The sequence below is a fragment of the Oncorhynchus keta genome, chromosome 30 (assembly GCF_023373465.1).
Source record: "Oncorhynchus keta strain PuntledgeMale-10-30-2019 chromosome 30, Oket_V2, whole genome shotgun sequence".
Lineage (NCBI taxonomy): Eukaryota > Metazoa > Chordata > Actinopteri > Salmoniformes > Salmonidae > Oncorhynchus > Oncorhynchus keta.
Window position 1 is genome coordinate 32,390,362 of NC_068450.1, and position 144,179 is coordinate 32,534,540.

A 144,179-nucleotide genomic window follows, 5' to 3' on the forward strand; every position below is an offset into this window, starting at 1 on the left:
TGTGTCAGTCAAATCACCCAACCATTACTAGATACTGCAATGGCAGCAGGCCTCGTGGCCAGATCCAACAGTTGCCAAAAAAAAGACCATTTGAAAGCAAAGTTGAGAAAAACACGGTAATTCTACACTCACATCTCTGAATTTGTTCCAATATCTGTCCTTGTCGTACTGAGACACCGTGCTCAGCCATTTGTCGTTGTCCAGCGCGTGGCCATTGTTGTTGTTACGGACCACTGTTTCCCCGCGCCTGCCCTCAGCGCGCAGCAAGACAGCCGCGAGAGGCAGCAGACAGAAAAGCATAGTCTGAAAAAAGAAAGAAAGGGAAAGAGAAAATGAGAGAGAAAGTGACATTGAGCACAAGGGATGGACAACGAGGGATGGAGAGGAGCTTGCTGCCCTAATGCACAGATAGTGTACTAGGCATAATTTCCAACGCAACCTACGCACCTAGAAGTTAATTCACATGCACTTACTATCAGGAAATATTCATTTAATTATGTAAATATCTGCATCAACAATGGAGGAGGACAGGGTGTTATTCAACCTATTAGATTGCACGAATTAGATTGACTGAGTGCCTCTTGTGCAATTGCTGCTCCTCATCTTAAACTGATTATAAACATTTGAAAACATATCGCATTTTCACACCGTGGCAGATGGAGCACGGGAAACGATTAGCTCTAAAGGCTCTCTGGAAGATAAACAGGCAATTAACAGCCTTCAACACAATTACTCTCTCCTTGGAGCGCGCACCCCTCACATCTCCTCTTACCAAAATAGGAGTGAACCAGAAATACATAGACTACGTATCCTCTCTTCCTCTGCCTCTCATCTCTACGTACAAAAATGTCGCCACGGGTCCTAACTCAGACCCACCTCTCCCGTCCACCTACCTCGGATAGCTTGTCCAGCTTCCGGGGGAAACAGGGGGCTCAGTTGTGAAGTTTCTGCGGGTGTCAGTTAGACGGTTTAACGGTCCGGTAGAGTAGACTGAGTATCCACGGGACCTCCGGTAGCTCCGAACTCAGCAGTAATACTGACGGCGACCGTGAGCAGCAGGAACGAGCCTCAGAACTTGTCTCTCTCCTCCCCCTCCGTAACCTTTCCGCCCAGACTCCGCCTCTCTGATAGCAGTCTCTCTCTCCCCCCCATCCAATCGCTTCCTCACTCACTCTTTCACCCTCCTCTATTCCTCCCTTTCTCCCTCCCTGTTCCCTATCCCCCCTCTTTCCTCTCACTTTCTCTTTGCAGTGCAGTGTCGGTGTGTCAATGATTTACAACGGAGGGAATGGTGCATTCACAATGGAATAAGCGAATGTTTGTTGTTTCAAGGCGAGATTTCCAAGTGATAAGACTACCAATAAGAAGGATATGTTTTTGGTGATGGATTAATAATAATAATAATATATGCCATTTAGCAGACGCTTTTATCCAAAGCGACTTACAGTCATGTGTGCATACATTCTACGTTGTACTTCTATTTTGTACTTTTATGATTGATAAAGTCCTACACACCTTTTGTAGTTGTTATCCCCAGATAACTCTCTTCTGGTCATCAAAATGCGAGCGGAGTAGGCAGTTTCTTTAGAGAAGTCCTAATTAAGAACACATTTTTATTTACAATGACGCCCTAGGAACAGTGGGTTAACTGCCTTGTTTAGGGGCAGAACGACCGATTTTTACCATATCAGCTGGCCCAACGCTCTAAACACTAGGCTACCTGCCACCTATTGTTACTACATGATTCCATTACTTGAAACGTGAAGGCTTTTGTAGAATTAAGCACTGTGAATATATCTGACACTTTACAATAATCTGTATTATCTGCTATTGGTCTATTTCATGTAACCTCGAGTTCATGTAACCCCGATTTCAAGATATGGCCTGCGCGAGGAGCTTTCTGACCCACTGCAGAGACTCGCTAGCGCTTTACTTTCAGCATCGCTGTCCCTTCAGCACCACGCGCAGCGCACGATGTCATGGAGGAAGCACTAAGGAACTAAACTGGGGAACAACAAACCTGTAAAGCCTAGTCCAATATAGCACAGGACTATAACATAGAATAGCAGCCAAAGGAAAACGGGTCAGAACACTGTGTCTCTTTCTCACGCCTATGGCATGCGGACATGGTCATTATATTATAATATGCAGGGATAATCTCTCCCTCCACATATTCTCTCATCTCTCCGAGGTCCGGGCTGAGGCAGGCCGACATGCCTTCCCTCTGAGTGGCTGTCGCTCCCGAGGCTATATATAGCCTATCCGGTGCACCGTGTGACTGCAGACATACAATGGCAGCGCCACCTGTGCAATGAGGGGAAACGAGGCGGAAGGAGAAGGGTTTCGTGTGGAACAGGCGTTAACCTATAAACTATGCATCCCGATATGGAAGTCTGAAAAAAACGTAAAACTGATACACTAAAGGGTCCAGTCCTGAGGGTGGGTGGATAGCCTTTCAATTGGTTCGCTTACTTTGCTTTGTTTAGGCCTTACTTGTATAGTCGTGGCCAAAAGTTTTGAGAATGACACAAATACTCATTTCCACAAAGTTTGCTGCTTCAGTGTCTTTAAATATTTTTGTCAGATGTTACTATGGAAGACTGAAGTATAATTACAAGCATTTCATAAGTGTCAAAGGCTTTTATTGACAATTACATGAAATTGATGCAAAGAGTCAATATTTGCAGTGTTGACCCTTCTTTTTCAAGACCTCTGCAATCCGCCCTGGCATGCTCTCAATTAACTTCTGGGCCACATCCTGACTGATGGCAGCCTATTATTGCATAATCAATGCTTGGAGTTGTTGGGGGAAGTTGCTCTCAGAGGATGTGTTGGTACCATTCTTTATTCATGGCTGTGTTCTTAGGCAAAATTGTGATTGAGCCCACTCCCTTGGCTGAGAAGCAACCCCACACATTAATGGTCTCAGGATGCTTTACTGTTGGCATGATGCATGACTGATGGTAGCTCTCACCTTGTCTTCTCCGGGCAAGCTTTTTTCCGGATGCCCCAAACAATCGGAAAGGGGATTCATCAGAGAAAATGACTTTACCCCAGTCCTCAGCAGTCCAATCCCTGTACCTGTTGCAGAATATCAGTCTGTCCCTGATGTTTTTCCTGGAGAGAAGTGGCTTCTTTGCTGCCCTTCTTGACACCAGACCATCCTCCAAAAGTCTTTGCCTCACTGTGCGTGCAGATGCACTCACACCTGCCTGCTGACATTCTTGAGCAAGCTCTGTACTGGTGGTGCCGTGATCCCGCAGCTGAATCAAATTTAGGAGACGGTCCTGGCGCATGCTGGACTTTCTTGAGAGCCCTGAAGCCTTCTTCACAACAATTGAACCTCTCTCCTTGAAGTTCTTGATGATGCGATAAATGGTTGACATAGGTGAAATCTTACTGGCAGCAATATGTGAAGCCCTTTTTGTGCAAAGCAATGATGACGGCACGTGTTTCCTTGCAGGCAACCATGGTTGACAGAATGATTCCAAGCACCACCCTCCTTTTGAAGCTTCCAGTTTGTTATTCAAACTCAGCATGACAGAGTGATCTCCAGCCTTGTCCTCGTCAACACTCACACCTGTGTTAACGAGAGAATCACTGACATGATGTCAGCTAGTCATTTTGTGGCAGGGCTGATATGCAGTGAAAATGTTTTGGGGGGGATTCAGTTCATTTGCATGGCAAAGAGGGACTTTGCAATAAATTGCAATTCATCTGATCACTCTTCATAACATTCTGGAGTATATGCAAATTCTCATCATACAAACTGAGGCAGCAGACTTTGTGAAAATTTACATTTGTGTCATTCTCAAAACCTTTGGCCACGACTGTAGGTAGGCACATAGACGTGGGAAAAGGGCTGCTCAGGATGCTAAAAAAATCAGAGTAAATACAATACCAGTCAAACGTTTGGACACACCTACTCATTCAGGGTTTTGTCTTTCTTGTATAAAAATAGTGAAGACATCAAAACTATGAAATAACAAATATTGAATCATATAGTAAACAAAAATGTGTTAATCAAATCCAAATATATTTTATATTTGAGATTCTTCACAGTAGCCACAGTAGCCTTGATGAGAGCTCTGCACACTCTTGACATTCTCTCAACCAGCTTCATGAGGTAGTCACATGGAATGCATTTCAATTAACAGGTGTGCCTTGTTAAAAGTTAATTTGTGTCATTTATTTTCTTCTTAATGCGTTTGAGCCAGTCAGTTGTGTTTTGACAAGGTAGGGGTGGTATACAGAAGATAGCCCTATTTGGTAAAATACCAAGTCCATATTATGGCAAGAACAGCTCAAATAAGCAAAGAGAAACTGTCCATCATTACTTTCATTTAAGACATGAAGGTCAGTCATTCCGGAAAATGTGTGCAGTCGTAAAAACAAGCGTTATGTTGTAACTGGCTCTCATGAGGACCGCCACAGGAAAGGAAGACCCAGATTTACCTCTGCTGCAGAGGATAAGTTCATTAGAGTTACCAGCCAACAGGCATATCTCAACATCAACTGTTCAGAGGAGATTGCGTGAATCAGGCCTTCATTGTCGAATTGCTACAAAGAAACAACTATTAAACAAAATTTTACTTTTTGACTGTGACACCATCTTTTTATTGGTTTAAATTAAACTACATATTATGACCCCATCACTGAAAGGGTGTCTTCTGTTTCTCTTTACAAAACTGATAGAGGAATTCTAAATTCCTGTATGTTTTATTGCCAAAATCAATTCGCACTCATTTCTATTTCATTAATGAGTTGTAAGTTCATTAATTATGCATGAAGTAGATTGAGACCAGTCTTAAAAGCCAAAGGTAAACAGCGTTTATTACAAGAGAGTACTCAATGCATACACACATTTCCACAGGTTATAAACTGAAAATGACGTCAGCGTTTTCCAAACGTTCTATTTCACAAGCAGAGGGGCCCCCTAGCTCTTGAGCCTTCGCGTTATCAGCACGAAGTCAAGGCCAGTCAGTATAAATCAACATTCTCGACAATCTGGAGATGGCCCGTTCCCACCACCTGGAGATTTGTACAACTGAATGAACTAAGGAACAGACCTTCATTGTTACTAAACTCCTGACTACATTATATACAATTGGGAAAGGGAGCAAGAGAGAAAATTCACATGTACAGTACATTATAGCATTTGGACTAGTCAGTTCTGATTGGAATGTATACATAATTAGTAATTTCAACCATAATTTCCTCTATCAAAAACCCAACAAGCCTCATTAGAACAGAATGGACAAGACCAGGCACTAAATCAGACTGGGGAGAAAAGAACATCAAGATCAAACAGAATGATTGTCTGATGATCTTCTGAACATCCCAAGACCTTTCTGATGCCTTTCAGTCACTTCAAACCATACTTCCTTCAGATTAAATTAAGGTTAAATAAATAAAACCACTGTCAAAAGTACTGTCAGACTGATTTGTAATAGTCAGTAAAAGTCCAAGTAAAAATTGGCCCTTGATTACATTACTTTGTTTAGATGTAGGGTCTCACATTTTTTTATATCAAAATGGGTCGCGGGCCAAAAAGGTTTGGGAACCCCTGGTATGCACCCTTATGTTATACTAGGGACAATGTTTTCAGATAGCTAGGGCTGACAGTGTTTGTATTTGTATTTATTATGGATCCCCATGAACTCTTCATGGGGTCCAGCAGAATAAAGGCAGTATAGATACATTTTTTACCATTACAATACATTCACAGATTTCACAACACACTGTGTGCCCACAGTGAGGACATTGATTAGCCAGAGGTTGTTGATTCTGCTCTGCATAATCAAAATAGTTGCTTTGCGAGGTGTTAAAGTTCACAGTTAGTCATTGTTATGTGAATGCCAGCTGAGAAGAACCAGTGGTCTGGCTTTGGCCCTAAGTGAGTGCAGGTCTGCCGGAGACATGGCCCAGGGGACACAGGTGCCAGCCCGCATAGATGCCAGCCTAGATGTAAACACATCCTGTATAGAAACATGCTATTAGGGCCCCAAATAGGCTAGGGCTGGCTCTGACTGCATGTGTGGGTATGGATGTTGGTACGCAGACCTCAGAGCCACTGAGGCCCCTCATGATTGGGTGTCAGGTAGCCAAGTAGTTAGAGTGTTGTGCCAGTAGCTGAAAGGTTGCTAGATAAAATCCCTGAGCTGACAAGATTTTAAAAAGAAAATTGTTGTTCTACCCCTGAACGAGGCAGTTAACCCACTGTTCCTAGAATGTCATTGTAAATAAGTATTTGTTCTTAACTGACTTGCCTTGTTAAATATATATATATTTTAAATGATGACTTCAGACTCTGGTCTAGAGGGTGCGTTGCATGTGTTAACTTCATGCAGGAGAGAGGCAGCCATGACGATACCCACAGACAGACAGGCAGATAGGGAGAGAGAAAGAGGCCACAAGCAAACAGGTAAGATAGTAAGAAGTGCCTTTCCAAGCTCATACTTCATAGATGATCTGTCATAGTGTGACTCAATCTGAATGTTCAACTATGATCTCTGATGAAGCGATAGCAGCTTAAAAGTCCCAGAGGGTGTATTGCATAGTGTTATCTTCATGTATGTGTTTTTATCATTTTGTATAGTTGAGGATTATTCATTTCAGTTAGACCTTTCTTGCCTACTTCAAAATAATCTAAAACAGTTTTTAACTGTGTATGTTGTTATTTCAGGAATAAGGGACGAGGGGGTGTGGTATATGACCAATATACCACGGCTACTACTGTCTATGACAGTATGTTCAGTTGAGTTACTGAACATACTGTCATAGACATCCACAACCTCGTTGATTTACTGAACATACTGTCATAGACATCCACAACCTCGTTGAGTTACTGAACATACTGTCATAGACATCCACAACCTCGTTGAGTTACTGAACATACTGTCATAGACATCCACAACCTTTGTTACTCTACAGGTAATTTCAAGGGAGGTTTTTATTCAGGTCAGTTGGTTTGAAGTCCTGTGTAGCTCACTTGGCAGACCATGGCGCTTCCAGTGTCAGGGTTGTGGGTTTAAAAAAGTGCCAATTGATTGGAAATGGATTAATAATCATCTCTAATATCATTATACATTCTCCTTTAACCTTGTATGTTTATGTACATGCTTATGTACAACACACATAGAGTCGACTCTGATCTAAGGTCAATGTTGGGTTTGCCACCAAGGCTAGGATATGTAAAAGCCAGTCTGATCAAAGAGATGTTCTTCCTGGCTGTTCTTCCCAGGTTGGGTAATGTTGTGTGGGATTCACCAGTGGCTTCTCTGAGCAGCTGTGTCCTCGTCCATGATTCGTGTGAGCTGGCCACTAGCCCGGCTTCCATGTAGCCCGGCTTCACAGCGGGCGCGTCTGACAGTTTCCTCTTGCTTTTGTTCAGGTCTGGATGGATGGAGAGAGAGAGAGATGTTCTATACATCACATTTAAGCGTCAGGGAAAAGTGGGTTAGATGTATATGGTGTTTTTTCTGATCCTTCTCCTGAGGTGGCCAAAAGCATCGTCCTTCTCACTCCACCTCTTTTCAGATCCTCGTCAGACAAGTCAAGAAGGTCTGCAAGTCACTCTGCAGAAAAAGGGTCATGACAGTCCTGTTGCTTACACATCCACCACACTTCCCTTATACAAGACATGCTCAGAATGTTCTTTCAGTCAGCCTCTGTGCCACAGGAAACAACTCAGTCAATCCAGTTTATGGAGGCTACTTCAACAAATAACCCTCTGTGTATAGACATTTCAGTTACTCCTTTACCCCAGGGGGGCACTAGCTGTTTGTCTGTCTGTGCCTCTTGCTGTTGGAACACGTCGATGTACTTCCCCAGACCCAGCTGGCTCAGGAGCTCCGGGAGGACATCTGTAGGCTGGGGCTAGCGGTCAACGCCATCACCGTGGACATGCCTTCAAAGTAGTTACTGCAGGTCAGAAATCTCTCCGTCAGGGGTCAGAGGTCGGAAATCAAAGGTGGAAAGATCAGGGGGAGATGGGGAAGTAAAAGATTACCAGAAGGAACTGTGTTGACGGAAAGCATAACAAAGTGTTCTCACATCTCTCTGATAGAAGACATTCAAAGCACAGCTTTGATACTGACTTCATTGAAGATAAGCCAGACACAGGAATTGCATTTCATTACATTTTCTCTTTGTCGACACACTCTCTTAGAGACCCACACACAAAAGTTTGGGGTCTGTTTGTTGAAGACGCAAACACCGGGAAGGAGGAGGTGGAGAAGGAAGAAGAGAAGTTAGAGGGGGAGGGAGAGGATGAGGAAGGCGGAGAGGGGGAGATTAGGGAGGATAAAGACAAGGATACTTGTCTGTCAGGCCGTTCCACACTTTTTCCTTCCAATTCTGATAGCTCCTGGTCTGCAGAGAGAGAAAGAGACAGAGGAGCGAGGAGAGAGAGGAGCGAGGAGAGAGAGAGGAGCGAGGAGAGAGAGGAGCGAGGAGAGAGAGGAGCGAGGAGAGAGAGGAGAGAGGAGCGAGGAAAGAGAAAGGAGAGAGGAGCGAGGAGAGAGAGGAGAGAGAGAGGAGCGAGGCGAGAGAGGAGTGAGGAGAGAGAGGAGCGAGGAGAGAGAGGAGCGAGGAGAGAGGAGCGAGGAGCGAGGAAAGAGAAAGGAGAGAGGAGCGAGGAGAGAGAGGAGCGAGGAGAGAGGAGAGGCGAGAGAGGAGCGAGGAGAGAGAGGAGTGAGGAGAGAGAGGAGAGAGAGAGGAGCGAGGAGAGAGAGGAGGAGAGAGAGAGGAGGAGAGAGAGGAGGAGAGAGAGGAGTGAGGAGAGAGAGGAGAGAGAGAGGAGTTAGGAAAGAGAAAGGAGAGAGGAGTGAGGAGAGAGAGGAGCAAGGAGAGAGAGGAGAGAGGCGAGAGAGGAGAGAGAGAGGAGCGAGGAGAGAGAGGAGAAAGAGAGGAGCGAGGAGAGAGAGGAGTGAGGAGAGAGAGGAGAGAGAGAGGAGCGGGGAGAGAGAGGAGAGAGGAGCGAGGAGAGAGAGGAGTGAGGAGAGAGAGGAGAGAGAGAGGAGCGGGAGAGAGAGGAGAGAGGAGCGAGGAAAGAGAAAGGAGAGAGGAGCGAGGAGAGAGAGGAGCGAGGAGAGAGAGGAGAGAGGCGAGAGAGGAGAGAGAGAGGAGAGAGAGAGGAGCGAGGAGAGAGAGGCAGAGGGATGGGGTTTGCATATATTTATCTTCTCAATGTTTTTCAATTGAGCCCATACTTCCCTCGCTTTGTTTCACTTTTCGTTCACTCCCCTTTCTCTCTCACTCTCTCCTTCCCTCTCTCCTTCCCTGTCTCCTTCCTTGTCTCCTTCCATGAGGATGAGTGGATGAGACAGGGTGGTAATTGGTGCTCACAGTTTCTCTCCTCCACTCTGTTTTTCTCAGGGCAGGAATACCAACCGAGCCAAGCAGCACTGAGAATAATCATATTAATAAACAAGCTCTCACCCAGCTCAACGCCTCTCCTAGCTCGCTACAAATAATCAGGCGCTTAGGCGAAACGCTCACACTGACTCCTAAATTCCCTCACACAAAACAACCCAGAAATGATCATACTGTATCTATTAACCCAAATGAGCATGGTGTTCACTGACTGGCCACAGAGCATTCAGAGAGGGCAGCTGCTCAATGGTTGGTAATAAAACCTGTCTGGGAGAGACTGAGAGGACAGGTCCAGCCTGTTGTAGAACCTGTTGTAGTTGTCCAGTGTTTGCCAGGTAGGGTTAGTAGCTGTGTCGGCTGATGTTGTGTAGCTCCTTGACTTCCTCAGCAGGAATGGACTTAGCTGACCACCGACTTCTTCTGCATGGCTGAGAGAGTACAGATATATCACACACACACACACACACACACACACACACACACACACACACACACACACACACACACACACACACACACACACACACACACACACACACACACACACACACACACACACACACACACACACACACACACACACACAGGCTGCGTTTACATAGGCAACACAATTCCGATCTTTTGCTGCGTTTACACAGCCCAATTGGGGAAATTCTGGTCTGACTGGTCACAAGACAAATAATTGTCAAAAGATCAGAATTAGATTACATGTGTAAATGCACACTTCAGCTATCCATACAGAAACAAACACACACATTCCCCCCAAAAACATGCAGACAAAGTTACTATAAATCACTCACAAACAGACAGGCAGTGGTTCAATTGGTAGGATGTTGTTGTCAGGTGAACAATGCAGATAGATGGATAGAGAACAGTGTTTGATACAGAATGCTTTGCGAAGAATCATACTGTATATGAGTGTCTGATGTGTAAAAAAAAAACTGTAACTAAATATATAATTGAGAAAGAATCTTTGTGTGTGTGTGTGTGTGTGTGTGTGTGTGTGTGTGTGTGTGTGTGTGTGTGTGTGTGTGTGTGTGTGTGTGTGTGTGTGTGTGTGTGTGTGTGTGTGTGTGTGTGTGTGTGTGTGTGTGTGTGTGTGTGTGTGTGTGTCTCTCTGGCGCCAGTGTGTAAAATCAGTGGGAGTAGTAATGCTCCTTAATTATAACTTTGGCACGGTGCAACCCATAAGTGTGTCCCCTCCATCACCTCTCTGGCAATGTGCAGCACATAAATGGGTCTCCTCTTTCAACGCTCTGGTTCATAGTCCCACATAAATGGGTTCCCTCCATCACTGATTTGAATAACAAACCAGAGCTGCCTTGTCTCTCAATAGCAGAGAGTGGCAAGTGACATATCCCAATGACATGCCACTAATTTGGCCAGGTGCAGCTGCTAAATGGGTCCTCTGATTTGCAATGGTGTACTGGCGCAGCACTAAAATGGGTCCCTTTTAGTGGGACTCTACTACAAGTCTGAAAATAGGACCTTTGTGTGTTACAGAATCCTGGATAAACCAAGGGGATGTTGTTAATGAGACCTGCTGGGCTACTGTTCACACAACAAGGCAGAAGCATCAAACATTGAAAAGGTCTTACCTTTGGTTGCCAGCAGTTTCTTCATCTCATAGTCGTAATCCTGCGATACAAGGCAAAGGGGGTGAAGCTGGTAAATAAGGGAGGAAATGCAGTTGTTCTGTGACTGATGTGTTCTGGAAGGGAACCTGATTTACTGAGAGAACAGAAGATGACTCAACCTGGTACTTCCTGTTTTTTCCGTGGAGATAAACGCAAACCCCCTTTTAACTTTTGGGGCACCAAGTGGACAAATAATGGCAAAATCAACATCTACTGTAGTGCAAACACACACAACTCAAATACTTCAAATTTGATTGCATGAGGCTCAAAGAAAGCAAAGGGGTCAAATTACTTGGTGACACAGTCTACAGAGTCACATATAACATGTTCCTCTATATTGCTCTGGGGTTGTTTCATTTCTGGCTGGGGGGGGGTATCAAAGAGAGTATCCTGAGTCTGAGTCATGTCCCTCCTCAGGCTGTTCCATCTCTCATGCCTCCCTCCTTCAACCTCTCTCAGGCTGTTCTGTCTAGTATCACTCCTCCCTCCATCGCTCTCAAGCTGTTACATCTCTCACATCATCCTCCCTCCATCTGTCTCAGGCTCTTCCGTCTTTCACTCCTCCCTCCTTCCATCATTCTCAGGCTGTTCCATCTAGTATCACTCTTCCCTCCCTCCATCTCTCTCAGGCTGTTCCGTTTCTCACTCCTTCCTCCCTCCATCGTTCCATCCAGCAGTCTGCAACAGTACAGCAGAAGTGAAACTAAGGTCAGGTCTGAGCCACATAGCGTGAAGGTTGTTTGTAGGACTCACTTAGCTAAGTAGCTCACCCAAATAATCCAAGGGCTGTGGAGACCTGATACTGGAGGGAATGAATATATGCAATCCCTTTCTGACATTACTATTTATCATGAGAGTATTAAACAGCAGCAAACAACACTGCATCTCCAAATGCTCCTGTTATTTTCCAGAGGGACTGGAACGTACAAGGTGGGACAAAAGGCTAAAGGCACATTTATTTTAACATGTTTCCCCCTCTGAAAGAGCAGGGGCTAACTTTGCTCAAGGGTTGATTGGTTTGCCCTTATCTAAGATCAAATCCAGACTGTATCAGAACTGGCCATGATTGGGAGTCCCATTGGGCGATGTGCACAGGTTCAGGTTCGGCTGGTGTAGGCCATCATTGTAAACAATCATTTGTTCCTAACTGACTTGCCTCGTTAAATAAAAGTTCAATCAAAATTACAAAAAATTAAAATCCATATAGAATCTTTGGGGCTATCCAACCAAAATCCCAACCTCAACCAGTGTGCCTAAGGTCAACTTCCTCTTACCCTCCCTAGTGTGAATGTGATTACCTCATGACCTGGCCTGTTGAGTGGCGTCTCCCCTTCAGGACCCTGGAAGCTGCTCCTCTGACTCATCATCCTGACCTGGCTCAGTGACATCACTCAGCTCTGTCATCGGACCAGGGCTCTCGCCTGACAGGCCGGACAGATCCTCGTTCTCTGGGATCTGGGTAAACCGAGGTGATCTCATTGATCAATCTTGATACTGTACTGATCCAATAGCACCACCATCAGGACAACTGCAGAATCAAATCCTCTGCAATGAAACACCTTACAGCTGTATAAATCCATCAATGGAGGCTGCTGAGGGGAGGATGGCTCATAATAATGGTTGGAACAGAGCGAATGGAATGGCATCAAACACATGGACAACATGTTTGATGTATTTGATACCATTCCCCCTATTCTGCTCCAGTCATCACCACAAACCCATCCTCCCCAATTAAGGTGCCACCAACCTCCTGTGCAATCCATCATATCTCCCACTGTCAAACTCTCACAGTACTGCACTTATCTTGGTAGTCAAGAGGCCTACAGATATGGATTCTGTTATCTGATGGTGATCTCTCCACACCTTCTCCAGCTGCCTTCAGTCCCATCCTCATTCCCTCAGAGGGCAGAGACAGGCCTGGTGGGGGTGATGGGCGGGGCTTAGTTTGGGAAAGAGCGCCAATCAAAGACTCAGGGGTGGGCACTGAGCCTGAGGAAAGGAAAACCAGATTATTATAGGACAGGATAGGACAGTTGCCTTTTCTCAATCAGATTTGCTCAACTCTGTCCTTTCTCCTCCATCCTCTCTCGCCTCCTTTTGAAAAAGGCCAAAAGTAATCAAGGAGAGGTGGCGACGTGAGTGAGTGAACGTGGACAAAAATGTGCTTTTATGAAATAAGAAGCTCCTTCTCCACTCGTCTGTCGTCAGGCAAATTGCGTTTACAGAGGTGGATCCCAAAATAAATGTGTAAAGGGATAAAAACAAATGTAGTTAATTGTGCCAGGATAAGTAGCATATCGTTTTAAAATGTTTTTCTCCTCCGACAGTACAACAGTTGATTCAAAGGGGGGTGTGGCAAATCTCAAAACTCTTCCGCGGTAGGACACACTTGTGCTTTTTCGCCAAAAAGAGGCTATTGGGGGGGGGATGACAGTCTTCTGTTTGCCTACTAATGAATTGACACACTCCTCGACTACTCGACCTCATCGGTTTCCGGGTCACAGAGAAGAGAGGCTGGAGGAGAGAGGACGGTGGAGAGAGGACAGAGGAGAGAGCATTGGAGGAGAGAGGACAGAGGAGAGAGGACGGTGGAGAGAGGACAGAGGAGAGAGGATGGAGGAGAGAGGACGGTGGAGAGAGAGGACAGAGGAGAGAGGACGGAGGAGAGTGGACGGAGGAGAGAGGATGGAGGAGAGAGGACGGTGGAGAGAGGACAGAGGAGAGAGGACGGAGGAGAGAGGATGGAGGAGAGAGGACAGAGGAGAGAGGACGGTGGAGAGAGGACTGAGGAGAGAGGACAGAGGAGAGAGGACAGAGGAGAGAGGATGGAGGAGAGAGGACCCTTCACCACCACTGACTGGGAAATGTATTCCAGCGCACAACACCATGTCATACAAACCAGGAAATGTAGTCCAACACAGTACTTTATCAAAGTACTGCAACTTTAGCAATAACATAACTATAAGACTTGCTATAGTTCTATTGTACCTTGGCTGACTGTTTGACTTTGGGTTTGACGCTGACAAAGAACCCCAGACTCTGTATTGTCTGAGCCAGTTTACGTGGGACCCCCTCCCCGTCCTCATGCATGTCAAACATCAGACACACAGGCAGACAGTACTGTGTAATGACAAAACAAAACAGGTCACTCTTACTCCTCTCTTAGCAAGCTCTCCATAATAAACAGGCTTGCCTTTTAACCTCAAATCTGAATCAATCAAATAATCAACCAATTCATCTGAATCAATCAAAGAATCATCCAATTAATCTAATCTATCAATGAATCATTACAAAGAGCAAAGTGAACTGCAACCCTCCTCACCCTGTGTTGCTGCCCGGACAGACATACTCTCTCTGGGATGCCCTGGATGAGCAGTGAGGGGGGGTTCTGAGGGGCGCTGACCTCTGGCAGGACTAACTGGGTCTGGGTCGGATGCATGTGAGAATTTCAATAAGCATATATCTACTGCGGCCCTCATCCTGCACATACAACACCCTTCTGCCAGTCACAATCTGTTAAAGGTCCCCAGAGCACACACATTCCTGGGTCGCTCGTCTTTTCAGTTCGCTGCGGCTAGCGACTGGAACGAGGTTCATTCAAAGACTCAATCATGGACTCTTACTGACAGTTGTGGCTGCTTCACGTCATGTATTGTTGTCTCTACCTTCTTGCCCTTTGTGCTGTTGTCTGTGCCCAATAATGTTTCTACCATGTTTTGTTCTGCTACCATGTTGTGCTGCTGCCATGTTGTGTTGCAACCATGTTGTTGTCATGTTGTGTTGCTACCATGCTGTGCTGCAATGTGTTGCTGCCTTGCTATGTTGTTGTCTTCGGTCTCTCTTTATGTAGTGTTGTGGTGTCTCTCTTGTCGTGATGTGTGTTTTGTCCTATATTTTGTAATTCTTTTTTAATCCCAGCCCCCGTCCCTGCAGGAGGCCTTTTGTCTTTTAGTAGGCTGTCATTATAAATAAGAATTTGTTCTTAACTGACTTCCCTAGTTAAATAAAGTTGAAATAAAATGTAATAAATAAATTACCCCCAAGGAAGTTGTCCCAGCAGAAAGAGATGATGAAGGGAGGTCACGTCCTGCTGGGTGGTGACCCCCCTCATGACTCCGTCATGACCCCAGCCCCGATCTCTGACCCTAGAATCAGCTCCATCAGAACACACACCACCTTCTGTCAGGGAGAGAAAGGGCAGAGTTAGAAGTAGATGTGTGTGGAGTTAATAATTATTCCCTTTTTTAGTCAAGGTTTCTCTTTATTAATGTAAGGAAGTGCATCTAAAAGTCACAGAGAAAACAGTGAGTCACAGAAAGGGGAAAGTGTGGTGTGTGCGTGCGTGCGTGCGTGCGTGTGTGCGTGTGTGCGTGTGTGTGTGTGTGTATGTGTGTGTGTGTGTATGGCTCTCTGTAGTGCCTTCAGAAAGTATTCAGACCACTTCACTTTTTCCACATTTTTTTACGTTACAGCCTTATTCTAAAATGAAATAAATTGTTTTTTTCCCCATCAATCTACACACAATACCCCATAATGACAAAGCACAAACAGGTTTTGAGAAATTGAAATATCACATTTACGTAAGTATTCAGACCCTTTACTCAGTACTTTGTTGAAGCACCTTTGGCAGAGATTACAGCCTCAAGTATTTTAGGTACGAAGCTACAAGCTTGGCACCCCTGTATTTGGGGAGTTTCTCACATTATTCTCTGCAGATCCTCTCAACCTCTGTCAGGTTGGGTGGGGGAGCGTTGCTGCACAGCTATTTTCAGGTTTCTCCAGAGATGTTCGATCAGGTTCAAGTCCAAGTTCTGGCTGGGCCACTCAAGGAAATTCAGAGACTTGTCTCGAAGACAATCCTGCATTGTCTTGGCTGTGTGATTAAAATCAAATTACATTTTATTCATCCTATACACCTGTTGAGCAGATGTTATTGCGGGTGCAGCAAAATGCTTGCATAAATATTTTTTTAAAGATAATTATTTAGGAGGTAATACAGTCCGCATTTGATTGTGGGGTATTCTAGTTTGGGTGAACAAAAGGACTTGAGTTCCAATCACACCATGAGCAGTTAATGAAACATACACTCCCGCTTCTTCCAGGAGATTTTTATTCCCGAGCGATGAACTGAGAACCCAAATGGCTGTACGGACTCAGACAGTTGTCCTGTTGGAAGGTGAACCTTCACCCCAGTCTGAGGTCCTGAGTGCTCTGGAACCGGTTTTCATCAATGATCTCGCTGTACTTTGCTCCATTCATCTATTCCTTCGATCCTGACTAGTCTCCCAGTCCCTGCTGCTGAAAAACATCCCCACAGTATGATGCTGCCACCACCATGCTTCACCGTAGGGATGGTATTGGCCAGGTGATGAGCGGTGTCAGGTTTCCTCCAGACGTGATGGTTGGCATTCAGGCCAAAGAGTTCAATCTTGGTTTCGTCAGACCAAAGAATCTTGTTTCTCATGGTCTGAGAGTCCTTTAGGTGTCTTTTGGAAAACTCCAAGCGGGCTGACATGTGCCTTTTACTGAGGAGTGGCTTCCGTCTGGCCACTCTACCATAAAGGGCTTATTGGTGGAGTGCTGCAGAGATGGTTGTCCTTATGGAAGTTTCTCCCATCTCCACAGAGGAACTCTGGAGCTCTGTCAGAGTGACCATCGGGTACTTGGTCATTTCCTTGACCAAAGGACCTTCTCCCCCGATTGCTCAGTTTGGCCTGGCGGCCTGCTCTAGGAAGACTCTTGGTGGTTCCACACTTCTTCCATTTAAGAAAGATGGAGGCCACTGTGTTCTTGGGGACCTTCAATGTTGCAGACATTTTTTGGTACCCTTCCCTAGATCTGTGCCTCGACACAATCCTGTCTCGGAGTTCTACGGACATTTCCTTTGAGCTCATGGCTTGGTTTTTACTCTGACATGCACTGTCAACTGTGGGACCTTATATAGACAGGTGTGTGCTTTTCTAAATCATGTCCAAACAATTGAATTTACCACAGGTGGACTCCAATAAAGTTGAAGAAACATCTCGAGGATGATCAATGGAAACGGGATGCACCTTAGCTCAATTTCGAGTCTCATAGCAAAGGGTCTGAATACTTATGAAAATAAGGTATTTCGGTTTTCTTTATTTAACTATTTTCGCTTTGTCATTATGGGATATTGTGTGTAGATTGATGAGGGATAAATATTATTTTTAACATTTTACAATGAGGCTGTAACGTAACAAAATGTGGAAAAGTCAAGGGGTCTGTATACTTACCGAATGCAATGTATCTGTGAGTGCTGCCCTGCAGTCCTCTGACCACAGCTGCTGTCTGGGCTGAGCCCTGAAGCTCACGCTGATCCCCAGAACCTGCTTCACCTGCTGGATGACCGGTGACACTACGTTCAGCAGTGCCTGGGGTACCAATGTCACCAGGAGGTCATAGGTTTACACCAGAGGCCGGGGATCCTGAGGGGTAGAGAAGAGAGTGGGGTGAGAGGTCATGATGATGTATAGATCACATACATAATGTGAAATAAAGGCCATCCATGCATTAAGATGTTACATTAGAAACTCTCACTCATATCCTCTTCCTGGTTGCCTCCATCCCTTGGACAGGCCCAGTGATGGACACCTGGACAGGGGAGGTAGAGAGAGATGAGGGAGAAATAAAATAAAGTTGCTGAAGGACAATAACTAATGGAGTCTACCTGAAGGGTGTTCTACAAAGCAGGATCAATGAGTTAGCCAGCTAACTTTGATAAACAACCATGAATAACTATTGATTTTCTGGTTTATTATGAAAGCTAAATTTAGATATGAGCTTTTGGTTGTTGAGACAATTAGTCCAAGGTTATCTTTCAAAAAAATTAAAAGCTATTTCAGAATATTTACGCAAATTAGCTGGTTAACTCATTGATCCTGCTTTGTAGTATCACCCTCTGGTGCTAAGGGACAATACACAACTACTAACAGGCTGTACCTAGTTGCTGAGAGACAGTTGCTAAGGAACAGTTGCAGGTTGCTCTTCTCTCCGGTAGCATTGTGTCTGTCAGGGAAGTGGATGTGGCATGATGTTCCTGCCCCCTTTCCTGATCACATGGGAGTTCTCTGTGTGGGTCACATCCATCTTCAGGGTCACCTTGTTGACCTGACTCAGGAGAAGATGTGGGTTTTACTAACTGTATATAGTTGGTTTATTTGGCTACATTACATGTTAGGTATAGGATTATATCTCAGTTTAGGACATTTACTTTGTCTCCAGTAGTTCTAGAATCTTATGTTTGGCCACTAGAACATTGCCACGTTTTCCTTCCACTTTCACATGGGGGTCTTTCATATACAGTACAAGACAGAAATTCATCTAAAATATATGTAGCAGCTGGCAGACTCTGGTAACTCTTTAGTGTTGTATAAAATATCAGGTTGTACAGGAGATTGAGAAGATTGAGACAGTTTGAGACAGACTGAGACAGGTTGAGACAGGTTGAGACAGACTGAGACAGACTGAGACAGGTTGAGACAGTCTGAGACAGGGTGTCGGAGTATGGAGGTGTCAGTTGGTCTGAAATCACCGTTCTTTGACTTGGGGGCTATTTTCAGCTTGGATGGTCATTTCACTTGTCTGTTAGTTTCCCTCATCACTTGCGAGACAAAACATGAGAGGAACACCTGTCGATGTATGTGTGTGTGACAGAGAAACTAATGGAGTGTGAACGACACGTCTTTTACCACGAGAATAACACCAGTTTATACATCCCAGACACACCGACACAACACACACCAAAACACACTGTCCTATTCAGAGAAGACAATACTTCATTTCCATCTCAAAGACGTTCACCCTCAAAACCATAGCAACAACAAATCTCTGAGTAGCAATGTCAACAATCAGCCTGTGACCTTTCATGTTCTCTATACAGAGGTCCTCTGGGAAATATGTAGACTTTTAAATGCAGGTATTTTCACGTCAGTGAGTCATATTTGAATGGGAAGATGAGATGGATGTTCATTATTTCTGCATTGTATGAATATCAGCCTTTATATTTTGATTTCAGCCGTCCATTATATCTGTCTCAGTGTCATTGTGATCTTCTCTCTCCGTATACTTACTCTCTCAAAGAACTCTTCACCGGTAAGTTCTTCTCCATGTTTGGGAGCTGACAAATATTGAAAAGAGAGGAAAGAGAGAGACACTTATTGAGAGAAAACTGCAGCCTAAATAAATACAAACATAGAAACATCCAAACAACAACAAATAATCCAGACAGGGTTCAGGGTTACTGGTTAATGCTTTGTTTGTGTATATGAAACACTTTCCTAAAAGGAGAGAAGTACTGTATGAGAGTTCTGTGAAGGGTCAACATTTAACAGGGAAAGAGGAAAATTGCAGAGAAGGGGGGGATGAGGGGTAGAACGTAAACATTTTAAAAGGGCATCCCTTCACAATGACATTTACATCATGGGGGCTCAAAACACTCAGGGGGAAAGAGAATACACTGCTCGCTAGCATGCTTATGTAACAGTATAGCTTCCGGCCCTCTCCTAGCCCCTACCTGGGCTCAAACCAGGGACCCTCTGCACACATCGACAACGATTGAAATGCTATTAGTGCGCACCCCGCTAACTAGCTAGCCATTTCACATCGGTTACACTTACTAACTGTTTATCAAGAACTGTGTGACTGGCACAGTGCACAATTAGAGTTGTGAGGCTTATTTACAACACTATGCAAACACACGCTCTCTCAGTCCCTCTCTCTCCCTCACACACACGCACACACCCACACACACACACGCACACACGTATGCACACACACACACACACATACAATAAAACAAACCATACACACTATAAACAGATGCTCCACATTGAGGCACAGTGGAGGTAGTTTATCACAGACCTGCTCTGCACTGATAAACAACACAGTGGAGGTAGTTTATCACAGACCTGCTCTGCACTGATAAACAACACAGTGGAGGTAGTTTATCACAGACCTGCTCTGCACTGATAAACAACACAGTGGAGGTAGTTTATCACAGACCTGCTCTGCACTGATAAACAACACAGTGGAGGTAGTTTATCACAGACCTGCTCTGCACTGATAAACAACACAGTGGAGGTAGTTTATCACAGACCTGCTCTGCACTGATAAACAACACAGTGGAGGCAGTTTATCACAGACCTGCTCTGCACTGATAAACAACACAGTGGAGGTAGTTTATCACAGACCTGCTCTGCACTGATAAACAACACAGTGGAGGTAGTTTATCACAGACCTGCTCTGCACTGATAAACAACACAGTGGAGGTAGTTTATCACAGACCTGCTCTGCACTGATAAACAAAACAGTGGAGGCAGTTTATCACAGACCTGCTCTGCACTGATAAACAACACAGTGGAGGTAGTTTACCACAGACCTGCTCTGCACTGATAAACAACACAGTGGAGGTAGTTTATCACAGACCTGCTCTGCACTGATAAACAACACAGTGGAGGTAGTTTATCACAGACCTGCTCTGCACTGATAAACAAAACAGTGGAGGCAGTTTATCACAGACCTGCTCTGCACTGATAAACAACACAGTGGAGGTAGTTTAACACAGACCTGCTCTGCACTGATAAACAACACAGTGGAGGTAGTTTATCACAGACCTGCTCTGCACTGACAAACAATCACAGTGGAGTGGGTAGTTTATCACAGACCTGCTCTGCACTGATAAACAACACAGTGGAGGTAGTTTATCACAGACCTGCTCTGCACTGATAAACAACACAGTGGAGGTAGTTTATCACAGACCTGCTCTGCACTGATAAACAACACAGTAGAGGCAGTTTATCACAGACCTGCTCTGCACTGATAAACAACACAGTGTCTGTCGTTTATCACAGACCTGCTCTGCACTGATAAACAACACAGTGGAGGTAGTTTATCACAGACCTGCTCTGCACTGATAAACAACACAGTGGAGGTAGTTTATCACAGACCTGCTCTGCACTGATAAACAACACAGTGGAGGTAGTTTATCACAGACCTGCTCTGCACTGATAAACAACACAGTGGAGGTAGTTTATCACAGACCTGCTCTGCACTGATAAACAACACAGTGGAGGTAGTTTATCACAGACCTGCTCTGCACTGATAAACAACACAGTAGAGGCAGTTTATCACAGACCTGCTCTGCACTGATAAACAACACAGTGGAGGTAGTTTATCACAGACCTGCTCTGCACTGATAAACAACACAGTGGAGGTAGTTTATCACAGACCTGCTCTGCACTGATAAACAACACAGTGGAGGTAGTTTATCACAGACCGGCTCTGCACTGATAAACAACACAGTGGAGACAGTTTATCACAGACCGGCTCTGCACTGATAAACAACACAGTGGAGACAGTTTATCACAGACCTGCTCTGCACTGATAAACAACACAGTGGAGGTAGTTTATCACAGACCGGCTCTGCACTGATAAACAACACAGTGGAGACAGTTTATCACAGACCTGCTCTGCACTGATAAACAACACAGTGGAGGTAGTTTATCACAGACCGGCTCTGCACTGATAAACAACACAGTGGAGACAGTTTATCACAGACCTGCTCTGCACTGATAAACAACACAGTGGAGGTAGTTTATCACAGACCTGCTCTGCACTGATAAACAACACAGTGGAGGTAGTTTATCACAGACCTGCTCTGCACTGATAAACAACACAGTGGAGGTAGTTTATCACAGACCTGCTCTGCACTGATAAACAACACAGTGGAGGTAGTTTATCACAGACCTGCTCTGCACTGACAAACAACACAGTGGAGGTAGTTTATCACAGACCTGCTCTGCACTGATAAACAACACAGTGGAGGTAGTTTATCACAGACCTGCTCTGCACTGATAAACAACACAGTGGAGACAGTTTATCACAGACCGGCTCTGCACTGATAAACAACACAGTGGAGACAGTTTATCACAGACCTGCTCTGCACTGATAAACAACACAGTGGAGACAGTTTATCACAGACCTGCTCTGCACTGATAAACAACACAGACTGAAAGGACGGGAATAATGATACTACCAAGCAAGCTCATCTAATAAATCATCAAATCAAAATCAAATCAAATGTATTTATATAGCCCTTCTTACATCAGCTGATATCTTAAAGTGCTGTACAGAAACACAGCCTAAAACCCCAAACAGCAAGCAATGCAGCTGTAGAAGCACAGTGGCTAGGAAAAACTCCCTAGAAAGGCCAAAACCTAGGAAGAAACCTAGAGAGGAACCAGGCTATGAGGGGTTGCCAGTCCTCTTCTGGCTTTCCTGGGTGGAGATTATAACAGAACATGGCCAAGATGTTCAAATGTTCATAAATGACCAGCGTGGTCAAATAATAATAATCACAGTGGTTGTGGAGGATGCAACAAGTCAGCACCTCGGTTGGCTTTTCATAGCCGATCATTCAGAGTATCTCTACCGCTCCTGCTGTCTCTAGAGAGTTGAAAACAGCAGGTCTAGGACAGGTAGCGCATACGGTGAACAGGTCAGGGTTTCATAGCCGCAGGCAGAACAGTTGAAACTGGAGCAGCAGCATGGCCAGGTGGACAGTTATAATCTGTTATAATCTCCACCCGGTGCTCTAACTGAAGTTTATTTAGTGCTTTATCCGGGTAGCCGGAAAGTAGAGCATTGCAGTAGTCAAACCTCGAAGTAACAAAAGCATGGATTAATTTTTCTGCATAATTTTTGGACAGAAAGTTTCTGATTTTTGCAATGTTACGTAGATGGAAAAAAGCTGTCCTTGAAACAGTCTTGATATGTTCGTCAAAAGAGAGATCAGGGTCCAGAGTCATGGATTGACCATTCAGCGCCTTTATGAAGTGAGTATACGCAATTCCCACTGACCTGGGTATACCCACCACTTCACCACTGTGGCTATTTTTATTTTTTTAATTTCACCTTTATTTAACCAGGTAGGCTAGTTGAGAACAAGTTCTCATTTGCAACTGCGACCTGGCCAAGATAAAGCATAGCAGTGTGAACAGACAACAGAGTTACACATGGAGTAAACGATTAACAAGTCAATAACACAGTAGAAAAAAAAGGGGGGAGTCTATATACATTGTGTGCAAAAGGCATGAGGAGGTAGGCGAATAATTACAATTTTGCAGATTAACACTGGAGTGAGAAATGATCAGATGGTCATGTACAGGTAGAGATATTGGTGTGCAAAAGAGCAGAAAAGTAAATAAATAAAAACAGTATGGGGATGAGGTAGGTGAAAATGGGTGGGCTATTTACCAATAGACTATGTACAGCTGCAGCAATCGGTTAGATGCTCAGATAGCAGATGTTTGAAGTTGGTGAGGGAGATAAAAGTCTCCAACTTCAGCGATTTTTGCAATTCGTTCCAGTCACAGGCAGCAGAGAACTGGAACGAAAGGCGGCCAAATGAGGTGTTGGCTTTAGGGATGATCAGTGAGATACACCTGCTTGAGCGCGTCCTACGGGTGGGTGTTGCCATCGTGACCAGTGAACTGAGATAAGGCAGAGCTTTACCTAGCATGGACTTGTAGATGACCTGGAGCCAGTGGGTCTGGCGACGAATATGTAGCGAGGGCCAGCCGACTAGAGCATACAGGTCGCAGTGGTGGGTGGTATAAGGTGTTTTAGTTACAAAACGGATGGCACTGTGATAAACTGCATCCAGTTTGCTGAGTAGAGTGTTGGAAGCAATTTTGTAGATGACATCGCCGAAGTCGAGGATCGGTAGGATAGTCAGTTTTACTAGGGTAAGTTTGGCGGCGTGAGTGAAGGAGGCTTTGTTGCGGAATAGAAAGCCGACTCTAGATTTATCTAGCCAGACACCTAGGTACTTATAGATGTCCACATATTCAAGGTTGCAACCATCCAGGGTGGTGATGCTAGTCGGGCATGCGGGTGCAGGCAGCGATCGGTTGAAAAGCATGCATTTGGTTTTACTAGCGTTTAAGAGCAGTTGGCGGCCACGGAAGGAGTGTTGTATGGCATTGAAGCTCGTTTGGAGGTTAGATAGCACAGTGTCCAAGGACGGGCCGGAAGTATATAGAATGGTGTCGTCTGCGTAGAGGTGGATCAGGGAATCGCCCGCAGCAAGAGCAACATCATTGATATATACAGAGAAAAGAGTTGGCCCGAGAATTGAACCCTGTGGCACCCCCATAGAGACTGCTAGAGGACCGGACAGCATGCCCTCCGATTTGACACACTGAACTCTGTCTGCAAAGTAGTTGGTGAACCAGGCAAGGCAGTCATCAGAAAAACCGAGGCTACTGAGTCTGCCGATAAGAATATGGTGATTGACAGAGTCGAAAGCCTTGGCAAGGTCGATGAAGGCGGCTGCACAGTACTGTCTTTTATCGATGGCGGTTATGATATCGTTTAGTACCTTGAGCGTGGCTGAGGTGCACCCGTGACCGGCTCGGAAACCAGATTGCACAGCGGAAAAGGTACGGTGGGATTCGAGATGGTCAGTGACCTGTTTGTTGACTTGGCTTTCGAAAACCTTAGATAGACAGGGCAGGATGAATATAGGTCTGTAACAGTTTGGGTCCAGGGTGTCTCCCCATTTGAAGAGGGGGATGACTGTGGCAGCTTTCCAATCCTTGGGGATCTCAGACGATATGAAAGAGAGGTTGAACAGGCTGGTAATAGGGGTTGTGACAATGGCGGCGGATAGTTTCAGAAATAGAGGGTCCAGATTGTCAAGCCCAGCTGATTTGTACGGGTCCAGGTTTTGCAGCTCTTTCAGAACATCTGCTATCTGGATTTGGGTAAAGGAGAACCTGGAGAGGCTTGGGCGAGTAGCTGTGGGGGGGGTGGAGCTGTTGGCCGAGGTTGGAGTAGCCAGGCGGAAGGCATGGCCAGCCGTTGAGAAATGCTTGTTGAAGTTTTCGATAATCATGGATTCATCGGTGGTGACCGTGTTACCTAGCCTCAGTGCAGTGGGCAGCTGGGAGGAGGTGCTCTTGTTCTCCATGGACTTCACAGTGTCCCAGAACTTTTTGGAGTTGGAGCTACAGGATGCAAATTTCTGCCTAAAGAAGCTGGCCTTAGCTTTCCTGACTGACTGCGTGTATTGGTTCCTGACTTCCCTGAACAGTTGTATATCGCGGGGACTATTCAATGCTATTGCAGTCCGCCACAGGATGTTTTTGTGCTGGTCGAGGGCAGTCAAGTCTGGAGTGAACCAAGGGCTATATCTGTTCTTAGTTCTGCATTTTTTGAACGGAGCATGCTTATCTAAAATGGTGAGGAAGTTACTTTTAAAGAATGACCAGGCGTCCTCAACTGACGGGATGAGGTCAATGTCCTTCCAGGATACCCGGGCCAGGTCGATTAGAAAGGCCTGCTCACAGAAGTGTTTGACAGTGATGAGGGGTGGTCGTTTGACTGCAGCTCCGTAGCGGATATAGGCAATGAGGCAGTGATCGCTGAGATCCTGGTTGAAGACAGCGGAAGTGTATTTGGAGGGCCAGTTGGTCAGGATGACGTCTATGAGGGTGCCCTTGTTTACAGATTTAGGGTTGTACCTGGTGGGTTCCTTGATGATTTGTGTGAGATTGAGGGCATCTAGCTTAGATTGTAGGACTGCCGGGGTGTTAAGCATATCCCAGTTTAGGTCACCTAACAGAACAAACTCTGAAGCTAGATGGGGGCGATCAATTCACAAATGGTGTCCAGGGCATAGCTGGGAGCTGAGGGGGGTCGGTAGCAGGCGGCAACAGTGAGAGACATATTTCTGGAGAGAGTAATTTTCAAAATTAGTAGTTCGAACTGTTTGGGTATGGACCTGGAAAGCATGACATTAATCTCTGCAGTAGACTGCAACTTCTCCCCCTTTGGCAGTTCTATCTTGACGGAAAATGTTATAGTTGGGTATGGAAATCTCAGAATTTTTGGTGGCTTTCCTGAGCCAGGATTCAGACACGGCAAGGACATCAGGGTTAGCAGAGTGTGCTAAAGCAGTGAGTAAAACAAACTTAGGGAGGAGGCTTCTGATGTTGACATGCATGAAACCAAGGCTTTTTCGATCACAGAAGTCAACAAATGAGGGTGCCTGGGGACATGCAGTGCCTGGGTTTACCTCCACATCACTTGCGGAACAGAGGAGGAGTAGTATGAGGGTGCAGCTAAAGGCTATCAAAACTGGTCGCCTTGAGCGTTGGGGACAGAGAATAAAAGGAGCAGATTTCTGGGCATGGTAGAATATATTCAGGGCATAATGCGCAGACAGGGGTATGGTGGGGTGCGGGTACAGTGGAGGTAAGCCCAGGCACTGGGTGATGATGAGAGAGGTTGTATCTCTGGACATGCTGGTTGTAATGGGTGAGATCACCGCATGTGTGGGAGGTGGGACAAAGGAGGTATCAGGGGTATGGAGAGTGGAACTAGGGGCTTCATTGTAAACTAAAATAATGATAACTAACCTGAACAACAGTATACAAGGCATATTGACATTTGAGAGAGACATACAGCGAGGCATACAGTAATCACAGGTGTTGAATTGGGAGAGCTAGCTAAAACAGTAGCTAAAACAGTAGGTGAGACAACAACAGCTAATCAGCTAGCACAACAACAGCAGGTAAAATGGCGTTGCATCAGCTATGTAGCCAAGTGATCAGTGTCCAGGGGGCAACGGTGGATGGGGCAGGGGAGCTAGACTGGCGAGTATTATCCAGGTTAAAAAAAAATGGCTGGCTGTGCAGAAGGTAATGGTCGCTAGCAGTGGCTAACAATGACTAAATAGCTTGTAGCTAGTTAGCTGGTTAGTTTCTGGAGGTTCTTGAATGTGTTCTAAAAATTAAAAATAATAGCGATTCCGTATCGCATTGGGTGAGGCAGGTTACCGGAAGGTATAATTGAATTAAAAATCGAAAAGAGATTGAAAGTAAATATGGGTCCGGTGAGTGGTTGGGACGCGGCGATTCAGACGGTTAGCAGGCCTGTGCTAACAATCTAACAGTTGGTAGGCCGGGGCTGAACAAGGTAGCAGTTAGCGGACCGGGGCTGAACAAGCTAGCAGTTAGCAGGCCGAATTAGCAAGCAAGGAGATAGCAAGGGCTAGAAAGTTAGCATTTGGGGGACGTCGCGATGGGGTGAGTCTGTTTATGCCTCTTCATGCAGTAACGTCGATAGACCGGTCGTGGGTCTGGATATTGTAGCCCAGGAGTATGCTTCGGTGGTAGCACAGGAGCTCTGGCCGGGCTAGCTTCAAGCTAAATGGATGGAAACGCTAGCCAGGAGTAATCATCCGGGGTTGCAGTTAGCTAGTTGTGAAGATCCAGCTGAAAATGTTCAGTTTGCGGTGGGAATCCGGGGATAAAAAAAAAAAATAATAATAGGTCCGTTATGCTCTGGTTAGAGTCGCGTTGTTCGAACTGGCGAGAGCTTTCCGCGCTAAAGGTTAGCTGATGACCGGTTAGCTGAAGACCGCTAGCAATGGTTTGCTGACTGATAGCTGGTAGTTAGCTGGCTAGCTTCAGTTGAGGGGTTCCGGATCCGAAGTAAATATAAATACTTTAGAAAAAAAAGCAGATCCGCGCTACATTGGGTGAGGCGGGTTGCAGGAAAGTATTTAGAAGTTGAGGTTTAGCAAAATGTTTTAAAAGATATGCGAACAAAAATATGTAAAAAAAATAAAAAAAACGATATATACAAGGGACACGACACGACAAGACGTCTGACTGCTACGCCATCTTGGAACCAATTTGAATTTTCATGACATGAGGCTTAGCATCTCTCTCCATTAAATACAGGCGGTTGACGTCAACAACCCTCATCGAACATTCAAAACAGGATTACAATAATGAGATGTATCCAACAATCCAACAACACCAATTGTTAGGGCGGAGAGACATGCATCTTGTCAGTAAATCCATAATCTTTGGCCTGAAGTCAGCTCAAAACAAAAGTGATGTAATTAAGCACATGTATTAATTACTAGGATTCTGTTTTCCCATGCAAAAAGGATTGCTTTTGATAAAAAATGCTTTATCTGCCTTCCCAATGAAACCTAATTAGAAAATTAAATCATTTATTTTATGGAAAAGAGATTTTGCATGTTTCTGGACAATCCACCGTGCTGCCTTGTTGACAAAATTGACAGAGAGGCGCAGATTACTGTTCGTTGGTAGAAGGAAGCTCCTCCCTCCCCGCTTATGCCCGAGGACGTGATGGGTCAATGCCCTGTGCCCCGCTGCTCCGCATAATCGAATCCCCCCTGAGACAGTGGCACAGAGAATTGCTCCATCCCCAACACCAGTAACATAGGGCCGAGGGGCCTGCTGTTTCCAAGGGGCCCTAGTCACTGCCAGGAAACCCAGTGTTCAGTAATGGACCCTTTGAAATGTGACACACACAAAACACCATGCATGCATCATGTACATGTATATGTATATGTTTTTTTTGTTGTTGTTGTGTGTGTGTGTGTGTGTGTGTGTGTGTGTGTGTGTGTGTGTGTGTGTGTGTGTGTGTGTGTGTGTGTGTGTGTGTGTGTGTGTGTGTGTGTGTGTGTGTGTGTGTGTGTGTGTGTGTGTGTGTTTCCAGGATGTGCTCCAAGTTGTCTAAGGGGGCAACCCATTAAGCCAATAAAAGAAAAGAACAGCTAGTTCCTCATTAAACCGTACAGAAAGAGCCACTCTCTCACTCAGAGTCAGACTCTAGAGAATATAATTTTATAAAAAACAGTGTGAAAAATCACAATTTAATTTATTAACAATGAATCACAAGTCAAATATAAATACAACAAGGCTGCAGGCTAACAGGCTTAGACTGCCACAAAAGGTAGAACTACATTTTCAGCAAGGGCCTTCAACAATAAGGGCTAATACCGCAACTCAATGTTTACAAGCATTTGTGTAATATTCAACGGGGATCCATATAAAATGAGTAAGTTATATTCAGGATATTTACAATTAACACAGACTCAATAGAAGATGTGTCAATGGTGACTGGAATGCTAGTTTCACTGGCTAGGAACAAAGATTCTCTATTATATTGACAAGATATTAGAGTGACTGCTCTAACAACGGAAATACATGTCCTCAAAGATGGAAGGCAGGTGTGAGGTGGCAAGCCCTTACAATCCCTAACCAACAATGCAGTTTAAAAAAAAAAAAGAAAAAAAAGAAACAAAAGTAACAAATAATTAAAGAACAGCAGTAAAATAACAATAGCGAGGCTATATACAGGGGGCACCGGTTAGTTGAGGTAATTGAGGAAATATGCACATGTAGGTAGAGTTATTAAAGTGACTATGCTTAGATGATAACAACAGAGAGTAGCAGCGGTGTAAATTGGGGGGGTCAATACAACTAGTCTGGGTAGACATGTGAATAGATGTTCAGGAGTCTTATGGCTTGGGTGTAGAAGCTGTTTAGAACCCTCTGGGACCTAGACTTGGCGCTCCGGTACCGCTTGCCGTGCAGTAGCTAACAGTCTAGGGCTAGGGTGGCTGGAGTCTTTGACAATTTTTAGGGCCTTCCTCTGACACTGCTGGGTATAGAGGTCCTGGATGGCAGGAAGCAGTGCAGCTGTATAACATTTTGAGGATCTGAGGACCAATGCCAAATCTTCTCAGTCTCCTGAGGTGGTATAGGTTTTGTCGTGCTCAATTCACAATTGTCTTGGTGTGCTTAGACCATGTTAGTTTATTGGTGATGTGGACATCAAGGAACTTGAAGCTACTATGGTGTTGAATGCTGAGCTATAGTCAATGAACAGCATTCTTACACAGGTATTCCTCCTGTCCAGATGGGATAGGGCAGTGTGCGGTGCGAAGGCGATTGCATCGTCTGTGGATCTATTGGTTGTGGTAATCAAGTTGAAGTGTGTCTAGGGTGTCAGATAAGGTACAGGTGATATGATCCTTAACTAGCCTCTTAAAGCACTTCAGGATGACAGAAGTGAGTGCTACGGGGCGATAGTCATTTAGTTCAGTTACCTTTGCTTTCTTGGGTACAGGAACAATGGCGGACATCTTCAAGCAAGTGGGGACAGCAGACTGGGATAGGGAGAGATTAACTTCCGGTGCCGACAGAGATGGCCACCTCGCTTCGCGTTCCTAGGAAACTATGCAGTATTTTGTTTTTTTATGTGTTACTTCTTACATTGGTACCCCAGGTAATCTTAGGTTTTATTACATACAGTCGGGAGAAACTACTGGATATAAGAGCAACGTCAACTCATCATCATTACGACCAGGAATACGACATTCCCGAAGTGGATCCTGTATTTTTCCCACCACCCGGGACAATGGATCGGATCCCAGCCGGCGAACCAAAACAATGACGCCGTAAAAGGGGCAGACGAAGCGGTCTTCTGGTCAGGCTCCCAAGACGGGCACATCGTGCACCGCTCCCGAGCATACTACTCACCAATGTCTAGTCTCTCGACAACAAGGTTGATGAAATCCGAGCAAGGGTAGCATTCCAGAGAGACATAAGAGACTGTAACGTTCTTTGATTCACGGAAACATGGCTCACTCGAGACACGCAATCGGAGTCGGTACAGCCACCTGGTTTCTTCACGCATCGCGCCAACAGAAACAAGCATCTTTCTGGTAAGAAGAGGGGCGGGGGTGTATGCATTATGATTAACGAGACGTGGTGTGATCACAACAACATACAGGAACTCAAGTCCTTTTGTTGACCTGACTTACAATTCCTCAAAATCAAATGTCGACCGCATGATCTACCAAGAGAATTCAATTTGATTATAATCACTGCCGCATATATTCCCCCCCAAGCAGACACGTCAATGGCCCTGAACTAACTTTATTTGACTCTATGTAAACTGGAAAGCACATATCCTGAGGCAGCATTCATTGTAGCTGGGGATTTTAACAAGGCTAATCTGAAAACAAGACTCCCTAAATTCTATTAGCATATCGATTGTGCAACCAGGGATGGTAAAACCCTGGATCATTGTTATTCTAACTTCCACCACGCATGCAAGGCCCTCCCCCGTCCTCCTTTCGGAAAAGCTGACCACGAATCCATTCTGTTGCTTCAAGCCTATAGACAGAGACTGAAACAGGAAGCTCCCGCGCTCAGGTCTGTTCAACGCTGGTCCGACCAATCTGATTCCACCCTTCAAGATTGCTTCGATCACGTGGACTGGGATATGTTCCGCATTGCGTCAAACAACAACATTGACGAATACACTGATTCTGTGAGCGAGTTTATTAGCAAGTGCATCGGTGATGTCGTACCCATAGTAACTATTAAAACCTTCCTAAACCGGAAACCGTGGATTGATGGCAGCATTCGCCCGAAACTGAAAGCGCGAACCACTGCTTTAATCAGGCCAAGGTGACTGGAAACATGACCAAATACAAACAGTGTAGCTATTCCCTCCGCAGGGCAATCAAACAAGCTAAGCGTCAGTATAGAGACAAAGTAGAGTCGCAATTCAACGGCTCAGACACAAGAGGTATGTGGCAGGGTCTACAGTCAATCACAGATTACAAAAAGAAAACCAGCCCCGTCCCGGACCAGGATGTCTTGCTACCAGACAGACTAAACAACTTCTTTGCTTGCTTTGAGGACAATACAGTGCCACTTACACGGCCCGCTACCAAAACCTGCGGACTCTCCTTCACTGCAGCCGACGTGAATAAAACATTTAAACGTGTTCGCAAGACTTCCTTACTCTCCATTCCTCAACACCATAGAGGAATTATTTTCCTCATGGAGGTGGAAGGTTTATGACCACCATCCACATGATCAAATGTCCCTCCTGGACGCAATGAATGCGGGATGCCTGGACATATCTGCAGAAGATTCTTTCCTAGGTGTATTGCCCAAGATGACATAAGATGTGACGTGGATGAGAACCTGTGGCCAAATGCATAAGACAGGTTTGACTAGTATTGCTACTGTATCTGTAGATTGTGTATAGACAAATTATTGTATTTTGGAATCACTCAATAACATAAAACATATTGAAGCATATTGCATCATGTCTGATACATTCCTGTAACATATACTGCAGTGAATTCTAAACAGTAGATGTGTCATTCTTGTTTTGTAAAGAAAACATTGTGTAATGCTACCTGTTAGTGTTGTCATTGTTTTATGAGAGTGACAATGTGTGCTTGTTGGGTGACAACCGTTGCTAGTGTTATGGAAGAACGAGTTGATTTGAGACATGAATGACATGTTTTGGTAGTTTTAGGGCATTTTGAACGTGAAATGAACTGCTGTGCCATGCTGAAAATTAGTTAGGAGAACTGTATGAAGAGTTTTGAAAAGTGACCTAAGTATTGAGAAATGGGTCCTAGCGATTGTAAAAATATATATATATTTATATATATATATATATATATATATATATATATAAACTGTAATTGTAGTGGGGCCCATGGGGCTGGGGATCAGACATGTCCAGTGTGAGAGAAGCAGGTTGAGGTTTTCAGGGTTAGAGTAGTGCAGTAGTTGTCATATGCTGAGACAGTGAAGAAAGTAGAGGAAGATGGGTCAAAGGGGAGAGATCCCGAGAGGAGTGGTGTGAGTAGTAGATCTGTACCAGTACAGAGGGATAAACCAACAATTGATATTCAGTACGAGTCAAAAGTTTGGAGACACATTCAAGGGTTTTTCCTTATTTCTACAATTGTCTACATTGTAGAATAATAGTGAAGACATCAAAACTATGAAATAACACATATAGAATGAAGTAGAAACCAAAAAAGTGTTAAACAAATCAAAATATATTTTAGATTCTCCAAAGTAGCCAACATTTGCACACTCTTAGCATTCTCTCAACCAGCTTCACCTGGAATGCTTTTCTAACAGTCTTCAAAGAGTTCCCACATATGCTGAGCACTTGTTGGCTGCTTTTCCTTCACTCTACGGTCTAACTCATCCCAAACCATCTCAATTGGGTTGAGGTCGGGTGATTGTGGAGGCCAGGTCATCTGATGCAGCACTTCATCACTCTCCTTCTTGGTCAAATAGCCCTTACACAGCCTGGATGTGTGTTGGATCATTATCCTGTTGAAAACAAAATGATAGTCCCACTAAGCGCAAACAAGATGGGATGGCACATCACTGTAGAATACTGTGGCAGCCATGCTGGTTAATTGTGCCTTGAATTCAAAATAAATCAAAGACAGTGTCAACAACAAAGCACCCACACACCATCATACCTCATCCTCCATTCTTCACTGTGGAAACCACACATGCGGAGATCATCCGTTCACCTACTCTGCATCTCACAAAGAAACGGCGGTTGGAACCAAAAATTAATTTGGACACATCAGACCAAAGGACAGATTTCCACTGGTCTAATGTCCATTTCTTGTGTTTCTTGGTCTCTTCTTCTTATTGGTGTCCTTTTTAGTGGTTTCTTTTCAGCAATTCAACTACGAAGGCCTGATTCAAGCAGTCTCCACTGTACAGTAGATGTTGAGATGTGTCTGTTACTTGAACTCTGTGAAGCATTTATTTGGGCTGCAATTTCCTAGGCGGGTAACTCTAATGAACTTATCGTCTGCAGCAGAGGTAACTCTGGGTCTTCCTTTCCTGTGACGATTCTCGTGAGAGCCAGTTTTATCATAGCGCTTGATGGTTGTTCTGCATTGACTGACCTTCATGTCTTAAAGTATTGATGGACTGTCGTTTCTCTTGCTTATTTATACTATTCTTGCCATAATATGGACATGGTCTTTTACCAAATAGGGCTATCTTCTGTATACCACCCCTACCTTGTCACCACAACTGATTGGCTCAAATGCATTAAGAAGGATAAGAAATTCCACCAATTAACTTTTAACAAGGCACACCTGTTAATTGAAATGCATTACAGGTTACAGACTACCTCATGAATCTGGTTGAGAGAATGTCAAGTGTGCAAAGCTGTCATCAAGGGAAAGGGTGGCTACCTCGAAGAATCTTAAAATTAAAATATATTGATTATATATTTTTTAACACTTTTTTGGTTACTACATGATTTAATGTGTTATTTCATAGTTGTAATGTCTTCTCTATTATTCTACAATGTAGAAAATACTAAAAAAACTTTGAATAAGTAGGTGTGTCCAAACTTTTTTACAGGTGTTGTATGTTTCAGTATGATTTGATTTTTATCATTCATATCATTGGCTTTTCGACTGTACTGCAGGGACGGAACGTAAGTCGTCATAAATTGAGGTTGTGGTGGCAGCTGCAGAGAGGTATTTGGGTGTGCGAGACCTGACCTCAGAAGAGTTACAGGGTGTGATAAGTGGTGGTGTCACATCCTTTCAGGCTGTTGGCCTGAAATAGGACTAAACTGATTTAAATAGTGGAGTATGGTGTTAAAAGATTTAGATGCACTATTGTAAAGTGGCTGTTCCATTGGATGTCATAAGGTGAATGCACCAATTTGTAAGTCGCTCTGGATAAGAGCGTCTGCTAAATGACTTAAATGTAAATGTAATGTAAATGTGTTGTTGTTTTTTTTGGGGGGTGTAGTGTTAAGATGGTAAGGTATTTTTAATGTCGTATTTTTATGCAAAGGGAGTTATACTCCAGTCTAGTAGGCGGCAGTAATGCAACATTTTTTGGATACCAACCGCGTTTAAACCTTATCGAAGAAGAATTCGGTCGACGGCAATGTGAAGCTGCAAGGGACCTTCCCCCAACACTTTTTGGATGTATTTATGTTTTATTTTATTTATGTTTTATATCAAATCAATACAAAAAAGTACATGGGGAACACGGTTATATATAAAGAATATACAACTGACATTTGGGCTAGGGGGTACAATATCACATTTTACAAGGACCGATGGATATACACACGTTCAAAAGTCTACCTTCCCGCAACACGTCACGTTGTGCTATTTCCGGGTGACGTTCCTTGCCGTGGCTTGCCTTCTTCCAAAATAACTCGTGACTGTTCCATGCTTTATTTTTGTATCTAGACTGCTACTGTACTCGTCCTGTGCTTATGGGGCGAGAATACTACCGCAGTGAATTTTTAAATACACAAATGTAGGGCAAATATGTAGAAATATTAATCTTGAAATTAGCTTCAGGACAACGAAACATGTGGAGAGTACAAGGGTTTGTTGGAAGAGGTGAGCGAAATATAATTGGCATGTTCTGTTCAGTACCAACATTAGCTAGCTAACCTTGATTATGCACTCACGTCGAAGCTTGCTAAATGGGTCTATAAAAGTGTCATAATAATGTGTTAGATTTGCAATTGTCCAGCTCGTTAATATTTTATTTTGTCAAGACTACTATTATGCCCACCAGCTAGAATCATTGACAGGATTGATAGCAAGTTCTCTCGTGTTCTAGAATGTTTTACAACGGGAGCAGGTCCTTCACAGTTTATGCCTTAACTAGGCCATGCTAGTTTCTGTTCCACATAGCTACAGTTCGTTTTTATGGGTGTTTTGATTAGCCACGGCCTCCACCCTGTCAACTGTGATCAAGTCTGTTTTGGTTTCAGACAATTCGAGGTGTCTGCATAACATTGACTAGCTAAAAAAACAACATTGGCTAACTAGCTACTCACTGCTGTAACCTGTTCGATGACACCTTATGTTACGGTGATTTATTTGAACATCATTATGCCGAGAAAGACCTGATTTGCACAGACTAAACAAGTACTTCGAGCTCCTTTTATTATAATGCATATCACATATAAAGGACAATGCTTGTTCTCTGTGTTTGTAACGTGCAGAAATGTAGACAGTTTTAGCAATTGGGGAAATTCCATGGTAACAGAATGATGCTGAGACTCAGATTGTTCACTTTGAAATGTATGCCAAACAAAAACCAATGATTGCAAAACTTTTGCATCTGCACTCTTCAAGTAAATGTGTTTTGGTACAATTTTCAGTGGACATTTTTGTTAAACATAGTCCTTGTTAAAGAGTTATCGGTTGTTTTAACTTTGCAATCATTGGTTTTTGTTTGACATTTTAAAGTGAAAAATCTCAGCATCATTCTGTTACCATGGAATTTCCCAGTATCTTCCAGGCTATACCTGGCTGCTTTGCTGAATGAAGTCAACTTCTTCTATACACAATCACAAACCCATCTCGTACCCCTCTGCCACCAGTTTTGAGCCGGTGCCATGGCACAGCCCCCCTGCGCCTGTCTCCGAATCACCATGTGGAAGATGAGGTCATCAACACCTCCACCCTGCTCTCCACCGGCTGTCACTCTCCCAACAGCAGGTACCTCACCCCTTCATTAATTTTTTGTATTCCTTATAACTGGAACCTCCATCAGGAGCTAGCTAGCTACTAGTCTTTGTTAGCCACTGCTAGCGGTCTTCACATTTAACTCGGACACCAGCTAGCCTTAGCTCGGACAATACCAGCCAGTTGCACAGTGCGATATCAACCCAGAGCATATCAGACTGCTTCTCTCTACCACATCACCGGATTCCTGCCGACCTGGATCATTACACCGGATCATCGCAGCTAGCTAGCTGCAAATTAGTGGCTCAGTTTAGCTAACGCCTCTGTCCCTAAGCAGGCACCAGTTAGCTCTGAGCTAGCCTCGAGCTAGGCCCATATACCAGCTAATTCTAAGGCTACAATACCTATTTTGCCAATTGGCCTGGACCCTTTATTGTCGACACGGAGCCCCGCTAATCCATCATGACTGGTCTGCTGACGTAATCGCCCGATGTGTTCTCAACAGGCTATTCCGTTACTCGGCTACACAGCTGATGTCCCCTGGACTGTTTCATTAACACGATACCTCGTTTTTTTTTTTATCTGTCGGCCCCAGCCTCGAGCTCAGGTCCTGTATGTACCTAACTGACCTGCTCTGCCCATTCATCGCCATTTACCCATTGTTGTCTTAGCTCTCCCGATCAACACCTGTGACTGCTTTATGCCTCTCTCTGTCAATATACCTTGTCTACTGCTGTCTCGGCTAGTTCTTATTGTTTTACTTCACTGCAGAGCCCTCAGTCCCGATCACCTTGCCTTAGATAGCTATTTTGTCCCATGCCTAGGTTTATTTTGTCAATGCCTAGGTTTACCTCCACTGTACTCGCATCCTACCATACCCTTCTCTGTACATTATGGCCTGAATCTATTCTACCACGGCCAGAAATCGACTCCTTTTATTCTCTGTTCCCAACGCACTAGACGACCAGTTCTTATAGCCTTTAGCTGTACCCTTATCCTACTCTTCCTCTGGTGATGTAGAGGTTAACCCAGGCCCTGTAGACCCCAGTACCACACCTATTCCCCAGGCGCTATCATTTGTTGACTTCTGTAACCGTAAAAGCCTTGGTTTCATGCATGTTAACATCAGAAGCCTCCTCCCTAAGTTTGTTTTATTCCATGCTTTAGCACACTCCACCAACACTGATGTCCTAGCCGTGTCTGAATCCTGGCTTAGGAAGGCCACCAAAAATCCTGAAATTTCCATCCCCAGCTACAACATTTTCCACCAAGATAGAACTGTGAAAGGGGGCGGAGTTAGTCTGCAGAGTTATGTCATGCTATCCAGGTCTGTGCCCAAACAGTTAGCCTCAACTTTTAAAAAGCCACCTTTCCAGAAATAAGTCTCTCACTGTTGCCGCTTGTTATAGACCCCCTTCAGCCTCCAGCTGTGCCCTGGACCCCATATGTGAATTGATTGCCCCCCCGTCTATCTTCAGTTTGTACTGTTAGGTGACCTAAACTGGGATATGCTTAATACCCCGGCCGTCCTACAATCTAAACTAGATGCCACTAGATGCCCTCAATCTCACAAATGATCAATGAACCTACCAGGTACAACCCTAAATCCATAAACACGGGAACCCTCATAGATATCATCCTGACCAACCTGCCCTCTAAATACACCTCTGTTGTCTTCAACCAGGATCTCGGCGATCATTGCCTGCGTCCGTAATGGGTCCGCGGTCAAACGACCAGCCCTCATCACTGTCAAGCGCTCCCTAAAACACTTCAGGCGTGCAGGCCTTTCGAATCGACCTGGCCTGGGTATCCTGGCCATAAATAAGCGTGCCCCAATCAAGAAGAACACTAAGAACAGATATAGCCCTTGGTTCACTCCAGGCTTGACTGCCCTTGACCAGCACAAAAACATCCTGTGGCATACTGCATTAGCATCGAATAGCCCCCACGATAAGCACCTTTTCAGGGAAGTTGGGAACCAATATACACAGTCAGTTAGGAAAACTAAGGCTAGCTTTTTCAAACAGAAATGTTCATTCTGTAGCACAAATTCCTAAAAGTTTTGGGACACTGTAAAGTCCATGGAGAATAAGAGCACCTCCTCCCAGCTGTCCACTGCACTGAGGTTCGGAAACACTGTCACCACCGATAATCGAGAATTTCAAGAAGCATTTTTCTACGGCTGGCTATGCTTTCCACCTGGCTACCCCCTACCCCAGCAAACAGCTCTGCACCCTCCTCAGCAACTTGCCCAAGCCCCCCTGCTTATCCTTCACCCAAATCCAGATAGCTGATGTTCTGAAAGAGATGCAAAACCTGGAACCCTACAAATCAGCTGGGCTAGACAATCTGGACCCTCTCTTTCTAAAATTATCTGCCGCAATTGTTGCAACCTCTATTACTAGCCTGTTCAACCTCCTTCGTATCGTCTGAGATCCCTAAAGATTGGAAAGCTGCCGCGGTCATCCCCCTCGTCAAAGGGCGAGACACTCTAGACCCAAAGTGTTACAGACCTATATTTATCCTGCCCTTTCTTTCTAAAGTCTTCGAAAGCCAAGTTAACAAACTTCAAATCCCACCGTATCTTCTCCGCTATGCAATCTGGTTTCCGAGCTGGTCATGGGTGCACCGCAGCCACGCTCAAGGTCCTAAACACTATCATAACCGCCATCGATAAAAGACTGTACTGTGCAGCCGTCTTCATTGACCTGGTCAAGGCTTTCGACTCCTGTCAATCAACGCATTCTTATCGGCAGACACAACAGCCTTGGTTTCTCAAATGTCTGACTCGCCTGGTTCACCAATTACTTCTCGGATAGAGTTTGGCGTGTCAAATCGGAGGGCCTGTTGTCCGGACCTCTGGCAGTCTATGGGGGTGCCACAGGGTTCAATTCTCGGGCTGACTCTTTTCTTTTTATATATCAATCATGTTGCTCTTGCTGCTGGTGATTCTCTGATCCACCTCTACGCAGACGACACCGTTCTGTATACTTCTGGCCCTTTGGACACTGTGTTAACAAACCCCCAGATGAGCTTCAGTGCCATACAACACACATTCCGTGGCTTCCAACTGCTCTTAAATGCTAGTAAAACTAAATGCACGCTCTTCAACCGATCGCTGCCCACACCCACCCACCCGACTACTATTCTGGACGTTTCTGACTTGTGAATATGTGGACAGCTACAAATACCTAGGTGTCTGGTTAGACTGTAAACTCTCCCTCCAGACTCACATTAAGCATCTCCAATCCAAAATAAAATCTATAATCGGCTTCTGGTTTCACAACAAAGCCTTCTTCACTTATGCTGCTAAACATACCCTTGTAAAACTGACTATCCTACCGATCCTTGACTTCAGTGATGTCATTTACAATACAGACTACATTTAATTTGAGTAGAGTGTTGGAGGCAATCACAGTGCCATCTGTTTTGTCACCAAAGCCCCATATACTACCCACCACTGCGACCTATATGCTCTCGTTAGCTGGCCCTCGCTTCACATTCGTCGCCAAACCCACTGGCTCCAGGTCATCTATAAGTCTTTGTTAGGTAAAGCCCCGCCTTCTCGGCTAACTGGTCACCATAGCAACACCCACCCGTAGCACGCGCTCCAACAGGTATATTTCACTGGTCATCCCCAAAGCCAACTCCTAATTTGGTTGCCTTTCCTTCCAGTTCTCTGCTGCCAATGACTGGAACAAATTGCAAAAATCACTGAAGCTGGGGTCTTATATCTCCCTCACTAACTTTAAGCATCAGCTGTCAGAGCAGCTTACCAATCACTGCACCCGTACACAGCCCATCTGTAAATAGCCCACCCAACTACCTCATCCCCATATTATTTTTTTGCTCTTTTGCACCCCAGTATCTCTACTTGCACATCATCATCTGCACATCTATCACTCCAGTGTTAATGCTAAATTGTAATTATTTCGCCACTATGGCCTATTTATTGCCTCCCTAAAGTTACTACATTTGCACACACTGTATATAGATTTTTCTATTGTGTCATTGACTGTACTCTTGTTTATTCCATGTGTAACTCTGTGTTGTTGTTTATGTTGCACTGCTTTGCTTTATCTTGGCCAGGTCACAGTTGTAAATGAGAACTTGTTCTCAACTGGCCTACCTGGTTAAATAAAGGTGGGAAAAAATAATCTCCTTCCCTTCACACCTCCATAGTGTCCCCCCTCCTGTGACGCGCTCTGCGACCCTCTGCCAGCCTTGCAGCTGGTTGCATCATCCTGTGGCCCTGGCCTGTTTCCACTGTGCAATTTGTATTTATTATGGATCCCCATTAGTTCCTGCCAAATCAGCAGCTACTCTTCCAGGGGTCCAGCAAAATTAAGGCAGTTATACAATTTTAAAAACATTACAATACATTCATAACTGATTTCACAACATAGTGAGTGCCCTCAGGCCCCGACTCCACTACCACATATCTACAACACAAAATCCATGTGTACGTGTGTGTATGTTATCATGTGTGTGTATGCATGTGTCTGTACATATATTTGTGTTACTTCACAGTCCCTGCTGTTCCATAAGGTGTTTTTTAAATCTGATTCTACTTCCTGGTGTGCTGTAGGGGAAACGGAGATTACCACCCTCTCTCATTGAGGCGCCTGCCGTGATGGTTTAATACAGCAGAGTAACTAGGGGATGAGGAATCTGACATGTAACTAATAGATGCGCACACACACACTACATATTCATGTTTTAAAATGTATGTCAATTGTGAAGTCTTGTCTGTAATGTCTTTTTTTCCGTTTTGTCCGACCCCGGTATGACAAGCTGTCGCTAATGGGGATCCTAATAAATCAATCAAGTTTATGTACAACTTATTCATATCACATTGTTTCTCTCTTAGCTCTCAGAAAGGGGACGATGGAGACAAGAGGAGGAAGAGGACCTCTCAGTTCTGCTACGCTGGGCTCCCCCGCTACACTGCCTTGGATGCAGTTGGCTGGGTATTGGCTACTTTTCACGCATTTAAGATGCAAATATAAAGCACATGGCACACTTGGGGGGGGGGGAAACAATGACCTGTGATCTCTCTGTTAAGGGGGCAGCTGCGGTGCTGTTGATGCAGATCTGTAGGAGGATCCACTCTCAGTTCTCTGGGAGTGACCCCAACCAGAACCCCAACACAGGATGCCTGGCCATCCAGGGAACCCTGCAGAAGTGTGGCTACCGCGTCCTACTGGAGCGACGTGAGTCCCACCACACACAATATAATCCCAAGCAATTCAAGGATATTGAGCCGTGACATTCAGACGAGGGAACTCTGAAGCTCATTTCTCTGCTCAATTTCAAAGCTTTCTGGAAGTACATGAATGCAGAATGAGTCTGATCTCCTTCCCACTGTGTTTGTCCAGTATCTCGCCGTGACGTGCTGCCCAGAGGGAGGAGTGTGCACTGTCTGCCCCAGAGACAGAGCCAGCAGGTCCCGAGCCAGCAGGTCCCGAGCCAGGAACACAGCAGTCCCAGGAGCAGCTACAGCAGCCCTGACCAGTTTCATGAAGACCATCTGACTGCTGACAGTCACCTCTCTGACCACAAGAGGGCAACTCTGAGTCACGACTCCTCTGGAACGGGTCAGTCTCACATTCTACCTTTACATGTTAAGTGTTTGGTCAGGGTAACAATATTTATCTTATCTTACATCGTGCTTTTCACAAATCCATGCCTACCAGACTACATGATAAAGCAACATAGTATTTTATTTTACCTTTATTTAACTAGGCAAGTCAGATTCTTATTTTCAATGACTGCCTAGGAACAGTGGGTTAACTGCCTGTTCAGGGGCAGAATGACAGATTTGTACCATGTCAGCTGGGCGATTTGAACTTGCAACCTTTTGGTTACTAATCCAACGCTCTACCCTGCTGCCCCATAGTAGAGGGCTGCATTCCCTTGGAATGACCGTGGGACCTGCAGGTCCCGACAGAGATCATTGGGGCGCGGTCTGCATTTCTCATGCTGCGTGCGGGGGCGATCAGACAGACAACTTTGGGATGAATTTATATTTGGAGTCCCGCAGATAATTTGGAAAAGGCCATGTTTTTGCTTTGTATGCGTTAGCCTGCCTATTGTATTACAAGCACCCCTGTCACATTATTCACACCAAGTATTCGCTGCTTCGAGTTCAGTAGCTGGGCGCGCCAGGTCACGTGTGCCTATAGTATGTGGCGTCAATGACGGAGTAGGCTGCCTATATATGGGCAGAGAATCATGTGGCGCTCATCTTTCAGAGGACTAACTTCAATATGATTAGGCTATAGTTCACGACAGGGTCTGGAAATAAATAAATATTGACAATGGAAAAAAGTGGAGGGCGCTCAACCATCGTGAGGGGAGGTGCAATCGAGACGTGATCATCGTTGAAACGGAAAATGTGCTACACGTGCATACCATGGAGAGAGTTGCACCTTTTTTCCCTTATCAATAAATATTAATTAGCCGTTTGTCTTTGCCTGCAAATCGTTCCCCTCCTGAAAGGTTGGTTATATCCTATATGCAAAAGGTAGCTCAAGTGTCCCCTCATCATTCAGGCTGCTTCAAGTTCATTAGCTGTATCTGAGCTAACCTCATGTGGTCTCACTTAAACTAGTAGGGTATGTTCTATGTAGAGGGCAGCTTCCGAGGAAATTAACTTCTTAAATATGATTAGGCTGTAGTTTAGAAATGCATTGCCTAGAAATGCATTTTGATCACCCATATTTGTCTGTCTGAAAATCGTCCCACTCCTCTAAAAGGTAGGCTATAACACGTAGCTCAAAGCTGTCTGCAACTCTGCTCTCTTCAAAATACGTCTGGCATATTGCCTGATAGCCTAATAATGGGCCACATGAGAATCTGCTCATTTAACCTATTAGGTTATTTTTGCGCATTTCATATTGCCTATAGGCAGCGAAGTTGCTGGGACCATGGCTGGCAAGCGAGTTGCATCACATACTTCTAAAGTAACATTGCGGTACTGCGGTTAGGGACCAGTTCTTGCGGTAGCAGGTGAAAGTCGGACAGAAAGCCTGCGAGAGCGGGCGCTATATGTAAAGCTGCCGCTGCAGAGGGGATGATTATTTTTTTGTATCTTTCCATGTTACAGAGGAGTCATCCTTTTCAGAGTCCTCCCAGCCTGAAGACAACCACAGAACCAGAGACGGGGAACAGCCTGGGCAGCAGAATGACCAGGTGAGTTTTTAGGCTGATTCATTCCTCTGATGGTGAAGCTGCCGGTCTCCTGTTGATGACCTTTGACCCTGGCCTTTGCCCTCTGTGTTCCTCAGGACGCCCTGGCGGGGGCGACCCAGAACCTCCAACAGGTGGCCGATTCCAGTGTTCCTGTAGTCCTCAACATCATCGGTCTGAAGAGTGCTCAGACTGGGGACTATGAGGCAGCCTTCTCCTGTTTCCTGGCCTCAGCCAGACGGGGTTACTGCAAGGCCCAGTTCAACACTGGAGTCTGCTACGAGAAAGGCAGGGGTGTATGCAAAGACAAGGAGAAGGTAAGAAACACGCACTCAATCTCACATGCAGTCAAACTCACACGGGCACACAGTCACGTGCACATCCAAGCGCGCGCACACAGTGAAACTCACACAGTCAATTACACAATTCCTGCCTTGTGACTCCCCTCTTCATGTTCCCTGTACAGGCTCTTGATTTCTACAGCCAGGCAGCGACAGGGGGTCACAGTCAGGCTCAGTACCGCTGTGCCAAACTCCTCCTGAGCAGCAGAGGGCAGCAGAGCACACAACAGGACCTGGATACAGCCATCAGCCTTCTGCAACAGGCTGCCTCAGCTGGGCTGAGAGAGGTGAGGAGTGAGGGAGTGTGTTGTATGTGTAGCGAGTGTGAGACGTTGCCTAAAAGAACATTGGTATTTTTCTAACAGTCTTTTTCTTTGAACTTTCTTCCATTCCTCTCTCTTCCCCTCCATTTTCTCTCTCTCTTCCTCTCCATTTTCTCTCTCTCTTCCTCTCCATTTTCTCTCTCTCTTCCTCTCCATTTTCTCTCTCTCTTCCTCTCCATTTTCTCTCTCTCTTCCTCTCCATTTTCTCTCTCTCTTCCTCTCCTCTCTCTTCCTCTCCATTTTTCTCTCTCTTCCTCTCCATTTTCTCTCTCTCTTCCTCTCCATTTTCTCTCTCTCTTCCTCTCCATTTTCTCTCTCTCTTCCTCTCCATTTTCTCTCTCTCTTCCTCTCCATTTTCTCTCTCTCTTCCTCTCCATTTTCTCTCTCTCTTCCTCTCCATTTTCTCTCTCTCTTCCTCTCCATTTTCTCTCTCTCTTCCTCTCCATTTTCTCTCTCTCTTCCTCTCCATTTTCTCTCTCTCTTCCTCTCCATTTTCTCTCTCTCTTCCTCTCCATTTTCTCTCTCTCTTCCTCTCCATTTTCTCTCTCTCTTCCTCTCCATTTTCTCTCTCTCTTCCTCTCCATTTTCTCTCTCTCTTCCTCTCCATTTTCTCTCTCTCTTCCTCTCCATTTTCTCTCTCTCTTCCTCTCCATTTTCTCTCTCTCTTTCTCTCCATTTTCTCCATTCTCTCTCTTTCTCTCTTTTCTCTCTCTCTTTCCTCTCCATTTCTCTCTTTCTCTCCATTCTCTTTTCTCCATTCTCTTTCTCTCTCTTCTCATTCTCTCTTTCTCTCCATTCTCTCTCTTTCTCTCTCATTCTCTCTCTTTCTCTCTCTTTTCTCTCTCTTCTCTCATTCTCTCTCTTTCTCTCCATTCTCTCTCTTTCTCTCCATTCTCTCTCTTTCTCTCCATTCTCTCTCTTTCTCTCCATTTCTCTCTTTTCTCTCTTCTCTCTCTCTTTCTCTCTCTTCTCTCTCTTTCTCTCCATTCTCTCTCTTTCTCTCCATTCTCTCTCTCTTTCTCTCTCTTTCTCTCTCATTCTCTCTCTTTCTCTTCTCTCTCTTTCTCTCTTTCTCTCTTTCTCTCCATTCTCTCTCTTTCTCTCCATTCTCTCTTTCTCTTCTTTCTCTTCTCTTTCTCTCCATTCTCTCTCTCTTTCTCTCCATTCTCTCTTTCTCTCTCCATTCTCTCTTTCTCTCTTCCTCTCTTTTCCCTCTTCTCTCCTCCATTCTCTCTTTCTCTCTCTCTTTCTCTCCTCTCTCTTTTCTCTCTTCTCCTCTCCATTCTCTCTCTTTCTCTCCATCTCTCTCTCTCTTCCTCTCCATTCTCTCTCTCTTTCTCTCATTCTCTCTCTCTCTCTCTTCATTCTCTCTCTCTCCATTTCTCTCTCTCTCTCTCTCTCCATTCTCTCTTTCTCTCCATTCTCTCTCTTCTCTCTCCATTCTCTCTCTTTCTCTCTCCATTCTCTCTCTTTTCCCTCTCCATTCTCTCTCTCCTCTCTCTCTCCATTCTCTCTCTCCTCTCCATTCTCTCCTCTCCATTCTCTCTCTTTCTCCCTCTCCATTCTCTCTCTTTCTCTCCATTCTCTCCTTTCTCTCCTCTTCTCTTTCTCTCCATTCTCTCTCTTTCTCTCCATTCTCTTCTTTCTCTCCTCTTTCTCTTTCTCTCCATTCTCTCTCTTTCTCCCTCTCCATTCTCTCTTTCTCCCTCTCCATTCTCTCTCTTTCTCCCTCTCCATTCTCTCTCTTTCTCCCTCTCCATTCTCTCTCTTTCTCCCTCTCCATTCTCTCTCTTTCTCCCTCTCCATTCTCTCTCTTTCTCCCTCTCCATTCTCTCTCTTTCTCCCTCTCCATTCTCTCTCTTTCTCCCTCTCCATTCTCTCTCTTTCTCTCTCCATTCTCTCTCTTTCTCCCTCTCCATTCTTCTCTTCTCTCTCTTTCTCTCCATTCTCTCTTTTCTCCTTTCTCTCCATTCTTTCTCTCCTTTCTCTCTTTCTCTCCATTCTTTCTCCCTCTCCATTCTCTCTCTTTCTCCCTCTCCATTCTCTCTCTTTCTCTCTTTCCTCTCCATTCTCTCTTTCTCTTTCTCTCTTTCTCTCCTTTCTCTCTCTCTTTCTCTCCATTCTCTCTCTTTTCTCTCATTCTCTCTTTCTCTCCATTCTCTCTCTTTCTCTCATTCTTCTCTTTCTCTTTCTCTCCATTCTCTCTCTTTCTCTCATTCTCTCCATTCTCTCTCTTTCTTTCTCTCTTTCTCTCCCTCTCTCTTTCTCTCCATTCTCTCTTTCTCTCCATTTCTCTCTTTCTCTTCTCTCTCTCTCCATTCTCTCTTTCTCTCCATTTCTCTCTTTCTCTCCTCTCCATTCTCTCTCTTTCTTCTCTCCATTCTCTCTCTTTCTCTCCATTCTCTCTCTTTTCTCTCCATTCTCTCTTTCCTCTCCATTCTCTCTCCTCCATTCTCTCTTTCTTTTCTCTCCTTTTCTCCATTCTCTCTTTCTCTCCATTCTCTCTCTCTCTCTTTCTCTCATTCTCTCTTTCTCTCTTTCCTCCATTCTCTCTTCTCTTTCCCTCCATTTCTCTCTTTCTCTCCATTCTCTCTTTCCTCCATTCTCTCTTTCTCATTTCTCTTTCTCTCCATTCTTCTCTCTTTCTCTCCTCTCTCATTCTTTCCTCCATTCTCTCTCTTTCTCCCTCTCCATTCTCTCTTTCTCCCTCTCCATTCTCTCTCTCTTTCTCTCCTTTCCCTCATTCCATTCTTTCTCTTTCTTTCTCCCTCTCTCCATTCATCTCTCTCTCTCTTTCTCTCTTTTCTCTCCATTCTCTCTCTTTCTCTCCATTCTCCTCTCTCCTTTCTCTCCATTCTCTCTCTCTCTCTCTCTTTCTCTCCATTCTCTCTTTCTCCCTCTCCATTCTCTCTCTTTCTCCCTCTCCATTCTCTCTCTTTCTCCCTCTCCATTCTCTCTCTTTCTCCCTCTCCATTCTCTCTCTTTCTCCCTCTCCATTCTCTCTCTTTCTCCCTCTCCATTCTCTCTCTTTCTCCCTCTCCATTCTCTCTCTTTCTCCCTCTCCATTCTCTCTCTTTCTCCCTCTCCATTCTCTCTCTTTCTCCCTCTCCATTCTCTCTCTTTCTCCCTCTCCATTCTCTCTCTTTCTCCCTCTCCATTCTTCTCTCCATTCTCTCCTTTTCTCCATTTCCTCTCCATTCTCTCTCTCTTTCTCTCCCTCTCTCTTTCTCCATTCTCTCTCTCCATTCTCTCCATTCTCTCTTTCTTTCTCTCCATTCTCTCTCTTTCTCCCTCTCCATTCTCTCTCTTTTCTCCCTCTCCATTCTCTCCTCTTTCTCCCTCTCCATCTCTCTCTTTCTCCCTCTCCATTCTCTCTCTTTCTCTTTCTCTCCATTCTCCATTCTCTCTCTTTCTCTCCTCTCCATTCTCTCTCTTTCTCCTCTCCTTTTCTCCTCTCTTTCCCTCATTCTCCTCTCCATTCTCTCTCTTTCTCTCTTTCTCTCCATTCTCTCTCTTTTCTCCATTCTCTCTCTTTCTCTCCATTCTTCTCTTTCTCTCCATTCTCTCTCTTTCTCTCCATTCTCTCTCTTCTCTCTCCATTTCTCTCTCTTTCTCTCCATTCTCTCTCTTTCTCTCCTCTCCATTCTTTCTCTCCATTCTCTCTCTCCCTCTCCATTCTCTCTTTCTCTTCTCTCTTTCCTCTCCATTCTCTCTCTTTCTCTCCATTCTCTCTCTTTTCTCTCCATTCTCTCTTTCTCCCTCTCCATTCTCTCTCTTTCTTCTCTCCATTCTCTCTCATTTCTCCCTCTCCATTCTCTCTCTTTCTCTCCATTCTCTCTCATTTCTCTCATTTCTCTCTTTCTCTCCATTCTCTCTCTTTCTCTCTCTCCTTTTCTCTCTCTTTCTCCCTCTCCATTCTCTCTCTTTCTCCCTCTCCATTCTCTCTCTCTTCCTCTCCATTCTCTCTCTTTCTCTCTTTCTCTCCATTCTCTCTCTTTCTCTCATTCTCTCTCTTTCTCTCTCTCCATTCTCTCTCTTTTCTTTCTCTCCATTCTCTCTCTTTCTCTTTCTCTCCATTCCCTCCATTCATCTCTTTCTCTCCATTCTCTCTTTCTCTCCATTCTCTCTTTTCCTCCATTCTCTCTCTTTCTCTCCATTCTCTTCCCTCCATTCTCTCTTTCCTTCCCTCCATTCTCTCTTTCCCTCCATCTCCTCTTTCCCTCCATTTCTCTCTTTCCTCTCCATTCTCTCTCTTTCTCTCTCTTTCCCTCCATTCTCTCTCTTTCCCTCCATTCTCTCTCTTTCCCTCCATTCTCTCTCTTTCCTCCATTCTCTCTTTCCCTCCATTCTCTCTCTTTCCCTCCATTCTCTCTCTTTCCCTCCATTCTCTCTCTTTCTCTCCATTCTCTCTCTTTTCTCCATTCTCTCTTTCCCTCCATTCTCTCTTTCTCTCCATTCTCTCTTTCCTCCATTCTTCTTTCCCTCCATTCTCTCTCTTTCTCTCCATTCTCTCTCTTTCTCTCCATTCTCTCTCTTTCTCTCCATTCTCTCTCTTTCTCTCTTTCTCTCCATTCTCTCTCTTTCTCTCCATTCTCTCTCTTTCTCTCCATTCTCTCTCTTTCTCTCCATTCTCTCTCTTTCTCCCTCTCCATTCTCTCTCTCTTCCTCTCCATTCTCTCTCTTTCTCTCTTTCTCTCCATTCTCTCTCTTTCTCTCCATTTCTCTCTCTTTCTCCCTCTCCATTCTCTCTCCATTCTTTCTCTCTTTCCCTCCATTCTCTCTTTCCCTCCATTCTCTCTTTCCCTCCATTCTCTTTCCCTCCATTTCTCTTTCCCTCCATTCTCTCTTTCCCTCCATTCTCTTTCCATTCTCCTCCATTCTCTCTCTTTCCCTCCATTCTCTCTCTTTCTCTCTCCATTCTCTCTCTTTCTCTCTTTCTCTCCATTCTCTCTCTTTCTCTCTTTCTCTCCATCTCTCTTTCTCTTTCTCTCTCTTTTCTTTCTCTCCATTCTCTCTCTTTCTCTCCATTCTCTCCTTTCTCTCTTTCTCTCTCTTTCTCTCCATTCTCTCTCTTTCCCTCCATTCTCTCTCTTTCTCTCCCTTTCTCTCTTTCCCTCCATTCTCTCTCTTTCTCTCCATTCTCTCTCTTTCTCTCTTCCTCTCCATTCTCTCTTTCTCTCTTTCTCTCCATTCTCTCTCTTTCTCTCCATTCTCTCTCCATTCTCTTTCTCTCCATTCTCTCTTTCTCTCTTTCTCCATTCTCTCTCTTTCTCTCCATTCTCTCTCTTTCTCTCTTTCTCTCCATTCTCTCTCTCTTTCTCTCCATTCTCTCTCTTTCTCTCCATTCTCTCTCTTTCTCTCCATTCTCTCTCTTTCTCTCCATTCTCTCTCTTTCCCTCCATTCTCTCTCTTTCCCTCCATTCTCTCTCTTTCCCTCCATTCTCTCTCTTTCCCTCCATTCTCTCTCTTTCCCTCCATTCTCTCTCTTTCCCTCCATTCTCTCTCTTTCCCTCCATTCTCTCTTTCCCTCCATTCTCTCTCTTTCCCTCCATTCTCTCTCTTTCCCTCCATTCTCTCTCTTTCTCTCCATTCTCTCTCTTTCTCTCCATTCTCTCTCTTTCTCTCCATTCTCTCTCCTTTCTCTCCATTCTCTCTCTTTCTCTCCATTCTCTCTCTCTCTTCCCTCCATTCTCTCTCTTTCTCTCCATTCTCTCTCTTTCTCTCCTTTCTCTCTTTCTCTCCATTCTCTCCATTCTCTCTTTCTCTCTTTCCCTCCATTCTCTCTCTTTCTCTCCATTCTCTCTCTTTCTCTCCATTCTCTCTCTTTCTCTCCATTCTCTCTCTTTCTCTCCATTCTCTCTCTTTCTCTCCATTTCTCTCTTTCTCTCCATTCTCTCTCTTTCTCTCTTTCTCTCCATTCTCTCTCTTTCTCTCTTTCTCTCCATTCTCTCTCTTTCTCTCTTCCTCTCCATTCTCTCTCTTTCTCTCTTCCTCTCCATTCTCTCTCTCTCTCCATTCTCTCCATTCTCTCTCTCTTCCTCTCCATTCTCTCTTTCTCTCCATTCTCTCTTTCTCTTTCTCTCCATTCTCTCTTTCTCTCTTCCTCTCCATTCTCTCTCTCTCTCTTCCTCTCCATTCTCTCTTTCTCTCTTCCTCTCCATTCTCTCTTTCGCTCTTCCTCTCCATTCTCTCACTTTCTCTCTTCCTCTCCATTCTCTCTTTCTCTCTTCCTCTCCATTCTCTCACTTTCTCTCTTCCTCTCCATTCTCTCTCTTTCTCTCTTCCTCTCCATTCTCTCTCCATTCTCTCTTCCTCTCCATTCTCTCTTTCTCTTTCTCTCTTTCTCTCCATTCTCTCTCTATTCTCTCTTTCTCTCCATTCTCTCCATTCTCTCTCTTTCTCTCTTTCTCTCCATTCTCTCTTTCTCTCCATTCTTTCTCTCTTTCTCTCCATTCTCTCTCTTTCTCTCTTCCTCTCCATTCTCTCTTCCTCTCCATTCTCTCTCTTTCTCTCTTTCTCTCCATTCTTTCTCTCCATTCTCTCTCCTTTCTCTCTTTCTCTCCATTCTCTCTTTCTCTCCATTCTCTCTCTCTCTCTTTCTCTCCATTCTCTCTCTTTCTCTCTTCCTCTCCATTCTCTCTTCCTCTCCATTCTCTCTTTCTCTCCATTCTCTCTCTTCCTCTCCATTCTCTCCATTCTCTCTCTCTCTCTCTTTCTCTCCATTCTCTCTCTTTCTCTCTTTCTCTCTCTCAGGCTCAAGTGTACCTGGGGTCTCTGTTCTCGCAGGAGCCCGTCAGAGACGGCCTTAAGTCAGTGCACTACCTGAAGATGGCAGCGGAGAGCGGAGTGAGTGACTTCCACTGCACTTAAACTATACAACTGTAATTATAGCCCACGGTCTCAATCATAACCTGGTCTCAGTTCAGTGTGATGTGATGATGTGTGTTTCTCTGTCTGTGTGTAGGACAGAGATGCCCTGCTGTTCCTGGGTCAGTGTTATGAGAGTGGGTTCGGGGTGACCCAGTGCTTCAGAACAGCAGTTGGTTTCTATCAGAGGGCAGCGCAGGCAGGAAACAGCCAGGCCAAGACGTTACTGGCGCCGCCCTTTGGACTGGAGGGTAAGGACACAGTCCAAGACACGCGCACAATTCAGATCGATACTTAAGCCTATTTGCACTGGTTCATGTTATTTACACATCTGAATTAAATACAGAAATGTCCTTAGTCCTATATTGTAACCATCTTCTCTCTCTCTCTATAAGATGCCGTCCTGCGCCCTATCCGTTCTTCTCCATGTTTCTCCGTTGCTGACCGTCTGCGTGGAACTCTCTCCACCCTCACCTCCCCTGTCCCTCCCTCCAGTCACCCCACCCTCCCCCACTCCTGGAGCACAGGGAGTATGGGCCCCCCACCCATCCTGTCATCCCTCCGCCCTCTCACCCCCAGCTCTGAGGGGAACGCTGTGAGGTGGACTATAGGAGCGGGATAGTTGGCACCACAATCATGAATAATATAATATATGCCTTTCAGCAGACATCTCTATCCAAAGCCACTTAGTCATATGTGCAAACATTTTCCATACAGGTGGTCCTGGGAATCGAACCCACTATCCTTTTGTTGTAAGCACCATACTCAACCACATTGGTCCTCTGTAGTTCAGTTGGTAATCGATACCATAAGGTTGAAGAGGGATATCATGGTCAGATGTTTAATGACACAACCCAGTATTTAATGTCCCTCTCAGCACTTCTATCTAGATTTGTATACATGTGTGTATTTGACCACAGGTCAATTTGTTGAGGAATGTGTATAAGTATGGGAGATGCGATACATCTGAAAGGTAGACATGTCAAAGGTGTTGTATGGCTTTACCTGTTAGCCTACTTAAAGACACAGTCTGGGATCTTAAGCACTTAAACATTTGTATCATATTGTACGAATTGAAGAAGAAAAATGGTTGCAGGACAACATATGGATGACATTACACAATTTTCAGGGACCCATTTTGGCCTGTGAGCACTACTTTAAAAACTACTGGCTGAAAATCTACAAAAGCTCTGGAGCGTGACTAATAACTTTAGTATTGTTCCTACAAAATCTTCTCGTGGCACAATCTTGGCCAGTTTTTGTACAACAAGCTGCCCTATGGGTAGAAAGATTGTATTGTGATAGAATGTGTGCCTTACTAAGTCATTGTCAGTACAGGATCCCTTGTATTTACTTGACCCTTTATGTGTCTATTCATATTTAACTTCATTAGTCTGCTATTTCAGTTGTCTTTGCATGTGTAAACTGTTCTTGTCTACCCATGGTATCCAGTGAGGCTGAAGAATGGGGAAAACAAAAATAACTTTTTGGTAGTGGTGGATAATGTAGGTCATGTATATTGTCTATGCATTAGAAGCACTACTGTTGTGGAACACACAAGGTGTCTAACACCAATAACGAAATAAAGCTATTTTCTACCACTGGGCCTGTGTCACTTATATTAACAGACAATGTATTGGAATATTTGTGAAATTGTACATTGTGTCGTAAACTATTGATTGACATTGTCTTTGTCATTGCACCAAGGAAAAAGGAGCTACAGGTCTATTGGACTATACTGTCATCTGTGTCTAGTTAGACAATCGCCTGTGGCACTGCAACAGTTGAAGGTCCTGTAGCTTTTTATGCCGGGATTATGAATGTTTTATTGGAATCTGCTCACTCTTGAGGTGCTGGCTCTGGCTGAAATTATATGCACAAGTCACTTCGATCAATCACTTTTTACATGGATGCCAAAATGGTACTCTATGCAAAAGAGTTGATCAATTGTCAGTGTTTCATTACATCACTATAAAAACCAAAATAGCAGATTTATGATGGTGCTCTGGCTCTGCGTCTCTTCCGAACAGCTCTGCGCACACAGCATCCTGCATCCAGCGCTCTGATTGGGTCCTGGGCGCTTGGGAGGCAGTGGCGCAGAGAGATTAGCTTTAGGTACCAGCACGGGAGGAGACCAGAGAGTGATGTGATCTGATACGGGTAGCTACGGGAGGACTCGCGCTTAAAAAGCCGGAGTCACTTCTCTGTCCTATATCAGTGTCGTCGTTGATGTGTCGTCGTGGCATAGAAGCACGATTGTCAAACGCGGTGAGTGAATGAACGAAATAAACTGTGTGTGCGGTGCGCGTTCGCCTTCCAGAGCGGTGACGTGATGGGGAGAATATTGGGTGGGAGAGACGTCAGAAGATTAACTGCGTCTGATATGTATAGCCTACTGCCTTCTAGCTTGTTTCCAGAATTCGCAACAGATTGGTGTTCACTTTGCAACATAGGACATGTGTGCTTGATTTATTGAAATAGGTGAGGCTGCAGAGCGGATAATAAGGTTAGAAAGGTCCAGGCTAATGTAACGAGAAGAGGATACAAACACTCCACCCATCTAGTGTCATCTTTTATACGTTGAAACGTTCTAGCATTTTAGTTGAGGCTTTATGTTGGCGGCATATGTCTGAAATATGTAGTATAATGTATTAATCAACTCCAGATATTAGCCTACCACACCGTTTGAAAAATAGTTAGGCCTACCTTCGAGGCCTACACAAATTCAAGTAAGGTGTTTTCTATTTGAATATTCCTTTAACAGGAGTATCCCCAAGCCCGTTTCAGTAATATAGTCTACAATACAGATCTATTAGAGAGTATTTGAGGTGACTGTTTTAAATATTCATATCGATGCTATAGCAGCATCTGTTCACCAGTGTGTGTGAAAGGCATATAACAACCCATCTCTCGTTCCTATTGAGATGTGCTGTGTGAACTCACCTTCAATGTTCCCTCAAAGCTGTGCGCGGCCGCGTACCTCCTCCAGACCTGCAGCGCAGAGACGCAAGATATTGAACTTCACTGAGTTCGACCCATTAGTTTGCACTATATAGACTCAACGTTTTTTTCCTGTGATCGGTTCAATATATCAGCCCATTTTCAATGCAACAAAACCAGACAACGCTAACTTTGCCAGATTGAGTCTGTACTTTTGTTGTAGGCAAAGCCAGAGCGCAACGAAGTATAATTCTATTGGCGCTGGTAGCCCGCAAGCGGCCTTTCAATCACCCGCGAGTGAATGCGATTTTCAGATCAGATCTCAGAGCCGCGTGTGTGCACATTTGTTGATATTCTTTGCTAATTGTTTGCCCAGTTATAGTTAAGTATAGGTCACAAACGTGTAGGCTACATTTTAAGATATCTTTAAAAAGTCAGTCAGGTAAAAAGCTAATGTCATAATTAAAGGGGCGGTGTTGTATTTGGAGACAGGCTTGAATATGCAAATAAGCCGATAGAGAGAGGGTTAGTTCTAATTCTCTGTATGGTAATGATAATTACTTTTATTTTTAAAGTGGTTTCTTGCATTATACAACACAATACAATGCAATTTACAGTCACATATTTGGCCCATGGTTTTACAGACCAAGTAAAAACATGAATTAATGTCAAGCCCTTCATTTAAAAAAAAAAATCTATATTCAATGTGTGCAAATGTAGAAGAGTAGGGAGGTAAAGCAATAAATAGGCCATAATGGCGAAATAATTACAATTTAGCATTAACACTGGAGTGATAGATATGCAGATGATGATGTGCAAGTAGAGATACTGGGGTACAAAAGTGAAAGAAAAATAACAATATGGGGATGAGGTAGCTGGTTGGGCTATTTACAGATGGGCTGTGTACAGTTGCAGTGATCGGTAAGCTGCTCTGACAGCTGATGCGTGTAGTTTGTGAGGAAGATATGTCTCCAGCTTCAGGGATTTTTGCAATTCGTTCCAGTCATTGGCAGCAAAGAACTGTTCATCAGGTAAAAACGTTTTTAAAAGTCTCATGCAATGCAGATCTGCATTGAACACCACATATATGTAACTATAGGCTATATCATAGAAATCAAAAGCTATTTCCATGTGAAAATGTTATGGATTTGCTCCATTGGTTTTGTTGGTAGGCCTACATTATGCTACATAGCCACAATAGCATATTGGCCACTGTCTAAAACGGTACAGGCACAGCCTCAGTGTTCACTGTAAACGTGCAGCAGAAGTTGCACGCAATTCTCACAACGTTCAAGTTTCCGCTCGCAAGACCTAACATTTGCTCAGTGCCACAAATAATTAGAGGGAACATTTCTCGCCTTTGGAACTAACTTCTAACCTGCTTTTGTTGTGAGTGCTGCTCTGACACCTGTCCCACCTGTCCAACCTGATACCTGTCCCACCTACGGTATGTAGAAGGCTGTATCTCATGCCTGATCCTTTGTTATCTACAGGAGTCTATGTTTATTCTCTGACACCTGTCCCACCTACGGTATGTAGAAGGCTGTATCTCATGCCTGACCGTATGTTATCTACAGGAGTCTATGTTTATTCTCTGACACCTGTCCCACCTACGGTATGTAGAATGCTGTATCTCATGCCTGACCGTATGTTATCTACAGGAGTCTATGATTATTCTCTGACACCTGTCCCACCTACGGTATGTAGAAGGCTGTATCTCATGCCTGGCCGTATGTTATCTACAGGAGTCTATGATTATTCTCTGACACCTGTCCCACCTACGGTATGTAGAAGGCTGTATCTCATGCCTGATCCTTTGTTATCTACAGGAGTCTATGTTTATTCTCTGACACCTGTCCCACCTACGGTATGTAGAAGGCTGTATCTCATGCCTGATCCTTTGTTATCTACAGGAGTCTATGATTATTCTCTGACACCTGTCCCACCTACGGTATGTAGAAGGCTGTATCTCATGCCTGACCGTATGTTATCTACAGGAGTCTATGTTTATTCTCTGACACCTGTCCCACCTACGGTATGTAGAAGGCTGTATCTCATGCCTGATCCTTTGTTATCTACAGGAGTCTATGATTATTCTCTGACACCTGTCCCACCTACGGTATGTAGAAGGCTGTATCTCATGCCTGACCGTATGTTATCTACAGGAGTCTATGTTTATTCTCTGACACCTGTCCCACCTACGGTATGTAGAAGGCTGTATCTCATGCCTGACCGTATGTTATCTACAGGGGTCTATGATTATTCTTTCAACGTCAACTCCTTATTCCTGCAGTAACTCTGAGGGCTGGTTTCTGGAACACAGATCAAGCCCAATCCCGGACTAAAAAGCATGCTCAGTTGAGAATCTCCATTGAAATAGCTTTTTAGTCCGGGACTAAGTCGAAGGTGAATCTGTGGCCAGGGAACAGTCTTCGAGACGTTTCTCTCAATTCTGTAAATGACGACACTGCTCGGTGACGTCCTGTAATATGGGTCATGGTACCATGTTTGGTAAAGTCTCATGAATGACCTAAAGTGATGGGAACATAATCATATGTGTGTAGTAAGACAACAGCTGAGCATGATGAGCATGATGGTGTGAACTCAATGTCCCTGCTGAAAACTGCTATGTCATTGTCCCATCTCACTCGGTCTCTTATATCTATCTCTCCTGTATTTGTCTCATGCCCTTCTGCCGACTGAGGCTTGCAGAGTCAGAGGAAAAACACACTATCTCAGTCTGGATCTAACAGCGCTCTCTCCAGCCCTGAGATTTCTGCAAAGAAAGCAGGCATTTATCAACTGTATCATCAACTGCATCAACTACATCCTCAGTTTTGGTGTTTTCCCAGGCCAGTGAAACTACTATGTGAGAGAAATGTAAAAAAAAAAAAAAACTGTCCTGAAATCAGTAGCAGAGAGACCTTATGAGACATGTTTTGTGTTAAGTATCTGGTACCATTTTAGTCTATCATATGTGTAGTCTGACCTGGTTGACATTGTTTTCGTGTCATATTTGAGAGTGAGATGGAGAGTTCCAGGTGCCTGCGTGTTCTCTGACACAACAACACCACTCAGAGAAGGACGAGGGACCCTCATGAAAAAGTGCATTGTGTGGAGATATTTTCTCTTAAAATGTAGTCTCTTGTTTTTTCCAAGGGCTTGTCTTGTTTTCAAATCTGCTGTGTCCTGTGTTTTCCATCTTTCCATGAAAGAAGCTTGCATTTGTCTTTGTTTACCTGTGTGTGCGTGTGTGCGTGCTTACATGTGTGTGTGTGTGTGTGTGTGTGTGTGTGTGTGTGTGTGTGTGTGTGCGTGTGTGCGTGCTTACATGTGTGTGTGTGTGTGTGTGTGTGTGTGTGTGTGTGTGTGTGTGTGTGTGTGTGTGCGTGCTTACATGTGTGTGTGTGTGCGTGCATGTGTCTGTGTCTGTGTTCATTTGTTGGAGTATGATTGAATTGAAGAACAGAGTATGATAAATAAAACCCCACTGAGCCCTAAACTCAAAGCCCCGCCTCTTCCTGATTACATCTGAATTGACAATGATACTCTGCAGTCCCTCTCTCCCTCTTTCTCTGGCTGAGTCCAGCTGACAGCACAAAGCTGATCACCAGGGACATAAAAGGGTCAGCTAGAGAGTAGGATCTGCTCTGCAGCTTGTCAGCATCGGCCTAGCATCGTAAATCCTTCCAACAGCCTGTCTCTAGCCTTGGCATGGTGTATCGGTTGTGGATGAATACATTGACAGCGCTAAGCCTCATGATTGCCAAGCATGTCAAGAAAATGTTATAGGTTTGGCACCTTGTTTTAAACTGTGACATATTCACCAGATGTGAGAAACAAAAATGGAGAGAGAGGGCGTTACTGTATTGGGACACAGTTATAAAACACACCACAGAGTGCGTCAATAAAACCCTCCGTTATTGGTCGATGGGTTGTCAGAATGTTGAATAGTTGAGGCTTTTCATTTTGTGTGAGTGCCATGGCAACAGATCAATGCCAGAGGAGTGGCTGTGGGCCTGATGGTCTGTAACTTTATAGAGCCATACGGAGTATCTTTATTCATGTGTGCTTCTCATTTCGACTGCCTTAGTCATACAGATGTGGGATATTAATTTGATCACCCTGTTGCAGGAAATTTCAACGTATAGTGTATTTGAAGTTTAATATGTCTTCTGAAAGTTTTGAATTTGAAATGTCAGACTTGTTTTTTCCCTTACAAAAAATGTATCAACCCCTATAAAAATGTCGATTAATTATAATCCACATAATAATTCACATTTCCAGTTGCAGAAAACTGGCTCAAATTAAGATCCTACATCTGTATGCTGACTTGTCTTGTGTTTCTACCTCATACCTCCAACCCAGTCCTGTAATCCTTCTAACTCATCACATATGGAGAAGACCTGACTCAGGCCAAGTTTCCTTCAAGCACTGTGGTGGATAATGGGCGCCGCAATCAGTATCAGATGTTGAATTCCTATGAGAGCATGGAGCTGGTGTGTGTGTGTTTTGTTGTACTCTTAGTGAGCCCTTTCTCCTCTTTTCTCTCCCTCTCCAGTTGACCTCTTGACCCCTCGTCAGTCATGATGTCCGTCCACACCCCACCTCTCTCCCGCAGCGGCTCCTCCCCTTCCTCTGTCGGCCTGGCCAATCGCAGCGGTCCTCCTGCCGCCCCTCCCACCTCCCTCAGCCTGCGCTCCTCCTACAACCAACTATTGGGTTGTGATGTTATAAAGGAGTCCCCTACTGCCATGGAAACGGGGAGTTCTGCCACTTTACCCAAGAGCCGCCATAGATACGCCATGACCAGCGTGTGTAGCGCCATGGGCCTGAGCGACACCCTCGCCCCTCCCGCCCAAAACCAGCCCCCCACTGGTGGCAAGCGCCTCCCCACCAAGTCCTCTTCGTCCTCTTCTCTTTACTCCTCCTCCTCTTCCTCATTCTTCTCCACCAACCCCAAGCTGGCGAAGAATGGTGCCAACCTGCAGAGGAAGGCCGAGACCCAGCAACAGGAGCAGAGTAAGACCAACACAGAGTTCAAAGGGCAGGATGATATCATCACCCCCATATACAGCTCTGATTGGCTGGAGGGGGAGAAAGACAACTCCCATGCCCCACCCCCATTCTGTCGGAGGACCAAGAGTTTTCTGGAGTTCCATGAGAAGGAAGTGGACCCTCCTAGTGTAGAAAATAAGGAAGAAGAACGTCCCAACAAGGAAGAAGAGGAAGAGGAGGAAGAGGATGAGAAGCACTCCTGCCCTGAGAAAGATCAGGTCAGACCGGATAAAGAGAGAGAGAGACCTGAGGAGGAGAAACAGACCCCAAAACAGGAGGATTACATAGAGGAAGAGGGTGCCTCTCCAACTGCTAATCAGCCTTTGCTACAGGGGACGCAATCTCCCCCCATCTCCCCCCAAAACAACCTCAACTGGGCCCAGGAGAACAAGATTCAGAGTTTTCCCCCTTCCCAGGGCAGAAAGGAGGCCTTAAACCAGACCCAGGATCATCCACCCAGGGTTGAGACGCCCCCCAAACCCTCCCGGAGTGCCCAGGCCCCCCTGCCCAGAGTGATCAAGGTGGAGCTGCACCCCAGCAATGAGAACCCATACCTCCACTGCCCCCCCTCTGCACCCCCTAAGCAGCCCAGAGGGGAGGAAAGCACCCCTCTCCTGCTCCAGACCCCCCCTGCATCCTTCAACCTGGACCCAGAGAAAGGAGCTCCTAAGCTGGGTAGTCTGAGGACAAAGGTGGAGTCTCCCCTGGAGGATGAGGACTCTAGCTGGACCACCCTGTCCCAGGAGAGCCCCTCCCCTCAGACTCCACAGGAGATAGGTGAGAGAATTATATGATATACCTTCTGGCTGGCTGTCTGTCTGTTTGCCTGGGTGGTTGGCTGTCTATCTGTCTGTCTGTTTGCCTGGGTGGTTGGCTGTCTGCCTGTCTGTCGGTCAGTCTGTCAGTCAGTCTGGTGGGAGATATACTGTCTTAAATAACACCTTATTTCCTATAGTATACTACTTCTGACCTACAACCACAGCACTCTGGTCATATAGTATTGTCTGTAGGTATGTCTCTCTCTCTCTCTCTCTCTCTCTCTCTCTCTCTCTCTCTCTCTCTCTCTCTCTCTCTCTCTCTGTCTCTCTCTCTCTCTCTCTCTCTCTCTCTCTCTCTCTCTCTCTCTCTCTCTCTCTCTCTCTCTCTCTCTCTCTCTCTCTCTCTCTCTGTCTCTCTCTCTCTTGTTTTCTGTTGGAATTATTTTAGACTTGTTTGAAAATGTACCAAGTCTTTCCTTGATGACGGTGACTGCAGCGAAACTGCTGAACCCTTAATGACCCCTGTGAGCCACCGTACTCTGCAGGCAGTGGAGGACGAGAGGGAGAGAGATGGGGTCGAAGGGGAGAGAAAGCGAGCAGAAAGTGAAAGTGAGGAGAGGAAGAGAGAGAGATAAAGAGAGAAAACAAATAGAGGGGAGACAGAGAGGCCTGTGTCCTCTGAGAGCTACTTCAGGGGATGAGCCCAAGGGTTGCTATGACAACAGAACAGGATTTCCATCTCAGAATTGACCTAGACCACTGTCTGTGGTTCTGAGTGTCTGAGTTGTGTAAGTGTGCACTTTAGTATGTGTGTGTGTATTTGTGTGGGGTATCTAAGTCAGTCTCTCTGCATGCATATACACATATATCTGTGTATGCAGATGAGTGTGTGTTTATGTCAGTGTTTGTGTGTATGTGATCTGTGTGTAGTTAATGTGTGTTGTTGTGTGGTACATCAGATGTGTGGGGTGAGGGGGACCTTCCCCCAGGCTGGCGTGAGGTCACAGACCAATCAGAGGTCTATTTCTGGCATGTCCCCACTGGCACCACCCAGTACGACCGCCCTGTCGCCACGACACACCTTGACCCACACCCTGGCTCACAGCAGGGTGACACAGTCACACTGAGACCGCCCAGCGAGGTGAGGCCTGACACACACACACAATGTATACATACACACTCTCAAAGGCTGTGTTTAGACAGGCAGTCCAACTCTGGTCTTTTTTTTTAATGAATTGGTCTTTTGACCAATCAAATCAGCTCTGAAAAAGATCTGATGTGAGAAAATTGAATGTGATTGGTCAAAAGACCAATTAGTGGAAAAAATATCAGAATTGGGCGGCCAAACACACACACACACACACACACACACACACACACACACACACACACACACACACACACACACACACACACACACACACACACACACACACACACACACACACACACACACACACACTATGTACACTGAATCCTGTCACTGGAGTTCCTCTGAAAATGTCAAATGGCTCACTCTCTCTCCTCACTCTCTCTCACTCTCACTCTCTTTCTTCCTTCCACTTTCTACCTCTTTCTGCAGCGACCTAGCAGTTTGGTATCAGACAGTTCATTGGAGCCTGTGCCCTCTCCCTCCGGCTCCTCTCCCTCCTCCTCCTCCTCTCCCTCTGATCTCCCTCTGCCTGACAGAGGCTTTGACAACACCAGCTACACTTGCAGTGTAAGACTACACACTGCTAACAGCACCATGTACACAGGCTCAGAAACAACTGAAATCACATGTGTGTGTGTGTACCTTCAAAATTCAATATATCAAATATCAAATATGAATAAGATATTACTGCATCTCTCTTTCTCTCTATCTCCTCTCTTTCTATGCTCTCTCTCTCTCTCTCTCTCTCTCTCTCTCTCTCTCTCTCTCTCTCTCTCTCTCTCTCTCTCTCTCTCTCCCCTCTTCCTCTCTCTCTCTCTCTCTCTCTCTCTCTCTCTCTCTCTCTCTCTCTCTCTCTCTCTCTCTTCCTCTCTCTCTCTCTCTCTCTCTCTCTCTCTCTCTCTCTGTCTCTCTCTCTCTCTCTTTCTCTCTCTAGGAGCTGAAGGACTACCCCGTGTATCCTGACCCCAGCCTGAAAGCTTTTGAAGGAGCTACTCTTCGTTACGCCTCACTGAGACTGCAGTAAGACGCACACACACACTCGCACGCACACGCACACACACACACACGCACACTCACACGCACACACGCACACACCCACACCCACACCCACACCATAAAACACACAGACAGTCGATTAAGGCAGCCTCTCACCACCTAGGGGTTGGGTTAAATGCGGAAGACACATTTCGGTTGAATGCATTCAGTTGTGCAACTAACTAGGTAGACCCCCTTTCCCAGTATTCGACAACATTGCTTGCCAGACATTCAGCATAGACTTGATTTCTGTTTAGCACATTCGTCACATTTCTCCTGACCATTTGTCATTATTATTTAATCATACACACACACTTGAATGTCTTTGCTCATGGTTATCTCTCCGTCTGTAGCCCTGCCCAGTTAGAGACAGTGGACCTCAACAGTGCCTACATCGACCCAGAGGGACAGGTGAGACCTCCGTAATCACTGATTTTACAAGGTTGGATAAAGGAAAACAATGGAATGCTAACCAGGCTGTCACCTATCCAGAGGAAAGGGAGGAGGGATGGAATGACGTAATGTGCTGCCCATAGAGTTTATCTCTTTCTCTGTAGCAGTACCACCTAGTGGTAGTTTAGTAAACTACTGCCCTGTGCCATGGCTCTGTTACTAAATGGCACGTTTAAGTTCCCCTTTTATTTATTTCACCTTTATTTAACCAGGTAGGCCAGTTGAGAACAAGTTCTCATTTACAACTGTGACCTGGCCAAGATAAAGCAAAGCAGTGCGGCACAAACAACAACACAGAGTTACACATGGAATAAACAAAACATACACAATAGGAAAAAGTCTATATACAGTGTGTGCAAATGAGGTAAGATAAGGGGAGTAAGGCAATACATAGGTCATAGTGGCGAAATAATTACAATTTAGCAATTAAACACTGGAGTGATAGAGACTGGAGTGATAGATGTGCAGAAGATGAATGTGCAAGTAGAGATACTGGGGTGCAAAGGAGCAACAACAAAAAATAACAGTATAGGGATGAGGTAGTTGGATGGGCTATTTACAGATGGGCTATGTACAGGTGCAGTGATCTGTGAGCTGCTCTGACAGCTGGTGCTTAAAGTTAGTGAGGGAGATATGAGTCTCCAGCTTGAGTGATTTTTGCAATTCGTTCTAGTCATTGGCATTAGAGAACTGGAAGGAAAGGCGGTCAAAGGAAGAGTTGGCTTTGGGGATGACCAGTGAATTATACCTGCTGGAGCGCGTGCTACGGGTGGGTGCTGCTATGGTGACCAGTGAGCTGAGGCGGGGCTTTACCTATCAAGGACTTATAGATGACCTGGAGCCAGTGGTTTGGCGACAAATATGAAGCGAGGGCCAGCCAACCAGAGCATATAGGTTGCAGTGGTGGTTAGTAAATGGGGCTTTGGTGCCAAAACGGATGGCACTGTGATAGACTATATCCAATTTGCCGAGTAGAGTGTTGGAAGCTATTTTGTAAACGACATCGACAAAGTCAAGGATCGGTAGGATAGTCTATTTTACGAGGGTATGTTTGGCAGCATGAGTGAAGGATGCTTTGCTGCGAAATAGGATGCTGATTCTAGATTTAATTTTGGATTAGAGATGCTTAATGTGAATCTGGAAGGAGAGTTTACAGTCTAACCAGACACCTAAGTATTTGTAGCTGTCCACATGTTCTAAGTCAGAACCGTCCAGAGTAGTGATGCTGGACGGGCGGGCAGGTGCTGGTAGCGATCGGTTGAAGAGCATGCATTTAGTTTTACTTGCATTTAAGAGCAGTTGGAGGCCACGGAATGTGAGTTGTATGGCATTGAAGCTCGTCTGGAGGTTAGTTAACACAGTGTTCCCCCTGCTGGATAGATGGTGTGTGCACATGCTCCCCAGCAGAGGTGGGGGGGGGTGATGTCATGGCAAGGTTATTATAGTAAACTAAAACTGAAACTAAAACTAAAACGAATTTTGAAAAATCTATTTAAGAAACTGAAATAAAATAATTAACAAAAATGAAAACTATACTGACACTATTATCTTTGACTCCGAAACTAGCTGAAATAAAATAAAAACCATCATAAATTATGTTAATGTTTTGGAGGGCAAAAGCAGGTAAATGCTGCCCAGAGATGGTGATGTTTCAAATAGTTCTATCTTGTGCATCACTATCTCTAACTACCTAGTCTGTAGACACATAGGTTGCCTCCTTCAATGTACCAATGTTTCAGCATACACATCTGTACAAGTACCTGCATCAGTTGGGACAGAGAGGAGGAGTTGGTCACTGCCTTATCTGGTGAAAGCATTGCCTTATCCTCTTGTTTCCCTAGCACAGGGATGGGGTTTAAAAAATTTTACAAATTTAAAAAGCACAGGGATGGGCAACTGGCGGCCCGCCCCTTCTGTAGACCCGCCCCGCCCCTTCTGTAGGCCCGCCCCACCCCTTCTGTAGGCCCGCCCCGCCCCTTCTGTAGGCCCGCCCCGAACCCTTCTGTAGGCCCGCCCCGAACCCTTCTGTAGGCCCGCCCTGCCCCTTCTCTAGGCCCACCCCACCCCTTCTGTAGGCCCGCCCCGAACCCTTCTGTAGGCCCGCCCCGAACCCTTCTGTAGGCCCGCCCCAAACCCTTCTGTAGGCCCGCCCCGAACCCTTCTGTAGGCCCGCCCCGCCCCTTCTGTAGGCCCGCCCCGCCCCTTCTGTAGGCCTGCCCCGAACCCTTCTGTAGGCCCGCCCCGAACCCTTCTGTAGGCCCGCCCCGAACCCTTCTGTAGGCCCGCCCCGCCCCTTCTGTAGGCCCGCCCCACCCCTTCTGTAGGCCCGCCCCGCCCCTTCTGTAGGCCCGCCCCGAACCCTTCTGTAGGCCCGCCCCGAACCCTTCTGTAGGACAACTGATACTTTTTTGGTGGAACTCAGTCGGGGTCTCAAATTACTGTTGGGAGTTAGAATAGTAATGTGGTTTTGAATCAGTAGTTTTTGTCTTATGTCAGTCACTGACGGTAACCCAGTTAGTCAATGTCAGCTAACATGTTCTAGATTTTTTAGGTGGGCTCTGACTGCATGTGTGGGTATGGATGTGGGTACGAAGCAGACCTACGAGCCACTACTGCCCCTCATGATGAGTTCACATTTTTTCTGGCCCCCATCAACAAGGTTGTAGCTTGCTCGCTAGCAAGATGGAGAATGCGGAGGTTCTTTTTATGAGTGCATTTTGCTAGATTGTACATCTACCTTCACTAAAACCACAGCGAAGGTTTTGCCTGAGATCTTTGGTTTGGAATGGTAATGTATGTCTCCCTACAGGCCACTGAAAGAGTTTGATTTTCAGGCTTTGCCCGACTACCCGTGATTTGTTGGGAGAGTTGTCTGTCTGAAGAGGACCCTTCCCTTTCTACATATGTTTTATGTCCAAGACAATCTGACATCCTCCACAGATCTAGTGCTGTTTCTGGGATTCCATAGTCATCACTAACTATCACTAGCTAACAGGAAATATAACCTACAACACACATGGGTACTGGCCTCCCATATATAGGCTACTTCCTGTCCCTAGTACTAAAACTGAAACTAAAACTGAAATTAAAGGATATAAAAACGAAATAGAAAGGTTTCTATCAAACTAGAAAAGGATAAAAACTAGTAAATCAAGTGGAAAAAATAATTGAAACGACACTGAATTTCGAGAAAAATCGAAAAACGCTTAGAAAAAAAGTGAATATAAAACAAAACTATAAATAGTGGCATAATTTGTTGTTGTTGTTGTTGATGTTGACACAGTCTCTGAGTGAGAATGACCAGAAGGTAAAGAAAGGGAGAAGAAAAAAAGGTGGAGGAGAGGAAAGGTTTAGAGAGAAAACAGTAAGGCCTAATGTACCTGAAACCATTCAGATGTACAATTGCTGTTGAACGTTTCACACGTTAACGGATAATGTGTTAATGTGTGTCTGTCCATATCCCTGTGTGTGTGTGTGCATGAGTGTGTGTGTGCATGAGTGTGTGTGTGCATGAGTGTGTGTGTGCATGAGTGTGTGTGTGTGCATGAGTGTGTGTGTGCATGAGTGTGTGTGTGTGTGCATGAGTGTGTGTGTGCATGAGTGTGTGTGTGCATGCTTGCTTGCTTTCATTTCTGTGTGTTCGCACACATCTGTGTGTGTGTCAGTCTTTGTGCATTTGTCCATGTGTGTGTGAGAACAAAAGCCTGCGGTCTGTCCTTAAAGACAAGAAGAATAAATAGTGGTGCTCTGTAGAGGGAGGGCTGGCTCTGGGCTCTCTCTCTGTCGCGCTCTCTCTCTCGCTCTATTTCTCTCTCTCTCTATCTCTCTGTCTCTCTCTCCCTCTGTCTCTCTCTCTCTCTCTGTGTATCTCTCTCTATCTCTCTGTCTCTCCCTCCCTCTGTCTCTCTCTCTCTTTCTCTCTATCTCTCTGTCTCTCTCTCCCTCTATGTCTCTCTCTCTCTCTATCTCTCTCTCTCTCTCTCTCTCTCTCTCTCTCTCTCTCTCTCTCTCTCTCTCTCTCTCTCAATCTCTCTCTCTCTCTCTCTCTCTCTCTCTCTCTCTCTATCTCTCTGTCTCTCTCTCCCTCTGTCTCTCTCTGTGTCTCTCTGTCTCTCTCTCTGTCTCTCTGTCTCTCTCTCCCTGTCTCTCTGTCTCTCTCCCTCTGTCTCTGTCTCTGTCTCTCTCTCCCTGTCTCTCTGTCTCTCTCCCTCTGTCTCTCTGTCTCTCTCTCCCTCTGTCTCTCTGTCTCTCTCTCCTCTGTCTCCTCTCTCTCTCTCTCTCTCTCTCTCTCTCTCTCTCTCTCTCTCTCTCTCTCTCTCTCTCTCTCTCTCTCTCTCTCTCTCTCTTTCTGTCAAAGCCCTGGGATGCACTGAACCACAGCCTTTATATTTTATTGACTGTCAAAATACATCATAGTCTCTCTCACACTATACTCTGTTGGCTCTCTGCTACTTTGACACTGCAAATCCCCTGGGCCTTTGTGTGAGTGTGTGGGAGTGTGCGTATGTGTGTGCGTATGAGTGTGTGTGTATTTGTATGTTTTTTGTATTAGTGTTTATTAATCTGCACGTGTGTGTGTGTGTGTGTGAGGGGGGTACTGGGTACTGGGCCAGGGTGAAAGTAGAATTAATTTCTTCCCTGTACGGGACCTCCTATATGTGCACATGCACAGAAAAACTTAACCAACAATGCAGTTTTAAGAAAATACCCCCCAAAAAAAAAAGTAAGAGATAAGAAAACAAATAATTAAAGAGCAGCAGTAAATTCCGTGTGAGGGGTCTACAGAGTCAATGTGGAGGCCACTAGGGGCTGTCCAATGTGAGTCTACAGGGGGTGTACAGAGTCCACTGCTGTCCGTGTGAGTCTACGGTACTGTCGACAGAGTCACTGCTGTCAGAGTCGTGTGAGCTATATACAGGGGGTGTACAGAGTCCATGTGCTCTCCAGAGTGTGAGCTATATCTCGGTACAGAGTCAATGTGGACCACTACAGAGTCAATGTCTGTGTGAGTCAATCTGTATTGACCAGTCTGCTCTCCAGAGTCAATGTGGAGTCTCTGTGTCGACAGAGTCACTGCTCTCCAGAGTCAATGTGAGGCTATATACAGGGGTCGGCACAGAGTCAATGTGGAGGCCACAGGGGTACTGGTACAGAGTCAATGTGGAGGCTATATACAGGGGTACTGGTACAGAGTCAATTGGAGGCTACAGGGGTCCGTGTACAGAGTCAATGTGGAGGTGTACAGGGGGCCACTGCTGTCCGTGTGAGTTTCTGTAGAGTTATTTGACCACTGATCTAACGTGTAGAGTAGCTCGTGTGTCGTAGCCATTGCTGTCAGGAGTCTTATGGTGTGAGTAGCAGCCTCGACCTAGTGTCGGCCACTGCTGTCCTAAGGTGGCTGAGTCTCTGTTTGACCATTCAATAGGATCTCTCCGTCCTAAACATTTGTCATTTCTTTCAACACAACCAGGTTTTTATCTGATTGTCCACTGCTGTCCTTGTAGGAGTCTCGCACATGTTCATCCACGACCATTTCCAGCTGTCAGTGATGAATGAGTCTACACAAAAAAGTGAGTGTCGATTGGCATTTGGCCTGCTGTCCTGTGTGAGTCTCGGTGTCGGCCATTGCTGTCCGTGTGAGTCTCGGTGTCGGCCACTGCTGTCCGTGTGAGTCTCGGTGTCGGCCACTGCTGTCCGTGCCACTGAGTCTCGGTGTCGGCCACTGCTGTCCGTGTGAGTCTCGGTGTCGGCCACTGCTGTCCGTGTGAGTCTCGGTGGGCCACTGCTGTCCGTGTCAATGTCTCGGTGTTGACCACTGCTGTCTGTGTGAGTCTCGGTGTCGGCCACTGCTGTCCGTGTGAGTCTCGGTGTTGACCACTGCTGTCCGTGTGAGTCTCGGTGTACCACTGCTGTCCGTGTGAGTCTCGGTGTCGGCCACTGCTGTCCGTGTGAGTCTCGGTGTCGACCACTGCTGTCCGTGTGAGTCTCGGTGTCGGCCACTGCTGTCCGTGTGAGTCTAGGTGTCGACCACTGCTGTCCGTGTGAGTCTCGGTGTCGACCACTGCTGTCCGTGTGAGTCTCGGTGTCGAGCCACTGCTGTCCGTGTGAGTCTCGGTGTCGACCACTGCTGTCCGTGTGAGTCTCGGTATCAGACCACTGCTGTCCGTGTGAGTCTCGGTGTCGACCACTGCTGTCCGTGTGAGTCTCGCCACTGTGTCGACCACTGCTGTCCGTGTGAGTCTCGGTGTCGGCCACTGCTGTCCGTGTGAGTCTCTCGAACCACTGCTGTCCGTGTGAGTCTCGGTGTCGGCCACTGCTGTCCGTGTGAGTCCGTGTGCCACTGCTGTCCGTGTGAGTCTCGGTGTCGGCCACTGCTGTCCGTGTGAGTCTCGGTGTCGACCACTGCTGTCCGTGTGAGTCTCGGTGTCGGCCACTGCTGTCCGTGTGAGTCTCGGTGTCGACCACTGCTGTCCGTGTGAGTCTCGGTGTCGACCACTGCTGTCCGTGTGAGTCTCTGTGTCGGCCACTGCTGTCCGTGTGAGTCTCGGTGTCGACCACTGCTGTCCGTGTGAGTCTCGGTGTCGACCACTGCTGTCCGTGTGAGTCTCGGTGTCGGCCACTGCTGTCCGTGTGAGTCTCTGTGTCGACCACTGCTGTCCGTGTGAGTCTCGGTGTCGGCCACTGCTGTCCGTGTGAGTCTCGGTGTCGGCCACTGCTGTCCGTGTGAGTCTCGGTGTCGACCACTGCTGTCCGTGTGAGTCTCTGTGTCGGCCACTGCTGTCCGTGTGAGTCTCGGTGTCGGCCACTGCTGTCCGTGTGAGTCTCGGTGTCGACCACTGCTGTCCGGTGTGTGAGTCTCGGTGTCGACCACTGCTGTCCGTGTGAGTCTCGGTGTCGACCACTGCTGTCCGTGTGAGTCTCTGTGTTGACCACTGCTCTCCGTGTGAGTCTCGGTGTCGGACCACTGCTGTCCGTGTGAGTCTCGGTGTCGGCCACTGCTGTCCGTGTGAGTCTCGGTGTCGGCCACTGCTGTCCGTGTGAGTCTCTGTGTTGACCACTGCTGTCCGTGTGAGTCTCGGTGTCGGCCACTGCTGTCCGTGTGAGTCTCGGTGTCGGCCACTGCTGTCCGTGTGAGTCTCGGTGTCGGCCACTGCTGTCCGTGTGAGTCTCGGTGTCGGCCACTGCTGTCCGTGTGAGTCTCTGTGTTGACCACTGCTCTCCGTGTGAGTCTCGGTGTCGGCCATTGCTGTCCGTGTGAGTCTCGGTGTCGGCCACTGCTGTCCGTGTGAGTCTCGGTGTCGACCACTGCTGTCCGTGTGAGTCTCGGTGTCGACCACTGCTGTCCGTGTGAGTCTCGGTGTCGGCCACTGCTGTCCGTGTGAGTCTCGGTGTCGGCCACTGCTGTCCGTGTGAGTCTCTGTGTCGACCACTGCTGTCCGTGTGAGTCTCGGTGTCGGCCACTGCTGTCCGTGTGAGTCTCGGTGTCGGCCACTGCTGTCCGTGTGAGTCTAGGTGTCGACCACTGCTGTCCGTGTGAGTCTCGGTGTCGGCCACTGCTGTCCGTGTGAGTCTCGGTGTCGGCCACTGCTGTCCGTGTGAGTCTCGGTGTCGGCCACTGCTGTCCGTGTGAGTCTCGGTGTCGGCCACTGCTGTCCGTGTGAGTCTCGGTGTCGGCCACTGCTGTCCGTGTGAGTCTCGGTGTCGGCCACTGCTGTCCGTGTGAGTCTCGGTGTGAGTGAGTCTCGGTGTCGGCCACTGCTGTCCGTGTGAGTCTCGGTGTCGGCCACTGCTGTCCGTGTGAGTCTCGGTGTCGGCCACTGCTGTCTGTGTGAGTCTCGGTGTTGACCACTGCTGTCTGTGTGAGTCTCGGTGTCGACCACTGCTGTCCGTGTGAGTCTCGGTGTCGACCACTGCTGTCCGTGTGAGTCTCGGTGTCGGCCACTGCTGTCCGTGTGAGTCTCTGTGTCGACCACTGCTGTCCGTGTGAGTCTCGGTGTCGGCCACTGCTGTCCGTGTGAGTCTCGGTGTCGGCCACTGCTGTCCGTGTGAGTCTCGGTGTCGGCCACTGCTGTCTGTGTGAGTCTAGGTGTCGGCTTGACATAATGTAGATGTTTTCATCTAGCCAAATGGCAGTTCAGAGCGTAGGCTACACCACAAGTTTTCAAGTCCATTCGCTCATTTTTCATGCCTCTGACATGCGGTAATGATAAAATACGTGGTTTGTTTTAATTATTGTGATAGGCTCATGTTTTACCGGTACTGCGTACCACCACTATACCACCTTACTTTCACCCCTTGAGCGCACACCCATGCTATCTGCTGAAGTATAAAATTATTCCCATTACACACTTTAGATACACTTAACGGACCGTCTTATTATTACCCCTACTAATGAGTGCAAGTGTGTTTATTAATCAGTGTGTGTGTGTGTTGGGGGGCTGCTGGGTAAGTCTGTATATATTATTTTAAATGAATATGAATCCATATATGTGTGTTGTAGTCATTCCCGGTGCGTTCTCTGGGCTGGGTGGAGATGGCAGAGAGAGATCTGACAGAGGGAAGGAGCAGTGTGGCAGTCCATCACTGTATCAGACAACTGTCCTACTGTAGGAGGGACATACAAGACTCCGCTGGGGTCTGGGGAGAGGTGAGGACACTGTGTGTGTGTGCGTGCGTGTGCGCGTGTGCCTGTGTGCGCGCATTGACTGATATATTGACATATTGATCGTCCCATCAGGGTAAGGACATGCTGCTGGTGCTGCAGGACCGTGATCTGACCCTGGTTGACCCTGACGACCACAGCCTGCTCCACTCTCAGCCAATCAGCAGTATACGTGTGTGGGGCGTTGGCCGAGATCACGACAGGTGAGGAAGACGGGAAGGGGGAGGTCATGTCATACTCCCGTATTACAGCCGTATTACACCTAGTAGAACACCTCGCAAATATCCTTTATTACAGGCGTATTACACCTAGTGAATATCCTTTATTACAGGCGTATTACACCTAGTGAATATCCTTTATTACAGCCGCATTACACCTAGTGAATATCCTTTATTACAGCCAAATTACACCTAGTAGCACACTTAGTGAATATCCTGCATTACAGCTATATGACACCTAGTAGCACACTTAGTGAATATCCTTTATTACAGCCTTATTACACCTCGTGAATATCCTTTATTACAGCCGTATTACACCTAGTAGCACACTTACTGAATATGCTTTATTACAGCCATATTACACCTAGTAGCACACTTACTGAATATGCTTTATTACAGCCATATTACACCTAGTAGCACACTTAGTGAATATGCTTTATTACAGCCATATTACACGTAGTAGCACACTTACTGAATATGCTTTATTACAGCCATATTACACCTAGTAGCACACTTAGTGAATATGCTTTATTACAGCCATATTACACCTAGTAGCACACTTAGTGAATATGCTTTATTACAGCCATATTACACCTAGTAGCACACTTACTGAATATGCTTTATTACAGCCATATTACACCTAGTAGCACACTTACTGAATATGCTTTATTACAGCCATATTACACCTAGTAGCACACTTAGTGAATATGCTTTATTACAGCCATATTACACCTAGTAGCACACTTAGTGAATATGCTTTATTACAGCCATATTACACCTAGTAGCACACTTACTGAATATGCTTTATTACAGCCATATTACACCTAGTAGCACACTTAGTGAATATGCTTTATTACAGCCATATTACACCTAGTAGCACACTTACTGAATATGCTTTATTACACCTAGCAGTTAGTGAATATGCTTTATTACAGCCATATTACACCTAGTAGCACACTTAGTGAATATGCTTTATTACAGCCATATTACACCTAGTAGCACACTTAGTGAATATGCTTTATTACAGCCATATTACACCTAGTGAATATCCTTTATTACAGCCATATTACACCTAGTGAATATCCTTTATTACAGCCATATTACACCTAGCAGCACACTTAGTGAATATCCTTTATTACAGCCATATTACACCTAGTAGCACACTTACTGAATATGCTTTATTACAGCCATATTACACCTAGCAGTTAGTGAATATGCTTTATTACAGCCATATTACACCTAGTAGCACACTTAGTGAATATGCTTTATTACAGCCATATTACACCTAGTGAATATCCTTTATTACAGCCATATTACACCTAGCAGCACACTTAGTGAATATGCTTTATTACAGCCATATTACACCTAGTAGCACACTTAGTGAATATGCTTTATTACAGCCATATTACACCTAGTAGCACACTTACTGAATATGCTTTATTACAGCCATATTACACCTAGTAGCACACTTAGTGAATATGCTTTATTACAGCCATATTACACCTAGTAGCACACTTAGTGAATATGCTTTATTACAGCCATATTACACCTAGTAGCACACTTAGTGAATATGCTTTATTACAGCCATATTACACCTAGTAGCACACTTAGTGAATATGCTTTATTACAGCCATATTACACCTAGTAGCACACTTAGTGAATATGCTTTATTACAGCCATATTACACCTAGTAGCACACTTAGTGAATATGCTTTATTACAGCCATATTACACCTGGTAGCACACTTAGTGAATATCCTTTATTACACCTAGCAGCACACTTAGTGAATATCCTTTATTACAGCCATATTACACCTAGTAGCACACTTAGTGAATATCCTTTATTACAGCCATATTACACCTAGTAGCACACTTAGTGAATATCCTTTATTACAGCCATATTACACCTAGCAGCACACTTAGTGAATATGCTTTATTACAGCCATATTACACCTAGTAGCACACTTACTGAATATGCTTTATTACAGCCATATTACACCTAGTACCACACTTACTGAATATGCTTTATTACAGCCATATTACACCTAGTAGCACACTTACTGAATATGCTTTATTACAGCCATATTACACCTAGTACCACACTTACTGAATATGCTTTATTACAGCCATATTACACCTAGTACCACACTTACTGAATATGCTTTATTACAGCCATATTACACCTAGTACCACACTTACTGAATATGCTTTATTACAGCCATATTACACCTAGTAGCACACTTAGTGAATATCCTTTATTACAGCCATATTACACCTAGTAGCACACTTAGTGAATATCCTTTATTACAGCCATATTACACCTAGTAGCACACTTAGTGAATATCCTTTATTACAGCCATATTACACCTAGCAGCACACTTAGTGAATATGCTTTATTACAGCCATATTACACCTAGTAGCACACTTACTGAATATGCTTTATTATAGCCATATTACACCTAGTAGCACACTTAGTGAATATGCTTTATTACAGCCATATTACACCTAGTAGCACACTTAGTGAATATGCTTTATTACAGCCATATTACACCTAGTAGCACACTTACTGAATATGCTTTATTACAGCCGTATTACACCTAGTAGCACACTTACTGAATATGCTTTATTACAGCCGTATTACACCTAGTAGCACACTTACTGAATATGCTTTATTACAGCCATATTACACCTAGTAGCACACTTAGTGAATATGCTTTATTACAGCCGTATTACACCTAGTAGCACACTTACTGAATATGCTTTATTACAGCCATATTACACCTAGTAGCACACTTAGTGAATATGCTTTATTACAGCCATATTACACCTAGTCGCACACTTAGTGAATATGCTTTATTACAGCCATATTACACCTAGTAGCACACTTACTGAATATGCTTTATTACAGCCATATTACACCTAGCAGTTAGTGAATATGCTTTATTACAGCCATATTACACCTAGCAGCACACTTAGTGAATATGCTTTATTACAGCCATATTACACCTAGTAGCACACTTAGTGAATATCCTTTATTACAGCCTTATTACACCTAGTAGCACACTTACTGAATATGCTTTATTACAGCCATATTACACCTAGCAGTTAGTGAATATGCTTTATTACAGCCATATTACACCTAGCAGCACACTTAGTGAATATGCTTTATTACAGCCATATTACACCTAGTAGCACACTTAGTGAATATCCTTTATTACAGCCATATTACACCTAGTAGCACACTTAGTGAATATGCTTTATTACAGCCATATTACACCTAGTAGCACACCTAGTAGCACACTTAGTGAATATCCTGCATTACAGCCATATTACACCTAGTGAATATCCTGCATTACAGCCATATTACACCTAGTGAATATCCTGCATTACAGCCATATTACACCTAGTAGCACACTTAGTGAATATCCTTTATTACAGCCGTATTACACCTAGTGAATATCCTTTATTACAGCCGTATTACACCTAGTGAATATCCTTTATTACGGCCATATTACACCTAGTAGCACACTTAGTGAATGTCCTTTATTACAGCCATATTACACCTAGTGAATATCCTTTATATCAGCCGTATTACACCTAGTAGCACACTTAGTGAATATCCTGCATTACAGCCGTATTACACCTAGTGAATATCCTTTATTACAGCCGTATTACACCTAGTGAATATCCTTTATTACGGCCATATTACACCTAGTAGCACACTTAGTGAATGTCCTTTATTACAGCCATATTACACCTAGTGAATATCCTTTATATCAGCCGTATTACACCTAGTAGCACACTTAGTGAATATCCTGCATTACAGCCGTATTACACCTAGTAGCACACTTAGTGAATATCCTTTATTACAGCCGTATTACACCTAGTAGCACACTTAGTGAATATGCTTTATTACAGCCGTATTACACCTAGTAGCACACTTACTGAATATCCTGCATTACAGCCATTTACACCTAGTAGCACACTTAGTGAATATTCTTTATTACAGCCGTGTTACACCTAGTAGCACACTTAGTGAATATCCTGCATTACAGCCATATTACACCTAGTAGCACACTTAGTGAATATCCTTTATTACAGCCATATTACACATAGTAGCACACTTAGTGAATATGCTTTATTACAGCCATATTACACCTAGTAGCACACTACTGAATAGCACAGCCATATTACAGTGAATTTCCTGCATTACAGCCATATTACATAGTACACCTAGTAGCACACCTTAGTGAATATCCTTTATTACAGCCATATTACACCTAGTAGCACAATTAGTGAATATCCTTTATTACAGCCATATTACACCTAGCACACTTACTGAATATCCTTTATTCAGCCATATTACACCTAGTAGCACACTTAGTGAATATCCTTTATTACAGCCATATTACACCTAGTAGCACACTTAGTGAATATGCTTTATTACAGCCATATTACACCTAGTAGCACACTTAGTGAATATGCTTTATTACAGCCATATTACACCTAGTAGCACACTTAGTGAATATCCTTTATTACAGACATATTACACCTAGTAGCACACTTAGTGAATATTCTTTATTACAGCCGTATTACACCTAGTAGCACACTTAGTGAATATGCTTTATTACAGCCATATTACACCTAGTAGCACACTTAGTGAATATCCTTTATTACAGCCATATTACACCTAGTAGCACACTTAGTGAATATCCTTTATTACAGCCATATTACACCTAGTGAATATCCTTTATATCAGCCATATTACACCTAGTGAATAACCTTTATTACAGCCATATTACACCTAGTAGCACACTTAGTGAATATCCTTTATTACAGCCATATTACACCTAGCAGCACACTTAGTGAATATGCTTTATTACAGCCATATTACACCTAGTAGCACACTTAGTGAATATGCTTTATTACAGCCATATTACACCTAGTAGCACACTTACTGAATATCCTGCATTACAGCCATATTACACCTAGTAGCACACTTAGTGAATATTCTTTATTACAGCCGTGTTACACCTAATACCACACTTAGTGAATATGCTTTATTACAGCCATATTACACCTAGGGACACTTACTGAATATCCTTTATTACAGCCATATTACACCTAGTAGCACACTTACTGAATATCCTTTATTACAGCCATATTACACCTAGCAGCACACTTAGTGAATATCCTTTATTACAGCCATATTACACCTAGTGAATAGTCCTTTATTACAGCCATATTACACCTAGTAGTAGTGAATATCCTTTATTACAGCCATATTACACCTAGTAGCACACTTAGTGAATATCCTGCATTACAGCCGTATTACACCTAGTGAATATCCTTTATTACAGCCGTATTACACCTAGTGAATATCCTTTATTACGGCCATATTACACCTAGTAGCACACTTAGTGAATGTCCTTTATTACAGCCATATTACACCTAGTGAATAACCTATATTACAGCCGTATTACACCTAGTAGCACACTTAGTGAATATCCTGCATTACATACATATTACACCTAGTAGCACACTTAGTGAATATTCTTTATTACAGCCGTGTTACACCTAGTACCACACTTAGTGAATATGCTTTATTACAGCCGTATTACACCTAGTAGCACACTTACTGAATATTCTTTATTACAGCCGTATTCCACTTACGGGGACACCTAGAGATTATCGTTTATTACAGCCATATTACACCGAGTAGCACACTTGGTGAATATCCTGCATTACAGCCATATTACACCTAGTAGCACACTTACTGAATATCCTGCATTACAGACATATTACACCTAGTAGCACACTTAGTGAATATTCTTTATTACAGCCGTGTTACACCTAGTACCACACTTAGTGAATATGCTTTATTACAGCCGTATTACACCTAGGGCACACCTAGTGAATATCCTTTATTACAGCCATATTACACCTAGTAGCACACTTGTGAATATCCTTTATTACAGCCATATTACACCAGTTAGTGAATATCCTTTATTACAGCCATATTACACCTAGCAGCACACTTAGTGAATATCCTTTATTACAGCCATATTACACCTAGTAGCACACTTAGTGAATATCCTTTATTACAGCCATATTACACCTAGTAGCACACTTAGTGAATATCCTTTATTACAGCCATATTACACCTAGTAGCACACCTAGTAGCACACTTAGTGAATATCCTTTATTACAGCCATATTACACCTAGTGAATATCCCATACAGCCATATTACACCTAGTGAATAACCTTTATTACAGCCATATTACACCTAGTAGCACACTTAGTGAATATCCTTTATTACAGCCATATTACACCTAGTGAATATCCTTTATATCAGCCGTATTACACCTAGTGAATAACCTTTATTACAGCCGTATTACACCTAGTAGCACACTTAGTGAATATCCTGCATTACAGCCATATTACACCTAGTAGCACACTTAGTAAATATCCTGCATTACAGCCATATTACACCTAGTAGCACACTTAGGGAATATCCCTTATTACAGCCATATTACACATAGTAGCACACTTAGTGAATATGCTTTATTACAGCCGTATTACACCTAGTAGCACACCTAGTAGCACACTTAGTGAATTTCCTGCATTACAGACATATTACACCTAGTAGCACACTTAGTGAATATCCTTTATGACGGCCATATTACACCTAGTAGCACAATTAGTGAATGTCCTTTATTACAGCCATATTACACCTAGTGAATATCCTTTATATCAGCCGTATTACACCTAGTAGCACACTTAGTGAATATCCTTTATTACAGCCGTATTACACCGAGTAGCACACTTAGGGAATATCCCTTATTACAGCCATATTACACCTAGTAGCACACTTAGTGAATATGCTTTATTACAGCCGTATTACACCTAGTAGCACACTTACTGAATATCCTGCATTACAGACATATTACACCTAGTAGCACACTTAGTGAATATTCTTTATTACAGCCGTGTTACACCTAGTAGCACACTTAGTGAATATGCTTTATTACAGCCATATTACACCTAGTAGCACACTTAGTGAATATCCTTTATTACAGCCGTATTACACCTAGTAGCACCACTTAGTGAATGTCCTTTATTACAGCCATATTACACCTAGTGAATATCCTTTATATCAGCCGTATTACACCTAGTGAATAACCTTTATTACAGCCGTATTACACCTAGTAGCACACTTAGTGAATATCCTTTATTACAGGCGTATTACACCGAGTAGCACACTTAGGGAATATCCCTTATTACAGCCATATTACACCTAGTAGCACACTTAGTGAACATGCTTTATTACAGCCGTATTACACCTAGTAGCACACTTACTGAATATCCTGCATTACAGACATATTACACCTAGTAGCACACTTAGTGAATATTCTTTATTACAGCCGTGTTACACCTAATACCACACTTAGTGAATATGCTTTATTACAGCCGTATTCCACTTACGGGGACACCTAGAGAATATCCTTTATTACAGCCATATTACACCGAGTAGCACACTTTATGAATATCCTGCATTACAGCCATATTACACCTAGCAGCACACTTAGTGAATATCCTTTATTACAGCCGTATTACACCTAGTGAATATCCTTTATTACAGCCGTATTACACCTAGTGAATATCCTTTATTACGGCCATATTACACCTAGTAGCACACTTAGTGAATGTCCTTTATTACAGCCATATTACACCTAGTGAATATCCTTTATATCAGCCGTATTACACCTAGTGAATAACCTTTATTACAGCCGTATTACACCTAGTAGCACACTTAGTGAATATCCTGCATTACAGCCATATTACACCTAGTAGCACACTTAGTAAATATCCTGCATTACATACATATTACACCTAGTAGCACACTTAGTGAATATTCTTTATTACAGCCGTGTTACACCTAGTACCACACTTAGTGAATATGCTTTATTACAGCCGTATTACACCTAGTAGCACACTTACTGAATATTCTTTATTACAGCCGTATTCCACTTACGGGGACACCTAGAGATTATCGTTTATTACAGCCATATTACACCGAGTAGCACACTTGGTGAATATCCTGCATTACAGCCATATTACACCTAGTAGCACACTTAGTGAATATGCTTTATTACAGCCGTATTACACCTAGTAGCACACTTAGTGAATATCCTGCATTACAGACATATTACACCTAGTAGCACACTTAGTGAATATTCTTTATTACAGCCGTGTTACACCTAGTACCACACTTAGTGAATATGCTTTATTACAGCCGTATTCCACTTACGGGGACACCTAGAGATTATCGTTTATTACAGCCATATTACACCGAGTAGCACACTTTGTGAATATCCTGCATTACAGCCATATTACACCTAGTAGCACACTTAGTAAATATCCTGCATTACAGCCATATTACACCTAGTAGCACACTTAGGGAATATCCCTTATTACAGCCATATTACACATAGTAGCACACTTAGTGAATATGCTTTATTACAGCCGTATTACACCTAGTAGCACACCTAGTAGCACACTTAGTGAATATCCTGCATTACAGACATATTACACCTAGTAGCACACTTAGTGAATATCCTTTATGACGGCCATATTACACCTAGTAGCACAATTAGTGAATGTCCTTTATTACAGCCATATTACACCTAGTGAATATCCTTTATATCAGCCGTATTACACCTAGTGAATAACCTTTATTACAGCCGTATTACACCTAGTAGCACACTTAGTGAATATCCTTTATTACAGCCGTATTACACCGAGTAGCACACTTAGGGAATATCCCTTATTACAGCCATATTACACCTAGTAGCACACTTAGTGAATATGCTTTATTACAGCCGTATTACACCTAGTAGCACACTTACTGAATATCCTGCATTACAGACATATTACACCTAGTAGCACACTTAGGGAATATCCCTTATTACAGCCATATTACACCTAGTAGCACACTTAGTGAATATTCTTTATTACAGCCGTGTTACACCTAGTAGCACACTTAGTGAATATCCTTTATTACAGCCATATTACACCTAGTAGCACACTTAGTGAATATTCTTTATTACAGCCGTGTTACACCTAGTAGCACACTTAGTGAATATGCTTTATTACAGCCATATTACACCTAGTAGCACACTTAGTGAATATCCTTTATTACAGCCGTATTACACCTAGTAGCACCACTTAGTGAATGTCCTTTATTACAGCCATATTACACCTAGTGAATATCCTTTATATCAGCCGTATTACACCTAGTGAATAACCTTTATTACAGCCGTATTACACCTAGTAGCACACTTAGTGAATATCCTTTATTACAGGCGTATTACACCGAGTAGCACACTTAGGGAATATCCCTTATTACAGCCATATTACACCTAGTAGCACACTTACTGAATATCCTGCATTACAGCCATATTACACCTAGTAGCACACTTAGTGAATATGCTTTATTACAGCCGTATTACACCTAGTAGCACACTTACTGAATATCCTGCATTACAGACATATTACACCTAGTAGCACACTTAGTGAATATTCTTTATTACAGCCGTGTTACACCTAGTAGCACACTTAGTGAATATGCTTTATTACAGCCGTATTCCACTTACGGGGACACCTAGAGAATATCCTTTATTACAGCCATATTACACCGAGTAGCACACTTTGTGAATATCCTGCATTACAGCCATATTACACCTAGTAGCACACTTAGTAAATATCCTGCATTACAGCCAAATTACACCAAGTACCACACTTAGTGAATATGCTTTATTACAGCCGTATTCCACTTACTGGGACACCGAGAGAATATCCTTTATTACAGCCATATTACACCTAGTAGCACACTTAGTGAATATCCTGCATTACAGCCATATTACACCTAGTGAATATCCTGCATTACAGCCATATTACACCTAGTAGCACACTTAGTGAATATCTTTTATTACAGCCATATTACACCTGGTAGCACACTTAGTGAATATCCTGCATTACATCCATATTACACCAAGTAGCACACTTAGTGAATATCCTGCATTACATCCATATTACACCTAGTAGCACACTTAGTGAATATCCTGCATTACATCCATATTACACCTAGTAGCACACTTAGTGAATATGCTTTATTACAGCCATATTACACCTAGTACCACACTTAGTGAATATGCTTTATTACAGCCATATTACACGTAGTACCACACTTAGTGAATATCCTTTATCACAGCCGTATTACACCTAGAAGCACATCTAGTGAATGTCCTCTTTCCAGCTGTATTACACCAAGTTGCACACCTAATGAATATACTGTATTAAAGCGTATTACACCGAGTAGCACACCTTGTGAATATCCTGTATTACAGCCATATTTCACCTCGTAGAACACCTAGTGAATATGCTGCATTACAGACATATTACACTTAGTACCACACCAAGTGAATATTCTGTATTACAGCCGTATTACACCTAGTAGAACACTTAGCGAATATCCTTTATTACAGCCGTATTACACAGAGTAGCACGCTTAGTACATATCCTTTATTACAGCTATATTACACCGAGTAGCACACCTACCGAATATCCTGCATTACAGCCGTATTCCACCTAGTAGCATATTACAGCCGTATTACACCTAGTAGCACACCTAATGAATATACTGTATTAGAGCCGTTTTACACCTCGTAGCACACCTAGTGAATAACCTGCATTACAGCCGTATTACACCTAGTAGCACACCTTGTGAATATGCTGTATTACAGCCGTATTACACCTAGTAGCACACCTAGTGAATATTCTTTATTACAGCCATATTTCACCTTGTAGCACACCTCGGTAATATGCTGCATTACAGCCATATTACACTTACTACCACACCTAGTGAATATCCTTTATTACAGCCGTATTACACCTAGTAGCACACTTAGTGAATATCCTTTAATACAGCCGTATTACACCTAGTAGCACACTTAGTGAATATCCTTTATTACAGCCGTATTACACCTAGTAGCACACCTAATTAATATACTGAATATCTGGCAGAAGTTAGGTCCCTTGATACCAATAGAGCAATGTTTCCATGCCTGAAGAAGTCAGGCTGTTCTACAGGTGCTGTAGATATCCTGGTGGACAGGCAGTGTGCCCTCTGCAATGCGTTGGGCTGACAGCACCAACTGAATATCCTGTAAAGCAGGGGGTTATGGGAGTATCTGGAGAGCATTGAGATAAATATTGTCTCTATGTTGCTATTGTGTAATACGGTCACCTCTATTTCAGCTATATTACACTTGTAGTAGTTACTCCGATGGTATGTTTTAAATAGAATGAAAAACTGTACAAGGACAGAGTGTTTCCACCAACATGTATTGGTTGGTTTATCCACATTGGGGAGATTGGGACCTCTCTATCAATCTACGGTGTGACATGGTCTTAGCCTCCTCATATTGAGCTGGTAATGTCGCTGACTCAGGCATACTTGGTAATGGTGGTTGGGCTGAGAAAGCCGGTTCCTTCAATGATATTCACACCCCAGGGCTCAGAGTCTTGGTTAAGGTACAGTTCTGTAGGAGTGTGCACATTTTGACCCTCCAGAGATATGTTCAAGGGCTATAATATGTTGAAAGGTTTGGGTCTGGTGCAGTGGTTTCCTGTGGCCATGAATGTCTGGATGTTTTATTAAGAAGCAGTCGTGGTACAGTATGTATTGATTCTTTGGATTGACGCTGTTGCATTTGCTGGACATTTGTCATGTGTAGAATGTGCAGTTGTGTTCCGTGGGACTGGTAGAAAAAGTATTTCTCTACATGCTAGCTTTTCTCACCTGTCTTTTCTCCTTTTCCACGCTCTTCGTTGTCTTCCTCTGTGTTCCTCTGTCTCAATACAATGGGACAATGCTTATCTCTCTTCCTCCATTCTTTCTCTCTCTCTCTGCTTTCTCTCTCTCCCTCATTTTTCTCTCGCTCTCCTTTCTCTCTCTCTTCCTCCTTTCTCTCTTCCTCCCTCCTTTCACTCTCTCTCTCCCCCTTTCTATCTCTCTCTCTCTCTCCCTCCTTTCTCAATCGATCTCCCACCTTTCTCTCTCCCTCTTTTTTCTCTCTCTCTCCCTCCTTTCTCTCTCCCTCCCGCCTTTCTCTCTCTCTCTCCCTCTTTTTCTCTCTCTCTCCCTCTTTTTTTCTCTCTCTCCCTCCTTTCTCTCTCCCTCCTTTCTCTCTCCCTCCTGCCTTTCTCTCTCTCTCTCCCTCCTTTCTCTAGCTCCCTCCTGCCTTTCTCTAGCTCTCTCCCTCCTTTCTCTAGCTCTCTCCCTCCCTTCTCTCTCTCTCTCCCTCCTTTTTCTCTCTCTCCTTCCTTTCTTTCTCTCTTTCTCTTCCTCCCTTTCTCTCTCTCCCTCCTTTATCTCTCTCCCACCTTTCTCTCTCCCTCCCTCCTTTCTCTCTCTCTCCCTCCCTTCCTTTCTCTCTCTCTCTCCCTCCTTTTTCTCTCTTTCCCTCCTTTCTCTCTCCCTTCCGCCTCTCTCTCTCTCTCTCTCTCTCTCTCTCTCTCTCTCACCCCTCTCTTCTCTCTCTCTCCCTCCTTTCTCTCTCTCTCTCTCCTCTCTCTCTCTCTCCCTCCCTCTCTTTCTCTCTCTCTCCCTCCTTTATCTCTCTCTCCCTCCTTTCTCTCTCCCTCTCCGTCCCTCCTTTCTCTCTCTCCCTCCTTTCTCTCTCTCCCTCCTTTCTCTCTCTCCCTCCTTTCTCTCTCACTCTCTGTCCCTCGTTTTTCTCTCTCTCTCCCTCCTTTCTCTCTCTCTCTCCATCCTTTCTCTCTCTCTCTCTCGCTTACCTTATATGTTCACTCAGGGTCTCTACACCCCCTCTTTCACCCCTCCACTCTCCCTCTGGGTTATCAAACTTCCAGAGGCTGTCTCTAGGTAATGGGAAAAGCGTGTAGTAGAGGAGGGATGTGAGGGTCGGCCCTGGCAGCCTCACACTGTGTCACCACTCTCCTATGTCTCTCCTTCCTCTCTACATCTCTGCCTTTCTTGCCAGTCTGTCTCTCCCTCCATCTCTCTTCTTCCCCACATCTACTGTATCTCTCCCTCCATCTCTCTTCTTCCCCACATCTACTGTATCTCTCCCTCCATCTCTCTTCTACCCCACATCTACTGTATTTCTCCCTCCATCTCTCTTCTTCCCCACATCTACTGTATCTCTCCCTCCATCTCTCTTCTTCCCCACATCTACTGTATCTCTCCCTCCATCTCTCTTCTTCCCCACATCTACTGTATTTCTCCCTCCATCTCTCTTCTTCCCCACATCTACTGTATCTCTCCCTCCATCTCTCTTCTTCCCCACATCTACTGTATCTCTCCCTCCATCTCTCTTCTTCCCCACATCTACTGTATCTCTCCCTCCATCTCTCTTCTTCCCCACATCTACTGTATCTCTCCCTCCATCTCTCTTCTTCCCCACATCTACTGTATCTCTCCCTCCATCTCTCTTCTTCCCCACATCTACTGTATCTCTCCCTCCATCTCTCTTCTTCCCCACATCTACTGTATCTCTCCCTCCATCTCTCTTCTTCCCCACATCTACTGTATCTCTCCCTCCATCTCTCTTCTTCCCCACATCTACTGTATCTCTCCCTCCATCTCTCTTCTTCCCCACATCTACTGTATCTCTCCCTCCATCTCTCTTCTTCCCCACATCTACTGTATCTCTCCCTCCATCTCTTTTCTTCATCTACTGTATCTTCCCCCATCTCTCTTCTTCCCCACATCTACTGTATCTCTCCCTCCATCTCTCTTCTTCCCCACATCTACTGTATCTCTCCCTCCATCTCTCTTCTTCCCCACATCTACTGTATCTCTCCCTCCATCTCTCTTCTTCCCCACATCTACTGTATCTCTCCCTCCATCTTTCTTCTTCCCCACATCTACTGTATCTCTCCCTCCATCTCTCTTCTTCCCCACATCTACTGTATCTCTCCCTCCATCTCTCTTCTTCCCCACATCTACTGTATCTCTCCCTCCATCTCTCTTCTTCCCCACATCTACTGTATCTCTCCCTCCATCTCTCTTCTTCCCCACATCTACTGTATCTCTCCCTCCATCTCTCTTCTTCCCCACATCTACTGTATCTCTCCCTCCATCTCTCTTCTTCCCCACATCTACTGTATCTCTCCCTCCATCTCTCTTCTTCCCCACATCTACTGTATCTCTCCCTCCATCTCTCTTCTTCCCCACATCTACTGTATCTCTCCCTCCATCTCTCTTCTTCCCCACATCTACTGTATCTCTCCCTCCATCTCTCTTCTTCCCCTAGTCTATTGTATCTCTCCCTCCATCTCATTCTCATCCTTTACATGATTACACCTGCTTTTGCTGAATCATAACACTATTCACTATTTGTTCATGATGCTTGTTTTTATGCCCTTGGTTGTATTCAATGCTACAGGAATGCATTGGGAAATGAAAGTGCCAAAGGTATTCATTGCATATTATGCAAGCTGCCATCTCTATATGGAGGAACCTTTGTTATGATGTTCTCTGACTAGCATTGTCCTTGCATTTCCTCTGTGGATATGACTAAGTTATGCTGTTTTAATGTTATGTCATCTTTATGCTCCTTGTTGAGGGGGAGGGGGGAGGGGGAGGGGAGGGGGGGGAGGAGATGTGGAAAATGGAGTACACTGACAGTGTATCTGTTATGGATGTAAGGGACAGAGTGTACTTAGCACAAATACTCCCATCACACCACAGCTGCAGTACAGAGAGTGGTCACGAGAGTGCACTGTAAGCAAGGCTCTGCTGTATATCTCACTGAGGCCGAGAGAGACTCTACAGCCACGGCCAGTGTAGGAGACGACCAGTGTAGGAGACGACCAGTGTAGGAGACGACCAGTGTAGGAGACGACCAGTGTAGGAGACGGCCAGTGTAGGAGACGACCAGTGTAGGAGACGGCCAGTGTAGGAGACGGCCAGTGTAGGAGACGGCCAGTGTAGGAGACGGCCAGTGTAGGAGACGGCCAGTGTAGGAGACGACCAGTGTAGGAGACGACCAGTGTAGGAGACGGCCAGTGTAGGAGACGGCCAGTGTAGGAGACGGCCAGTGTAGGAGACGGCCAGTGTAGGAGACGGCCAGTGTAGGAGACGGCCAGTGTAGGAGACGGCCAGTGTAGGAGACGGCCAGTGTAGGAGACGACCAGTGTAGGGCCAGTGTAGGAGACGGCCAGTGTAGGAGACGGCCAGTGTAGGAGACGGCCAGTGTAGGAGACGGCCGACGGCCAGTGTAGGAGACGGCCAGTGTAGGAGACGGCCAGTGTAGGAGACGGCCAGTGTAGGAGGCGACCAGTGTAGGAGACGGTCAGTGTAGGAGACGACCAGTGTAGGAGACGGTCAGTGTAGGAGGACCAGTGTAGGAGACGACCGGTCAGTGTAGGAGACGGCCAGTGTAGGGAGGCCGGACGGCCAGTGTAGGAGACGGCCAGTGTAGGAGACGACCAGTGTAGGAGACGGTCAGTGTAGGAGACGGCCAGTGTAGGAGACGGCCAGTGTAGGAGACGGCCAGTGCCAGGAGACGGCCAGTGTAGGAGGACGACCAGTGTAGGAGACGGTCAGTGTAGGAGGCGACCAGTGCCAGTGTAGGAGACGGCCAGTGTAGGAGACGGCCAGTGTAGGAGACGGCCAGTGTAGGAGACGGCCAGTGTAGGAGACGACCAGTGTAGGAGACGGTCAGTGTAGGAGACGACCCGTGTAGGAGACGGCCAGTGTAGGAGACGGTCAGTGTAGGAGACGGCCAGTGTAGGAGACGGTCAGTGTAGGAGACGACCAGTGTAGGAGACGACCAGTGTAGGAGACGGTCAGTGTAGGAGACGGCTGGAGCTGCTTGATTGACTGTCTGCCTGGAAGTGAGACATCATGGACTTTAATAGAACTGGAAGGATAAACCCTGTGGACCTGATGGTGTGAGGACTGTAATGTAGCTGTGTGTGTGTATGCAGTGTGTGTATGTTGGCCAGAGAACTGGCAGCCCAGCTGTGGGGTAATTGGGATGGTGAGATGGAGAGAAACTGCAGATCTCAACACTCGTTTGCTCCTCTTTCTATATATATATATATATATATATATATATCTAGAGAGAGAGAGAGAGAGAGAGAGAGAGAGAGAGAACATCCAAATAACATATGCAGAGCAGAATTTCATCCATACTGGCTAATTATCAAAATCCAGAATAGAGCCATTAATTTCTACAACCACCTAAAAGGAAGCGATTCCCGAACCTGGAGAAGAGCCCCCTAAGCAGGCTGGTCCTGGGTCTCTGTTCACAAACAGACCCCACAGAGCCCCAGGACAGCAACACAATTAGACCCGACCAAATTATGAGAAAACAAACATTTAATTCTTTGACACATTGGAAAGAATTCACAAAAAATCTGAGCAACATAGAATGATTTTCGGCCCTAAACAGAGAGTACATAGTGGCAGAATACCTGACCACTGTGACTGACCCAAACTTAAGGACATCTTTGATGATGTACAGACTTATGGAACATTGCTATTGATAAAGGCCACCGAAGGCAGACATGGCTCTCAAGAGAAGACACACTGCCCACAAAATGAGGTGGAAACTGAGCTGCACTTCCTAACCTCCTGCCCAAAGTATGACCATATTAGAGACACATATTTCCCTCAGATTACACAGATACACAAAGAATTCAAAAACAAATCCAATATCTATTGTGTTATTTTAGAGATTCTGTGAGTGTAATGTTTATTTTTATTAGTTTGGGTAACTGTATTGGAATGGACCTCGTAGTGACTCTCCCTCTGTGTGTGTGTGTGTGTGTGTGTGTGTGTGTGTGTGTGTGTGTGTGTGTGTGTGTGTGTGTGTGTGTGTGTGTGTGTGTGTGTGTGTGTGTGTGTGTGTGTGTGTGTGTGTGTGTGTGTGTGTGTGTGTGTGTGTGTGTGTGTGTGTGTGTGTGTAATATCCCCAGTTCTGTACTGAACGTTCTCTCACTCTCCCTCTCCCCCTTTCTTACCCCCTCTCTCTCTCTCTCTCTGATTCAATATGAACGACCCCCCGTCTCTCACTCTCCCTCTCCCCCTTTCTTACCCCCTCTCTCTGATTCAATATGAATGACCCCCCGTCTCTCAAAGGGGAGTTAGATGGTCGATGAAGTCATGGGTCTATATCTGGAGATCTCAGCAAGTCTGTGTATGTATGTATGTATGTATGTATGTATGTATGTATGTATGTATGTATGTATGTATGTATGTATGTATGTATGTATGTATGTATGTATGTACAGTGGGGCAAAAAAGTATTTAGTCAGCCACCAATTGTGCAAGTTCTCCCACTTAAAAAGATGAGAGAGAGGCCTGTAATTTTCATCATAGGTACACTTCAACTATGACAGACAAAATGAGGAAACAAAATCACATTGTAGGATTTTTTTTAAAATTTATTTGCAAATTATGGTGGAAAATAAGTATTTGGTCACCTACAAACAAGCAAGATTTCTGGCTCTCACAGACCTAAAACTCCTATAAAATCAGTATAAAATGGCACCTGTTTGAACTTGTTATCAGTATAAAAGACACCTGTCCACAACCTCAAACAGTCACACTCCAAACTCCACTATGGTCAAGACCAAAGAGCTGTCAAAGGACACGAGAAACAAAATTGTAGACCTGCACCAGGCTGGGAAGACTGAATCTGCAATAGGTAAGCAGCTTGGTTTGAAGAAATCAACTGTGGGAGCAATTATTAGGAAATGGAGGACATACAAGACCACTGATAATCTCCCTCAATCTGGGGCTCCATGCAAGATCTCACCCCGTGGGGTCAAAATGATCACAAGAACGGTGAGCAAAAATCCCAGAACCACACGGGAGGACCGCCGCCAGGGACTCAAATCCTGCAGTGCCAGACATGTCCCCCTGCTTAAGCCAGTACATGTCCAGGCCCATCTGAAGTTTGCTAGAGAGCATTTGGATGATCCAGAAGAAGATTGGGAGAATGTCATATGGTCAGATGAAACCAAAATATAACTTTTTGGTAAAAACTCAACTCGTCTTGTGTTTGGAGGACAAAGAATGCTGAGTCGCATCCAAAGAACACCATACCTACTGTGAAGCATGGGGGTGGAAACATCATGCTTTGGGGCAGTTTTTCTGCAAAGGGACAAGGACGACTGATCCGTGTAAAGGAAAGAATGAATGGCGCCATGTATCGTGAGATTTTGAGTGAAAACCTCCTTCCATCAGCAAGGGCATTGAAGATGAAACGTGGCTGGGTCTTTCAGCATGACAATGCTCCCAAACACACCACCCGGGCAACGAAGGAGTGGCTTCCTAAGAAGCATTTCAAGGTCCTGGAGTGGCCTAGCCAGTCTCCAGATCTCAACCCCATAGAAAATCTTTGGAGGGAGTTGAAAGTCTGTGTTGCCCAGCAACAGCCCCAAAACATCACTGCTCTAGAGGTGTTTTGCATGGAGGAGTGGGCCAAAATACCAGCAACAGTGTGTGAAAACCTTGTGAAGACTTAAATCAAGTATCAAATACTTGTTCTCCCCACTGTATGTGTCTGCACATGAAATGTGTCTGAATTGATGAAGTCACAGGTCTCTGTATGGGGTTGTGTGTCTCTGGCCCTATCTCTGACCCTCCAGTTCTATTTCTACCCTTTGTTTCTAGCGCTCCTCCGCTATTGGCTACACCTCTGTCCCTCTTCCTCTCTATCTCTCTTATTTTGTCACCCCATCTCTGACTTTGTGTGTGTGCTGTGTCTTCTGCAGTGAGAGAGAAAGAGAAGGAAAGCAGAAGGTGGAAGAGGGAGAAAGAGTAAAAGAAAGAGATTGGAATACAGCCGAAGGAGAGCAAGTCCTAGAGCTGTAAAGCCAGCGAGAGAGAGATGGATAGCAAATGAGCGAGGGAGAGTAGGCGTGCTACACCGACAGTGAAAGACAGAGTAAAGACCTTGCAAAGGACTCTCCCATCAAGCGTGCGTGAGAGAGAAAGAGAACAGAAGAGAGAGAGAAGCAGAGGTAGGGGGAGGGAGTGGTGAAGGAACAGAGAAGAGGAAAGGGGGACTCTGAGGATAAAAAAAAAGGAAAGAGAGAGTGGAGGACGAGTAGCGGAACCACAGCGGCAGGCAGTAAAAGCACAAGCCAAGCCCTTCTTACCCCTGTAGCAATGTCACCGAAGCGAGGAAGCTGACGACCCAGGGAACTACTCAGCGATAACAGGGAGGATGTCTGACACTGTGAGTACCTCCTCTGTCTCTATCCCTCCCTATCTCTCTCTCTTCTTCTCTCCATCTATCCCTCCCTATCTCTCTCTCTTCTTATCTCCATCTGTCCCTCCCTATCTCTCTCTCTTCTTCTCTCCATATATCTCTCCCCATCTCTCTCTTCTTCTCTCCATCTCTGGTTCTCTGTCTGTCTCTGGTTGCTTTCTCTCTCTGCATCTTTCATTGACTCTTATTGTCCTGTTCTGATTTCTAATACTCTCTCTCTCTCTCTCTCTCTCTCTCTCTCTCTCTCTCTCTCTCTCTCACTCTTTCTCTCTCTTGTCTTCATCTCTCTCGCTCTCTCTTGTCTTCCTCTCTCTTTTGTCTTCCTCTCTCTCTCTCACTTGTCTTCCTCGCTCTTTTGTCTTCCTCTCTCTCTCTCACTCGTCTTCCTCGCTCTCTCTCGTCTTCCTCTCTCTCTCACTCGTCTTCCTCGCTCTCTCTCGTCTTCCTCTCTCTATCTATCTCCTCTTCCTTTCTCTCTCTTGCCTTTCTGTCTCTCTTGTCTTATCTTCCTCTCTTGTCTTCCTCTGTCTCTCTTGTCTTCCTCTGTCTCTCTTGTCTTCCTCTGTCTCTCTTGTCTTCCTCTGTCTCTCTTGTCTTCCTCTGTCTCTCTTGTCTTCTCCTGTCTCTCTTGTCTTCCTCTGTCTCTCTTGTCTTCCTCTGTCTCTCTTGTCTTCCTCTGTCTCTCTTGTCTTCCTCTGTCTCTCTTGTCTTCCTCTGTCTCTCTTGTCTTCCTCTGTCTCTCTTGTCTTCCTCTGTCTCTCTTGTCTTCCTCTGTCTCTCTTGTCTTCTCCTCTGTCTCTCTTGTCTTCCTCTGTCTCTCTTGTCTTCCTCTGTCTCTCTATCAGTCTAGCAGCTGTAGCTGTGAGGTGGCTGCTAGCCTGGGGATGTAGAGACAGAACGGGAGGAGATGCTTTGAAAGGAAAGAGTAGAGGGGAATGAAACATGACACAATGAGTGAAAGGGGTGAAGTAAGCAACAGAAGGGATGAGAGAGAAAGGATTTTGAAGATATATGCTGGATGCTTTGAGAGGTCTTTACAGTCTGAATTTTCTTTGGGTGTTTAATAGAGATAGGGGTGTGTTTGTGTCTGTCTGTCTGTGTGTGTGCGTGTGTTTTGCAGAACGGGTTGTGTGAAGTGTGTTTTGCAGAACAGGGTGTGTGAAATGTGTTTTGCAGAACGGAGTGTGTGAAGGAGTGGAGGAAGAAGAGAGGGAACATGCTGCTCTCTTTCCCTCCATTTCCCTTTCTCTCCCGCTCTCTCGCTTGCTCTCTCTCAAAATGAGGGGGGGAGGAAACAGGGAAAAGGAAAGATTGAGAGAGAGGAGAGGAAGGGTTTGACATCATAAGGGTTTGTGACATCACAATGTTTTGTAACATCAGAAGGGTTTGTAACATCAGAAGGGTTTGTGACATCAGAAGGGTTTGTAACATCAGAAGGGTTTGTGACATCAGAAGTGTTTGTGACATCAGAAGGGTTTGTAACATCAGAAGGGTTTGTGACATCAGAAGGGTTTGTGACATCAGAAGGGTTTGTGACATCAGAAGTGTTTGTGACATCAGAAGGGTTTGTAACATCAGAAGGGTTTGTAACATCAGAAGGGTTTGTAACATCAGAAGGGTTTGTGACATCAGAAGGGTTTGTAACATCAGAAGGGTTTGTGACATCAGAAGGGTTTGACATCAGAAACATCAGAAGGGTTTGTGACATCAGAAGGGTTTGTGACATCAGAAGGGTTTGTGACATCAGAAGGGTTTGTAACATCAGAAGGGTTTGTGACATCAGAAGGGTTTGTAACATCAGAAGGGTTTGTGACATCAGAAGGGTTTGTGACATCAGAAGGGTTTGTAACATCAGAAGGGTTTGTGACATCAGAAGGGTTTGTGACATCAGAAGGGTTTGTGACATCAGAAGGGTTTGTGACATCAGAAGGGTTTGTGACATCAGAAGGGTTTGTAACATCAGAAGGGTTTGTGACATCAGAAGGGTTTGTGACATCAGAAGGGTTTGTGTGTGGAATGAAACAGCAGAGGTAAAAAACAAAAACTGTTTTGATAAATGATGCCGTCCTCTGAATATCCGCAATGTTTACATTATGGCTGACTCCATTTAGTCGATTGGTTGATTGTTTGGTCGATAGGCTATTGGTCGACCGAGATTTCTTTAATAGAGCAATTGCAATTTTTTCATTATTTTCATGGTGCACAGTGCAATGATCCATTACGGAGACCACGGGGATGGCACAGTCCATCATTCTAAGACATGTGATACTGAAATTCTATATGGTTATATTATGTCCAAATAATGGTGCTACACTAATAAATCTAATATTATTTTATTACAAAAGTGCTTTCTCCCGCATTGGATACGGTCTCTGTAACACAATCTTCAGTGCTACATATAATTTACACCTTTCCCTATGCTGCTGTGTGCATAATAACAAACAAAGTTAATCAGCATATTGGGATTAGAACAATGTGGTGGAGGCAGCAGCAGAGACGAGGAAACAGCCCTTTGCCTTGAGCCTAATTGTCGAAGTAAATTGAGAAGAGAGGAAACCCCAGCTTGATTAGGTCTATAATCAATAGCTTAACTGTTAAATGAGCCGGGCTTTGTAAATCATCCATATATATTGAGAGAAAGAAGACAGATCCTGCTTCTTTTGCCTGTCTGTTGCCTGTGTTTGTTTAATAGCCTACTGATTCCATGAGCACCAAGCCTCATGCAACGACAAAATGTCGGATAAAGCAATTTCACAGATTGGGATGTTTTTAATCTTTTCTATGCTGTAATAAAGACTTTACAATTTGTTTTCCTTAGAACTGACTGGTATTACTTAGAGTTTATTTAGTGTTTACACTGTCCCAAACAGGCAGAGAAATCATATTGTCATCTAACAGCACCTGTTTGGCACATAATATGGACACAGCTCTCTCTCCTATTATGATGATTATTATAATAAGTCATGTCGTTATCATTAGTGGTCTTTGTATCGTATCCTTGTATAATCACCATCGAGCTGTAGGCCTAAGAGCGCATCCTGTTTAGTCTTAATAGCGTAACTTACTTACTATATTTCAATATATAGGCTACTGTATCAATCAGTCATTCATTCATTCCTTCATGTCATCACACAGCATACGAGACATTCAGGCCCTATTGGTCATGTGTTACTGTGTTCATGTCATCACACAGCATAGGCTATAGAGAGGTCCTATTGGTCATTCAGGCCCTATTGGTCATGTGTTCCTGTGTTCAGAGTTTGTTATAACCACTTTATTGAGGCTATAGGGGCTGTGATAGGCTACCAGTTTATTAGGTCAGGTCCTATAGGTGGTCATTGGTCATGTGTTACTGTGTTCAGAGTTTGTTATAACCACTTTATTAAGGGGGCTGTGATAGGCTATAGGTCAGGTCCTATTGGTCATGTGTTACTGTGTTCAGAGTTTGTTATAACCACTTTATTAAGGGGGCTGTGATAGGCTATAGGTCAGGTCCTATTGGTCATGTGTTACTGTGTTCAGAGTTTGTTATAACCACTTTATTAAGGGGGGTGTGATAGGCTATAGGACAGGTCCTATTGGTCATGTGTTACTGTGTTCAGAGTTTGTTATGGCCAGTTTATTGAGGGGGGTGTGATAGGCTATAGGTCAGGTCCTATTGGTCATGTGCCAGGCTTACATGTTTCATGTAAAGACGGCAAGGGAATAGGGAATGTTTTAGGGATTTGGTAACAGAACTTCACATTTTTGGTCTAGTAAAATAACATAAAATTGATCAGAAATAGTGTAGACATTGTTAATGTTGTAAATGACTATTGTAGCTGGAAACGGCAGATTTTTTATGGAATATCTACATAGGCGTACAGAGGCCCATTATCATCAACCATCACTCCTGTGTTCCAATGGCACGTTGTGTTAGCTAATCCAAGTTTATAATTTCAAAAGGCTAATTGATCATTAGAAAACCCTTTTGCAATTATGTTAGCCCAGCTGAAAACGGTTGTGCGGATTTAAAGAAGCAATATTATATTTTCTTTCAAAAACAAGGACATTTCTAAGTGACCCCAAACTTTTGAACAGTAGTGTATGGAAAAATACGGTCAACCAATATTTTTTTTTAGTCGGGGACAGCCCTAGTTTACATTTGCATGAATGTGTATGTAACAAGCCATAACACTGTTCACCTCTGTTTCTAATGGCTGATCAGCTTGTTTGCTCATTCATATTCATTAAGAGGCAGCAGAGCAGAAGAACCCACATGTATCTGCTGTTTATTCCTCTCCTCTTCATCCCTCCATCCTCCCCTCCCCCTGTTAACCTTCTGTGGACAGGTTTGGCATGAAGAGAAGGAGGAGGAGGAGAGGAAGGAGGCATTACTTGTCTCTCCACCACACATCATTCATCTTTTACAATATACAAGTCCTACTCCTTTCATCAATATGTACTGGTGGTTGTGTTTGTGTGTATTTGTATGTACTGTTGGTTGTGTGTTTTTCTATGTACTGGTGGTTGTGTGTTTTTGTATGTACTGGTGGTTGTGTGTTTTTGTATGTACTGGTGGTTGTGTGTTTTTGTATGTACTGGTGGTTGTGTGTATTTGTATGCACTGTTGGTTGTGTGTTTTTGTATGTACTGGTGGTTGTGTGTTTTTCTATGTACTGGTGGTTGTGTGTTTTTCTATGTACTGGTGGTTGTGTGTTTTTGTATGTACTGGTGGTTGTGTGTTTTTGTATGTACTGTTGGTTGTGTGTTTTTGTATGTACTGGTGGTTGTGTGTGTTTTTGTATGTACTGGTGGTTGTGTGTTTTTGTATGTACTGGTGGTTGTTTGTTTTTGTATATACTGGTGGTTGTGTGTGTTTGTATATACTGGTGGTTGTGTGTGTGTGTTAGTATGTACTGGTGGTGTGTATGTACTGGTGGTTGTTTGTTTTTGTATATACTGGTGGTTGTGTGTGTTTGTATATACTGGTGGTTGTGTTGTGTGTTGTATGTGTGTGTGTGTATTTGTATGTACTGTGTGTGTGTGTGTGTGTGTGTGTGTGTGTGTGTGTGTGTGTGTGTGTGTGTGTGTGTGTGTGTGTGTGTGTGTGTTTTTGTATGTACTGGTGGTTGTGTGTGTGTATTTGTATGTACTGGTGGTTGTGTGTGTGTGTATTTGTATGTACTGGTGGTTGTGTGTGTGTATGTACAGTACGTGTCACACCCTGATCTGTTTCAACTGTCCTTGTGATTGTCTCCACCCCCTCCAGGTGTCACTTATTTTCCCCAGTGTATTTATCCCTGTGTTTCCTGTCTCTCTGTGCCAGTTCGTCTTGTCTGTTTCCAAGTCAACCAGCGTTTTTTCCCGTTCTCCTGCCTTTGCTATTCTCCTTTTTCTAGTCCTCCCGGTTTTGACCCTTGCCTGTGTCGTGTCTTTGGCTATGCCGGATTAAGTGATATGACATGCTATTCTATAAAATAATTTCTCCATAATTAATATCACCTGATTGAGCTAATCATGTAAGTGTAATTAACTAGAGAGTCGGGCACCACAAAATAATATTTATAGGGCTGTTATCTTCCGAATAAACTCTTAAAGACCTAGTAATATTTTACATCAATAGCAGTCAATATCAATCGTCGTCTTAATTCAGTCTCATATGAAACTTGTAAATTCTTGGTTATCTGCACGAACCCTGGCTAACAATTTGAATCAGCAATACAAAATTGGGTTTAATTATTTATTTACTAAATACCTAACTAATCACACAGAATTACACATACACATAATTAAATGAGAACTTGATTACAAATTACGTCATAAAGGAAAGCGTCCCTAGCGGGCGGAACAGATATGAAAGCTTGTTACACAAAGGAAAAGGGGCTGGGTTTGAGTGAAAGAGCGGGAAGACTGAGGGACACAGGGAGAAGCTGTGCTATCGTAAATACAGTATCTTTTCCCATTTGGAAAAGGAAAATGCAATAAATATTTACGCTGCGCTTCGGTAGGTTAGTGGTAGATGGAAAGCCGTGTGGCCCAACCGAGTCCTTTGAAGAATGTCTCTGGTTGTCAATTGGATACATTGCAGTAACGTCGTCGTGGGGTAGACGGGATACTCTGTCTGTTCCTTCCTAACCTGCTTTTGCATCTGCTGTTGCTAACTCAACAGGCTAGGAGGTATCACTTCTGTAGTGAATAAAAGTTCAAAGTTCATACCATTCGCAACCAAAGCTCACGCTGATGTTGGCTTTGTTCTGTAGTTATTATCTGAACCATTCTGACATCGGACCGTCGTCCTCACATTGTTGGAACAGGAGGTTATATTGTCGTCAAGGGCTTATATAGGAAGGAAGAGGAGGGCGTGTTTGAAAAGGTTTATAGCCCATGTCCCTTCACAGGGGTGGGCCACTGATTGAGCAGAGCCCTGTCTTATGAAAGCCCAAATCTCACATTTTAGAAGCTAAAATCACATTTCATCCCATCACAAATAATTTCATATTCAAACATTTAAATTGAACAACAATTCCATGTGAATCCGATAACTCTGATGTGTAGACTTTCCACTGTAGAGTTTATGTCATCTTATCATTGATGAGAATGTCTCAGATGACAACCGAACTGACATCATATTCATTAAGTACCACAGCATATGTTCCATTGGTCGGATTACCAGAATATAGTTCATTTCCCCGCACCTTCTGACGTTCCCAGAATCTCTATGTTAACCAAGGGTTTTGCAAATGTAACCTCAGTAGGGTAGAGAGAGGAAAAAGGGGGGAAGAGGTATTTATGACTGTCATAAACCTACCCCCCAGGCCAACGTCATGACACCTGTTTCTGGACTGAATACCCGCCTGCCTGATCAGTCTGCCTGCCCTGACCTCGAGCCTGTCTGCCACCTGTACCTCCTGGACTCTGATCTGGTTTTGACCTTTTGCCTGTCCACGACCATTCTCTTGCCTATTCCCTTTGGATTTATGAAACATCTTGAACTCCAACCATCTGCCCCCTGTGTCTGCATCTGGGTCTCGCCTTGTGTCATGATAGTACGTATTTCTATGACAGTGCGTATTCGTATGTGCTGGTGGTTGTGTTTGTGTGTATGTACCGTATGTACAGTACGTATTTGTATATACTGGTGGTTGTGTTTGTGTGTATGTACCGTATGTACAGTACGTATTTGTATATACTGGTGGTTGTGTTTGTGTGTATGTACCGTATGTATTTGTATGTACAGTATGTATTTGTATATACTGGTGGTTGTGTGTGTGCGTGTGTGTGTGACTCCAGTGTTTGTCAATTCACTAAAACCTGACCATAGTTGGTGTGAAACTGGACTCAACCTGAATAAATGTGAAACTGGGCTTAACCTGAATCAAATCAGATTGAACCAGAGTCAAACCAGATTCAAAGCAGGTGCCTATACACTAACTCGCCTCACCCCTCTGACCCTCACACCTTTGTGGACATGACTGTGTCACATTCAGAACACTTATTCAGTCATTTACATGAATTATTAGGATTTGTAACAACATTTGCATAGGGGCTGGCACTTTTGCATACGGTCTGCAAAGCTGTTTGATAATTGCAGTCTATGTGACATGTGTGTAATGGTGCGGTGTGTGTGTGTGTGTGTGTGTGTGTGTGTGTGTGTGTGTGTGTGTGTGTGTGTGTGTGTGTGTGTGTGTGTGTGTGTGTGTGTGTGTGTGTGTGTGTGTGTGTGTGTGTGTGTGTGTGTGTGTGTGTGTGTGTGTGTGTGTGTGTGTGCGTGTGCGTGTGCGTGTGCGTGTGTGTGTGCATGTGTATGTACTGGTGGATGTGTATTTGAATGTACTGGTGTGTGTGTGTATTTACAGTATGTGTGTGTATCGGTGGGGGCATGCGTATATATGCATAGTTTAGCACTTGTGTCTGTCTCTGCCACAGTGATATAATGACAGTTATTTCACCCCCATTTATCAGCAGCACTTGCACCTGCTCTGATGTCCTAATTGGCCATAGCTCATTGGCTGCTCACGTCCCCTTACCTTAATTAACATGCTTGTGCTTTAAACAGTCCACAGGGACGACGGTGGAACACCCAGGCCAACTCAATAGATGCCAGAGTGATTGATGCCTTTTCCTTCCTACTCTTGGTCTGATCAGGGCCCATTACAATGTCTCTCTTCACCCACGAGTCATCACTCTTCTACTATAGCTCACTCCATCTACCCACAATTCATCACACTTCTCTCCAGCAGACTAGGTCTCAGTAGGATGTAGCTCTCTGTCTGTCTGTCCGCTAAGAACCATTTTTCTCACAAGACTCATTATGGGAAGGACACTCGCACTCCCTCTTTTTCTCTGTCTTCCTCTCCTTCTTTTTCTGTCTTACTCTACTTCTTTTTCTCCTTCCTTTTCTCGCTCTCTTTGTCCATCTCTTTCCCTCCATCTCTTCTCTTGTCCCCTCTCCTTCACCCCCTTTCCCTCATCTCTCTCTCGCTCTCTCTTTCTCTCTCTCTCTCTCTCTCCCTCTCATTAACATGGTTAGGCACACCTGCTGTAATCCCTTCCTCTCTGACAGATTACAGCCCCTGTTCCTCCTATAGATACCTCCCTTCATCCCTCCCTCTCTCCCAGAAACCAATAAATCTTTACCTACCAATTCCTCACAGTGATGCCCAGTGAGTATGTTCACCCCTCAAGACAGACTGGCTATAGATGCACAATGCTGAATATGTTCAGTCTGTCCACTGTCTATATATACAACCTGTTATGGCACAGAACTGCACTTATTTTATGCTGTGGTTGAAATGACCTGGATCTCAGGGGTTGTAGGTAGTAGAGAATGATGTAGAGCTATGTAACACTGCAGTAGTCTCTACAGTAGGAAGTTGTAGTAGCATCTACTGTGGGAAGCTGTAGTAGTATCGACTGTGGGAAACTGTAGTAGTCTCTACAGTAGAAATCTGTAGTAGTATCTACTGTAGGAGAAAGCTGTAGTAGTCTGTACAGTAGGAGGAAGCTGTAGTACTCTGTACAGTAGGAGAAAGCTGTAATAGTCTGTACAGTAAGAGGAAGCTGTAGTACTCTGTACAGTAGGATAAAGCTGTCGTAGTCGTCTGTACAGTAGGAGGAAGCTGTAGTAGTCTCTACAGTAGGAGGAAGATGTAGTAGTCTCTACAATAAGAGGAAGCTGTAGTAGTCTCTACAGTAGGAAGATGTAGTAGCATCTACTGTAGGAAGCTGTAGCAGTCTCTACAGTAAGAGGACGCTGTAGTTGTATCTAGAGTAGGAAGCTGTAGTAGTATCTGCTATAGGAAGCTGTAGCAGTCTCTACAGTAAGATGACGCTGTAGTTGTATCTACAGTAGAAGGAAGCTGTAGTAGTCTCTGCAGTAGGAGGAAGCTGTAGTAGTCTCTGCAGTTGGAGGAAGCTGTTGTAGTCTTTGCCGTAGGAGGAAGCTGTAGTAGCCTCTACAGTAGGAAAGGCTGTATTAGTCTCTGCAGTAGGAGGAAGCTGTAGTAGCCTCTACAGTAGGAGGAATCTGTAGTAGTCTCTACAGTGGGAGGAAGCTGTAGTAGTCTTTACAGTATGAGGAAGCTGTAGTAGCCTCTACAGTAGGAGAAAACTGGAGTAGTCTCTGCAGTAGGAGGAATCTGTAGTAGTCTGTACAGTAGGAGGAATCTGTAGAAGGAGGACGCTGTAATAGCCTCTACAGTAGGAGGAGGCTGTATTAGTCTCTGCAGTAGGAGGAAGCTGTAGTAGTCTCTGCAGTAGGAGGAAGCTCGAGTACTCTGTACAGTAGGAGGAAGCTGTAGTAGTCTCTGCAGTAGGAGGAAGCTGTAGTAGTCTTTACAGTATGAGGAAGCTGTAGTAGCCTCTACATTAGGAGAAAACTGGAGTAGTCTCTGCAGTAGGAGGAATCTGTAGTAGTCTGTACAGTAGGAGGAATCTGTAGGAGGAGGACGCTGTAATAGCCTCTACAGTAGGAGGAGGCTGTATTAGTCTCTGCAGTAGGAGGAAGCTGTAGTAGTCGCTACAGTAGTAGGAAGCTGTAGTAGTCGCTACAGTAGTAGGAAGCTGTAGTAGTCGCTACAGTAGGAGGAAGCTGTAGTAGTCTCTGCAGTAGGAGGAAGCTGTAGTAGTCTTTACAGTATGAGGAAGCTGTAGTAGTCTCTACTGTAGGAGGAAGCTGTAGTAGTCTCTACTGAAGGAGGAAACTGTAGTAGTCTCTACTGAAGGAGGAAACTGTCGTAGTCTCTACCGAAGGAGGAAACTGTAGTAATCTCTACCGTAGGAAGAAGCTGTAGTAGTCCCTACTGTAGGAGGAAGCTGTAGTAGTCTCTACTGTAGGAGGAAGCTGTAGTAGACTCTACAGTATGAGGAAGCTGTAGTAGTCTCTACTGTAGGAGGAAGCTGTAGTAGTCTCTACTGAAGGAGGAAACTGTAGTAGTCTCTACTGAAGGAGGAAACTGTAGTAGTCTCTACCGAAGGAGGAAACTGTAGTAATCTCTACCGTAGGAAGAAGCTGTAGTAGTCTCTACTGTAGGAGGAATCGGTAGTAGCTCTACAGTAGGAGGAAGCTGTAATAGTCTCTACTGTAGGAGGAAGCTGTAGTAGCCTCTACTGTAGGAGGAAACTGTAGTAGTCTCTACCGAAGGAGGAAACTGTAGTAATCTCTACCGTAGGAGGAAGCTGTAGTAGTCTCTACTGTAGGAGGAAGCTGTAGTAGTCTCTCCCGAAGGAGGAAACTGTTGTAATCTCTACCGTAGGAGGAAGCTGTAGTAGTCTGTACAGTAGGAGGAAGCTGAAGTAGTCTCTACTGTAGGACAAAGCTGTAGTAGTCTCTCTCCAAGGGATGCGAGAGTATATGCTATACAGTACAGCTTAGCCTATGTGTATATGCTAATTGTACAGACATAACATACACACAGACACAAAGAAAAAAACATACACACAGTAACACATAAATCAACAACACACACACACACACACACACACACACACACACACACACACACACACACACACACACACACACACACACACACACACACACACACACACACACACACAACAATGTGTATTTAGTAGTTTGGCACCAGTGGTGTCACGCTAGAGTGACTGTGACATCCTACCAGAGGCCTTGTCTCAGTCAGGAGAACATCAGATCGGAGTGGTATGATGTATAAATGATCGGAGACCAGAGAACAACGGGTGGGACATATGTCTCTCGCTCTTTGTCTTTCATCTCACTCACCCAATCTCTCCTAGTCCCGCCCACCCACCTAGCATAGCCATGCTGTTAAATATGTAGTGGGATCTTAGGAGTGGTGACACTTCTGGATCTCTGTGTGCTCCTTTTTCCACACCCACCTCTCTCTCTCTCTGTCTCTGTCTGTCTCTCTCTGCCTCTCTCTGTCTCTCTCTCTCTCTCTCTCTCTCTGGTTGTTCAGAATCGGGTCAGCTACATGTGTGCTTAGTAGGTGGGCTGTAGATCTTCCCACTGAAATCATTTTGACTGAAATACTGCTTCATTTTCAACAATATAGTTATCACTCTCCCCTGCAGTTGTAAAAGACCCAACAGCACTGCATAGTCTATTATCACACCCTCTGCTGCATAGACCACTGCATCGGCCATAAAACATCCCTCCACTTTACAGACGGCAGTCATACACTGGTGTGGGCTACACTAAATGTAATACACCCGAGACGTTTTTATTTTTACATGTACTTAACTTTGCCCCAGTTCTGCGCTGCCTCCGGCTGTATCGATGATGGAGCACGGGTACGTGTGTGCGCCGTGCGTTCCGTTCCTGCGTGCGTGTGAGTGTGTGTATGCGTCTGGTGTGTATCCCCCGCCCTCCTGGCCCTGGGTGTTGAGGGAGAGCTCGTTTGGGTGTGTGTAACACTGTGTATCGCTGCTGTAAACAACTTGACGGTGCAGGGAGGTAATTAAGGCCAGACATTAGACGTTTGACATTAGCACTAATGGCTGTGGCTTGTGACTAATTCACCACACTGCGCAGGGCTTTCCTCTCTCTGTCACTGAGATGCACAATACATGCTTCATGACCACAACACATACTGCACTCCATAGCACATACACAACACATACTGCACTCCATAGCACATACACAACACATACTGCACTCCATAGCACATACACAACACATACTGCACTCCATAGCACATACACAACACATACTGCACTCCATAGCACATACACAACACATACTGCACTCCATAGCACATACACAACACATACTGCACTCCATAGCACATACACAACACATACTGCACTCCATAGCACATACACAACACATACTGCACTCCATAGCACATACACAACACATACTGCACTCCATAGCACATACACAACACATACTGCACTCCATAGCACATACACAACACATACTGCACTCCATAGCACATACACAACACATACTGCACTCCATAGCACATACACAACACATACTGCACTCCATAGCACATACACAACACATACTGGTTTCCTGAACTTCTGCCATAATATAATATGTATAGTGCCTAGCAGTGGTTTAGTATTCTCTTTATATTGTCAATTATATGCTTTATCAGTGGAAAATATATTGTAGGGGGCAGTGCTCTCCAATGAGCCGGTCCCTCCATGAGCTCTAATATATTCTAATTGTTGATAGAATAAATCAACAGGAGCCGTACTTGGGGATTGGAGAACGCGTCATCAGAATGCATTATGGTATTCCAGTTTGTGGGGAGACACACAGTGGTGGGACTTTTATGATTGTAGGAGAGAAAATATACTTCCACCCACTCAGTCCTATCTCCACAGTGGTTACGTAGTCTCTTTATTCTGACTATAAAGGACATGATTGGGACTGTGTTAAAAGGTTTAAATAACTAATTTAGTGACCAATGATTAATCCACTCTTATTGCTAGACTCCAGTGTTTGTCAATTCACTAAAACCTGACCATAGTTGGTGTGAAGCTGGACTCAACCTGAATAAATGTGAAACTGGGCTTAACCTGAATCAAATCAGATTGAACCAGAGTCGAACCAGAGGCAAACCAGATTCAAAGCAGGTGCCTATACACTAACTCTCCTCACCCCTCTGACCCTCACACCTTTGTGTACATGACTGTGTCACATTCAGAACACTTATTCAGTCATTTACATAAATGATTAGCATTTGTAACAACATTTGCATAGGGGCTGGCACTTTTGCATACGGTCTGCAAAGCTGTTTGATAATTGCAGTGTGTGTGTGTGTGTGTGTGTGTGTGTGTGTGTGTGTGCGTGCGTGCGTGCGTGCGTGCGTGCGTGCACGACAGATGGTGGAGAGGACAGACAGGCTCTTTTGAATAATACCAGGGATTAGGGAGCAGTAGAGAAACTACAGTCAGCCAAAGTTACAACAGGTTAGGGAGTTACAGTCACAATTATACAATGACACTTTTATGGTTATGGTAACCATTGACTACCTCCTCCTCGTCTCCTCAGTTCATTCCACCTTCACCTCTCCACCCTTCCCTCCATCCTAATCACCACATCCTACTAACTCCTACTCCTCCTCCTCCCCCAAACCCTCCCACTCTTCTCCAGTCATACCACTCCTACCTCAGGGGACCTCTCTCCTTCTCCTTGCCCCAGAGCCTCCATTCCCCCCAGGGCCTCCACTCCTCTCCCTCCTACCACCCTGGTTCCTCCATGGTACCTACAGCCCGGCCCTAACCATTAAAGCAGCAGGGGAGCTCATTGAGACCTCCAATACCTGAATGCCTCTCAATTCAATTCAATTTAGGGCTTAATTGGTATGGGAAACATATGTTAACATTGCCAAAGCCAGTGAAGTAGATAATATACACAAGTTAAATAAATCATTCAAATGAACAGTAAACATTACACTCACAGAAGTTCCAAAAGAATGAAGGCATTTTAAATGTCATATTATTTCTATATACAGTGTTGTAGTGATGTGCAAATATGGGTTGTATTTACAATTATGTTTGTTCTTCACTGGTTGCCCTAATATTGCTGCTGTGATGGCACACTGTGGTATTTCACCCAGTAGATATGGGAGTTTATCAAAATTGGGTTTGTTTTCAAGTTCTTTGTGGATCTGTGTAATCTGAGGGAAATAATTGATGTGTCTCTAATATGGTCATACATTTGGCAGGAGGTTAGGAAGTGCAGCTCAGTTTCCACCTCATTTTGTGTGCAGTGTTCTGTTAGGTTCTAAGTTTTCAGAGTAAATAACTCACGGACACTAGAGAACCTTAACCAAGTTGAATTCTTCACAAAGGGTCGATACAGCTGTAATTCAGACAAATATATTTAGACAAATACTTTTCCACCACCACAAGTATATGTTCTCCACTTCAGGCACTCCTCCTTCTCTCCAGTCCTTACATCTTCTGGTTCCACAGGAGGAAGGTAACAGGATAATAAACCATCATTTCTCCCTTCAGGGGATCTGACCTGACCTCCTGACCTCAACCCCTCCTTCGCCTAATCCACAGATGTCCATCCGCTTCCCCTATAGCAACCCTGTGACTTCCTCCCGTCCACCCAACACATTCCAAAGCCATCTGTCTTCTACAGAGAACCATTCACTTCTGATGTAAAAAACAGTCTTTTACACTCCTTTAAATACCATGCTTCTGCGTCTGATCTATCATATCTCTAGTATATCAATGTTCAAAGTTTACCCCGAATCCAACAGTTCACATAACCTGTCTTCTCTTGAGAGCCAGGTCTATGCTCACTGAGTCTGTACATAGTCAACGCTTTCCTTAAGTTTGGGTCAGTCACACTGGTTGGTTATTCTACTGCTGTGTACTCTCTGTTAAGGGCCAAATAGCATTCTAGTTTGCTCAAGTTTTCTGTATTAATTATTTTGTATGTGTCAAATAATTGTTTTTTTTGTCTTCTCATGATTTGTTTGGGTATAATTGTGTTGCTGTCCTGGGGCTATGTGAGGTCTGTTTGTGTTTGTGAACAGAGCCCCAGGACCAGCTTGCTTAGGGGACTCTTCTCCAGGTCCATCTCTCTGTAAGTGATGGCTTTGTTATGGAAGGTTTGGGAATCACTTCCTTTTAGGTGGTTGTAGAATTTAACGTCTCTTTTCTGGATTTTGAAAATTAGCGGGTATCGGGCTAATTCTGCTCTGCATGCATTATTTGGTGTTTTACGTTGTACACGGAGGATATTTTTGCAGAATACTGCATGCAGAGTCTCAATTTGGTGTTTGTCCCCTTTAGTGAATTATTGGTTGGTAAGCGGACCCCAGATCTCACAACTATAAAAGGCAATGGGTTCTATAACTGATTCAAGTATTTTTAGCCAGATCCTAATTGGTATGTGGAATTTTATGTTCCTTTTGATGGCATAGAAGGCCCTTCTTGCCTTGTCTCTCAGCACATTCACAGATTTGTGGAAGTCACCTGTGGCTCTGAGGTATGTATAATTTTTTGGTGTGCTCTAGGGCAACGATGTCTAGATGGAATTTGTATTTGTGGTCCTGGCGACTGGACCTTTTTTGGAACACCATTATTTTTGTCTTGCCTGTCTGTCTCTCTCTCTCTCTCTCTCTGATCTCTGCTGTGTCTCTGGTGGTCACAGTTAACTGATCCTTAATGATAGTGACTGACTGGGGAGGGATAAAACCCCTCTCTAACTGAAGGGTGTTATCTCACTCAAATAGGATCGGTGTGACACCGGTAAAATGATTGTGCTTCAGTCAGGTGTATCGGTAAACTTTAATGGGGTTTCACAACTGTGTCGCCTCAACACTTTACCAAATGAAATGGAGGTGTGTGTGCGCGTGTGTGCGTGTGCGTGTGCGTGTGTGTGTGTGTGTGTGTGTGTGTGTGTGTGTGTGTGTGTGTGTGTGTGTGTGTGTGTGTGTGTGTGTGTGTGTGTGTGTGTGTGTGTGTGTGTGTGTGTGTGAACCAGGGAGCAGCTGTTTCCACTGCTGCCTATCTCACTGACTCTCTGGTTTCTATTAATACTGTCTAGCTCTTTGGTGTCTACTAATAGTGTATATCTCTCTGGTTACCACAAATACTGTCTAGTGCTCTCTGGTTTCTACTAATAGTGTCTAGCTCTGGTTTCTACTAACACTGTCTAGCTCTCTCTGGACTGTATTAATACTGTCTAGCTCTATCTGGTCTCTACTAACACTGTAGCTCTCTCTGGTCTCTACTAATACTGTCTAGCCTCTCTGGTCTCTACTAATACTGTCTAGCTCTCTCTGGTCTCTACTAATACTGTCTCCCTCTCTGGTCTCTTAATACTGTCTAGTTCTCTCTGGTCTCTGCTAATACTGTCTAGCTCTCTCTGGGCTCTACTAATACTGTCTAGTTCTCTCTGGTCTCTACTAATACTGCCTAGCTCTCGCTGGTCTCTACTAATACTGTCTAGCTTACTGTCTAGCTCTCTGGTCTCCACTAATACTGCCTAGCTCTCTCTGGTCTCCACTAATACTGTCTAGCTCTCTGGTCTCTACTACTACTGTCTAGCTCTCTGGTTTCTATTAATACTGTCTAGCTCTCTCTGGTCTACTAATACTGTCTAGCTCTCTCTGGGCTCTACTAATACTGTCTAGCTCTCTTTGGTCTCTACTAATACTGTCTAGCGCTCTCTGATCTCTACTAATAATGTCTGGCTCTCTCTGGGCTCTACTAATACTGTCTAGCTCTCTCTGGTCTCTACTAATACTGTCTAGCTCTCTGGTCTCTACTAATACTGACTAGCTCTCTCTGGTCTCTACTAATACTGTCTAGCTCTCTCTGGTCTACTAATACTGTCTAGCTCTCTCTGGGCTCTACTAATACTGTCTAGCTCTCTCTGGTCTCTATTAATACTGTCTAGCTCTCTCTCTCTGTGTCTCTGGTCACTAAGTGAAGTGGATCATCAAAGCCAGGATATGTTTGAATTAACCCTCATTCTGTCCTGAATAAGAAAAGCCGACTCCCTCTCTTCTTCTCTGTATAGTACAGTATATTATGTTTCTTATATAACAGTGATGAGGAGAGGAGGAGAGACTGCCAAACTGGTACTGCTCATTCCCTCTCCTTCTTAGCTTAGCTGCTGTGGAAAATTGGAGAGAGAGAGTGGGTAGGAGAGCGAGGAGGGGTAGGAGAGAGAGGAGGGGTAGGAGAGAGAAGTGGAAAGTAGAGTAATGAAGGGAGATTAAAGTGGGAATGGATAGATGGAGGTTACAAGAGAAAAAACTGGGGGGAAAGTAGAGAGAGAAGTGGAGAGGTAGAGAGGTGGAGAGGTGATTCAGTTGCACATACAATAGATTTAGTGTGTATGTTGGCATGTCAAACAGCAAAGGTGTGATGTGTCATAATGGAGCAGAACGCTAAGCTGTGCCGCTGAAATGAAAAGTACACAGAGGCTGACAGAGCTGAAGCTTACACACACACATACACTGCTCAGGGAATGGAGACCCCTTCTGATTGGGGCCAAAGAGCATGCTCTGTGATACAACTTCTATAGACTTAAGTCTGAGTCACTCTGCTCCCCTGAATATTCAATGTACTAACAGTGTCTTTCTCCCGTATTCATCTGCATTTTCTGTTTCTTTCTCCTTCTGTCTCTCCTCCCCCCTCTCTCTACCTCCCTCCTACCTCCCCTTTGCTTCCCTGGACCTAGAGAAAGGTAAATGGTTCATGTGCTACATGTGTTGCCTTCTATCTTCAATGTAATCATTGTGTCAAGTCCTCCATTTTACCTGCAGTCACACACCTCTTCAGCTGCCTGGGGAGTGACAGATATACAGGCAGACAGACAACCTGGGAGTTAGATCTGCTCTTTAGACAGACAGACAGACAGACAGACAGACAGACAGACAGACAGACAGACAGACAGACAGATAGACAGACAGACAGACAGACAGACAGACAGACAGACAGACAGACAGACAGACAGACAGACAGACAGACAGACAGACAGACAGACAGACAGACAGACAGACAGGGAGTAAGCTCCTCTCTTTAGACAGAATACAGTACTCAGACTGACGCTCACTCAGTCACCACATGCTGTTTTTAACTCAATACTGTATCTCTGTTTCTGTTCTCAAAATACTTTAAACTCATGTAGACTCGAGGCCACTGTACTCTGCGACAGAATTATGAAATGGCCTGCAGCTTGTGAGACATAATGCCTAAATACACACACACACACACACCTCCCCCTTCCATTCTCTCCGCTGGCCAGGAGCAGAGTATTATCGACCCAAAGTGTGTGAGCACACAATTAAGCAGGGAGACAGGGCTGGTAATGGACTCATAAACAAGAGAAGCACCACTGTGATAAACGCTGAGTATGTGTGTGTGTCACAGCTGCACCTGTGGCTCTGCTCTGCTACCCTGCATGGCCCCTCAGCAGGGCTCCACTCCCCAGTCCCCTCTCCTTTAACTGACATTCTTCCTTTATCACTCTGTTTTTCTGTCCATGGTTTTCCAGATTCCCTGTCTGCTCTATATTCTGATGATTCTCTGTTGATGGTGTATGTATACAGGTGTTGTATTTCATCCTCATCCACCTTTCTCTGCCTCTCTCTCTGCCCCTCTCTCTCTCTCTGCCTCTCTCTCTGCCCCTATCTCTCTGCCCCTCTCTCTCTGCCCCTCTCTCTCTGCCCCTCTCTCTCTGCCCCTATCTCTCTGCCCTCTCTCTCTGCCCGTCTCTCTCTGCCTCTCTCTCTCTCTGCCCCTCTCTCTCTGCCCCCTCTCTCTGCCCCTATCTCTCTGCCCGTCTCTCTGCCCGTCTCTCTCTGCCTCTCTCTCTCTCTCTGCCTCTCTCTCTCTGCCCCTCTCTCTCTGCCCCTCTCTCTCTGCCCCTATCTCTCCTATCTCTCTCGTCTCTCTGCCCGTCTCTCTCTGCCTCTCTCTCTCTCTCTGCCTCTCTCTCTGCCCTCTCTCTCTCTGCCTCTCTCTCTGCCCCTCTCTCTCTCTGCCCCTCTCTCTCTGCCCCTATCTCTCTGCCCGTCTCTCTCTGCCTCTCTCTCTCTCTCTGCCCCTCTCTCTCTCTGCCTCTCTCTCTGCCCCTCTCTCTCTCTGCCCCTCTCTCTGCCCCTATCTCTCTGCCCGTCTCTCTCTGCCTCTCTCTCTCTCTCTGCAACTCTCTCTCTGCCTCTCTCTCTCTGCTCTCTCTCTGCCCCTCTCTCTCTCTGCCCCTCTCTCTCTGCCCCTATCTCTCTGCCCGTCTCTCTCTGCCTCTCTCTCTCTCTCTGCCTCTCTCTCGCTGCAACTCTCTCTCTGCCTCTCTCTCTGCCTCTCTCTCTCTCTCTCTGCCCCTCTCTCGCTGCCCCTATCTCTCTGCCCGTCTCTCTCTGCCTCTCTCTCTCTCTCTGCAACTCTCTCTCTCTGCCCGTCTCTCTCTGCCTCTCTCTCTCTCTCTGCCCCTCTCTCTCTGCCCCTATCTCTCTGCCCGTGTCTCTCTGCTCTGGCTCTCTCTTTCTCTCTCTCTCTCTCTCTCTGCTCTCTGCCTCTCTCTCTCTCTCTGGCATGTGGCAACTGTCTGATGTTCTCAGCATGGCATTTTGTGTGCGTGTGCGTGTGCGTGGGCGTGCGTGTGTGTGTGTGTGTGCGTGCGTGCGTGCGTGTGTGCATGCACCCTAGAGAAGACAGTTATCTTCCTGAGGCAGTGAATGATAACTGTGCACTAAGTATAAGGAAGCACTCATCAATGAAAACACAAGTGAACAAAGTACCTTCTATTTATAGCTCAACCATACATTACATGTCAGGGTATATATATATTGGCCTTTTACTAATTCAGAGAAGAGATTTCCTACTAGTGGAAGCCTCTGTATTCTACCCCATGCCTTTCAAAAAATGACTCAATGTTCAAATATACTGAATTATCTGCTATATACATACCTGTATGTTTTAAATACTGTAGATATTCATGTCATATGATATCTTCTGTGCGTCCTATAGGGACTTTGCCTATGTGGCGAGAGACAAAACCACGCGGGTGTTGAAATGTCATGTGTTTCGATGTGATACCCCTGCAGAAGCCATAGCAACGAGTCTCCACGAAATCTGTTCCAAGGTGAGTTGGGCCTGCCGTTTCAGACAGAGACGAAGTAGACTCAGACACACAGTACACGCTCACATAAATGTCCTGTCTTTTCACAGAAGTCTATGAAATGTTACTGAAGTTGAGTTTGCCTATTCAAGTGGAAGAAATAGAAGGAAGCATTGTGATCCTGCTTACAGTATGGGTACCCCTAGCAGTACCACCCTCTGTCCCAGGGCAGTTGGCAGTTTTTAATGTGGGGTGTTAATCCTCTCAGGGTTAGGGAGGTGCTAGCCCTGGAAGGTGTGTAACTGAGTCCGAATGTCCTGCTCCTTTATCATACTGTAAAACAATCCCCTGACTACTGTTTCAGACATTGACAACTCAGGCAGGGTCTGTAGGGTTCAGACCATACATGACCTTGAGAAGAGCACTTGACTCAACAAAATAGAGAATATTAGTCTGGCGAGGATGATCTACAGTTCGGTCAAGAGATGGTGACCTACTTTGAAAAGAGTCACCACGTCTTTTCTCAGTGTTTCTCAGCTCTTAATCATTTGTTGGTTTAGCAGTCCCAGACAGAACTAAAAGAACAATCCGGGCCCCAAACAAAGTGACTCATTTGCGGGTGTGCGTCAGTAAATCAGTGTCTCACTCCAAGTTGTCTATTTAAACACAGTTGCTACTGCAGAGGGGAAACTTACTGACCTCGGACTCTGCTGTTGTGCAGTGCAACGAGTGTGTGTGTTTGAGAATGTGTGTGTGTGTTCCCCTGTGAGCAGAGAGTTGCAGACTTTGATTAATGACTCCTACAATGAATCTCGAACAGGGAGTGTGCCACATTGCAGTGCCCTCCGCATTATTGTTGAGGAGGGATGCTGCTCTACATCAGTAAGAAAGGAGGAAGAGATGGAGAAGAGAACATGGAGTGATACATTCATTTGAAATATTTCTCCATTTTAGTTCAAAGAACGCGTAATGACTTGTCCTTCTTAGTTTGAAGTTGAAACACTTTGAAGGTTCTTTAACTTTACCCCTTCACCCCCCCGTTTTTAACCCCTCTCTTCCCCTGTCTCTGACTCTCCCTCTCCCTCCTCCTATTTTTCCCTCTCTCTCGCTCCTCCACTCGTCTCCAGATTATGGCTGAGAGGAAGAGTGCCAAAGCTGCTGCCGGCAGCTCATCCCAAACAGGCTCCGATGTTCCTCTCCAGGGTAGGAGTTTGGTGACCCACACACATACAGTAGTACTGATATCTGTTTAGGGAATTGGAGTTGAGCGTTAAAGGGATACTTCAGGATTTTGGCTATTGGACCCTTTAACTACTTCCGCAGAGTCAAATGAACTCGTGGATACTATTTGTATGTCTCTGTGTCCAGGATGAAGGAAGTAAGAGGTAGTTTCACAAGCCAATTCTAACTAGCTTTAGCGCAATGACTGGAAGTCTATGGGTATCTGCTAGAATTATTTTCAATGACATCCACATTTTGTTACATTACAGCCTTATTCTAAAATGGATGAAATATTTTTTTCCCTCATCAATCTACACACAGTACCCCATAATGACAAAGCAAAAACAGGTTTGTAGACATTTTTGACAATTTAAACAAAATAAAACTGTAAATAACACATTTACATGTGTATTCAGACCCTTTACTCTGTACTTTGTTGAAGCAGCTTTGGCAGCGATTACAGCCTTGAGTCTTGGGTATAACGCTACAAGCTTGGCACACCTGCCAAGTTTCTCCCATTCTTCTCTGCAGATCCTCTCAACCTCTGTCAGGTTGGATGGGGAGCGTTGCTGCACAGCTATTTTCAGGTCTCTCCAGAGATGTTTGATCAGGTTCAAGTCCGAGCTCTGGCTGGGCCACTCAAGGACATTCAGAGACTTGTCCCGAAGCCAGTCTTTTTATATACACTACCGTTCAAAAGTTTGGGGTCACTTAGAAATGTCATTGTTTTTGAAAGAAAAGCCTTTTTTTGCCCATTAAAATAACATTAAATTGATCAGAAATACAGCATAGACAGTGTTAATATTGTAAATGACTATTGTAGCTGGAAACGGCTGATATTTTTATGGAATATCTACATAGTTGAGACTAGAGTTTCTCAAACTAGACACTCTAATGTACCTTCCTCTTGTTCAGTTGTCCACCGGGGCCTCAGTTGTGCCCCAATGCCCCAGTTCATCAAAGCGAGATTCATACAGAAAGGGTATGTCGAGATCAATGTGGAAGAACTTGACTGACCTGCACAGAGCCCTGACCTCAAACCCATCGAACACCCTTGGGATGAATTGGAACGCCGACTGCGAACCAGTCCTAATCGCTCCAACATCAAAGCCCAACCTAATGCTCTTGTGGCCGAATGGAAGCAAGTCCCTGCAGCAATGTTCTAACATCTAGTGGAAAGCCTTCCCAGAAGAGTGGAGGCTATTATAGCAGCAAAGGGGGGACCAACTCTATATTTAATGCCCATGATTTCGGAATAAGATGTTCGACGAGCAGTCCACATACTTTTGGTCATGTACTATATCTGCTAGCATAGATACCCATAGACTTCCAGTCATTGCACTCACGCTACTTAGCAATTGCGCTCGCGCTAGTCAGCGACTTCCTCCAAACTACACGCAACTCATTGCCAAAACCCAGAGGTATCCCTTTAACGCCCATTCTATATTTCATGTGTGTTTCACTGCAAATGAAAAAAATGCCCCTTATGAATACAGAACTGGACTGCAAACACGTGTTAATGAAAAAGATAGCCGTGCTGTGTTCACTTCCTGAATTATGCTGACAACAGTACAAGGTCTCACAACAACAGGACAAAACCTTTCTCACATCGTGGTGTTAATGCTATTCCACATTTTCCATTCCACTACGCCGCAACACATATCCATCCTCCTTTTCATGCAAAGTTAATTAATGATAGATGATTTCAAAACACAACACATCCCATAACTTGGCTTTGAGGCAGGATCTGCTGACTGCAGTGGAAACACCTTTGTTCTGTGCATAGAATAAAAGTTCTACATTGGCTTTGAGCTCGCAGGAGCAGCTGAGCTCATTAAAAGCCAATTAGTGTTGCGTAGCGAGCCCTGACTCTCAGCAACCCCTATTGAGAGATCAAAGCTCTCATTGGGTGAACATCGCTCACTCGCGAGCACGACCAAACTGTCTGCGCACTCCACTCGCCAGATCCCTCCACCATCTCTCCCCTCCTTTAATTCCATCCCTCGTTTCTCCTGACCCTCGGGCAGAGTGTAATAGGAAGTCGGCTAACTCCTGTTCTGTCATTTTCGCGGGGTGTTGGTGTTTAAACCATCTTATCCTCTTCTCTGTGTTAGAGGGAGGGAAGCCCTCCTGCCCCTCAGGCCAGCCTGTGGATAGACATTTGTTTTTCAGTCTCTCGGAAGTTCTGCCCACTTGTATGAATAGCCATCTTCAGTTGTTTTTTTTTCATACGGCTTAATTAGATACAACAGCATCTGAAATAATTCAGTCTTCACACAAGTATCTGTATTTTTGCATTTTAGACTAATAAGCCTGTTTGGACATTTGTTTGTCTGAGTCTTTGCTCGGATGTGCTTTGTAGTGTGCTTTGTAGTGTGTGTGTGTGTGTGTCTCTCTCTCTCTCTCCTTGGTGTCTGATGTGTGTATTCTCCCACAGAGTTTCCCATGCCAAAGACTGAGCTGGTGCAGAAGTTCCATGTGCACTACCTGGGGATGACGTCCGTGTCTCGTCCCATAGGTAAGAGAAGTAAGGAAACAACTAACACAGCCGTGCCTAATCACCTGCACCTGTCCCGTTAAACATAATCCATACTCCCGTACACATACTGAAGGTAGAAAACGAATTCAGGTTTCACCTCTCTCTCTCAATTCAATTCAATTCAATTCAATTCAAGGGCTTTATTGGCATGGGAAACATGTGTTAACATTGCCAAAGCAAGTGAGGTCGATAATATATAAAGTAAAATAAACAATAAAAATTAACAGTAAACATTACATGTCTCTCTCACTCTCTCTCCAGGTATGGACATCATCAATGGGGCTATAGAGAGCCTGGTGTCCTCCACAGGGAAAGAGGACTGGACCCCTGTTACTCTGAGTGTAGCAGACGCCACTGTGGCTGTTATCAAGGAGAAGGCACGTAGTATCTTTTCTCCACCTAACTACAGATTATTACTGACTATACCACAGCATCCATTCAGGGTTTTATTTGTTATCCAATAGATTCACCTGTGATCGACATGGACGGACACTGTTGGTTCCTCCCTCATCATGACAAAAACAATATACATTTCTATCTGAGTGTTCTCTAATAATCCCGTCTCTTGCCTTCCCCATTGGTCCCCTGGACAGGAAGAAGAGGAGGAGATACTGGTGGAGTGCCGTGTGCGTTTCCTGTCCTTCATGGGCGTGGGCCAGGACATCCACACTTTCGCCTTCGTAATGGACTCTGGGAACCAGCACTTCCAGTGCCACGTGTTCTGGTGTGACCCCAACGCTGGCAGCGTGTCTGAGGCTGTCCAGGCAGCCTGTGTGGTGAGCTCACACACATAGCTATAGACAGACAGACATAGACAGACAGACAGACGGACGTAGACAGACTGACGTAGACAGACAGACGTAGACAGACAGACGTAGACAGACAGACGTAGACAGACAGACGTAGACAGACAGATGTAGACAGACAGACGTAGACAGACAGACGTAGACAGACGTAGACAGACAGATGTAGACAGGCGGACAGATGTACAGACATAGACAGACGGACAGACGGACAGACGTAGACAGACAGCGTAGACAGAGACAGACGTAGACAGACAGACAGACGTAGACAGACAGACGTAGACAGACAGACGTAGACAGAGACAGACAGATGTAGACAGACAGACGTAGACAGACAGACGTAGACAGACAGACAGACGTAGACAGACAGACGTAGACAGACAGACGTAGACAGACAGACGTAGACAGACAGATGTAGACAGAGAGACGTAGACAGACAGACAGACAGACAGACAGACAGACAGACGTGACAGACAGATGTAGACAGACAGCGACAGACAGATGTAGACAGACAGGCGTAGACAGCGTAGACAGACAGACGTAGACAGACAGGCGTAGCCAGACAGAGAGACAGACAGGACGTAGACAGACAGATGGACGTAGACAGACAGACGTAGACAGACAGACGTAGACAGACAGACAGACAGACAGACAGACAGACAGACAGACAGACGTAGACAGACAGACAGACAGACGTAGACAGACAGATGTAGACAGACAGATGTAGACAGACAGACGTAGACAGACAGACGTAGACAGACGTAGACAGACAGACGTAGACAGACGTAGACAGATGTAGACAGACAGACGTAGACAGACAGCGTAGACAGATGTAGACAGACAGACGTAGATAGACAGATGTAGACAGACAGACGTAGACAGACAGATGTAGACAGACAGACGTAGACAGACAGACGTAGACAGACAGATGTAGACAGACAGACGTAGACAGACAGACAGAGACAGACAGACGTAGACAGACAGACGTAGACAGACAGACGTAGACAGACGTAGACAGACAGACGTAGACAGACAGACGTAGACAGACGTAGACAGATGTAGACAGACAGACGTAGACAGACAGATGTAGACAGACAGACGTAGACAGACATAGACAGACGTGACAGACAGACAGGCGTAGACAGATGTAGACAGACAGATGTAGACAGACAGACGACAGACAGACAGATGTAGACAGACAGACGTAGACAGACATAGACAGACGTGACAGACAGACATAGACAGACGTAGACAGACATAGACAGACGTAGACAGACAGACGTAGACAGACAGATGTAGACAGACAGATGTAGACAGACAGACAGACAGACAGACAGATAGACAGACAGCGACAGACAGACAGACGTACGTTGACAGACAGGCGTAGACAGACAGACGACAGACAGACAGATGTAGACAGACAGGCGTACAGACAGACGGACAGACGTAGACAGACATGGACAGACAGACAGACGTAGACAGACAGACGTAGACAGACAGACGTGACAGAGACAGACGTAGACAGACAGACAGACAGACAGACGTAGACAGACGTAGACAGACGTAGACAGACAGACAGACAGACAGACAGACAGACAGAGACAGACAGACAGACAGACAGACAGCGTTGACAGACAGACGTAGACAGACAGACAGACGTAGACAGACAGGCGTACAGACAGACAGAGACAAACGGACAGGCGTACAGACGTAGACAGACAGGCGTAGACAGACAGACAGACAGACAGACAGACAGACAGACAGACAGACAGACAGACAGACAGACAGACAGACAGACGTAGACAGGCGTAGACAGACAGACGTAGACAGGCGACAGACAGATGTAGACAGACAGGCGTAGACAGACAGACGTAGACAGACAGACAGGCAGACAGACAGACAGACGTAGACAGACAGGCGTAGACAGACAGACATAGACAGACAGACAGATGTAGACAGACAGACGTAGACAGATGTAGACAGACAGGCGCGTAGACAGACAGGCGTAGACAGACAGACAGACAGACGTAGACAGACAGGCAGACGTAGACAGACAGACAGACAGACAGACAGACAGACAGACAGACAGACAGACAGACAGACAGACGTAGACAGACAGGCGTAGACAGACAGATGTAGACAGACGGACAGGCGTAGACAGGCGGACAGACAGCGTAGACAGGCGGACAGACGTAGACAGACGGACAGAGGCGTAGACAGACATAGCGTAGACAGACAGACGTAGACAGACAGACGACAGACAGACAGACAGTAGACAGACAGACGTAGACAGACGTAGACAGACAGACGTACAGACATGAAAGATGTAGACAGACAGACGTAGACAGACAGACAGACAGACGTAGACAGACAGACGTAGACGTAGACAGACAGATGTAGACAGACAGACGTAGACAGACAGATGTAGACAGACAGATGTAGACAGACAGATGTAGACAGACAGACGTAGACAGACAGATGTAGACAGACAGACGTAGACAGACGTAGACAGACAGACGTAGACAGACGTAGACAGACAGACGTAGACAGACAGACGTAGACAGACAGACGTAGACAGATGTAGACAGACAGACGTAGACAGACAGACGTAGACAGACAGACGTAGACAGACAGACGTAGACAGACAGATGTAGACAGACAGACGTAGACAGACAGATGTAGACAGACAGACGTAGACAGACAGATGTAGACAGACAGACGACAGACAGACAGACAGATGTAGACAGACAGACAGACAGGCGTAGACAGACAGACGTAGACAGCGTAGAGACAGACAGACGTAGACAGATGTAGACAGACAGACGTAGACAGACAGCGTAGACAGACAGACGTAGACAGACAGATGTAGACAGACAGATGTAGACAGACAGACGTAGACAGACAGACGTAGACAGACAGACATAGACAGACGTACAGACATAGACAGACGGACAGACGTACAGACGTAGACAGACAGATGTACAGACATGGACAGACATAGACAGACGGACGTAGACAGACGGACGTAGACAGACGGACGTAGACAGACGTAGACAGACAGACGTAGACAGACAGACAGACAGACGTAGACAGACACAGACAGACAGACAGACAGACAGACAGACGTAGACAGACAGACGTAGACAGACAGACAGACAGACAGACAGACAGACAGACAGACAGACAGACACAGACGTAGACAGACAGACGTAGACAGACAGACGTAGACAGACAGATGTAGACAGACAGACGTAGACAGACGTAGACAGATGTAGACAGACGTAGACAGACGTAGACAGACAGACGTAGACAGACAGACAGACAGACAGACAGACAGACAGACAGACAGACAGACAGACGTAGACAGACAGACGTAGACAGACAGACGTAGACAGACAGACGTAGACAGACAGACGTAGACAGACAGACGTAGACAGGCAGACGTAGACAGATGTAGACAGATGTAGACAGACGTAGACAGACAGATGTAGACAGACAGATGTAGACAGGCAGACGTAGACAGACAGACAGGCAGACAGACGATGTAGACAGACAGACAGACAGACAGACAGACAGACAGACAGGCAGACGTAGACAGACAGACAGACAGACAGACGTAGACAGACAGACAGAAAGACAGACAGACAGACGTAGACAGACAGACAGACAGACAGACAGACAGACAGACAGACAGACAGGCAGGCAGGCAGACGTAGACAGACAGACAGACAGACAGACAGACAGACAGACGTAGACAGACAGGCAGACAGACAGACAGACAGGCAGACGTAGACAGACAGGCAGGCGTAGACAGACAGGCAGACGTAGACAGACAGACAGACAGACAGACAGAAAGACAGACAGACAGACAGACAGGCAGACGTAGACAGACAGACAGACAGACAGACAGACAGACAGACAGACAGACAGGCAGGCGTAGACAGACAGGCGTAGACAGACAGACGTAGACAGACAGACAGACAGACGTAGACAGACAGACGTAGACAGGCAGACGTAGACAGGCAGATGTAGACAGACAGACGGACAGGCGTAGACAGACAGACAGACAGACAGACAGACAGACAGACAGACAGACAGACAGACAGACGTAGACAGACAGACGTAGACAGACAGATGTAGACAGGCAGACGTAGACAGATGTAGACAGATGTAGACAGACGTAGACAGACAGATGTAGACAGACAGATGTAGACAGACAGACGTAGACAGACAGACAGGCAGGCGTAGACAGACAGACAGACAGGCAGACGTAGACAGACAGACAGACAGGCAGACGTAGACAGACAGGCAGACAGACAGACGTAGACAGACAGACAGAAAGACAGACAGGCAGACAGTAGATAGACAGACAGACGTAGACAGACAGACAGAAAGACAGACAGGCAGGCAGACGTAGACAGACAGACGTAGACACAGACAGACAGACGTAGACAGACAGGCAGGCGTAGACAGACAGACGTAGACAGACAGACAGACAGACAGACAGACAGACAGACAGCGTAGACAGACAGACAGACGCCAGACAGACAGGCAGACGTAGACAGGCAGGCGTAGACAGACAGACGTAGACAGACAGACGTAGACAGACAGACAGACGTAGACAGACAGACGTAGATAGGCAGATGTAGACAGACATGAGACGGACAGACGTAGACAGACAGACAGACAGACAGACAGACAGACACAGACAGACGGACAGACAGACAGACAGATGTATACAGACAGACAGACGCAGACAGGCAGACGCAGACAGGCAGACGTAGACAGGCAGACGTAGACAGACAGACGTAGACAGACAGACGGACAGACGTAGACAGACAGACAGGTTAGGGCCAGGGTTAAACCAGGATGTGGACATGACAGTACGGTTAGGACTGTGGTTATGGCCAGGGTTAGGGTTGAACCAGGATTTGAACATGAAGGTAGGGTAAGGGTTGTGGTTGAGGTAGACTCTGATGTACTTTCCTTCTCTTCCTCCTCTCCTCTTCCTCAGCTGCGGTACCAGAAGTGTCTGGTGGCCCGCCCGCCCTCCCAGAGAGCTAGCTCCTCCTCCCCGCCACCCGACTCGGTGACACGCCGGGTGACTACCAGCGTCAAGCGCGGAGTCCAGTCTCTCATAGACACTCTGAAAACAAAGAAACCATCCTCAGAACTGCCCCAGCAATGACGGACAGCTCGCTGACCACACCCCCAACCCCAGCCTCTTGCTCTGTCACTCACACTATCACCACAACTACGACCTACAAACACACCTATCCAATACCAGCCATGGTAACCAACAATGTACATACATGTTAACTTATTACCACTGGGCAGACCAAAGGACGAATGGGGCTGGATAGTAACATCTGCTCAAAATAATAAAAAGTGAAATTATCTGCAGAAGAAGAAGAGGAGGAGGAAGTCCAAGCTTCAGCATGATGAGGTGCTGGTGATTTGTGTCTCCATTGGAACTTTCCATTTACCTTTGAACTCTGCCGTGTCATACCAAAACTGTCCCACTTTAGCCAGTCCACTCCTGTCTTCACCTGGCATCACCCCAGTCTTGTGGAGTATTATAACTACTGAGCTCTAATGGAGTATTAGACTACTACTGAATAACACTAGACATACCTGAGAAAAAGAACCAATCCCCATTGAGTGCTGGCTTAGATGCATCAGGAGGTCCATTGACCTCCTTTATCTTCCCTGTTTTCTACTTGTTGGACAACCCTGTTCCCATCACAGTGCCTAACAGTAGCATTCCAGAATGGGACACTCACACATGTCTCTTTAAGACGTCTGTCTCATTGACGTGGAAACGAGACATGCTTATGGGGAAAGCCAACCATCACGGACAAGGCCACTGACCAATCAGCACCATCCAGCTGCTCTACCCGACCTAGTAACCTTTGGCCCCCAGACTGCAACAGAGACGTGTCATGTGATGGACTATACAGGCATGATGTAATAACAAAGACTAGAAGTAAACAGAACATGGGAACCAATGTATTCCATTCCCTGGCTCGGAGTTTCATCTGGCTCACAAAACAGACTGAACCGATGTCTCATTTGAGGAGGGGTGCGCGATTGTACTATAATTACCCCTCTGATTGTAAAGTAATGATTGTATCCCCGGTTGGAGAGGAGATGTTAGAGATGAGGAGGAATGGGGTGGTGATGGTGCTGCATGTGTCTGTAATCTGAATGTGAGGAGATGGATAGATCGTTATGGGGGAGAGAGGTTACTGAGGAGGGTGTCAATATGGACATAGATGCTCTGCACAAAAGCCCAACCCCACCAGACTATCTATCTATAAATATTTATATACACACACACACACACACACACACACACACACACACACACACACACACACACACACACACACACACACACACACACACACACACACACACACACACACACACACACACACACACACACACACACACACACACGACTGACTCCTATTGGACCCAGGGACACATCTCTCAACTCTGTGAATGCAATATGCAATCCAATCCCCCAAAAATATAGATGTGAAAATACTGTCATTAATGTGCTCTGTTCTTCACTCATCTCGACACCATGTAAATGTAATCGGTTGTGAAAATAAATGCATTACCAAAAAAGGGAAGGTCTTCAAAGTGTAGGTTTATTTTCTCATGTAATAGCTCAAGTCAATGCAACAACACTCCCGTCCATATGTATTTGGACAGTAACGCTAGCATTTTAAATGTGTCTCTATACTCCAGCCTTTTGGATTTGAGATCAAATATTTCATATGAGGTACATATGACAGTACAGATAGTTAACTTTTATTTGAGCTTATTGTCATATCTGTTTTACCATTTAGAAATGAAAGCACTTTATAGATCTAGTCCACCCATTTGAAGATGTCATAAGTATTTGGACAAATTCACTTGTAGTGTATTAAAGTAGACAAAAGTTGAGTATTAGGTCCCATCTTCTTAGAAAGCAATGACTACATCAAACTTGTAACTACATACTAATTGGATGCATTTGCAGTTTGTTTTGGTTGTGTCATGTTTTGCCCAAAATGAACTGAATGGTAAATGATGACTGGAATCATTTTTATTTCTAAGTGAGTAAATAATATGTTTCTGAACACTTCCAAATCAATCCTGAGTGGTGCCATGATTAAGAAAAGTCATGAATAACCATGAATAATGATGAGTGAGAAAGTTACAGAGGCTGCAACAAAACACGCTAACCTCTTACCATTACCAATATCAGGGGAGGTTAGCATTTTCTGGAGGTTATGATATTTGCACCTCTGTAAATGTCTCAATCATCACTTTTCGCAATCCATATATGACCAAATCCATTTCTGGGGGGCACGTACACATATTTAGCAGATGTTATTGCGGGTGTAGCGAAAAGCTAGTGTTCCTAGCTCCAACAGTGCAGTAGGATCTAACAATTCACAATATTACACAAATCTAAAAGTAAAAGAATGGAATCAGGAAATATATAAATATTAGATTGAGCAATGTCGGAATGGCATTGACTAAAATACAGTAGAATAGAATACAGTATATAATATGAGATGAGTAAAGCTGTATGTAGACATTATGTAAACATTATTAAAGTGACTGGTGTTCCATTATTAAAGTGACTGGTGTTCCATTATTAAAGTGGCCAGTGATTCCAAGTCTATGTATATAGGGCAGTAGCCTCTAAGGTGCAGGGTTTGCGTAACTGGATGGAAGCCGGCTAGTGGTGGCTATTTAACAGTCTGATGGTCTTGAGATAGAAGCTGTTTTTCAGTCTCTCGGTCCCAGCTTTGATGCACCTGTACTGACCTCGCCTTCTGGATGATAGCGGGGTGATCAGGTCGTGGCTCGGGTGGTTGATGTCCTTGATTAACTTTTTGGCCTTCCTGTGACATCAGGTGCTGCAGGTGTCCTGGGGGGCAAGTGTTTTGCCCCTGGTGATGTGTTGCTGGTGATGTGTTGGGCAGAACGCACCACCCTCTGGAGAGCCCTGCGGTTGCGGGCAGTACAGTGTCTGTACCAGGCAGTGATACAGCCTGACAGGATGCTCTCAATTGTGGATCTGTAAACGTTTGTGAGGGTTTTAGGGGCCAAGACAAATTTCTTCCGCCTCCTGAGGTTGAAGAGGCGCTGTTGAGCTTTCTTCACCACACTGTCTGTGTGGATGGACCATTTCAGATCATATCAGTGATGTGTAGCCCAGGAACTTGAAGCTTTCCACCTTCTCCACTGCGGACTCGTCGATGTGGATATGTGCTGTTTCCTAAAGTCCATGATCAGCTGCTTTGTTTTGTTGACGTTGAGTGAGAGGTTATTTATTTGAGTAAGAGCACCACTCTCTCAGGGCCCTCACCCCCTCTCTGTAGGCTGTCTAGTCATTGTTGGTAATCAGGCCTACTACTGTTGTGTCGTCTGCAAACTTGATGATTGAGTTGGAGGCATGTGTGGTCATGGGTGAACAGGGAGCACAGGAGGGGGCAGAGCACACACCCTTGTGGTGCCCCTGTGTTGAAGATCAGCGAAGTGGAGGTGTTTTTTCCTACCTTCACCACCTGGGGGGCGGCCCGTCAGGAAGTCCAGGACCCATTTGCACAGGGCGGGGTTCAGACCCAAGGCCCTGGGCTTAATAATGAGCTTGGAGGGTATTATGGTGTTGAATGCTGAGCTATAGTCAATGAACAGCATTCTTTCATAGCTATTCCTCTTGCGATTGATTCGTCTGTGGATCTATTGGGGCGGTAAGCAAATTGAAGTGGGTCTAGGGTGTCAGGTAAGGCACAGGTGATATGATCCTTATCTAGCCTCTGAAAGCACTTCATGATGACAGAAGTGAGTGCTACGGGGCGATAGTCATTTAGTTCAGTTAACTTTGCTTTCTTGGAAACAGAAACAATGGTGGAAGCAAGTGGGGACAGCAGACTGGGATAGGGAGAAATTGAATATGTCCGTAAACACTCCAGCCAGCTGGTATGCACATGCTCTGAGGACGTGGCTAGGGATGCCGTCTGGGGTGGCAGCCTTGCAAGGGTTAACCCGCTTAAATGTCCTACTCACGTCAGCCACTGAGAACGAGAGCCCACTGTCATTGGTAGTGGGCTACGTTGGTGGCACTGTGTTATCCTCAAAGTGGGCGAAGAAGGTTTAGCTTGTCCGGAAGCAAGATGTCGGTGTCCGCGACGTGGATGGTTTTCCCTTTGTGATTGTCTGTAGACCCTGCCACATAAGTATTGTGTCTGAACCATTTATTTGCAACTCCACTTTGTCTCTGTACTTAAGTTTTACCTGTTTGATTTCCTTACGGAGGGAATAACTACACTGTTTGATTCAACCATATTCCCACTCACCTTGCCATGGTTAAATGTGGTGGTTCACGCTTTCAGTTTGGTGTGAATGCTGCCATCTATCTACGGTTTCTGGTTTGGGTAGGTTTTAATAGTCACTTACCTGTCGGTACAACCTCTCCTATATACTTCCTGATGAACTCAGTCACCGTATCCTTGTATTTGTCGATGCTATTCTCAGAGGCTACCTGGAACATATCCCAGCCCGCGTAATCAAAACAATCTTGGTCAGACCAGCGTTGAATAGACCTTAGCACGGGTACTCCATGTTTGAGTTTCTGCCTATAGGAAGGGAGGAGAAAAATGGAGTCTTAATCAGATTTTCCATACGGAGGGCGGGGGAGGGCCTTGTAGGCATTTGGAAAAGTTGAGTAGCAGTGGTCCAATCTTTTTCCAGTACTACAGTCAATGTGTTGGTAGAACTTCTGAAGCATTTTCCTCAAATTTGCTTTTTTTAAATCCCCGGCTACAATAAATGCAGCCTCAGGATATGGGGTTTCCAGTTTTCATAAAGTCCAGTGCAGTTCTTTGAGGGCCATTGTGGTATCGGCTTGAGGGGGAATATACACAGCTGTGACCATAACCGAAGAGAATTCTCTTGCCAGGTAATATGGTAGGCATTTGATTGTGAGGTATTCTAGGTCGGGTGAACAAAAGGACTTCAGTTTCTGTATGTTATCAAAATCACTCATTGAGTCGTTAATCATAAAGCACCCCTGCCTTTCTTCTTCCCGGAGAGTTCTTCATTCCTGTCTGCGCAATGTACTGAGAACTCTATGGATAGAGACAGTATATCCTGAGAGCCATGCTTCCGTGAAACAAAGTATGTTACAATCACTGATGTCTCTTAGGAAGGAGATCCTTGCCCTGAGCTTATCTACTTTATTATCCAGAGACTGAACATTAGTCAGGAGTAATATACTCGGAAGCGGTGGATGGTGTGCATGCCTCCTGAGTCGGACTAGAAGTCCACTCCGAATTCCTCTTCTCCGCCGATTGTGTATTAGAGCAGCCTCTGGAGTAAGTTCAATTGCCCTGGGGGTGCGACCAAAGGATCCAATTCGGGAAAGTCATAGTCCTGGTTGTAATGCTGGTGAGTTACCGCCGCTCTGATATCCCAAAGTTATTTCTGGCTGTATGTAATAACACAAAAACAATTATGGGCTAATAATGTAAGAAATAACACACACAAAAAGAATACTGCAATGTTGCTTAGGAGCTAGAAGCAGAGCTGCCATATCTGTCGCCGCCATCTTGCCATTACCCGTAATCATGGTACCATCCACATTAACGTAGAAGTTTTCATAGACTTATTCTATTCTTATTTCCCGTTCTTAAGTTTCATTTTTGCAGTTTTATTATTTCAGTTTTGTACACCAGCTTCAAACAGCTGACAATACAATATTTTGGGGTTATGGAAGATATATTTAAAAGCAGTTTAGATGGTTCAACGACTGCTTGTTTTGTCACATAAACTGAAATAAGGCAAACTATTAGAATTTTAGCAACCAGGGTATGGCGGAAAGATTACTGCATAGTGCACCTTTAAAACATTATTAAGACAAAGTACATGAATTACCATTCAGTTACTATTGGGCAATATATAAAACATATTCTAAACAGTAAAAAGATATGAAAGAAAATGCCCTCAAATAAAAGGTGACATTCTGAAGAGAGTGGAGGAGAGGAGAAGAACCATGTCATTTCTGCTAGCTGCAGGGTCACCTGCTTTCTCAGCACCAACCCACACAGCACAGTACATTGCTCTCCTCTCCCCTCCCCTCCCTTCTCTCTCCCCTCCCTCTTCTCCCTCTCCTCTCCCCTCTCTCTCCCCTCCCTTCTCTTCTCTACCCTCCTCTCTCTCCCCTCCCTTCTCTTCTCCTCTTTGCCCTCCTCTCTTGCTCTCACACTCTCTCCCCTCCCCTCTCTTCTCTTCTCTCCCCTCCTCTCTATCCTTTCTCCCCTCCCCTCCCCTACTCTCTCTCCTCTCCCATCCTCTTCTCTCCCCTTCCCTCCTCTCTCCTCTCCCCTCCTCTTCTCTCCCTTCCCCTCCTCTCCCCACCAACTGAATTATTCACACTTACTGAGAGTAGGGGGAGAAGGGGTGAGGGAGTGTTTGTGTACATTTGAGTTGCTGTGCAGATGTGTACGAGAGACATGTGTGTGTGTGTGTGTGTGTGTGTGTGTGTGTGTGTGTGTGTGTGTGTGTGTGTGTGTGTGTGTGTGTGTGTGTGTGTGTGTGTGTGTGTGTGTGTGTGTGTGTGTGTGTGTGTGTGTGTGTGTGTGTGTGCGCGACATCTGAGCGGGGTCTTTGGGGATTGCCCTCAATGTGATGCTAACTCACACAAACAGGGGGCGCTGAATAATTAAATAGACTCTCTCCCTTTCTCCTCCTCCTCTTCCTCCTCCCCACCCCTTTAAATCTCACATCCTCCCCATCTCCCCTCAGTTCTGTTCAAGCCTCTCAAGTCATCCTCTCTCCTTAGGCACACTGCTACACTTGTGTGTCGCAACAAGCCCCAAACACCACATAGGTCCAACACAACCCCATTCACTGACTGTAACACATTCTGTTTGACCCAATTCTGCCATTCTCACTGCTCCTCTAATGACGGGGAAGAACATCCCACCGCTACCATGCAATTCTACTCACCTAACCCCAACCTAACTCCAGGCTGAAAGAAAAACACACATGATTCTTACTTCTGTCTGTGTAGGAACACCTGACCAACCATCTATGTGGACAGCCCCACTGCAGACAGAGGGTTCCACATATACCGCATATCTCAACACAGTTTATTGTCCCTAACTGTTCTTATATGGAAACCTCATAAAGAGTTTTACTGGGCCCGATGTGATGCCTGCTCCCAGGGAGATTGCATTCCCACACTTATCTAATTGCTTTTTTTTACGGCGCTTTTCAGAGTGCCACAATAACTTTTGATTAGCTGAGTTTATTGGAGGTGGAAAGAAGCCTGTTTGAGGTGCTATTATGTAGGTTTGATGATCTGTTCATCCCTGTCTGAGGAGGTATAAACATGATGGATGACAGTTGGATGAACAGATGCTGCCGTGAAGGATAGAGAGCAGAGAGAGAAGAACAACTCTCTCACACCCTGAGAGGGGAAATGGCTTCATAATCCACTGTGTCGTTAACGATAGAGCAGGTTCCATAATATGGAGGAATATCAGAAATGGGGCCATGTTTGGGAATTTGGATTATAGGGGCCTGTGTTGCCGACCGTAAGCAGCCAAGCGTCCAGCTAGGTGGGCAGGGAGGAAGCTAGGCTAGCGGTACGATTGGCCGTGGCTCAGTGAAAGTAGCTTCCCCATCATCATTACGCCACTGCACCACACTTAGCTTCTAAAGCCCAGTAAAGCACAGCTAAGCTGCCGTGAATGAAGTCTCACTTAACACCTACCTACAGACAGAGAGAGAGACAGAAACTGTAGGGGAGGGAGTGATGGAGAGAAACTGCAAATGAGAGAGAGGGAGAGAGGAATGTGTGATAGTTTGATAGAGATGCAGTAGATCGACTTTACAAGAGAGATTCCATGAGAGAGGGATAGTCCGAGAAAAATAGATACTCTAGAAGACATTGATGTGAGAGAAGACAGGAAACGCAGTGAGGGAATGGTGGTCAGAGAAAATAGACAGAGATAAAGTTTGGATTTAAATCAAGACGGGAGACTGAGGAGAACCGTGAGAGAAACACACATCTCCACTCTTCCACATCAACATAGACAGCCTAGTCATTCATCATAACATTCTCAGAAAAGAGATCCGGGGCCTGTGACAGCATTGAACTGAATCAAATCAAACTTTATTTGCCACATGCGCCGAAATACAACAAGTGTGGACCTTACCGTGAAGTGCTTACTTATAAGCCCTTAACCAACAGTGCAGTTTAAGAAAAATAGTTAATAAAATACTTACCAAATAAACTAAAGTAAAAAATAATAAAAAAGTAACACATGAAAATAACAATAACAAGGCTATATACAGGGGGTACCGATACCGAGTCAGTGTGGAGGCTATATACAGGGGGTACCGATACCGAGTCAATGTGGAGGCTATATACAGGGGGTACCGGTACCGAGTCAGTGTGGAGGCTATATACAGGGTGTACCGATACCGAGTCAATGTGGAGGCTATATACAGGGGGTACCGGTACCGAGTCAATGTGGAGACTATATACAGGGGGCACCGGTACCGAGTCAGTGTGGAGGCTATATACAGGGGGTACCGGTACCGAGTCAGTGTGGAGGCTATATACAGGGGGTACCGATACCGAGTCAGTGTGGAGGCTATATACAGGGGGTACCGGTACCGAGTCAATGTGGAGACTATATACAGGGGGTACCGATACCGAGTCAGTGTGGAGGCTATATACAGGGGGTACCGGTACCGAGTCAAATCAAATCAAATCAAATTTATTTATATAGCCCTTCGTACATCAGCTGATATCTCAAAGTGCTGTACAGAAACCCAGCCTAAAACCCCAAACAGCAAACAATGCAGGTGTAAAAGCACGGTGGCTAGGAAAAACTCCCTAGAAAGGCCAAAACCTAGGAAGAAACCTAGAGAGGAACCGGGCTATGTGGGGTGGCCAGTCCTCTTCTGGCTGTGCCGGGTAGAGATTATAACAGAACATGACCAAGATGTTCAAATGTTCATAAATGACCAGCATGGTCGAATAATAATAAGGCAGAACAGTTGAAACTGGAGCAGCAGCACAGTCAGGTGGACTGGGGACAGCAAGGAGCCATCATGTCAGGTAGTCCTGGGGCACGGTCCTAGGGCTCAGGTCCTCCGAGAGAGAGAAAGAAAGAGAGAATTAGAGAGAGCATATGTGGGGTGGCCAGTCCTCTTCTGGCTGTGCCGGGTGGAGATTATAACAGAACGTGGCCAAGATGTTCAAATGTTCATAAATGACCAGCATGGTTGAATAATAGTAAGGCAGAACAGTTGAAACTGGAGCAGCAGCATGGCCAGGTGGACTGGGGACAGCAAGGAGTCCTCATGTCAGGTAGTCCTGGGACATGGTCCTAGGGCCCAGGCCAGTTGAAACTGGAGCAGCAGCATGGCCAGGTGGACTGGGGACAGCAAGGAGTCATCATGTCAGGTAGTCCTGGGGCATGGTCCTAGGGCTCAGGTCCTCCGAGAGAGAGAAAGAAAGAGAGAAGGAGAGAATTAGAGAACGCACACTTAGATTCACACAGGACACCGAATAGGACAGGAGAAGTACTCCAGATATAACAAACTGACCCTAGCCCCCGACACATAAACTACTGCAGCATAAATACTGGAGGCTGAGACAGGAGGGGTCAGGAGACACTGTGGTCCCATCCGAGGACACCCCCAGACAGGGCCAAACAGGAAGGATATAACCCCACCCACTTTGCCAAAGCACAGCCCCCACACCACTAGAGGATATCTTCAACCACCAACTTACCATCCTGAGACAAGGCCGAGTATAGCCCACAAAGATCTCCGCCACGGTACAACCCAAGGGGGGCAACCCAGACAGGCCGACCACAACAGTGAATCAACCCACCCAGGTGACGCACCCCCCAGGGACGGCATGAGAGAGCCCCAGCAAGCCAGTGACTCAGCCCCGTAACAGGGTTAGAGGCAGAGAATCCCAGTGGAAAGAGGGGAACCGGCCAGGCAAAGACAGCAAGGGCGGTTCGTTGCTCCAGAGCCTTTCCGTTCACCTTCCCACTCCTGGGCCAGACTACACTCAATCATATGACCCACTGAAGAGATGAGTCTTCAGTAAAGACTTAAAGGTTGAGACCGAGTTTGCGTCTCTGACATGGGTAGGCAGACCGTTCCATAAAAATGGAGCTCTATAGGAGAAAGCCCTGCCTCCAGCTGTTTGCTTAGAAATTCTAGGGACAATTAGGAGGCCTGCGTCTTGTGACCGTAGCGTACGTGTAGGTATGTACGGCAGGACCAAATCAGAGAGGTAGGTAGGAGCAAGCCCATGTAATGCTTTGTAGGTTAGCAGTAAAACCTTGAAATCAGCCCTTGCTTTGACAGGAAGCCAGTGTAGAGAGGCTAGCACTGGAGTAATATGATCAAATTTTTTGGTTCTAGTCAGGATTCTAGCAGCCGTATTTAGCACTAACTGAAGTTTATTTAGTGCTTTATCCGGGTAGCCGGAAAATAGAGCATTGCAGTAGTCTAACCTAGAAGTGACAAAAGCATGGATTAATTTTTCTGCATCATTTTTGGACAGAAAGTTTCTGATTTTTGCAATGTTACGTAGATGGAAAAAAGCTGTCCTCGAAATGGTCTTGATATGTTCTTCAAAAAGAGATCAGGGTCCAGAGTAACGCCGAGGTCCTTCACAGTTTTATTTGAGACGACTGTACAACCATTAAGATTAATTGTCAGATTCAACAGAAGATCTCTTTGTTTCTTGGGACCTAGAACAAGCATCTCTGTTTTGTCCGAGTTTAATAGTAGAAAGTTTGCAGCCATCCACTTCCTTATGTCTGAAACACATGCTTCTAGCGAGGGCAATTTTGGGGCTTCACCATGTTTCATTGAAATGTACAGCTGTGTGTCATCCGCATAGCAGTGAAAGTTTACATTATGTTTTCGAATAACATCCCCAAGAGGTAAAATATATAGTGAAAACAATAGTGGTCCTAAAACAGAACCTTGAGGAACACCGAAATGTACAGTTGATTTGTCAGAGGACAAACCATTCACAGAGACAAACTGATATCTTTCCGACAGATAAGACCTAAACCAGGCCAGAACATGTCCGTGTAGACCAATTTGGGTTTCCAATCTCTCCAAAAGAATGTGGTGATCGATGGTATCAAAAGCAGCAGTGTGGAGGCTATATACAGGGGGTACCGGTACAGAGTCAGTGTGGAGGCTATATACAGGGGGTACCGAGTCAGTGTGGAGACTATATACAGGGGGTACCGGTACCGAGTCAGTGTGGAGGCTATATACAGGGGGTACCGGTACAGAGTCAGTGTGGAGGCTATATACAGGGGGTACCGGTAACGAGTCAGTATGGAGGCTATATACAGGCGGTACCGGTACTGAGTCAGTGTGGAGGCTATATACAGGGGGTACCGGTACAGAGTCAGTGTGGAGGCTATATACAGGGGGTACCGGTACCGAGTCAGTGTGGAGGCTATATACAGGGGGTACCGGTACAGAGTCAGTGTGGAGGCTATATACAGGGGGTACCGGTACCGAGTCAGTGTGGAGGCTATATACAGGCGGTACCGGTACAGAGTCAGTGTGGAGGCTATATACAGGGGGTACCGGTACCGAGTCAGTATGGAGGCTATATACAGGCGGTACCTCTACTGAGTCAGTATGGAGGCTATATACAGGCGGTACCGGTACTGAGTCAGTGTGGAGGCTATATACAGGGGGTACCGGTACCAAGTCAGTGTGGAGCCTATATACAGGGGGTACCGAGTCAGTGTGGAGACTATATACAGGGGGTACCGGTACCGAGTCAGTGTGGAGGCTATATACAGGGGGTACCGGTACAGAGTCAGTGTGGAGGCTATATACAGGGGGTACCGGTGCAGAGTCATTGTGGAGGCTATATACAGGGGGTACCGATGCAGAGTCAGTGTGGAGGCTATATACAGGGGGTACCGGTACCGAGTCAGTATGGAGGCTATATACAGGCGGTACCGGTACTGAGTCAGTGTGGAGGCTATATACAGGGGGTACCGGTACAGAGTCAGTGAGCGGGGGGTACAGGTTAGAGGTCATTTGTACATGTAGGTAGGGGTGGTGACTATGCATAGATAATAAACAACGAGTAGCAGCAGTGTAGAATGTATGCACACATGACTGTAAGTCGCTTTGGATAAAAGCGTCTGCTAAATGGCATATATTATGGCATATATTATTATATTATATATATTACAAAACAAATGGGGGGGGGGGGTTATTAATAGTTCAGCAGTCTTATGGCTTGGGTGTAGAAGCTGTTAAGGAGCCTTTTTGTCCTAGACTTGGCGCTCCGGTACCACTTGCCGTGCAGTAGCAGGGGAAACGGTCTATGACTAGGGTGATTGGAGTCTCTGACAGTTTTTAGGGCTTTCCTCTGACACCTCCTATATATGCCCTGGATGGCAGTAAGCTTACCCCAGTGATGTACTGGGCCATACGCACTACCCTCTGTAGAACCTTATGGTCAGATGCCGAGCAGTTGCCATACCAGGCGGTGATGCAACCAGTCAGGATGCTCTCGATGGTGCAGCTGTAGAACCTTTTGAGGATTTGGGGGCTCATGCCAAATCTTTTCAGTCTCCTGAGGGGGAATAGAAGTTGTTGTGCCCTCTTCACGACTGTCTTGGTGTGTTTGGACCATGATAGTTTGTTGGTAATGTGGACATAGGAACTTACAAAACAAATGGGGGTTGTTAATCCAGTTCTCTTCCAGGGTTCTGTGGATGAGAACCTTGGGTACTATACAGTATAGCATGTAATATTACACTCAGGCCTGTACTGTCTGTCACCCTGGTTCTACTTCCTACAGCTACAGTACAAAAAGAACGGAATGAAAGACAAAAGGAGCAGCTCCTACTATGTACATTTACATTTACATTTAAGTCAGCAGGGCTCTTAAACGACTTCTATGACTACACCTTATGATTGGAGTCTCTGACAGTCTTGTTAGGGCTTTCCTCTGACACCCCTATATATGCCCTGGATGGGGTTTCAGGTGTCTCCGGAAGGTGGTGATTGACTCCGCTGTCCCAGTGAGTTTGTTCCACCATTGGGGGCCAGCGAACAGTTTTGACGCGGGAACTGTACTTCCTCAGTGGTAGGGAACCCATGGTGGATGCCGAGCAGTTGCCATACCAGGCGGTGTTCCCCTCACAGCTCCGCAACCAGTCAGGATGCTCTCGATGGTGCAGCTGTAGAACCTTTTGAGGATTTGGGGGTTTCATGCCAAATCTTTGCAGTCTCCTGAGGGGAGATGAGAAGTTGGTTAGGTGCCCTCTTCCACGACTGTCTTGGATGTTGTTTGGACCATGATAGTTTGTTGGTAGGGTGTTGTGGATCACCAAGGAAGCGCTCTGAAGGACACAATCAACCCACGTGATGGCTATCTACAGCCCCATCTTGCTGAGGTTAATGGGTGGTGATCCGTCATCCACACTGATATGTCTGCAGACATGCAGAGATGCGTTCGCCACCTGGTCTTCCATATTGGGTTCTGCATGGATAGGAGAACCATGTGAGGTTATGACAGAGCCAGTGACTATACAGTATAGCATGGGGACACCATAGCGCGTGGTACACTCGCCAGGCCTGTACCTGTCTGTCACCCTGAGTTCTACGGAGAGGGTTCTGATGGTTCACAGCTACAGTAGGTCTAGAAGGAGAACGGAATGAGCAAGACGTGAAAAGAAGAGCAGCTCAGTTGAATGACTAGTCTGTAGCCAGTGTGTGAGTGTCCACCAGGTTGCAGCTCTCTGCTCAGTCTTTCTGTTCTCAATTGAGAGGTTCTGACTGCTCTACGGTTGTTCTATAGCAGTCTCTGTCTGTCTGTCTGTCTGTCTGTCTGTCTGTCTGTCTGTCTGTCTGTCTCATTAATATGTCTCTCTATTATGGTCATACATTGGGCAGGAGGTTAGGAAGTGCAGCTCAGTTTCCACATCATTTTGTGGGCAGTGAGCACATAGCCTGTCTTCTCTTGAGAGCCATGTCTGCCTACGGCGGCCTTTCTCAATAGCAAGGCTATGCTCACTGAGTCTGCACATAGTCAAAGCTTTCCTTCATTTTGGGTCAGTCACAGTGGTCAGGTATTCTGCCTCTGTGTACTCTCTGTGTAGGGCCAAATAGCATTCTAGTTTGCTCTGTTTTTTTGTTAATTCTTTCCAATGTGTCAAGTAATTATCTTTTTGTTTTCTCATGATTTGGTTGGGTCTAATTGTGCTGCTGTACTGGAGCTCTATAGGGAGTGTTTGTGTTTGTGAACAGAGCCCCATGACCAGCTTGCTTAGGGGACTCTTCTCCAGGTTCTTCTCTCTGTAGGTGATGGCTTTGTTGGGGAAGGTTTGGGAATCGCTTCCTTTTAAGTGGTTATAGAATTTAACGGCTCTTCTCTGGATTTTGATAATTAGTGGGTATCGGCCTAATTCTGCTCTGCATGCATTATTTGGTGTTCTACGTTGTACACGGAGGATATTTTTGCAGAATTCTGCGTGCAGAGTCTCAATTTGGTGTTTGTCCCATTTTGTGAAGTCTTGGTTGGTGAGCGGACCCCAGACCTCACAACCATAAAGGGCAATGGGCTCTATGACTGATTCAAGTATTTTTAGCCAAATCCTAATTGGTATGTTGAAATGCCTTGTCTCTCAGATCGTTCACAGCTTTGTGGAAGTTACCTGTGGCGCTGATGTTTAGGCCAAGGTATGTATAGTTTTTTGTGTGCTCTAGGGCAACAGTGTCTAGATGGAATTTGTATTTGTGGTCCTGGCGACTGGACCTTTTTTGGAACACCATTATTTTGGTCTTACTGAGATTTACTGTTAGGGCCCAGGTCTGACAGAATCTGTGCATAAGATCTAGATGCTGCTGTAGGCCCTCCTTGGTTGGGGACAGAAGCACCAGATCATCAGCAAACAGCAGACATTTGACTTCGGATTCTAGTAGGGTGAGGCTGGGTTCTGCAGACTTTTCTAGTGCCCGCGCCAATTCGTTGATATATATGTTGAAGAGGGTGGGGCTTAAGCTGCATCCCTGTCTCACCCCACGACCCGGTGTGAAGAAATGTGTGTTTTTTGCCCATTTTAACCGCACACTTCTTGTTTGTGTACATGGATTTTATAATGTCTAGCAGACCCTCATGCCAAATTGAGTCGAAGGCTTTTTTGAAATCAACAAAGCATGAGAAGACTTTGCCTTTGTTTTGGTTTGTTTGGTTGTCAATTAGGGTGTGCAGGGTGAAAACTTGGTCTGTCCTAGGGTAACTTGGTAAATAGCCAATTTGACATTTGCTCAGTACATTGTTTTCACTGAGGAAATATACGAGTGTTAATGATAATGCAGAGGATTTTCCCAAGGTTACTGTTGACGCATATCCCACGGTAGTTATTGGGGTCAAATTTGTCTCCCCTTTTGTGGATTGGGGTGATCAGTCCTTGCATCCAGATATTGTGGAAGATGCCAGAGCTAAGGATGATGTTAAAGAGTTTAAGTATAGCCAATTGGAATTTGTGGTCTGTATATTTGATCATTTTATCATATTTTATCATTTCATGTAGAACCACAGTACATTTTGTCCTGTAGTTCATTCAATATAATTGGAGAATCCAGTGGATTCTGCTAGTCTTTAATAGTTGATTCTAAGATTTGTATTTGATCATGTATATGTTTTTGCTGTCTGTACTTTGTTATAGGGCCAAAAAGATTGGAGAAGTGATTTATCCATACATCTCCGTTTTGAATAGATAACTATTTGTGTTGTTGCGTGCTGCAGTTGAGGGCGATGTCCTTTTGGTTCTTGGCAAAGGTGGGCACTGATAGCTTGTACAGGTGGATCTCTCTCTCTCTCAGCTGTGTGGTGCTATTTCTGTGGCCAGATGAAAGCATGTGTGAAAGGATGTGTACGGCTCAGTGCATCCCAGGGGTTCCGGAGAAGGGGAGGAGAGAGGAGTACATCGCGACCCCCGGGGAGGGTACTCATGGGGGTCTTCCTCTCTCTCCTAACAGCTCTTTGAACATCAAACAGATCGACGAAGAAAACAAGCAAGTCTGCAGCCAAACACATAAAGCCCTATAATGTTCAGCAGTGAGACAGGACTTTCCCTTTGTCTACACAGCCCAGATGGGTCGTACAGAGGCTGGGAGAGAGCACAGTGCATTCTGGGAGCTGAGAGACGCTCTATGAGCCACTGAGGACATTGGCCATAGCCATACTGCTGATGATAGTGGTGGGCTAGTTATATGATAATACACAGGAGACGGGGTCCTAGAGGAACACACAGTCTAGCTTGAAGCATGTATAGGAATCACAAGTACATGTGTATCACAACAGGGGTCTGTCTGCCTTCTCCCCCCGTCCCCCCTCCTCCTTTCTGGTGAATACAGCCAAGAAACAGCTGTTAATGTCTTATGAAGGATCCAGTCTGAAGAGTGGACCGCCTGCTCTCTCCTTAGCTCAGCCCAGAGATGTGGGTAAGGAAGAGCTGGGCCTGGACAACACATACACAATGGGGGATGAGAAATACACTGGCCACAAGTTAATATCTATCAGTAGTTTTAGGTACACTATATATACAAAAGTATGTGGACAGCCCTTCAAATTAGTGGATTCGGCTATTTCAGCCACACCCGTTGCTGACAGGTGTATAAGATCGAACACACAGCCATACAATCTCCATAGACAAACATTGGCATTAGAATGGCCTTACTGAAGAGCTCAGTGACTTTCAATGTGGCACCGTCATAGGATGCCACCTTTCCAACAACTCAGTTCGTCAAATTTCTGCCCTGCTTGAGCTGCCCAGGTCAACTGTAAGTGCTGTTATTGTGAAGTGGAAATGTCTAGGAGCAACAACGTCTCAGCCGCGAAGTGGTAGTCCACACAAGATCACAGAATGGGATTGCCGAGTGCTGAAGCTGAAATCGCCTGTCCTCGGTTGCAACACTTACTACCGAGTTCCAAAGTGCCTCTGAAAGTGGCGTCAGCACAATAACTGTTTGTCAGGAGCTTCATGAAATTCTAAGTCTAAGATCACCATGTGCAATGCCAAGAGTCGGATGGTGTGGTATAAAGCTCACCGCCATTGGACTCTGGAGCAGTGGAAACGTGTTCTCTGGAGGAATGAATCACACTTCACCATCTGGCAGTCCGGATGACAAATCTGGGTTTGGCAGATGCCAGGAGAATGTTACCTGCGTTATAGTGCCATCTGTAAAGTTTGGTGGAGAAGGAATAATGGTTTGAAGCTGTTTTACATGGTTCGGACTAGGCCCCTTAGTTCCAGTGAAGGAAATCTTAACGCTACAGCATACAATGACATTCTAGACGATTTCTGTGCTTCCAACTTTCCTGTTTCAGCATGACAATGCCCCAGTGCACAAAATGATGTCCATACAAAAAAATGGTTTGTCGAGATTGGTGTGGAAGAACTTGACTGGCCTGCACAGAGCCCTGACCTCAACTCCATCTAACACTTTTGGGATGAATTGGAACACTGACTGAGAGTCAGGCCTAATCGCCCAACATCAGTACCCAACCTCACTAATGCTCGTCAAATCAAATCAAATCAAATTGGTCCCATACGCATGGTTAGCAGATGTTATTGTGAGTGTAGCGAAATGCTTGTGCTTCTAGTTCTGACAGTGCTTCAATATCTAACATGTAATCTAACAATTCCACAACAACTACCTAATACACACACATTGTAAAGGAATGGAATAAGAAAACATATAAATATATGGATGAGCAATGATCGAGCGGCATAGGCAAGATGAAATAGATGGTACAAAATATAGCATATACATATGAGATGAGTAATGCAAGACATGTAAACATTATTAAAGTGACTAGTGATCCATTAATTAAAGTGGCCAGTGATTCCAAGTCTGTAGGTAGGCAGCCACCTCGCTGTGCTAGTGATGGCTGTTTAACGGTCTGGTGGCCTTGAGATAGAAGCTGTTTTTCAGTCTCGGTCCCAGCTTTGATGTACCTGCACTGACCTCACCTTCTGGATGGTAAACGGGGTGAACAGGCAGTGGCTCGGGTGGTTGTTTTCCTTGATTATCTTTTTAGCCTTCCTGTGGCATCGGGTACTGTAGGTGTCCTGGATGTGTGATAAGTTGTGCAGACCGCACCACCCTCTGGATGGTGCAATTGCAGTACCAGGCGGTGATGCACAATTGAGAGCATCCTGTCTGGCTAGATCTGTAAAAATGTGTGAGGGTTTTAGGTGACAAGCCACATTTCCTCAGACTCTTGAGGTTGAAGAGATCTGTTACACCTTCTTCACCACACTGTCTGTGTGAGTGGACCATTTCAGTTTGTCTGTGATGTGTACGCCGAGGAACTTAAAACTTTCCACCTTCTTCACTGCTGTCCCTTCGATGTGGATAAGGTGTGCTCCCTCTGCTGTTTCCTGAAGTCCACGGTCATCTCATTTTTTTTGATGACGTTGAGTGTGAGGTTATTTTCCTGACACCACACTACGAGGACCCTCACCTCCTCCCTGTAGGCCATCTTGTCGTTGTTGGTAATCAGGCCTGCTACTGTTGTGTCGTCTGCAAACTTAATGATTGAGTTGGAGGCGTGCATGGCTATGCAGTCATGGATGAACAGGGAGTACAGGAGAGGGCTGAGAACGTACCCTTGTGGGGCCCCAGTGTTGAGGATCAGCGACGTGGAGATGTTACTGAATTTAAGCAAGTCCCTGCAACAATGTTCCAACATTTAGTGGAAAGCCTTCCCAGAAGAGTGGAGGCTGTTCTAGCAGCAAAGGGTGGACCAACTTCATATTAATGCCCATTATTTTAGAATGAGATTCGATGAGCAGGTGTCCACATATTTTTGTCAATGTGGTGTATATCTGTTTTAGCCTGGGGCTGTATAGCACTATTGGAATTTTGCTGAGAGTGCCTTGGTGGACTGAGGCTGTACAGCACTACTGGCCTGCTTACTGAGATTGGCTTGGTGGACTGTGTATGAACCAGACTACTGAAGTCTACAGCAACAATATCCACAGATGGAAGACGATCCACAAAATAACCAGGAAGTAGTTATCTGCTTTCTCTGTTTGTAGCTTTGATTACATTTTCATGTTGTTTTTGTGTCTTCTCACTTTTGTTAATTTCACTTGCTTTGGCAATGTAAACACGTTTCCCATGCCAATAAAGCCCTTTGAATTGGATTGAATTGAAAATAAAGATAGAGAGGAAGAGAGAGAGGCAGAGAGGGAGAGATAAAGAGGCACCAAGAGGGAGAGAAAAAGAGAGAGAGCTATAGAGAGGCACAGAGAGGGAGGGAGAGAGAGAGGGAGAGGCACAGAGAGAATCACAGAGGCAAAGAGAGAGAAGAAGAGAGGCACAGAGAGAGAGAGAGAGAGAGAGAGAGAGAGAGAGAAGGCTAACCTGAAGGCTTTTAGTGTAGTTCCCTCGGTAGACCCATCCTGGACTCTCCTCATCACCTCTTCATTCTTCTCAGAGTACGAGGAGCAGGTAGACTTCACCACCTTAGGGACTGGACACACACACAGTTCAAATACACATTTATTAGCACACAGCCCAACTGGGCATATCACACACATTAAATCAGCATATTCAACATGCAAATTAAACATATGTTCACACTCACAAAGACACAGCCAAGGGATGACATAGGCATAAAGACGGCTAAGCCGAAAATCGTTTTTCACATTCCACTGCACACAAAGCCCTTCAATCCAATAACACAGTCATCTCGAAAGGGCTTTGAAGCAGAGAATGCTTAAATGTTCATTCCTTCAAACAATTCACATATGAAACATTTCTCATTTCATTCAACTGTTGTTCATGCTGCTGCCTAGCACCAGCTGTTGATTCCAGACATTTGTTTGGCTACGTAGATTTGATTTCTTAAGCAAATTACTGTGAAGTTTGAACAATTAACTTCAAGTTGATGAGACCAAATATGTAACCTATGGTGATAACTACATCATATGTGTCCTGTTACACTTGTCAATGAAACAAATAAAGATAAAACTATCCTAAAAGATGAACAGCTATCTATTTACATTTTTTTTTACTAAAAGCATTATTGGATTTTGTTGATTGATTTGACTGTGATATTTGTAGGGTTCATTTTAGATAAATGTTCAAATCTTATTTATTTTTGCTAACTTTCTGTAGAAATTTGCTGTTGAAAAGTTCATTTCTTTAGTGATATGAATACCAAGTACGTAGAATGTATGCACACATGACTGTAAGTCGCTTTGGATAAAAGCGTCTGCTAAATGGCATAAAAAAAACAACATTTTTTTAAATAATAAATACATTTAAAAAAAAAAAAAGTATGTCCACTTCCCCATCAGAACATTGGATTTATAAACTACATGGTAATTTAAAAGTGTTATTTTTTTGTGATCCTGTAAACACACAGTCAAGTTCAAAGTGAATGGTGACAGGCCACCATGTGTCAAATGATTTATTTGCATAAAGGCCAACTGTGGCTCTGATTGGTGATGGCGTACCAGTCTGAATAGACTCCAGTCCTGGAAGAGAGATGTTTATATTAGGTTTTATTTACTGCCGTGTCCATTCATTTTCCAAACGCAAGGCCGCTATCCCACTCTAGATTGTGATAGAAATTTCACAAATGCCTTAGTCTACGTCATTCCCAAACATTTTATGAATGAATGAAAATGTGAAAATGACCATATTTAAATGCTCGCTTGTCAGAAAATGTAAAAAATAAGGTGTTATATTCTTCCTGAGGGTGAAGATTACATGTTGCTAAAACGTTGTCAGTTCCACTTAAATAATGTGTCAGAGTAATAATACACTTTGGTTGTCATAAGGTGAATGCACCAATTTGTAAGTCGCTCTGGATAAGAGCGTCTGCTAAATGACTTAAATGTAAATGTAAATGTTGGGCTCGCTGTGTTTATTCAAGCTGGGTCTCTAAACCATCCCTGTGTGATGGCGACCCATCATTCAGTGCAGAGACCCAAAATAAAATTTAAAATAATAAAATTTGGGGGGGGGTTGACTGTTCTGCATGTTATTTTGGCATTAATATTTCTCACGTATCAGATGGGGGGTTGACTGTTCTGCATGTTATTTTGACATTCATATTTCTCACGTATCAGATGGGGGGTTGACTGTTCTGCATGTTCTTTTGGCATTAATATTTCTCACGTATCAGATGGGGGGTTGACTGTTCTGCATGTTATTTTGGCATTAATATTTCTCACGTATCAGATGGGGGGTTGACTGTTCTGCATGTTATTTTGGCATTAATATTTCTCACGTATCAGATGGGGGGTTGACTGTTCTGCATGTTATTTTGACATTCATATTTCTCACGTATCAGATGGGGGGTTGACTGTTCTGCATGTTATTTTGGCATTAATATTTCTCACGTATCAGATGGGGGGGTTGACTGTTCTGCATGTTATTTTGACATTCATATTTCTCACGTATCAGATGGGGGGGTTGACTGTTCTGCATGTTCTTTTGGCATTAATATTTCTCACGTATCAGATGGGGGGTTGACTGTTCTGCATGTTATTTTGGCATTAATATTTCTCACGTATCAGATGGGGGGTTGACTGTTCTGCATGTTATTTTGGCATTAATATTTCTCACGTATCAGATGGGGGGTTGACTGTTCTGCATGTTATTTTGACATTCATATTTCTCACGTATCAGATGGGGGGTTGACTGTTCTGCATGTTATTTTGGCATTAATATTTCTCACGTATCAGATGGGGGGTTGACTGTTCTGCATGTTATTTTGACATTCATATTTCTCACGTATCAGATGGGGGGTTGACTGTTCTGCATGTTATTTTGGCATTAATATTTCTCACGTATCAGATGGGGGTTGACTGTTCTGCATGTTATTTTGACATTCATATTTCTCACGTATCAGATGGGGGGGTTGACTGTTCTGCATGTTATTTTGACATTCATATTTCTCACGTATCAGATGGGGGGTTGACTGTTCTGCATGTTATTTTGACATTCATATTTCTCACGTATCAGATGGGGGGTTGACTGTTCTGCATGTTATTTTGACATTCATATTTCTCACGTATCAGATGGGGGGGTTGACTGTTCTGCATGTTATTTTGGCATTAATTTTCTCACGTATCAGATGGGGGGTTGACTGTTCTGCATGTTATTTTGACATTCATATTTCTCACGTATCAGATGGGGGGGTTGACTGTTCTGCATGTTCTTTTGGCATTAATATTTCTCACGTATCAGATGGGGGGTTGACTGTTCTGCATGTTATTTTGGCATTAATATTTCTCACGTATCAGATGGGGGGTTGACTGTTCTGCATGTTATTTTGACATTCATATTTCTCACGTATCAGATGGGGGGGTTGACTGTTCTGCATGTTATTTTGACATTCATATTTCTCACGTATCAGATGGGGGGGTTGACTGTTCTGCATGTTCTTTTGGCATTAATATTTCTCACGTATCAGATGGGGGGGTTGACTGTTCTGCATGTTATTTTGGCATTAATATTTCTCACGTATCAGATGGGGGTTGACTGTTCTGCATGTTATTTTGGCATTAATATTTCTCACGTATCAGATGGGGGGGTTGACTGTTCTGCATGTTATTTTGACATTCATATTTCTCACGTATCAGATGGGGGGTTGACTGTTCTGCATGTTATTTTGGCATTAATATTTCTCACGTATCAGATGGGGGGTTGACTGTTCTGCATGTTATTTTGGCATTAATATTTCTCACGTATCAGATGGGGGGTTGACTGTTCTGCATGTTATTTTGGCATTAATATTTCTCACGTATCAGATGGGGGGTTGACTGTTCTGCATGTTATTTTGGCATTAATATTTCTCACGTATCAGATCAGGGGGGTTGACTGTTCTGCATGTTATTTTGGCATTAATATTTATCACGTATCAGATGGGGGGTTGACTGTTCTGCATGTTATTTTGGCATTAATATTTCTCACGTATCAGATGGGGGGTTGACTGTTCTGCATGTTATTTTGGCATTAATATTTCTCACGTATCAGATGGGGGGGTTGACTGTTCTGCATGTTATTTTGGCATTAATATTTCTCACGTATCAGATGGGGGGTTGACTGTTCTGCATGTTATTTTGGCATTAATATTTCTCACGTATCAGATGGGGGGTTGACTGTTCTGCATGTTATTTTGGCATTAATATTTCTCACGTATCAGATGGGGGGTTGACTGTTCTGCATGTTATTTTGGCATTAATATTTCTCACGTATCAGATGGGGGGGTTGACTGTTCTGCATGTTATTTTGGCATTAATATTTCTCACGTATCAGATGGGGGGTTGACTGTTCTGCATGTTATTTTGGCATTAATATTTCTCACGTATCAGATGGGGGGTTGACTGTTCTGCATGTTATTTTGGCATTAATATTTCTCACGTATCAGATGGGGGGGGGGTTGACTGTTCTGCATGTTATTTTGGCATTAATATTTCTCACGTATCAGATGGGGGGTTGACTGTTCTGCATGTTATTTTGGCATTAATATTTCTCACGTATCAGATGGGGGGTTGACTGTTCTGCATGTTATTTTGACATTCATATTTCTCACGTATCAGATGGGGGGTTGACTGTTCTGCATGTTATTTTGGCATTAATATTTCTCACGTATCAGATGGGGGGTTGACTGTTCTGCATGTTATTTTGACATTCATATTTCTCACGTATCAGATGGGGGGTTGACTGTTCTGCATGTTATTTTGGCATTAATATTTCTCACGTATCAGATGGGGGGTTGACTGTTCTGCATGTTATTTTGGCATTCATATTTCTCACGTATCAGATGGGGGGTTGACTGTTCTGCATGTTCTTTTGGCATTAATATTTCTCACGTATCAGATGGGGGGTTGACTGTTCTGCATGTTCTTTTGGCATTAATATTTCTCACGTATCAGATGGGGGGTTGACTGTTCTGCATGTTCTTTTGGCATTAATATTTCTCACGTATCAGATGGGGGGTTGACTGTTCTGCATGTTCTTTTGGCATTAATATTTCTCACGTATCAGA

General features: G+C 44.9%; 3 protein-coding genes and 1 long non-coding RNA gene across 8 annotated transcripts in view; 2 read left to right on the forward strand and 2 right to left on the reverse strand.

Annotated features, from left to right (window-relative positions):
- Nucleotides 1-1,110, reverse strand: part of LOC118372759 (testican-1-like) — a 473,522-nt gene extending 472,412 nt beyond the window's left edge. The window contains exons 1-2 of the mRNA XM_052488275.1: nucleotides 894-1,110; nucleotides 133-303 (exon numbers count right to left, since the gene is read on the reverse strand). Of these exons, the coding sequence (XP_052344235.1) occupies nucleotides 133-300 (168 nt within the window). The 5' untranslated portion in view covers nucleotides 301-303; nucleotides 894-1,110. The remainder of the gene's footprint in view (nucleotides 1-132; nucleotides 304-893) is intronic.
- Nucleotides 1,111-8,771: 7,661 nt separating this feature from the next.
- On the reverse strand, nucleotides 8,772-54,214 carry LOC127913987 (uncharacterized). Of its 4 annotated transcripts, XR_008087502.1 has the most exons (9): nucleotides 53,837-54,214; nucleotides 19,106-19,152; nucleotides 17,976-18,143; nucleotides 17,574-17,627; nucleotides 17,270-17,461; nucleotides 15,050-15,191; nucleotides 12,311-13,001; nucleotides 10,974-11,013; nucleotides 8,772-9,803 (listed from the first exon to the last, which is right to left on the reverse strand). It is a non-coding gene; the product is annotated as an uncharacterized LOC127913987 (long non-coding RNA). The 4 variants fall into 4 exon arrangements; XR_008087504.1 differs by having other exon boundaries at nucleotides 8,772-11,013; XR_008087503.1 differs by having other exon boundaries at nucleotides 10,974-13,001.
- Nucleotides 34,626-52,498, forward strand: LOC118375627 (DAP3-binding cell death enhancer 1-like). Its single transcript, XM_035762208.2, has 11 exons — nucleotides 34,626-35,091; nucleotides 36,087-36,204; nucleotides 41,042-41,141; nucleotides 41,237-41,384; nucleotides 41,550-41,768; nucleotides 43,280-43,365; nucleotides 43,461-43,679; nucleotides 43,829-43,990; nucleotides 50,780-50,872; nucleotides 50,991-51,144; nucleotides 51,289-52,498. Exons 1-11 carry the CDS (start codon nucleotides 35,061-35,063, stop codon nucleotides 51,513-51,515), a joined length of 1,557 nt encoding a protein of 518 aa, XP_035618101.1. The 5' UTR covers nucleotides 34,626-35,060; the 3' UTR covers nucleotides 51,516-52,498.
- LOC118371382 (amyloid beta precursor protein binding family B member 2-like) lies at nucleotides 52,632-121,522 on the forward strand. Of its 2 annotated transcripts, none has more exons than XM_052488277.1 (14): nucleotides 52,632-53,161; nucleotides 58,395-59,668; nucleotides 60,609-60,790; nucleotides 61,232-61,369; nucleotides 61,737-61,822; nucleotides 62,191-62,248; nucleotides 70,791-70,937; nucleotides 71,028-71,155; nucleotides 110,407-110,521; nucleotides 111,625-111,700; nucleotides 114,156-114,245; nucleotides 114,519-114,638; nucleotides 114,855-115,033; nucleotides 120,075-121,522. In XM_052488277.1, exons 2-14 carry the CDS (start codon nucleotides 58,420-58,422, stop codon nucleotides 120,246-120,248), a joined length of 2,742 nt encoding a protein of 913 aa, XP_052344237.1. In that variant the 5' UTR covers nucleotides 52,632-53,161; nucleotides 58,395-58,419; the 3' UTR covers nucleotides 120,249-121,522. The 2 variants fall into 2 exon arrangements, with proteins under 2 accessions (XP_052344237.1, XP_052344238.1); XM_052488278.1 differs by having other exon boundaries at nucleotides 114,156-114,236.
- The last annotated feature ends 22,657 nt before the right edge of the window (nucleotides 121,523-144,179 follow it).

Excerpts from the sequence above, each read along its gene's own strand:
- LOC118375627 (XM_035762208.2), top strand. The coding sequence starts at position 35,061 with ATGTGGAGAGTACAAGGGTTTGTTGGAAGAG. Across the intron at positions 41,385-41,549 it reads CCGCGTCCTACTGGAGCGAC|TATCTCGCCGTGACGTGCTG; the intron begins GTGAGTCCCACC and ends GTGTTTGTCCAG. Across the intron at positions 43,366-43,460 it reads CTGGGCAGCAGAATGACCAG|GACGCCCTGGCGGGGGCGAC; the intron begins GTGAGTTTTTAG and ends TGTGTTCCTCAG.
- LOC118371382 (XM_052488277.1), top strand. The coding sequence starts at position 58,420 with ATGATGTCCGTCCACACCCCACCTCTCTCCCGCAGCGGCTCCTCCCCT. Across the intron at positions 61,823-62,190 it reads TACGCCTCACTGAGACTGCA|CCCTGCCCAGTTAGAGACAG; the intron begins GTAAGACGCACA and ends CTCCGTCTGTAG. Across the intron at positions 111,701-114,155 it reads CTCCGATGTTCCTCTCCAGG|AGTTTCCCATGCCAAAGACT; the intron begins GTAGGAGTTTGG and ends ATTCTCCCACAG.